Genomic DNA, 130,477 nt, shown 5'->3' with positions numbered 1-130,477 from the left:
AATGACAGCCTAGGAACAGTGGGTTAACTGCCTTGTTTAGGGGCAGAACAACAGATTTTTACATTGTCAGCTCAGGGATTCAATCTTGCAACCTTTTGGTTGCTAGTCCAATGCTTTAACCACTAGGTTACAATATGCCATCATTTTCCTTGCACAGCTTCTCCTCCTCTTCAATGACTGTTCCTGTAAGTGGCATTTGAGGGAATATAGGGAGTGATCAGATGTTGCCGTGTTTTGAAATTAATATGATCTCTACACGCTCTTTATTGTGACTGACTTATTTCCATAAATAGGGACAAAACAGTTATATCAACAAATAATGATCTAGTGGCCACCTGACCAGTTTATTTGATGATGCATCTTTCTTTCTTTTATCCCTATTATTCTTATCTTGGGAAAAGATAATGTTCATATCCTCAGAGACAAAATCAATATCTCCTTATAACTTTCAGGTCATTGATAACAGTTATTAACTTGCATAATACATTGGAATTATTCTGGTGATCACAAATGGCATCAACCATGCCAATGTAACAGTAGGTTATGTAGTTCAGGTCCTGACTAACCAAATCTGGGGCCCTAGTGTAACCGATGTGAAATGGCTAGCTAGTTAGCGGTGGTGCGCGGTAATAGTGTTTCAATCGGTGATGTCACTCACTTTGAGACCTTGAAGTAGTGGTTCCCCTTGCTCTGTTACACTAGGCAATAACATTTTAGATGGCCCACTCTTGGTGGCAGAGACACAATTTTTCACTTTTAAACCAATGTCCTGTAATTATACACATTTAGCGTTGGGGCATTGAGAAAATGTTGCAGTTTAAAGCACATTTCCTGTATTTATTTGACACATTTTGCCATAGTTTATGCCGTGTAATCCATCCCTGATGTAGTTGATGTCTGCTTTAGACCTATCTTTATACAGTTGAAGTCGGAAGTTTACATACACCTTAGCCAAATACATTTAAACTCAGTTTTTCACAATTCCTGACATTTAATCCTAGTAAAAATTCCCTGTCTTATTCCCTGTTAGGATCACCACTTTATTTTAAGAATGTGAAATGTCAGTATAATAGTAGAGGGAATGAATTATTTCAGCTTTTATTTCTTTCATCACATTCCCAGTGGGTCAGAAGTTTACATACACTCAATTAGTATTTGGTAGCATTGCCTTTAAATTGCATAATTTGGGTCAACGTTTCGGGTAGACTTCCACAAGCTTCCCACAATAAGTTGGGTGTATTTTGGTCCATTCCTACTGACAGAGCTGGTGTAACTGAGTCAGGCTTGTAGGTCTCCTTGCTTGCACACGCTTCTTCAGTTCTGCCCACACATGTTATATAGGATTGAGGTCAGGGCTTTGTGATGGCCACTTCAATACCTTGCCTTTGTTGGCCTTAAGCCATTGTGCCATAACTTTTGAAGTATGCTTGGGGTCATTGTCCATTTGGAAGACCCATTTGCAAAAAGCTCTATTTTTGGCTCATCAGACCTGTCGTGTCTTTGGCTATGCCGGATTAAGTGATATGACATGCTATTCTATAAAATCATTTCTCCGTAATTAATATTACCTGATTGAGCTAATCATGTAAATGTAAATAACTAGAGAGTCGGGCCACCACAAAATAATATTTATAGAGCTGTTATCTTCCGAATAAACTCTTAAAGACCTAGTAATATTTTACATCAATATTAATCGTCACCTTAATTCAGTCTCATCTGAAAGTTGTAAATTATTGGTTATCTTCACGAACCCTGGCTAACAAGTTGAATCAGCAATACAAAATTGGGTTTAATAATGTATTTACTAAATACCTAACTAATCACACAGAATTACACATACACATAATTAATCATAACTTGATTACAAATTACGTCATGAAGTAAAACGTCCCTAGCGGGCGGAACAGATATGACAGCTTGTTACACAAAAGAAAAGGGTCTGGGTTTGAGTGAAAGAGCGGGAAGATGGAGTAACAAAGGAAGAAGCTGTGCTATCGTAAATACAGTATCTTATGCATTCTAAATTACGGCCCATTTGGAAAAGGAAAATGCAATAAATATTTACTCTGAGCTGCGCTTCAGTAGGTTGGTGGTAGATTGACGGCCGTGTTGCCAAACCGAGTCCTTTGAAGAATGTATCTGGTGGTCAATTGGATACGTTGTAGTAACGTCGTTGTGTGATAGACGGGATACTCTGTCTGTTCCTTCCTAACCCTCATTTGCAGCTTCTGTTGCTCACTCAACGTCTAGGAGGTATCACTTCTATAGTGAATAAGAGTTCAATGTTCATACCATTCGCAACCAAAGCTCACGCTGATGTTGGCTTCGTTCTGTAGTTATTATGTGAACCATTCTGATATCGGACCGTCGTCCTCACATCCTCGGAACAGGAGGTTACATTGTCGTCAAGGCTTTATATAGGAAGGCGAGAAGGGTGTGTCTGAAAAGTTTTATAACCCATGTCTCTTCACAGGGGCGGGCCACTGATTGAGCAGAGCCCTAACCTTATGAAAACCCAATTCTCACATTTTAGAAGCTAAAATCACATTTAATTTCATCCCATCACAAATAATGTAATATTCAAACATTTAAATTGAACAACAATTCCATGTGAATCCGTTAACTCTGATGTGTAGACTTTCCACTGTAGAGTTTATGTCATCTTATCATTGATGAGAATGTCTCAGATGACAACCGAACTGACATATATACATTAAGTACCACTGCATATGTTCAATTGGTCGGATTACCAGAATATAGTTCATTTCCCCCCACCTTCTGATGTTCCCAGAATCTCTATGTTAACTAAGGGGTTTGCAAATGTAACATCAGTAGGGTAGAGAGAGGAAAAAGGGGGGAAGAGGTATTGATGACTGTCATAAACCTACCCCCAGGCCAACGTCATGACAGACAGACCACATGACCTTCTCCCATTCCTCCTCTGGATCATCCAGATGGTCATTGGCAAACTTCAGACGGGCCTGGACATGCTCTGGCTTGAGCAGGGGGACCTTGCGTGTGCTGCAGGATTTTAATCCATGACGGAGTAGTGTGTTACTAATGGTTTTCTTTGAGACTGTGGTCCCAGCTCTCTTCAGGTCATTGACCAGGTCCTGCCGTGTAGTTCTGGGCTGATCCCTCTCCTTCCTCATGATCATTGATGCCCCACAAGGTGAGATCTTGCATGGAGCCCCAGACCGAGGGTGATTGACCGTCACCTTGAACCTCTTCCATTTTCTAATAATTGCGCCAACAGTTGTTGCCTTCTCACCAAGCTGTTTGCCTATTGTCCTGTAGCCCAGCCTTGTGCAGGTCTACAATTTTATCCCTGATGTCCTTACACAGCTCTCTGGTCTTGGTCATTGTGGAGAGGTTGGAGTCTGTTTCATTGAGTGTGTGGACAGGTGTATTTTATACAGGTAACAAGTTCAAACAGGTGCAGTTAATACATGTAATGAGTGGAGAACAGGAGGTTTCTTAAGGAAAAACTAACAGTTCTGTGAGAACCGGAATTCTTACTGGTTGGTAGGTGATCAAATACTTATGTCATGCAATACAATGCTAATTAATTACTTAAAAACCATACAATGTGATTTTCTGGATTTTTGTTTTAGATTCCGTCTCTCACAGTTGAAGTGTACCTATGATAAAAATTACAGACCTCTACATGCTTTGTAAGTAGGAAAACCTGCAAAATCGGCAGTGTATCAAATACTTGTTCTCCCCACTGTATATTGAGCAGAAGTGTTTTTAATCAAGAACAACTGACCTTGCCATTGGGAGGATCCATCCAAACTCATGGTTAGTCATTCCAAGTAGCACAGAAACCTTCTGGACCAGATTCACATCTACAATGCAACCGTCTCAATGGTTGAAAACAGGCCTAACCTGACCTCTTGTGTCTGTTATTGTTATAACTTTACAGTAATATCTAAGGGAGATGTCACTGTATGGTACTTTCGTCTGAGGTCTAACAATTTCAACCATAGGAAATTAATAATTTTAACCATCATAGGAAGAAATGCACATGCAACATATCTTCCGTATGTCTCAACTGGTAATCGCTAGTTGACCTTTTTTATGGCATTCACCAAATCCTCTTCACTTCTCATAAACTTGACAAGCTACTCATTAGTAGTGCAGAAACACTGCCAGGTTAGACATCATTATCATCACCTAGACATCACCTGGCCAGTTGTTCAAACATCACATAGCATTCCAAACTTTTATATAATTGATTGATAAACCAGTTAACAGTTTGAACTGATTCAAATGTGATTTGAATTAATGTTGGATGATTTGTGAGACAGGTACAATACCTTAGCTTGGACCAGAGCCTCTTTTGTAGTGTCACGAACCAGCTCGTAGCCCGTAACAAAGGAGACAACATGGAGATAATATATTTAATATTTATTAACTAAAGTAAACTATATACAATTAACAAGAGTGTCATTAATCAGCAGTGTAAGTGAGTGGTTACATGCATACATGGTCATAATGATGGGTGTTGCAAGGTGCCAAAACAAGGTTGCAAGGTGCCTCTTTTTAACAATATGGAGGCCCTGATGCCTCCTGCAAATTCCCCTGCGATGCTGACTGACTCTGAGTCCCCACCAAAGCTCTCAATGTTCTCCTGGACCCACTTCAGAGTTGCAGTGTTCTAGGAAACCCCAGTTGCCTGGTGCATGCTCATCTCCAGTGCTTTCAACAGATATGGAAAGAAATCCATGAGATACAGTGCATTCGGAAAGTATTCAGACTGCTTCACTTTTTCCAAATTTTGTTACAGCTTATTCTAAAATTGATTTAAATGTTTTTCTTCCCCTCGTCAATGTACACACAATACCCCATAATGAAAAAGCGAAAACAAGTTTATACATTTTTGCAAATGTATAAATAATAAAAAACAGAAATATCACATTTACATAAGTATTCAGACCCTTTACTCAGTACTTTGTTGAAGCATCTTTGGCAGCGATTACAGCCTCAAGTCTTCTTGGGTATGAAGCTACAAGCTTGGCACACCTTTATTTGGGGAGTTTCTCCCATTCTTTGCAAATCCTCTCAAACTCTCAGGTTTGTTGAGGAGTGTCACTGCACAGTTATTTTCAGGTCTCTCCAGAGATGTTCGATTGGTTCAAGTCCAGGCTTTGGCTTGGCACGGGCTCGCTCAAGTGCAACTGCAGTTGAAGAAAATTTCAAAGTTCTTGACATTTTCTGCATTGACTGACCTTCATGACTTAAAGTAATGATGAAGTGTCGTTTCTCTTTGCTTATTTGAGCTGTTCATGTCATAATACCAAATAGGGCTATCTTCCATATACCACCCCTACCTTGTCACAACTCAACCAATTGGCTCAAACGCATTAAGAAGGAAAGAAATTCCACAAATTCACTTTTAACAAGGCACACCCGTTAATTCAGATGCTTTCCAGGTGACTATCCCATGAAGCTGGTTGAGAGAATGCCATGCGTGTACAAAGCTGTCATCAAGGCAAAGGGTGGCTACTTTGAAGAATCCCAAATATAAAATATATTTGCTTAACACTTTTTTGGTTACTACATGATTCCATATGTGTTCTTTCAGAATATTGATTGTTGAAAGAAATAGTTTGCAAGTTGAAATATAGGTTTGTTAATAATCAAATACATGTATACCAGTTGGCATTAACTCATGTATTTGGTTTCAACAAATGTCCTTTATTTTCTGTATTTAAAGGAGTAAAACATTGGTACAGGATGTTTAACTTTTGAAAATAAAACATGTAAGTGAAGTATGCTGCAACATATGATGTTCCTGTAGTACTTTCCCCATTATTATTGTCTAGTTAAATAAAGGTTAAATTAAATAAATAAATCATCTTGGTAGCTAAAGTAATCAAAATATGCATGTTATGTAATGTACCAGTTTTTTGTATTTTCTCTTTAGTACAAAATAAAGAAATAAGGATTTCTTACCCATTGTGCCCAGCTAAGCACCTAAAAATACTATAGTATGGTACACGCTAAGAAGTGTTGTTTACATCATGCCTGTGTCTTTGGAAAGACAGACAGACACTCAGTTTTCATTCAAGCAAATACCACTCCCTACACCAAGTACTTGCCCCTGAATGGGTACACACACACATTGATTTAACTTCTGTTTCACCAGACCCCGCCCTAACTGTCACATCCTGACCATAGAGAGCCCTTATTTTCTATGTTAGAGTAGGTCAGGGCGTGACTGGGGGGTTTTCTAGTTATTATTTTCTATGCAGGGTTCTAGTTTATTTTTTCTACGTTGGTGTTTGGTATGATTCCCAATTAGAGGCAGCTGGCTATCGTTGTCTCTAATTGGGGATCATATTTAAGTAGCATTTTTTCGACCTGTGTTTTATGGGATATTGTTTGAGTTAGTGTATGTTACACCTGTTAGTTACGGTTCGTTGTTTGTTTTGTGAGTTTCTAATAAATAATGTGTGCAAACCATATCGCGCTGCAGCTTGGTCCGATAATTATTCCAACGAACGTGCCAGAATATCCCATCAAACCAGGACCAAGCAGCGTGCCCAAAGAGGGAAGGATTTCTGGACATGGGAAGAAGTGATGGGTAGATGCGAAACCCTTCCTTGGTGACAGACGGAAGGAGATTATGGAGGGCAGCAACGATGACAGGGTTCGCGGCTACAGAAAGCCCAAGGACAACCCCAAGTTTTTTGGGGGGTACATGGAGTTGGCGGCTGAGCAGAGGGAAGAGCCAGAGACTGTCAGGGAGGTAATGGCGAAGTTGGGAGAGAGTGAGATGAGAGAGATGTTGTACAAGTGTGTTCTGCTCAACATCCAACCAGAGGATCCGGTTAGCAGTCTGGTGCAACCTGTGCCGATTTGTGCCGGTTCCACGCTTCTGGCCTCCAGTGCACCTCTCCAGTCCGGTACGTCATGTGCCTCTGCTCCTCGCTCTTGCCGTGCGAAGTGTGTTAAAGTTCCGATACAATTGATTCCGGCACAGCCCAGTACGTCTTGTGCCCGCTCCTCGCACCCTCCCTCAAGTGCGCCTTCCCAGTCAGGTACGTCCTGTGCCTGCTCCTCGCACTCTCCCTGAAGTGCGTGTCCCCAGTCAGGTAGGTCCAGTGCCTGCTCCGCGCACTCGCCCTGAAAAGCGTGTCACCAGTCTGGCACCAGCTGTGCCGGCTCAACGCACTATGCCTCCAGTGCGCCTTCCCAGTCCGGTGCGTCCTGTGCCTGCTCCTCGCACTCTCCCTGAGGTGCGTGTCACCAGTTCCGTGCCACCTGTGCCGGCCCCACGCATCAGGCCCCAGTGCGCCTCCCCAGTCCAGGGCTTCCGGCGACGGTCCCCGGTCTGGAACCTCCTGCGAGAGTCAACGGTCCGGAATCTCCAGCTCCATGGCCGGAGCCTTCCCCTGCGCCGTTGCCCAGTCTAAGCACAACGTCCAGTCCAGCTCCAAGGCCAGAGTCTTCTTCTGCGTTGGTGCCCAGTCCAGGCACAGCGTCCAGTCCCGCTCCATGGCGGGAGCCTTCCCCTGCACCGATGCCCAGTCCAGCCACCGCGTCCGGTCCAGCTCCATGGCCGGAGCCTTCTCCTGCGCCGGTGCTCAGTCCAGATACGGCGTCCAGTCCTGCTCCATGGCAGGAGCCTTCCTCTGCACTGATGTCCAGTCCAGATCTGGTGTCCAGTCCCGTTCCATGGCAGGAGCCTTCCTTGATACCAAGGTCCAGTCCAGGCACAGTGTTCAGCCTGGGTCCATGGCTGGATCCACGGGATGAGCGGGTTCTTCGGCCCGCACCAGAGCCGCCCCTGATGCTGGCGGATCCGCAGGATGAGCGGGTACTTTGCCCCGCTCCAGAGCTGACACTAGACACCCCCCTAACCCTCCCTTTTGGTTTCAGGTTTTGCGGCCGGAGTCCGCACCTTTGGGGGGGGGGGTGTACTACTGTCACATCCTGACCATAGAGAGCCCTTATTTTCTATGTTAGAGTAGGTCAGGGCGTGACCCTGGGGTTTTCTAGTTATTATTTTCTATGTGGGGTTCTAGTTTAGTTTTTCTATGTTTCTATGTTTGTGTTTGATATGATTCCCAATTGGGGATCATATTTAAGTAGCATTTTTTTGACCTGTGTTTTACGGGATATTGTTTTGAGTTAGTGTATGTTACACCTCTTAGTTACGGTTCGTTGTTTGTTTCGTTCTTTCTTTGATGTATTGTGCGTTTCTAATAAATAATATGTGGAAATCATATCGCGCTGCAGCTTGGTCCGATAATTATTTCAACGAACGTGACACTAACAGCCTACAGCCCAACTCACAAAACAATGGTCTTTGAACAACACGCTTAGTAAGGCTATTCAGGGATACCGAAGTTGTCAAGGGCTTTAAAAGGGCTTTAAAAGAAGGACGTAAAAACAAATAAGAACATATGTTTGCTGGAGTGAGCTTGGTCAGAGTTGGCAACTGTATTTCAAGGTGATAATGTCCAGTGATACATGAAGGGACAAATAAGTTACATTACAGTAGATTGTATTTAATTCTCTTTGACTCTGTTGACAATAATACACCTCTTTCCTTGGGTTTTGTCCTTTAGTGAAGCACTGACCTGTATCTCACTGCAGATTTGCAGTATAAGCCAGCTTTGTCCTTCTAACCTTATGTCAGTTTTTTGACCAGCTGGTGTTCATAGCAATGCTCAATATCCTTTGGGGTAGTGTACTAATCCTGAACGACTTTGACTGTCTTTTTCTAGTGTTCTCTGTTGGAAATGTTACGAGACCAGATAGTGCTATTTTTAGTTGTATAGTTTATTGGCACAATGATTTAAGTATAAGGCTCTTAACTATACCCAGCGCCACTTCATGCATGCTGCCGTGCCACTATATATATAACATCACACGTAATGCTGTCTGGATTAGGATTTTGTCAGAGACTGCTGCAACATACTGTTTGACCAGTATAAATCACACGTTTGAAGGGCAGGCCGTGCGTGTCTGGCTGACCAGGTCAAAGAAAGCTGTTATCCATGGAACTTCAACACTTGAATATCAGTGGAACAAGTGGTAACAGGTAAATGCATTCTGACTTATATCACTGGCTTTGTGTTCTTAAAAGTCTTCACAAGACTGTCTTACAAGTAATGTATTTATAGTGGACTTAGTGATATATTGAACATGGTCTTCTATTAATATTAATATGTTTTATATGTTGTTCAAATAAATTAAACAAAAGTAAAATAATTTAGAACCTTGACCTGTTCCTCTCTTTTAAAATCTCCCCATTACTTTCAGTAACAAAACAGAAGACAGTGGAACATGTCAATGCATGAGGTTTCTCCATCGGAGGTGTTTTGTGCTTCTCCTGGCTGTGGGGATCCTGGTGATCTTCTACGTAACCACCCTCTTCACTGTTCATATAAGCCAGACCCCACTCTGGCTGCTAGGAGGCCAGGATCTAACTCCTCTCTCTTATATCAATGGAAATGAGGGGGAGTTTTTTCCACCATACAATGTAGCATACCCACAGAAATATAAGTTTGTCCTGGATGAGCCTCATGAGTGCCAGGACCGCAGCCCCTTCCTGCTTCTGATGGTGCCAGTAGCTCCTGGTAATCTGGTAGCCCGGGAGGATATCCGGAAGACTTGGGGTAAGGAGAGCCTGGTTCTGGGACGGGCTGTGCGTCTGTTCTTCCTTTTGGGCCTGCCCAGTGGAGCGGAGGCAGAGAGGATGCAGGAGGAGGTGCTGCTTGAGAACCAGCAGTACCATGACATGCTGCAGAGTGACTTCCAGGACAGCTACTTCAACCTGACCATCAAGACCATGGTGATGCTGGAGTGGCTGGCCTCTCGCTGCCCCGGCGCCTCCTTCGCCATGAAGATCGACTCTGACATGTTCCTCAATGTGCACAACCTGGTCAACATGCTGATAGACCCAACTACACCAAAGCACAACTACATCACTGGGAAGTTCAGCCAAAACACACAAGTGGTGAGAGACCGCACCTCAAAGTGGTACATTCCCAATAAGGTTTACCCCAGTACCAAATTCCCTCCCTACCTTTTGGGAAATGGTTATGTCTTTTCCATAGATCTTCCTGAGAAGATAGTGGAAGCATCCAAACAAGTCCGTGCCATATTTTTAGAGGATGCCTACCTGGGTATGTGTCTGAGCCATTTAGGGATTGCAGCCAGTTACCCACCTAACTCTTCCCTCTTCAAGCTTTCCATGCCCTACACTCATAATCGCTGTTACTACTCTACTGTCATCACTACCGAAATGGACCATGTGAGTGACCTGCTGCGAGTCTGGGAGGACTTACAGAGACCTGGCACCCCCTGCTAAGGACAATGAATACCTCTTAAAGCTTTGAATCCTTACCCTGATAAGGACAATGAATACCTCTTAAAGCTTTGAATCCTTACCCTGCTAAGGACAATGAATACCTCTTAAAGCTTTGAATCCTAATAAGTATTAAACACACTATGTAAGCACATGCATACAAGTACAAAACAAATAGGTAGGCACACGCACACACACGCACACACACAGGCATCATGGTATCATAGTATAATTCACTCACTCTCAAACAGCTTTTTCATGTCATTCTAAATTAGTAACATGTTATTACATAGTAATTACCACATGATATGACCAGATAATGTTGTTACAATAACAGCATTACTACACAAGTAGAGCTACGTATTGTGTAGTGTTACTGCTCGGTCTTGTAAGTATAATTTCCCATGACTGTCTTAAATTCAAATGGCAACGTGGGATCTTGTGTGTATCTATGAAGTAAGTATCAAATGATGTTCTAAGATCTTCAAAGACAAGCATGATCTGTGTGTATCACATTATCCCATGTGACAGTCTCAATTTCTGTACAGTGCTGTTACACACCAGCCTTTTTCTACTGCATAAGATTTTCACTGTCACTAGATGGCAGCAGTGAATTTGACTTAAACATTTGTCTTGCCTGCTATTGTTTTGGTTGCTTGTGATTTGTACACTCAGTTGATGCCTACTTAAGATTGATATTGTTACAAATTCCTGGAATGTTTGTAAAAATGTTAAACTGAATAAAAAGGCTTAAACTATTTTTTAAGTATTGAGAATATACATTGCACACCAACAATCTATCACTTGGTTTCATTTTGGTAGTATAAATAGTGATGTGACTATTTTAAAGCCACACTCCTCAGTTTGTGCATACCCTAAAAGAGTGAGCTAACAACAAAATGTAAACAATGGAGCAAATGCATCCCATAACATTTTCCTATACAAATAGTAGGCTACTTGATATATACAGTCGGATACATATGTTCTCAATTAATGATATACCAGGATAGAGCAACATACATTATTTGAAGCTATATTTTCTCATGACAACATAAATCTAATCAAATCAAATTGTATTTGTCACATGCGCTGAATACAACAGGTGTAGTTGTAGACCTTAAAGTGAAATGCTTACTTACTTACAAGCCCTTAACCAACAATGCAGTTTTAATAAAAAGAAGTGTTAAGTAAAGAATAGATAAGTAAAAAATCAGAGAGCAGCAGTAAAATAACATTAGTGAGGCTATATACAGGGGGTACAGAGTTAATGTGTGTGGGGTACCGTTTAGTCGAGGTAATTGAGGTAATATGTACATGTAGGTAGAGTTAAAGTGACTATGCATAGATAATAAACAGAGAGTAGCAGCAGCATAAAAGAGTTGGGGGGGGGGGGTTCAATGCAAAAGTCTTGGTAGCCATTGGATTAGCTGTTCAGGAGTCTTATGGCTTGGGGGTAGAAGCTGTTAAGAAGTCTTTTGGACCTAGACTTGGCGCTCCGGTACCGCTTGCCGTGCCGTAGCAGAGAGAACAGTCTATGACTAGGGTGGCTGGAGTCTGACCATTTTTAGGGCCATCCTCTGACACCACTTGGAATAGAGGTCCTCGATGGCAGGAAGCTTGAACAATGTTCTAGGTTTTCCAGGTAAAACTTTTTATTTCCACTAAGAATTACAGGAAAACAACAGCATGCTTGGCACCCACCAGTTACCTAAGACTAATCCAATCACATTTTAATTTGTATTGAATTGCATAAAATGAAAAATGTTGCACATTACCTATGATATTGCATTTATGTGCACCAAAAATGTCCTTATGCAAGATTTCCATGTCTTCATTTTCTCATCAACTTGTCTTTCTAATTATATCATAGCTGCCTGTCATCTTTAAATGTGATGTTTTCAGGAGTCAAGTAAGTGTGGGTTAATTCCAAAAGATGAACTATCAGGCTACCTTATAGTTTGCACTTTATACAGATCTAATACAGCATACCAATACTGTATTATGCTGAATTTCGACCATTTTAGAAAAGTTTCGAGTCTAAACAAACGTTATCAATTAATACAATTAAAGTAGGTTGATTGAAGAATTTTGGGGCCTACAATTCACAGAAAAACCCCACCCATAACGGACACGTTAGCCCTACGTCAGACGCAGGGGGCGTTAGAGGGGCGTGTCGGCTCTGCATATCAGCTGTAATGTTTAATGTAACGCTCGCGCTCCATTGAAAAGTGCCCGCCAGTACTCGAGTGTTGGGCGGACTAGGGAAAAACAAAGGGAAAACGACAACATTTATAGGCTACATTGACCTCTATAGCGGCAACATTTTATAGAATACTTATAGCGATACAACTGCAGTCACTGGCATCCCGTAGGTGACAGTTAAGACCTCACAAGGAAGAGGAGGAAGGGAAAAGAGAAGACCGCACATCTGGGAAGATATTGAAAAGTAACTAAAGCGTACTTGGCCACAGGTAGCCCTCGTGCGTCAAAGAATATCAAAGTGCAGGTCATGCGGATATCTCCGGCTGGAGATCGATCAGTGTTTCAGTGCTAGTTCTTCCTAGGAAGATCACTTACCTTCAGCGGACCAAGAGCAGGAGAAAGACATGTCCCGAAGAAAGCAGAGCAAACCCCGGCAGATCAAACGTAAGGAAAATAATAAGTTCACATTGATCTTTATTAAAGGTGGTTCATTGCGAACATACTGTATATACTTTGACAGGTGGACTAGGTTTGTGACATTTAGCAGTGACCAAAATAATATTTATATAAATGACATGCCAAATTAATATAAAAATGCGATTAGGCTATGCGACTACGTTTATAATAATTTTGTGGAAATGTGCATTCTTTTTAGCCTACATTTGATGTAGGGTAGCCAACAGTTTCAATTTATAGCATACTGACTCAAATACATTAAAAATATAGGCTAGTCAACTAGCCTAATATCGAGCACATGTTATAAATGCTACTGTTTTAAATGCTACTGTTATAAATGCTTAGTAGGCCTACTAGAGCACATGTATTCAAAATAATCTATAATTTTAAATGTGATGTAAAATACATCTCAGTGTAAGCAATGTTTTCGGCGATATCCTGCTCCACTGTCCACAGTGAGTGTGCAATCAAATATTGTTTTGAAGTAACAATGTGAACATCATGTGAAAGCTATAATTGTTTTATATGTAGGTTAGGGGCAAAAATAAAAAAAATAATGGTTTATGCAGTTTGTCACAGTGGGTTTTAACATTGCGTTACTTAGTTAGGGCCATGTAGCCTAACTTGCATTCTCTACCCAACTTTATTTAGTTGCATTATAGGCCCCTAGGCTTAATAAAACGTTGAATTTGCTTGCCTTTTTAAAAACGTTTTGTCCATTGCCAACTGAACTGTAACAGTGGTTTCCTGTTTAATTATGTTGTGGAAACGTCACTGTTCTCTGAAAAAGGTGATGTGAACGCAGATAAACTGCGATCCGATCGCAACCGAGATAAAGATTAAAATTGGATCTTTTTTTATTTGTTTTCTGTCTGAAGCTGCACTGAGGCTGGCGTTGCATTTCCCCCGGCTTTTCAGTTCTCTTTCCAGAGATGGGGCGTCAGATAGCGCGCTTGCTGATCTCGCATTCTGATAGTGGGTTACAATTGGATCTTTTTTCATCTATCCTTTTAACTCTTTAATGCATAGGCGTTTATTTAAAAGGTCTCTCTCAAACACACACTCACTCCCTGGCTGCCTACTGCGTTTTGCTCTGGTGCCAGGCCCTCTTTCAGTTCTTCATGCAGAAGAGATGCCTTGGTCCGATAAGCACAGTAGCAATATCTTGGAGGTTGAGTTTGAAAGGGTTGCTAAAAAATAAAGCAGAAAGTAACTCTTAAAACGAAAGAGAAATCACATGATAAGGTTATGCATAAAGTGCCCATAAAGATGCTTCTAGTAAAAGGCACACCATTGGGCGGTCATACGATCTACCCAAATGGACTCTCCAACTTCCCAAATGGACTCTCTGCAACATGCCATCTTCAAAGCAGCCACTTGAAAAGGCTACATGAGAGATATAGGTTTTAAAAAGTATTTGACTAAGTATGGAAGCATTTTTGTAGGCTAGTGTTATTATGTTATTATTATGAAAAAGAAAAATCCTCTTCACATGTTATGTTATTAATGAAGAGGATGATTGTCCTATTGGCTAGCAGTAAATAATAATATTATAAAAAAGTTATTTCCTTTACTTAATATTTTCCCATAGTGGTCTTCCAATTGATCACCCATCAGTCTCACATGGACTGTGGATATAGTCCAGACACTGGAGAGGATAAATCTAAGCTGTAAGCATATCAGGGGTGTCATGGCCTTTGTCTTTATCAGTGCTTACACCATCATGCTTCCTGGCTTCTTGATGTGACACAGAAGTCCCATGATTCTCTTGTGCCTTGGCAGACATTTTAATGTAGGAGGGGTAGTGATAAGGACTTGGAGTTTGATTACGTCTACCATATTGTTCCATAAGCATCACAAGCTTGCTTCTCTGTACTAGCCCATATTTGAATTCATTACTGTGTTGTGGTTATAGCACACTTACTGGGCGGTGGTGGCATTTGGAATGCTGGACCAAAAACAGATGTGTCCAGCATTATGGAAGCCTCAACTCAGGGTAGATATTTGTCTAAGTCTTTTGTGCGTAATTCTCCCGATGGTGAAGATCTCTCAAACTGATTATCCATTCCTCCTCGATGGAACGATATGAATGGGGCACTGGGTCCGGATCTCAGGGCTTATATTTTGGCAGTTGAGATGGAGACAGGATAAGCAGGGCGGTGATCGCTCCCCCGATAGTGTGAGACAGATGGAGGCGATTGGGATTGAGCTTGCATTATAATTACATTTGGCTGCTGCATTCTCATCTTTGTCGTGTTTGTGTTGTTGTTTGGGACTAGCTGGGTGTATCTTTTGATAAAAAAAAATGGGAGAAGCAGATAAGGCCAGAAATAAGGATAGCAGGCCTGATAAGGCATAGTGGAAAAAATCCAGGAATACAGAAATGATAGATTGTAGGTTTGAAAGCAGACAGCTCGCCCTCTCTGAGATGTGCAGGGCTGATAAGGCTGCCTGCTGATCACTGATAGATAAGCTCAGGCAGATCCACAGATACAGCAGCATTCTCTGCAGCTCTGCCCTCATGACATCACTGATAAAGCTCAGAGGTCACCATGAATAATACATGGGCGCCTATAGAGAAACCACGAAGTCACGTCTGTAGGTTCAGACATCTCTGAATTAACATTGACCTCATCTCTTTAGACAATGGCAGTTGCTCTGAAACTGTATTTGTGCATCTAGGGGTTTTTTGAATTGAGATTTTATATAAAATTAATTAAACAGTTTGGATGTAACCCTGTTCTATTTTGAATGGAGGTCTTACATACACTTTTACCTCTATAGGTCATATTACATTTTGTTGTACTATTGAAAGATGAATCCAATCTTCCCAGGCCAGTAAAACATTATAATAATACATGGATCACACACACACAGTCTCATACACACACTCGTAAACCCATACGCCCATTTATACACACACAGCGCCTTAGTGGCTTTCTCTTGTGTGTTTTTCCTTCTTTGTTCTGCTTTTAGCTCGATGTGAACTTTTGATAAGCCCTGGGGCCCGATCTCCAGTGCAGATAGAGATTGCCAAGTGCGATTAGAGTTGTTATCAGCACAGAGCAGGCAGGCTAAGACTCCACTGCAATAACAAAGCCACACGGAGGAGCAGCAAGGCCTGGACCCTGGCAATCAGTTCCACCGTTAATGTGATTAATGTTGTATAATTAGATGATAGGTGTGAATGCATTTCTCTCCCTCTTCTTCAACCTCACCCTTTTCCCCGCCCCCTGTTTTTTTCCCTAACAAGCATTGTAGTTGATTAATTTAATTAAAACTAATACCACGTATTACTCAGTGTAGATTCCATGTAAGATATAATTGAAATGTTGTGTTCGTTGATGATTATCTTGAGTGCTTTTTTGGCAAAAAATGAAGAGCACGTCTATGCTGCTAAAAGGAAAAAAATCCAGCATCAGCATAACGCTAAAAGTTGTTGATTTTACATCGAGATATTAGATGATGACGGATTACGCCAGAATTGTGGTGCTTTTAAATAGTCTGTTCAGTTTGCGAACATTTAATGACTACATTTACCTCTATAGGCCATATGACTGTTTTTTTTGTTTTTTTTACAATTGAAAGATGAATCCAATCTTCCCAAGTCAGTAATAATAATGAAAATACATGGCTCACGCACACAGAGTCTCAGACAGACACACACTCATAAACCCATACGCCCATATATACACACACAGCGCCTTGGTGGCTTTCTCTTGTGTGTTCTTCCTTCTTTGTTCTACTTTTAGCTCGATGTGAACTTTTGTTAGGCTCTGGGGCCCAATCTCCAGAATGACATCATGGGTCCCTGATCTGTACTACACAGAGATGCATAATTATGGATATATAGCAGAGCACAGTGGAGTACTGTGCAGTACAATACAGCCCAATATTAGATCATATTTTGGGGGATTTGCTCATTTTGTTGGTGGATTCCTGTGTGTATCGGTTTCTTTTGTCGTTAGGTTATAGCCTATAGATATGATGTTGAACAGTGTTAGTGGGTGAATGTGGGGGGAAGTTGGCAGGGTTACAGAGGAAACACTGCCTGTTTGGTGTGTGGATGAGTTATTACACCTTCCTGCTATTTACTCTGGGGACTGTAGTGTGAATTATGATGCTCTGCTCCTTGGCCCCCTGGAGCAGTTGTAAATGGTTTCACCTCTGACCTCTGAAGCAAGGACCTTGTTAAAGAGGGAATACTTGCCACCTACTTACAGTAGCCTAATATTTGTCAAACTATTTACTTTTGCAGTAATTGATACTGGGCAATTCCACGGTAACATAATTATGCTTTGACTATTTTTTTTTCACTTAAAAAAATATATTCCAAACAAAAACCCTTGATTTCAAAGTTTTTCATCTGCTTATCAAGAAATCAAAGCCTTCACTTATGCCCAGTTTTTAAGATGGAAAATGGTTTCCTTCATTTCCACAAAACATAGACTCTTAGCTTTCATTTGACACCCAAATGGTTCTATGAACTTCACGTTGGTGCTCATTGGTTCTTTTACATGGAAATGCCCTGCTGTGTTTTGTCTTTGGTGTGGGGTTTGCACATACGGTCCTGTACTGTAGGTGGACTTTTACCCCAGCAATGTACAGCAAAGAGCCTTTTCCTCAAGTACATAACAGCCGTGTCCCACCTTCCATTCTAATACTGCTGGTGCTGCTTTGTGATGTAGGGACTATGTGACAATGTGCACCTACACTGTAATTACACTGTACCTGCCTATGTAGCAGCCATATACATACAGTGCCGTGTGAAAGTATTCGGCCCCCTTGAACTTTGCGACCTTTTGCCACATTTCAGGCTTCAAACATAAAGATATAAAACTGTATTTTTTTGTGAAGAATCAACAACAAGTGGGACACAATCATGAAGTGGAACGACATTTATTGGATATTTCAAACTTTTTTAACAAATCAAAAACTGAAAAATTGGGCGTGCAAAATTATTCAGCCCCCTTAAGTTAATACTTTGTAGCGCAACCTTTTGCTGCGATTACAGCTGTAAGTCGCTTGGGGTATGTCTCTATCAGTTTTGCACATCGAGAGACTGACATTTTTTCCCATTCCTCCTTGCAAAACAGCTCGAGGTTGGATGGAGAGCATTTGTGAACAGCAGTTTTCAGTTCTTTCCACAGATTCTCGATTGGATTCAGGTCTGGACTTTGACTTGGCCATTCTAACACCTGGATATGTTTATTTTTGAACCATTCCATTGTAGATTTTGCTTTATGTTTTGGATCATTGTCTTGTTGGAAGACAAATCTCCGTCCCAGTCTCAGGTCTTTTGCAGACTCCATCAGGTTCTTCCAGAATGGTCCTGTATTTGGCTCCATCCATCTTCCCATCAATTTTAACCATCTTCCCTGTCCCTGCTCAAGAAAAGCAGGCCCAAACCATGATGCTGCTACCACCATGTTTGACAGTGGGGATGGTGTGTTCAGGGTGATGAGCTGTGTTGCTTTTACGCCAAACATAACGTTTTGCATTGTTGCCAAAAAGTTCAATTTTGGTTTCATCTGACCAGAGCACCTTCTTCCACATGTTTGGTGTGTCTCCCAGGTGGCTTGTGGCAAACTTTAAATGACACTTTTTATGGATATCTTTAAGAAATGGCTTTCTTCTTGCCACTCTTCCATAAAGGCCAGATTTGTGCAATATACGACTTGATTGTTGTCCTATGGACAGAGTCTCCCACCTCAGCTGTAGATCTCTGCAGTTCATCCAGAGTGATCATGGGCCTCTTGGCTGCATCTCTGATCAGTCTTCTCCTTGTATGAGCTGAAAGTTTAGAGGGATGGCCAGGTCTTGGTAGATTTGCAGTGGTCTGATACTGCTTCCATTTCAATATTATCGCTTGCACAGTGCTCATTGGGATGTTTAAAGCTTGGGAAATCTTTTTTGTATCCAAATCCGGCTTTAAACTTCTTTACAACAGTATCTCGGACCTGCCTGGTATGTTCCTTGTTCTTCATGATGCTCTCTGCGCTTTTAACGGACCTCTGAGACTATCACAGTGCAGGTGCATTTATACGGAGACTTGATTACACACAGGTGGATTGTATTTATCATCATTAGTCATTTAGGTCAACATTGGATCATTCAGAGATCCTCACTGAACTTCTGGAGAGAGTTTGCTGCACTGAAAGTAAAGGGGCTGAATAATTTTGCACGCCCAATTTTTCAGTTTTTGATTTGTTAAAAAAGTTTGAAATATCCAATAAATGTCGTTCCACTTCATGATTGTGTCCCACTTGTTGTTGATTCTTCACAAAAAAATACAGTTTTATATCTTTATGTTTGAAGCCTGAAATGTGGCAAAAGGTCGCAAAGTTCAAGGGGGCCGAATACTTTCGCAAGGCACTGTATATAGGTATTAATAGGGACACATTGCACAATGCGACCAATGATTCTTTAGTGTCCACTGTGCAGTTGATGATGGATATTTATAGACTGTATAATTTGATTGATGGGCTGAGGTTGTGGGTGTTGTTGTAGTATGTTTACATTGGGGTATTGATGTAGAGGTTTGTATAGAGCTGGTGTATCGATGTGTGTCCTGGATAGCCATGGGCCACGTGGCAGTGGTCAGGCAGTCGGCAGCCAAGCCGCTGGCCGGAGGACAGTGTGTTATGACAAGCCCCCCCCAGCGCTGCCGATAAGAGAGGCCATTTGCTCCTACTGTGTTCAGCGCTCTGTACTGTTCCGGGGTGTAAAAATGCCTTGGTAAACAATCCAGACTGACCTGGTTTTAAAGCTGGCAGGCGGAGGGAGCGGAGCACCACGGGAATGACTCTGCCCACAACCGTTACTGTGATATTGGACATGGAAGCATGTATTCTTGACCTGTAGAATATGATATCTGTATGTCACACGTAAGTATGACTCTGCACCTCCACCTCTTATCCAGAGCGACTTACACTAGTGAGTGAATACATTTTCATACTTTTTTTCCGTACTGGTCCCCCGTGGGAACTTGGCGTTGCAAGCACCATGCTCTGTCAGCTGACATACACATACACACACACACACACACACACACACACACACACACACACACACACACACACACACACACACACACACACACACACACACACACACTGCTAGACAATGTGCTTTGTCCATAGTGCTTGATTGGGCTACATTAAGGAGCAGCATGAAATCTTTTCAGTGAGCAATGGGCAGGGTGTATGAGGAGCAAAAGTGGCGATAAGAACTACTGGGCATCAGGGACAAAAGCCCAGAAAGAGGAGATGTTAGACTGGCACCCTAACAGAGGTTGTCGAGACCAGCGGCCCCTCCACTGTCTGCTCTCATACACTACACTCTGGCCAGTTAGGATACAGTGGGGCAAAAAAAGTATTTAGTCAGCCACCAATTGTGCCAAAAAGTTCTCCCACTTAAAAAGATGAGAGAGGCCTGTAATTTTCATCATAGGTACACTTCAACTTTGACAGACAAAATGAAAAAAACAATACAGAAAATCACATTGTAGTATTTTTACTGAATTTATTTGCAAATTATGGTGGAAAATAAGTATTTGGTCACCTACAAACAAGCAAGATTTCTGGCTCTCACAGACCTGTAACTTCTTCTTTAAGAGGCTCCTCTGTCCTCCACTCGTTACCTGTATTAATGGCGTCTGTTTGAACTTGTTATCAATATAAAAGACAACTGTCCACAATCTCAAACAGTCACACTCCAAACTCCACTATGGCCAAGACCAAAGAGCTGTCAAAGGACACCAGAAACAAAATTGTAGACCTGCACCAGGCTGGGAAGACTGAATCTGCAATAGGTAAGCAGCTTGGTTTGAAGATATCAACTGTGGGAGCAATTATTAGGAAATGGAAGACATACAAGACCACTGATAATCTCCCTCGATCTGGGGCTCCACGCAAGATCTCACCCCATGGGGTCAAAATGATCACAAGAACGATGAGCAAAAATCCCAGAACCACACGGGGGGACCCAGTGAATGATCTGCAGAGAGCTGGGTCCAAAGTAACAAAGTCTACCATCAGTAACACACTACGCCGCCAGGGACTCAAATCCTGCAGTGCCAGACGTGTCCCCCTGCTTAAGCCAGTACATGTCCAGGCCGGTCTGAAGTTTGCTGGAGAGCATTTGGATGATCCAGAAGAAGATTGGGAGAATGTCATATGGTCAGATGAAACCAAAATATAACTTCTTGGTAAAAACTCAACTCGTTGTGTTTGGAGGACAAAGAATGCTGAGTTGCATCAAATCAAATCAAACCAAATTTAATTTATATAGCCCTTCGTACATCAGCTGATATCTCAAAGTGCTGTACAGAAACCCAGCCTAAAACCCCAAACAGCAAGCAATGCAGGTGTAGAAGCACGGTGGCTAGGAAAAACTCCCTAGAAAGGCCAAAACCTAGGAAGAAACCTAGAGAGGAACCAGGCTATATGGGGTGGCCAGTCCTCTTCTGGCTGTGCCGGGTGGAGATTATAACAGAACATGGCCAAGATGTTCAAATGTTCATAAATGACCAGCATGGTCAAATAATATTAAGGCAGAACAGTTGAAACTGGAGCAGCAGCATGGCCAGGTGGACTGGGGACAGCAAGGAGTCATCATGTCAGGTAATCCTGGGGCATGGTCCTAGGGCTCAGGTCCTCTGAGAGAGAGAAAGAAAGAAGGAGAGAATTAGAGAACGCACACTTAGATTCACACAGGACACCGAATAGGACAGGAGAAGTACTCCAGATATAACAAACTGACCCTAGCCCCCTGACACAAACTACTGCAGCATAAATACTGGAGGCTGAGACAGGAGGGGTCAGGAGACACTGTGGCCCCATCCGAGGACACCCCCGGACAGGGCCAAACAGGAAGGATATAACCCCACCCACTTTGCCAAAGCACAGCCCCCACACCACTAGAGGGATATATTCAACCACCAACTTACCATCCTGAGACAAGGCTGAGTATAGCCCACAAAGATCTCCGCCACGGCACAACCCAAAGGGGGTCGCCAACCCAGACAGGATGACCACAACAGTGAATCAACCCACTCAGGTGACGCACCCCCTGCAGGGACGGCATGAGAGAGCCCCAGTAAGCCAGTGACTCAGCCCCTGTAATAGGGTTAGAGGCAGAGAATCCCAGTGGAAAGAGGGGAACTGGCCAGGCAGAGACAGCAAGGGCGGTTCGTTGCTCCAGAGCCTTTCCGTTCACCTTCCCACTCCTGGGCCAGACTACACTCAATCATATGACCCACTGAAGAGATGAGTCTTCAGTAAAGACTTAAAGGTTGAGACCGAGTTTGCGTCTCTGACATGGGTAGGCAGACCGTTCCATAAAAATGGAGCTCTATAGGAGAAAGCCCTGCCTCCAGCTGTTTGCTTAGAAATTCTAGAGCATCCAAAGAACACCATACCTACTGTGAAGCATGGGGGTGGAAACATCATGTTTTTGGGCTGTTTTCTGCAAAGGGACCAGGACGACTAATCCGTGTAAAGGAAAGAATGAATGGGGCCATGTATCGAGAGATTTTGAGTGAAAACATCCTTCCATCAGCAAGGACATTTTAATTTTTTTATTTTACCAGGCAAGTCATGTTTACATTGGGTGGATGGATGCAGAGTTCAACAGAGTTCAAGTTAAGATCAAGCAAATCGTAGAGAAAGCAGACTGTATTGCAATCATCAAGGGTTGAAAAATTGGTGGCCATCCGGGCAAATTTGAGGCTTTTTGAGCCTAACAACAGGCCATCCTCAACAAGGTTGGAAAGTGACAGTGAAGATGAGGCCTCAGAGTCTGATGTTCAAGAGATTGACATTGAGGAGGTCCAGGGAGAAGACATGGAAGCCTGTGAGGAAGACAACCAAATCTTTAGTTTCTAGACTTTAGTTTCTTTCATTTTACAGATGTATGTTGAAAATGTTTTTGGGGGATACGACGGATCATTGGGGATCATTCAATATTCTCTTTCTTTCGTTGTTCAGTGAAATCATCCCATGTGAAGAGTCAACTAATTTAATTAAAGTTAAATTCGTAACTAAATAGTTTTGTTTATTTCTATTGGAAGGATTTCATAATTTGCAATTGTCTACTTATGATAAGGTAAAAAGTTTCTGTTTCTGTCTCCGTATGATATGGTAAATATGTCCAATGCAAAAAAACATCTACATTTAAATCGTATTAATATTAATTTTCATATATTTCCATTTATTCCTGTTAATTCCCATATATTCCCATTAATTCCCACGGAAGTTTGCACATATTCTCCAAAATGTGCACCCCTACTGTCCCAATAGGAGAACCCTTTTTGGTTCCAGGTAGAACCCTTTTGGGTTCCCAAAAAGGTTATGCCTGGAACCAAAAAAATGATTTCAAAGGGTTCTCTTATAGGGCCAGCTGAAGAACCCTTTAATGTTCTAGATAGCATGTTTTTTTCTTTTAATGTATGCCTGATATAGTGCACTACAAAAGTACTGCACTATGTAGGGAATGGAGTGCCATTGTGAATGATCTTTCTCTGGTTTGCATTATGCTTGTGTAAACCATGTGTGTTCTTGCCCTGTGGCTGAAAAGGGACCTGTCAGTCAAAGACAGTTGTGTAGGCAGAGGGATTTAGGTTAGAGGTCGACCGATCATGATTTTGCAACGGCGATACCGATTATTGGAGGACCAATGGTTTAAATAATGCAAAAACAAAAGTGCAATATGTGCCATGTAAGAATCGGAACGTTTCAGTTCCTTGCTCAGAACATGAGAACATATGAAAGCTGGTGGTTCCTTTTAACATGAGTTTTCAATATTCCCAGGTAAGAAGTTTTAGGTTGTATTTATTAAAGGAATTATAGGACTATTTCTCTCTTTACCATTTGTATTTCATTAACCTTTGACTATTGGATGTTCTTATAGGCACTTTAGTATTGCCAGTGTAACAGTATAGCTTCTGTCCCTCTCCTTGCTCCTACCTGGGCTCGAACCAGGAACACATCGACAACAGCCACCCTTGTTCCCCATGCAGAGCAAGGGGAACAACCACTCCCGAGTCTCAGAGCGAGTGACGTTTGAAATGCTATTAGCTAACTAGCTAGCCATTTCACATCGGTTACACCAGCCTAATCTCGGGAGTTGATAGGCTTGAAGTCATAAACAGCGCAATGCTTGAAGCACAACGAAGAGCTGCTGGCAAAATGCACGAAAGTGCTGTTTGAATGAATGCTAACAAGCCTGCTGGTGCCTACTGCCGCTCAGTCAGACTGCTCTATCAAATCATCGACTTAGTTATAACATAATAACACACAGAAATACGAGTCATTAATATGGTCGATTCCAGAAACTATCATCTCGAAAACAAGACGTTTATTCTTTCAGTGAAATACGGAACCGTTCCGGGTGGCATCCATAAGTCTAAATATTCCTGTTACATTGCACGACCTTCAATGTTATGTCATAATTACGTAAAATTCTGGCAAATTAGGCAGCCCAAACTGTTGCATATAAACTGACTCTGCGTGCAATGAACGCAAGAGAAGTGACACAATTTCACCTGGTTAATATTGCCTGCTAACCTGGATTTCTTTTAGCTAAATATGCAGGTTTAAAAATATATACTTCTGTGTCTTGATTTTAAGAAAGGCATTGATGTTTATGGTTAGGTACACATTGGAGCAACGACAGTCCTTTTTCACGAATACGCACCGCATCGATTATATGCAACGCAGGACACACTAGATAAACTAGTATTGTCGTCAACCAGGTGTAGTTAACTAGTGATTTATGATTGATTGATTGATTGATTGTTTTTTATAAGATAAGTTTCATGCTAGTTTGCAACTTACCTTGGCTTACTGCATTTGCGTAACAGGCAGGCTCCTCGTGGAGTGCAATGTAATCAGGTGGTTAGAGTGTTGGACTACTTCACAGTAAGGTTGCAAGATTGAATCCCCGAGCTGACAAGGTAAAAATCTGTCGTTCTGCCCCTGAACAAGGCAGTTAACCCACCGTTCCTAGGCCGTCATTGAAACTTAGAATGTGTTCTTAACTGACTTGCCTAGTTAACTAAAGATTAAATTAAGGTGAAAAAATCATTTAAAAAAATCGGCCAAATCAGTGTCCAGAAATACCGATTTCCGATTGTTATGAGAACTTGAAATCGGCCCTAATTAATCGGCCATTCCGATTAATCGGTCAACCTCTAATTTAGATACTTGTGGTAGGGGCCACAGATGGGACATAACACATTTTTACATATTTAGCAGACGCTCTTATCCAGAGTGACTTACAGTAGTGAATGCATACATTTTCACATTTTTTTCTACTAGTCCCCTGTGGGAATCGAACACAGTGTTGCAAGTGCCATGCTCTACCAGCTGAGCCACACAGGACTAACACATCATAGAAATGTACTTTTCAGTGTTCAGGTTTCTAATGTACAGTAAGAAATGGGAACGGTTGAGTGAGCAAAGATAAGAGAAATAAGTAAAAACTTAAAAATGAGAAATAGTGATGATGGGTTAGATGGTGTCTTTGTCCACCCCACTCATTACTAGGCTTCTTAAAGTCCAGTGTCTCATCACTTCTTGTCACCCCTTCTCATTGGGAAATCATTCTGTTGTGAGGAGAGAGATGATGTAGTCCAGACATCATGCTACACACCACTCCCTTTGTTATCTTCCAATAGGCAGACATGACACACTATCTTATATCTTCCCTCTCTTAGTATCTTATTGATACTGTACGTGCACATAATGAAATACATAATTGTGCCCAGATGAGATGAGGGAACAACATGGCAGATTGAGTCAGACAGTATGACCACAACTGAAACTCCTTTCCTTTAAATAGTGTGTAAATGAAGAACTTTCCTTCTTGACAGTTAATGAACGACAAGAGAGTACAAATGGGGAAGAGGAAAAGAGGGAAGAGCAATCGGGTGGTTTAATGACATCCGTTGGCAATCAGATGTCTAACATCATTGCCATCCTTTTAGGACATGGAATAACCTACAGTGTCTGTTCGCAGCCAGTTCAACCTCTGTAGACTATGAAGCCACCGTGCTTCCATCTTGGCACTCCCCCACCATTGTAAAAAAATATTTTAATGCTATAGAAATGCATATATTAATACATACATTTTTGCCACGTTTATTCTATTGCAGACACCTTAAAGTGGAACGGACAGCGTTTTCACTTTTCTGCAGATATGAAACAAACAGACAAATGTATAACATTCCCAGTTTATGCCACAATACCAACTATATATAAGGCTTTAAAAATAGATTATATTTGACTCAATATTCCAACACGTACACGAAGGCATCATTGGCAGAATAGATGGATGCAGTTCAATGCTTGGTAGTCCAACAAATATTGCTATCAGGTTGTAAATCATAGCTTTTGTTTGCTGCCTCCATTCGGGATTCAGTGTTTCAGTTTCAATGACTCAATATTTTGGAAGTAAATGGACAAATGCAACTAAGTCTGGGAATGTCAATACAATCAAACTAGCAAGGGCAATGACCACAAGTCAGTCATAACATGGCTAATAGGCTAGTGTATCTATCTATGTAGCAAGCTAAAAAAAACACGGAGCCTAAGTCATGTCATGCTATTGGAGGAGTGGGTGAGTGACTTACTTTTTCCTCTCATATCGTTTTTCTGTGGCTATACACAGCCATCGATAAAAGACAGTACTGTGCAGCCGTCTTCATCGACCTCGCCAAGGCTTTCGACTCTGTCAATCACCAAATTCTTATCGGCAGACTCAACAGCCTCGGTTTTTCGGATGACTGCCTTGCCTGGTTCACCAATTACTTTGCAGACAGAGTTCAGTGTGTCAAATCAGAGGGCATGCTGTCCGGTCCTCTGGCAGTCTCTATGGGGGTGCCACAGTGTTCAATTCTCGGGCCGACTCTTTTCTCTGTATATATCAATGATGTTGCTCTTGCTGCGGGCGATTCCCTGATCCACCTCTACGCAGACGACACCATTCTATATACTTTCGGCCCGTCATTGGACACTGTGCTATCAAACCTCCAAACGAGCTTCAATGCCATACAGCACTCCTTCCGTGGCCTCCAACTGCTCTTAAACGCGAGTAAAACCAAATGCATGCTTTTCAACCGATCGCTGCCTGCACCCGCATGCCCGACTAGCATCACCACCCTGGATGGTTCCAACCTTGAATATGTGGACATCTATAAGTACCTAGGTGTCTGGCTAGACTGCAAACTCTCCTTCCAGACTCACATCAAACATCTCCAATCAAAAATCAAATCCAGAGTCGACTTTCTATTCCGCAACAAAGCCTCCTTCACTCACGCTGCCAAGCTTACCCTAGTAAAACTGACTATCCTACCGATCCTCGACTTCGGCGATGTCATCTACAAAATGGCTTCCAACACTCTACTCAGCAAACTGGATGCAGTCTATCACAGTGCCATCCGTTTTGTCACTAAAGCACCTTATACCACCCACCACTGCGACTTGTATGCTCTAGTCGGCTGGCCCTCACTACATATTCGTCGCCAGACCCACTGGCTCCAGGTCATCTACAAGTCCATGCTAGGTAAAGCTCCGCCTTATATCAGTTCACTGGTCACGATGGCAACACCAATCCGTAGCACGCGCTCCAGCAGGTGTATCTCACTGATCATCCCTAAAGCCAACACCTCATTTGGCCGCCTTTCGTTCCAGTACTCTGCTGCCTGTGACTGGAACTAATTGCAAAAATCGCTGAAGTTGGAGACTTTTATCTCCCTCACCAACTTCAAACATCAGCTATCCGAGCAGCTAACCGATCGCTGCAGCTGTACATAGTCTATAGGTAAATAGCTCACCCTTTTTCACCTACCTCATTCCCATACTGTTTTTATACTGTTTTTATTTATTTACTTTTCTGCTCTTTTGCACACCAATATCTCTACCTGTACATGCCCATCTGATCATTTATCACTCCAGTGTTAATCTGCAAAATTGTATTATTCGCCTACCTCCTCATGCCTTTTGCACACATTGTATATAGACTGCCCATTTTTTTCTACTGTGTTATTGACTTGCTAATTGTTTACTCCATGTGTAACTCTGTGTTGTCTGTTCACACTGCTATGCTTTATCTTGGCCAGGTCGCAGTTGCAAATGAGAACTTGTTCTCAACTAGCCTACCTGTTTAAATAAAGGTGAAATAAAATAAAAAATAAATAAAATAGAGATGCAGGTGTCATTTGGTTAGCTAGCAAGAACGACTGTTATCCAGTTAGCCAGAGTGAATTTGCGAACTCAAGAGATATGCTATCTACTCTGATTTCAGAGCACTCTCGTCTGAGTGTGCCAGAGCGCAGGATAACAAATTAATTTACGAAAGTGCAACACCCGCTGAATATGACTAATGTCAGCAAACATAGACAAAAAAAGTAGCTAGTCAAGAACGCTCTAGATAACATGTAAACAGCCTAACCAGCTCTGCTATGGTGAGTAAAATGGTCAGAGTGAGGTGTTCTCTCATTTGTGTCTAGAAGTAGCTAGCTAGAAAGCTAGCCAACTTTAGCCAGTTAGCTTGGGTGCTTGACTAACCTGTGCCCCCACACATTTACTCTGGACCGGTACCCCCTGTATATAGCCTTGCTACTGTTATTTTATTGCTGCTCCTTAATTATGTGTTATTTTTTACTTCAGTTTATTTTAGGAAGTACTTTAACATTTGTTTGTCTTAAAACTGCATTGTTTGGGCTCGTATGTAAGCATTTCACTGTAAAGTCTACACCTGTTGTATTCGGAGCATGTGACAAATACAATTTGATTTGATTTTGCTTGGTTGGGACAACTCGATTTTCCAAGCAAAATCAAATCAAATTGTATTTGTCACATGCGCCGAATACAACAGGTGTAGACTTTACAGTGAAATGCTTACATACGAGCCCAAACAATGCAGTTTTAAAACAAAAAAATGTTGGCAGGATCGAGTTTGAGAAATCAAATCAAATCAAGCATTATTTACACAGTACATTTCAGATATGGAATGCAATGTGCTTCACAGAAAAAAAGAAGAAACAAATATTTCATTTTTATGTTGTTGCTTACAACACAACAAACATAAGAGGACAAAAAAAACAGAACAACTCAAAAGCACCTTTACATGCTGACTAGACCGCGCGCGTCCTCGTGCGCCATAGCGTGCATGTTGATCAGGACACGCAGGTTGAAATATCAAAACAAACTCTGAACCAACTATATTTGGTGACAGGTCGAAACGCATTAAACATTCATGGTAATTTAGCTAGCTAATTTGTCCTGGGATATAAACATTGGGTTGTTATTTTACCTGAAATACGCAAAGTCCTCTAATCCGACAAATAATCCACAGATAAAAGGGTCAACCTAGTTAGTTTCGTGTAATCTCTCCTCCTTCAGTATTCTTCTTCTTTGGACTTTATATGGTGGTTGGCAACCAACTTTAAGGTGCGGCCGGCGACCCACCAACTGGACTGGAGTGTGGTTCACTCAGTTCATCTTTCAATCACCTACGTGGGTATATGCTCCTAAAAACCAATGAAGAGATGGGAGAGGTGGGACTTGCAGCCGGTCACGTGTCACAAATAAACTCAGCAAAAACTAAACGTTCTCTCACTGTCAACTGTGTTTATTTTCAGTAAATTTAACATGATAATGTGTCCCTGAACAAAGGGGGGGTCAAAATCAAAAGTAACAGTCAGTATCTGGTGTGGCCACCAGCTGCATTAAGTACTACAGTGCATCTCCTTCTCATGGACTGCACCAGATTTGCCAATTCTTGTTGTGAGATGTTACCACACTCTTCCCCCAAGGCACCTGCAAGTTCCCGGACATTTTTGGGGGGAATGGCCCTTGCCCTCACCCCCCGAAGATCTGGGCTCTTCTCTGGCCATGGCAGAACACTGCCATTCCTGTCTTGCAGGAAATCACGCACAGAACGAGCAGTATTGTTGGAGGCATTGTCATGCTGGAGCGTCATGTCAGGATGAGCCTACAGGAAGGGTACCACATGAGGGAGGGGAGGATGTCTTCCCTGTAACGCACAGCGTTGAGAGTGCAACAACAAGCTCAGTCCAATGATACTGTGACACACCGCCCCAGACCATGACGGACCCTCCACCTCCAAATCGATCTCGCTCAAGAATACAAACCTCGGTGTAACGCTCATTCTTTCAACGATAAATGCAAATCCGTCCATCACCCCTGGTGAGACAAAACCGCGACTCATCAGAGAAGAGCACTTTTTGCCAGTCCTGTCTGGTCCAGCTACGGTGGGTTTGTGCCCATAGGTAACGTTGTTGCCAGTGATGTCTGGTGAGGAACTGCCTTATAACTGGCCTACAAGCCCTCAGTCCAGCCTCTCTCAGCCTATTGCGGACAGTCTGTGCACTGATGAAGGGATTATGCGTTCCTGGTGTAACTCGGGCAGTTGTTGTTGCCATCCTGTACCTGTCCCACAGGTGTGATGTTTGGATGTACCGATCCTGTGCAGGTGCTGTTACACATGGTCCGCCACTGCGAGGACAATCAGCTGTCCGTCCTGTCTACCTGTAGCGCTGTCTTAGGCGTCTCACAGTACGGACATTGCGATTTAGTGCCCTGGCCACATCTGCAGTCCTCATGCCTCCTTGCAACATGCCTAAGTCATGTTCACGCAGATGAGCAGGGACCCTGGGCATCTTTCTTTTGCTGTTTTTCAGAGTCAGTAGAAAGGCCTCTTTAGTGTCCTACGTTTTCATATCTGTGACCTTAATTGCCTACCGTCTGTAAGCTGTTATTGTCTTAACGACACATGTATTGGGGTGCACAACTGTGGGTTGATTTAAAAACCAATACAAGATTCTTAAACTGTATTCTAAAACTCACAGGCAGCCAGTGCAGATACTTTAAAACCGGTGTAATGTGTTCTCCGTCTGGTCTTGGTCAGTACCTGTGATGCAGCATTCTATATGTTTTGCAGATGACCAATGGCTTTCTTGGGTGGACCAGACAGTAAAACATTACAGTAGTCAAGCCTGCTTGTAATAAAATCATGGATGAGTCTCTCAGTATAGGCCTGAGAGAGAAACGGCCACACCGTGGCAATGTTCCTCAGGTGGTAAAAAGCTATTTTGGTCACGTTCATAATGTATGATTGAAAATTGAGTAGACCCCGCTCCACCTCTGGCTCACCCCACTTTGGTGGCGCCTCTGGTGCGGGGACCCTCTGGATAGATGCCCACCCAGACCCTCCCCTATAGGTTCAGGTTTTGCGGCCAGAGTCCGCACCTTTGGGGGGGTTCTGTTACGCCCTGACCTTAGAGAACCGTTTTAAGTCTCTATTTTGTTTGGTCAGGGTGTGATTTGGGTGGGCATTCCTATGTTCTGATTTCTATGTTTTGTGTTTCCATGTTTTGGCCGGGACTGGGGACCCTCGTTGCGTGCCCCGGACTGGGGACCCTAGTTGCGTGCCCCGGACTGGGGACCCTCGTTGCGGGCCCCGGACTGGGGACGCCCGTTGCGGGCCCCGGACTGGGGATCCTCGCTGTGGGCCCCGGACTGGGGGCCGTCGCTGGAGGCTCCGGACTGGGGACCAAAGCTGGAGGCTCCGGATTGGAGGCCGTCGCTGGAGGCTTCCTGCCATGGATCCTCACTGAAGCCTCCGGGCCCTAGATCATCACTGGAGGCTCCGTGCCATGGATCATCACTGGAGGCTCCGTGTCATGGAACATCACTGGAGGCTTCGTGCCATGGATCATCACTGGAGGCTTCGATCGATCCATGGAGCAGGCACAGGACTCACCAGGCTGGGGAGACACACCGGAGGACTGGTCCGTGGAGCAGGCACAGGACTCATCGGGCTGGAGAGACACACTTGGTGCGTGGAGCAGGCGCAGGATATACTGGGCCGTGGAGCCGCACCGGAGGTCTGGAGTGCAGAGTTGGCACAACCCGTCCTGGCTGGATGCTCACCCTAGCCCGGCACCTGCGGGGTGCTGGCACAGGATGTACTGGGCTGTGGAGACGCACCGGAGACACAGTGCGCAGAGCCGGCGCAGGATATCCCGGGCCGTAGAGACGCACTGGATGCCAGGAGTGCTGAGCCGGCACCATCCGTCCTGGCTGGATGCCCACTCTGGCCCGGCCGATGCGGGGAGCTGGGATATAGCGCACCGGGCTGTGAACGCGCACTGGAGACACCGTGCGCTCCACCGCATAACACGATGCATGACCAGTACCACGCTGCCCGCGATCCCTTCCGGCCAGGATCTCCCACGTCCAGGATCCTTTGCCATACAGGATGTCCTCCCATGTACCAGTCCTACTTACCACGCTGCTTGGTCCGTTTGTGGTTGGATGTTCTGTCACGATCGTCTGAAGAAGAAGTGGACCAAAGCGCAGGGTGGTAGGCGTACATTACTTTATTTATATCAATGACGCCAACAAAACAAGAAACAAAGAAACGACCGTGAAGTTTACAAGGGCTATAGTGCCACTAACAAAGATAACTTCCCACAATAACAAAAGGGAAAAAGGCTGCCTAAGTATGATTCCCAATCAGAGACAACGATAGACAGCTGTCCCTGATTGAGAACCATACCCGGCCAAAACATAGAAACACAAAACATTGAAATCAGAACATAGAATGCTCACCTAAATCACACCCTGACCAAACAAAATAGAGACATAAAAAGGCTCTCTAAGGTCAGGAAGTGATCAATTAGCCTATCAGAAGCTTCTAAAGCCATGACTTAATTTTTGGGAATTTTCCAAGCTGTTTAAAGGCACAGTCAACTTAGTGTACGTAAACCTCTGACCCACCGGAATTGTGATACAATTGTTGGAAAAATTACTTGTGTCATGCAGAGAGTAGATGTCCTAACCGACTTGCCAAAACTATAGTTTGTTTACAAGAAATTTGTGGAGTGGTTGAAAAGCAAGTTTTAATGACTGCAACCTAAGTGTATGTAAACTTCTTACTTCAACTGTATGTTCACCAACGGTGACAAAAAAACTATTGATCGGTTAAATAGCTCTTAAACCAATTTAGAACTGGGCCGGAAACCCTGCTATGGAGGACTTCTCCTTTTGGGGATTGCCAATATGGCCGACCGGTGGCTTCAAAGCCTTTCAATGGCCAATGCATAGCATCAGCAGTCCAGGGTTTATATACATTGGTTTTTGGTCTCTGTTTTTCAAAATGTCCCTACCCTTTATTCTCCTCATTGCTCTCTTTTCTTCTCGATCCACCAGTTGTTCTTTTTTATTCACTCTATCTTTATCCCTCATTCTCTTGCAGCAGCCCCCTTGCTATCACCCCCTTTCTCATTCTATCTCTCCCTCCTTCTCTTTCTCCCTGTCTCTGTCTCTCTCTCTGTCTCCAGTCAGACCTCTAGCCTCACTGAACCAGGTCTTGGCGGTATGATAATGTGGAAAGTTGAACTGGCCCCATTACAGCTTGGCTGATGGTAGTGTTGATAAGGCTGTTGATAATGGGTGCAGATAGCGCTGACACAGCGGTCCAATAGCCAGCCCTCTCTCCCCCATTATCATTCCTGCCCACCGATGGGCTCCCAGAGCGCTATCTGCTCTCCATTTCCACTCCTGCGACAGATAAGAATGGAAATACTGACTTCATAGCTGACTGATTAAAGTGTCTGCCTTTCTTGATAATACACAGATAAATTGTTTTTTTTTCTCCCTCTTTCTATCTCTCTCTCGCTCTCTCCCTCTCTCTTTCTCCTTCTATCTTGAAAGGGAGAAAAACCTCTCCTCTTTTAATTTCTCTTTCTATGCTTGCCTTTTTGAGAGAGAGCAGGGTAGGAAGCAGAGGAATAATAGGGAGGGATAGAGATAGGGATGGGATATAGAGAATGATGGTAGTATAATTGGGAAAGTTTGAATGTAATGTAGTGTGGAGGCCCATTATACATCTAGGTTGCATATGTACACATAATAGGGTCATGCTGTGTTAGATGTCCGAGCCCTCTATTACCAGCGAGGCCAGAGGAAGCAGTGCAGACCATGGGCAGCAGCCCTATCTACGACCCAATGAACTCCCATCAAATTTACAGGCTTTTCCAGGTTGAGTTTCTATCACTGCTCCAGTATGATAACAGGATGATCACTGATGATCACTGATGGATTGACTTCCAGCATCCAAATCCTTTAACCCCATTTGCTTTTTGTCCACATTCTCTGTCCCTCCTGATGTCTTTCTCTCTCCCCTTACTTTGTCTGTCTATCATTACTCCTGTCCTCTCTCTTCTCTCCTTCCCTCATTATTTGTGTTCCATTAGGAGTGAAATTCTCCCCATGCTTCCTCTTCCTGTATTGTAATATGATGATGTCCCTCTTCCTGTTTACAGTCGCTCTGTTGTATTTGTGTGGTAGCTTTGAGTCAGACAACCTGTTCACGTAGCCTGTAACTCACATAGACAAGAGCTGGACAAGAGTTCATAGACTGCACATGGCAACAACTCACTGGCCTATCCTTCTAGTAAAAAGTCCCACCCCTCTCTCACAGTCACAGTGGAACCTGAACCCACAAGTTTGGGCCTAGTTAGAGCCTCAGAGCAGGAAGTGAGTGGTTGTCTCCTTTAGGGGTGAAGAGAAGAGGTCTTCTCGGGTCCAAAAAGTTGAATGGAACCGAGGGCAATCTGACCTGGACGGACCTGGTCATTTAAAAAAAAGTGGGACCCAAGAACAATCACTCCCGAACCCAAATGGACCCGACAACAACCAGACCTATACCCGACCCGATTGGACCTGATAATAAATGAAAAAAATATTAATCAGGCAAGTTGCTCTTCTAGTTAACGAATAGGTCTTTTGTATGTTGGCTATAAGTCAATAAATTAACCTTATTAGTATAAAATAAATATGCTATAGGCTATGCAGAGCTGTTGTCGGGTCCATTTGGGTCCACTCGGGTCTATCAGCTGTAGTGTCGTAGAACTGAGAACCGATGACAATCAAACTGGACCCGACCCGGACCCGAGGGGGAGAAAAAGGCTCCTTCCTGACAGACAGACAGACAGACAGACAGACAGACAGACAGACAGACAGACAGACAGGCTTACCTGTAGCCATTGGGAGAACACCGGCCTGGAACAACGTGCTGTTTGTTCAAGACACAGTAACTGACCTTGATAGATTACAGAGGTTTTTTTTCTGTGTGTGTCTGAGAGAAAGAAATGATAAGTTCATGTGAAATAGTTTTTTTCCTTTTCTTTGAAACATGACTTTGGTGAGGATAGGGTGAGACTGTATCTGCTGCCAAGTGTGTACTACTCTCCCACTGGTTCAAAGGAACTGTCTTTGAATTTTTCCCACACTCCCCTGTGACCATTTCACAATAGTTCACCCTGCTGTTGAATTATTCACATTAACAGGCCTGTAAAAAAGTGTGCATAAGGTTAAGTTTATACCAAAACCTGACTTAATTTTTTAAGGGCAGTAGTCCTTTTTCAGTTAGGCCACAAAGAACGGGGAGTGGATGCGAAAAAACCAGAAACTGCGATAAAAAGCCTAGATAAGGGAATGACTTGTGTTGTGTAGGAGTTGATATCAATGTTATCTATCTCTATTTTTCACTCTCCTAGCCCTTCTGTTGTTTTTTTACCCCTTTATCTCGCTCCACCAAAATGGCAGGAACAAAAAGGAGAAATAAATAAATTACCGCACAGATTATTAATGGGGAGGGTGATAAAATGTTGATGCAAAAATTAAGAAGAATATAGGGAGCTATTGGTTTTCTTCCCCTCAGTGATTGTTTAAATGTTTTTTTTTTTTTATATATTAAAGGATTAGCATTGTGTGAGAGCTTAGTTGGTGTGGTCGTTGTTGTGTTAGGAGATTGGACCTTGTTTAACCCTTTCCCCCTCTATGTCTTTCTGCTCAGACCAAAGCCCCGCCTCCTTATGATCCACAGAGACATAGAGAGCTGCTTGGCTTAGATAAGGCTGACACTAATAGAGAGGCAGGAACACAGTGGACAGGCCTGTGTTGCCGTAGACGACAGGTTGGCGTTGCCGTAGACGACAGCAGGTCTGGTTATTGTTAGGTTTCTGCTGAGGAGCTACTCCTCCTCTCCCCTCACAACAAAGAGGGGGAGGCCATCCCCCGACACTGCTTTACACCCTAATCACTAATTGCACATTTGACATTTTAGTAATTTACCAGACACTCTTATCCAGAGCTACTTACAGGAGCAATTAGGGTTAAGTGCCTTGCTCAAGGGCACAATGGCAGATTTTTCACCTAATCAGCTCGGGGGTTCGAACCAGCATTCTTTCGGTTACTGGCCCAACGCTCTTAACAACTAGGCTACCTGCCACCCATGTTGTAATACAATAGCTCTAATTCTCAGTACTGTTTCCCTGGTTCTTATTCTCACTAGTGTTTTCCTGGTATTTAACTAGTCTTCTCTGGTTTCTCTTCCGGTCTCTAAATGGCCTCCGTGTAATCGTTCACTCTAATATGATATCAACCTGAATAACCAGGTGATGTGACATCCAGAAGAGCAAAGAAACAAATAGATGAATTTAAAATGAATTTCAACCGATAAGCAAATGGAAGAGAGCAGTCTCTGTCTTGGTTTAGCTCTGTCTTGATCTCTGTCTTGGTGTAGATTGCTAAAGTAGGTAGACAAGTCTTTGTGTGGAGTCCTTGTGTTTCACACTTGACCCTGTTTTAAACCGTAGGTCACTTGGTGCTCCATCCCCCACCCCTGTGGCAGGGTCAGGTTTCCTCTGCTCTTTGTGCTTCTGGTCTGTGTGTGTGTCTGTGCATCAGTGTGTGTGTCTTTGCAGGCAGGTGATGGTGGCCGAGTCCTGGGGCAGACAGGCTCTGTTTCAGGCCAGTTGGGGAGGCAGGAGGTGGGGTGGAGGTGTTTCTCAAATGAAATGAAATTGTATTTGTCACAAGCACAGAATACAACAGGTGTAGTAGACCTTACCATGAAATACTTACTCACGAGCCCTTAACCAACAATGCAGAGTAAAAAAAAAAAGTAAGTAAGAATAATTTGCTAAATAAACGAAAGGAAAAATAGCAACACAATAAAAATAACAATAATACAGGGGGTACCGGGTACCGGGTACCAAGTCAATGTACAGGGCTACGCGGTAGTCTAGGTTATTGAGGTAATATGTACAGTTGAAGTCGGAAATTGAGTCATTAAAACTTGTTTTTCAACCTTTCCACAAATTTCTTGTTAACAAACTATAGTTTTGGCAAGTCAGTTAGGACATCTACTTTGTGCATGACACAATACATTTGACCAACAATTGTTTACAGACAGATTATTTCACTTATAATTCACTGTATCTCAATTCCAGTGGGTCAGAAGTTTACATACACTAAGTTGACTGTGCCTTTAAACAGCTTTGAACATTCCAGAAAATTATGTCATGGCTTTAGAAGCTTCTGATAGGCTAATTGACCTCAGCAAGACCTCAGAAAACAAATTGTGGACCTCCACAAGTCTGGTTCAGCCTTGGGAGAAATTTCCAAATGCCGGAAGGGACCACGTTCATCTGTAGAAACAATAGTACGCAAGTATAAACACCATGGGACCACGCAGCCGTCATACCTCTCAGGAAGGAGACGCGTTCTGTCTCCTAGATGAACGTACTTTGGTGTGAAAAGTGCAAATCAATCCCAGAACATCAGCAAAGGACCTTGTGACGATGCTGGAGGAAACAGGTACAAACAAATCTATATCCACAGTAAAACGAGTCCTATATCGACATAACCTGAAAAGCCGCTCAGCAAGGAAGATGCCACTGCCATAAAAAGCCAGACTACGGTTTGCTACTGCACATGGGGACAAAGATCATACTTGTTGGAGAAATGTCCTCTGGTCTGATGAAACAAAAATAGAACTGTTTGGCCATAACGGCCATCGTTATGTTTGGAGGAAAAACGGGGAGGCTTGCAACCGAAGAACACCATCCCAACCATGAAGCATGGGGGTGGCAGCATCATGTTGTGGGGGTGCTTTGCTGCAAGAGGGACTGGTGTACTTCACAAAAAAGATGGCATGAGGATGGAAAATTACGTGGATATATTGAAGCAACATCTCTAGACATCAGTCAGGAAGTTAAAGCTTGGTCGCAAATGGGTCGCAAAATGGCTTTAGGACATAATAGTCAACGTATTGTAGTGACCATCACAAAGCTCTGACCTCAATCCTATAGAAAATTTGTGGGCAGAACTGACGAAGCGTGTGCGAGCAAGGAGGCTTACAAACCTGAGGCCTACACTCTCCAAGATGGCGTAGCAGTAAGACGTCTTGTCGTGTCCCTTGTATATATCGTATATATCGTTTTTTTAGTTTTTACATATTTTTCTTCGCATATCTTTTAAAACATTTTGCTAAACCTCAACTTCTAAATACTCTCCTGCAACCCGCCTCACCCAATGTAGCTATTTTTCCTAATGTATTTATATTTACTTCGGATCCGGAACCCCTCAACTGAAGCTAGCCAGCTAACTACCAGCTATCAGTCAGCAAAACATTGCTAGCGGTCTTCAGCTAACCGGTCATCAGCTAACCTTTAGCTCGGAAAGCTCTCGCCAGTTCGAACAACGCGACTCTAACCAGAGCATAACGGACCTATTTTTTATTTTTTTTATCCCCGGATTCCCACCGCAAACGGAACATTTTCAGCTGGATCTTCACAACTAGCTATCTAGCTAACCGCAACCCCGGATGATTACTCCTGGCTAGCGTTTCCACCCACTTAGCTTGAAGCTAGCCCGGCCAGAGCTCCTGTGCTACCACCGTAGCATACTCCTGGGCTACAATATCCGGACCCACGACCGGTCTATCGATGTCACCGCATGAAGAGGAATAAACAGACTCACCCCATCGCGACGTCCCCCAAGGCTAACTCTCTAGCCCTTGCTATCTCCTTGCTTGCTAATTCGGCCTGATAACTGCTAGCTTGTTTAGCCCCGGTCCGCTAACTGCTACCTTGTTTAGCCCCGGCCTACTAACTGTTAGCCTGCTAACCGTCTGAATCGCCGCGTCCCAAACACTCACTGGACCCATATTTACTTTCTATCTCTTTTCGATTTATAATTTGTTTATACCTTCCGGTAACCCGCCTCACCCAATGTGATACGGAATCGCTATTATTTTTAATTTTTAGAACACACTCAAGAATCTCCAGAAGCTAACCAGCTATTTAGTCATTGTTCGTTTTTTTAACCTGGATAACACTTGCCAGTCCAGCTTCACTGCCCCCTGGACACTGATCACTTGGCTACATAGCTGATGTTTTAAAACCTTTATTTTACTAGGCAAGTCAGTTAAGAACAAATTCTTATTTTCAATGATGGCCTAGGAACAGTGGGTTAACTGCCTGTTCAGGGGCAGAACGACAGATTTGTACCTTGTCAGCTCGGGGATTTGAACTTGTAACCTTCCGATTACTAGTCCAATGCTCTAACCACTAGGCTACCCTGCTGCCCCAATGATGCATGCTGGACTGTCCATTAATCACGGTACTCCATTCTGCTTGTTTATGTTTTATCTGTCGGCACCCGGCCGCACTCAGGCTCTGTGTGTAGTTAATCCGACCCTCCCTCTGCCTAGTCAACGCCATTTTACCTGCTGTTGTTGTGCTAGCTGATTAGCTGTTGTTGTCTCACCTACTGTTTTAGCTAGCTCTCCCAATTCAACAACTGTGATTACTGTATGTATGTGATTACTGCTGTATGTCTCTCTCAAATGTCAATATGCCTTGTATACTGTTGTTCAGGTTAGTTATCATTGTTTTAGTTTACAATGGAGCCCCTAGCTCCACTCTTCATACCCCTGATACCTCCTTTGTCCCACCCCCCACACATGCGGTGACCTCACCCATTACAACCAGCATGTCCAGAGATACAACCTCTCTCATCATCACCCAGTGCCTGGGCTTACCTCCGCTGTACCCGCACCCCACCATACCCCTGTCTGCGCATTATGCCCTGAATATATTCTACCATGCCCAGAAACCTGCTCCTCTTATTCTCTGTCCCCAACGCTCTAGGCGACCAGTTTTGATAGCCTTTAGCCGCACCCTCATACTACTCCTTCTCTGTTCCGCGGGTGATGTGGAGGTAAACCCAGGCCCTGCATGTCCCCAGGCACCCTCATTTGTTGACTTCTGTGATCGAAAAAGCCTTGGTTTCATGCATGTCAACATCAGAAGCCTCCTCCCTAAGTTTGTTTTACTCACTGCTTTAGCACACTCTGCTAACCCTGATGTCCTTGCCGTGTCTGAATCCTGGCTCAGGAAGGCCACCAAAAATTCTGAGATTTCCATACCCAACTATAACATCTTCCGTCAAGATAGAACTGCCAAAGGGGGAGGAGTTGCAGTCTACTGCAGAGATAGCCTGCAAAGTAATGTCATACTTTCCAGGTCCATACCCAAACAGTTCGAACTACTAATTTTGAAAATTACTCTCACCAGAAATAAGTCTCTCACTGTTGCCGCCTGCTACCGACCCCCCTCAGCTCCCAGCTGTGCCCTGGACACCATTTGTGAATTGATCGCCCCCCATCTAGCTTCAGAGTTTGTTCTGTTAGGTGACCTAAACTGGGACATGCTTAACACCCCGGCAGTCCTACAATCTAAGCTAGATGCCCTCAATCTCACACAAATCATCAAGGAACCCACCAGGTACAACCCTAACTCTGTAAACAAGGGCACCCTCATAGACGTCATCCTGACCAACTGGCCCTCCAAATACACCTCCGCTGTCTTCAACCAGGATCTCAGCGATCACTGCCTCATTGCCTGTATCCGCTACGGAGCCGCAGTCAAACGACCACCCCTCATCACTGTCAAACGCTCCCTAAAACACTTCTGTGAGCAGGCCTTTCTAATTGACCTGGCCCGGGTATCCCGGAAGGACATTGACCTCATCCCGTCAGTTGAGGATGCCTGGTCATTCTTTAAAAGTAACTTCCTCACCATTTTAGATAAGCATGCTCCGTTCAAAAAATGCAGAACTAAGAACAGATACAGCCCATGGTTCACTCCAGACCTGACTGCCCTCGACCAGCACAAAAACATCCTGTGGCGGACTGCAATAGCATCGAATAGTCCCCGCGATATGCAACTGTTCAGGGAAGTCAGGAACCAATACACGCAGTCAGTCAGGAAAGCTAAGGCCAGCATCTTCAGGCAGAAGTTTGCATCCTGTAGCTCCAACTCCAAAAAGTTCTGGGACACTGTGAAGTCCATGGAGAACAAGAGCAACTCCTCCCAGCTGCCCACTGCACTGAGGCTAGGTAACACGGTCACCACCGATAAATCCATGATTATCGAAAACTTCAACAAGCATTTCTCAACGGCTGGCCATGCCTTCCGCCTGGCTCCTCCAACCTCGGCCAGCAGCTCCGCCCCCTCCGCAGCTACTCGCCCAAGCCTCTCCAGGTTCTCCTTTACCCAAATCCAGATAGCAGATGTTCTGAAAGAGCGGCAAAACCTGGACCAGTACAAATCAGCTGGGCTTGACAATCTGGACCCTCTATTTCTGAAACTATCCGCCGCCATTGTCACAAACCCTATTACCAGCCTGTTCAACCTCTCTTTCATATCGTCTGAGATCCCCAAGGATTGGAAAGCTGCCGCAGTCATCCCCCTCTTCAAAGGGGGAGACACCCTGGACCCAAACTGTTACAGACCTATATCCATCCTGCCCTGCCTATCTAAGGTCTTCGAAAGCCAAGTCAACAAACAGGTCACTGACCATCTCGAATCCCACCGTACCTTCTCTGCTGTGCAATCTGCTTTCCGAGCCGGTAACGGGTGCACCTCAGCCACGCTCAAGGTACTAAACGATATCATAACCGCTTTCGATAAAAGACAGTACTGTGTAGCCGTCTTCATCGACCTTGCCAAGGCTTTCGACTCTGTCAATCACCATATTCTTATCGGCAGACTCAGTAGCCTCGGTTTTTCGGATGACTGCCTTACCTGGTTCACCAATTACTTTGCAGACAGAGTTCAGTGTGTCAAATCGGAGGGCATGCTGTCCGGTCCTCTGGCAGTCTCTATGGGGGTGCCACAGTGTTCAATTCTCGGGCCGACTCTTTTCTCTGTATATATCAATGATGTTGCTCTTGCTGCGGGTGATTCCCTGATCCACCTCTACGCAGACGACACCTTTCTATATACTTCCGGCCCGTCCTTGGACACTGTGCTATCTAACCTCCAAACGAGCTTCAATGCCATACAACACTCCTTCCGTGGCCTCCAACTGCTCTTAAACGCTAGTAAAACCAAATGCATGCTTTTCAACCGTTCGCTGCCTGCACCCGCACGCCTGACCAGCATCACCACCCTGGATGGTTCCGACCTTGAATATGTGGACATCTATAAGTACCTAGGTGTCTGGCTAGACTGTAAACTCTCCTTCCAGACTCATGTCCAACATCTCCAATCGAAAATCAAATCAAGAGTCTGCTTTCTATTCCGCAACAAAGCCTCCTTCACTCACGCCGCCAAACTTACCCTAGTAAAACTGACTATCCTACCGATCCTCGACTTCGGGGATGTCATCTACAAAATTGCTTCCAACACTCTACTCAGCAAACTGGATGCAGTTTATCACAGTGCCATCCGTTTTGTCACTAAAGCACCTTATATCACCCACCACTGCGTCTTGTATGCTCTAGTCGGCTGGCCCTCGCTACATATTCGTCACCAGACCCACTGGCTCCAGGTCATCTACAAGTCCATGCTAGGTAAAGCTCCACCTTATCTCAGTTCACTGGTCATGATGGCAACACCCATCCGTAGCACGCGCTCCAGCAGGTGTATCTCACTGATCATCCCTAAAGCCAACACCTCATTTGGCCGCCTTTCGTTCCAGTTCTCTGCTGCCTGTGACTGGAACGAATTGCAAAAATCGCTGAAGTTGGAGACATTTATCTCCCTCACCAACTTCAAACATCTGCTATCTGAGCAGCTAACCGATCGCTGCAGCTGTAAATAGTCTATTGGTAAATAGCCCACCCATTTTCACCTACCTCATCCCCATACTGTTTTTATTTATTTACTTTTCTGCTCTTTTGCACACCAATATCTCTACCTGTACATGACCATCTGATAATTTATCACTCCAGTGTTAATCTGCAAAATTGTAATTATTCGCCTACCTTCTCATGCCTTTTGCACACAATGTATATAGACTCCCCTTTTTTGCACACAATGTATATAGACTCCCCTTCAGGTCACAGTTGCAAATGAGAACTTGTTCTCAACTAGCCTACCTGGTTAAATAAAGGTGAAATAAAAAATACAAATAAAAACACCAGCTCTGTCAGGAGGAATGGGCCAAAATTCACCCAATTTATTGTTCGAAGCTTGTGGAAGGCTACCTGAAACGTTTGACCCAAGTTAAAGAATTTAAAGGCAATGCCACCAAATACTAATTGAGTGTATGTAAACGTCTGACCCACTGGGAATGTGAGGAAATAAATAAAAGCTGAAATAAATCATTCTCTCTGCTATTATTTCACAGTCTTAAAATAAAGTGGTGGTCCTAACTGACCTCAAACAGGGATTGTTTTACTAGGATTAACTGTCAGGAATTGTGGATAAACTGAGATTAAATGTATTTGGCTAAAGTGTATGTTATCTTCCGACTTCAACTGTACATGTTGGTACTGGTAAAGTGACTATGCATAGATAGTAAACAGAGAGTAGCAGCAGCGTGTGTGAAGGAATGTGAATGTGTGTGTGGCGTCAATGTGTGTGCATGTGTGTGTGTGTGTGTGTGTTTGTGTGTGTGTGTGTTTTGGAGTGTCAGTGTAGTATGTGTGGATTTGTGGTTAGAGTCCAGTGAGTGTACATCAAGCCTGTGCAAGAGAGTCAGAGCAAAAAAATCATAATAAATAATAATAAAATAAGGGAGTCAATGCAAAAAGTAGGGTATCCATTTTATTAACTATTCAGCAGTGTTATGGCTTGGGGGTAGAAGCTGTTAAGGAGCCTTTTGGTATCAGGCTTGGCGCTCAGGTACCTACAAAAGGAGGGTGGCCGGCGGGCCGCCAGTTGCCCATCCCTGTACTAGTTCATGGAATACGATATTTCTGAGTAAGATATACCTCCTTATTCTTTGCCTTTGGTTTGTTTCTCCGTCATCAATACTAAGCCCAGAGAACGTTAACCCCACACACACACGGACACACCAGTGTTTCCATTAGCCGGTAATAGCCGGCTTTCGGCCGCTAAACAAAATTGGTGCCGGTCAATTGTCCCGGAGAAGAAAAAAATCCCATTGATGAAAATACCAGTTGATACAAATACATTTGACCGGTCATTCTTATCGGTCTATGGGGTTAATTTCCATAATTTAGTGGAATTAAATTGTTTGGTGTGTATTTTTGTTAGCCATATGATTCTTATTTATCACACGCGCATAGCATACAGACTCTAGTTTATGTGGAAAATCTGTTGGAAAGTGCAAAAACTGCTGCTATAGCTCCAGTTGCTGCTGGAGTGAAATGTGCTTTTATAAACCCAATCATTGCGCAACAATTTTAAATTAAATTGCATGTTAAAAAACAGTTTTGATGGCTGCAATTAAAAAGAGCTCCTCTATTTATTTCCATGGTTGGGTAGGTTACTTTCTAAATGTAATCCATTACAGTTACTAGTTACCTGTCCAAAATTGTAATCCGTAACATACCTTCTGGATTACCCTAACTCAGTAACGTAATCTGATTACATTCAATTACTTTTAGATTACCTTCTCCTTAAGAGACATTAGAAGAAGACAAAAATGAATGTTACCAATTGAACAACATCTATTGCAGGATAATTCAGTTTTAAAGTTTACATAGCTGGCCATATATGGATGTTAAATTGTACTTTATGGGTTGGTTATATAGGCTTCTTCTAACCCATCGCTTTCTACTACATATAATAAAACTATTAAATGATATCTTTACATTAAATATCAAAGTCTGTCAGAATTCCAGTCATTCCAATAAATGTTATACCCCTTGATCTTCAAGAATAGGACTAGGAAATATGGAAGTACAGATTAGCTAAATTGTTTTACCTGAGCATGACCCCCAAAACTAAGGACCTATTAGCCAGCCTTATTCTGTTGTTTATGATTTTGTTGTCATGGAGGACTGATGGGGCTCATTGATTCGAGTTGAGAAATAAATGCTCTGCTCATGGAATGGCATGCTTTGAGCACTACTGAAAAGTGCTATTTACATGTGAAAATGAATGCCATATGCTGCATTTGCTATAGGTCTATTGTTTACCTTTTGTTGGTGACACTTTGATATCTTGATAATATGCAGCTGTTTAAAGGGCAAATCCACAGATGAAACAATAACAATAACAAAATGGTCGCCCCACCTCTCTTGGTAAAAAGCTGAGGGATGGGCCTGGAGAAATGTAACCACTCTCAGATTAATAGACAGAGCTATGGATGCAAGGACTAGCCTTCCATGATATCAACATTATTGTTTTAACCATATTATGAGTCTATACAGTGTTTGTTTACGTTTACAATGTTTACAAACGTTGGAGAAAAACAAGTATATGTTTTGGGTTCTCATGGAGTGTGACAGTTGATTAAACTAAGCTCATTTCTAAGTTATATTCTGCAAGAATCAATGGATATATATAATTTATAAATCCAAAAATACATGTAGCAACTACAGATTGCCCCTTTAAGTATATCAAAAGTGTGCGAGTTTGGGCATGTGTCCATTAGGCCTATGGATTTATGTATTTTTTTAGCATGAATAAGATTGAGCAATAAAAGCCCAACTTTTTTCTCCATCGGCTGGGATCCACTGTGCAGCTGTTGCTAGAGCACATTTTTCACTGGCTGTTCACTGGTTTCAAAAACAATTAATGATAGGCAGCTTAAACTTCTTGAATTCAACCATTATTGGGTTCAAATACACATTTAGATTTGTGAACAGCCAATCCCGTAAGGCGCAAATAGCTAACTGAGAGAGCAGCAGTGTGATTCACATCAATGCATTTGTAGATATCAATAATAAGTGATATCCGTATCGCTGTAAACTACACCACTGCTTTCATCCTTACCTCCCAGCGTTTATTCAAGTTTGATCATCTTTGGATGCCAACAGCAGTTGCACCATTGGAAGACATAGCTTGGACTGTAGCCTACAAAAGCCTATTCCTGCTCTTTTCCCACCATCCATCAAACACATTTGGTGTGTCATCATAGTTGTCTCTGACTTGTAGTCAGACTCACTCAGGTGGAACAAACTTAAATTTACGCCTTTTTTCAATGCTGAATGTCATTGAGAAAACAGAGAAGTGTCAAATGTGTTTTTTCTCGCAAACATCCTTTCTAAATTTAAAAGTAATCCATGAAGTAATCTAGTTTTTCAAAAGTGTCTGTAATCTGATTACAATATTTTTCTGGTAACGTAACGGATTTATTTTGTAATCCGTTACTCTCTAGCCTTAAATAAAGGTTAAATTAATGAATTAAACTCCCCATCCCTGTTTATTTCTGAACTGGTAATTGAAGCACGGTTCCCATTCACCATTCAAGTGCAATGGTAGGCAGGCTGAAGCACATCACACTTAACAATGTGAGATGGAAGCAGTATGCAGTTTGAAAACATATACTTAATTGTGTGAAACCTTTACTATGAAGTAAATATGAAGTAAACGTTTTACTTCATATTATGAGGCATGTCTCCAAAATTTAATTTTAATGCCACTGAAACCATTAGCCTTTCTCTCGTGTTCTATTGGTTTTAAAATCAACTTTATTTAATTGTCCACTAGTGAAAGGCACAATCCTAGTCATGTTAGCAACCCATGCTAGTTGTTGCATCTTTAGATCTCCCATCTTTTTACATTTCGAACGGATATTTTCATCTCTGTCACATGGAACTTCTAGCATGTGCAGTGCGCTTTTGACAACTGTGTTTTCTCACCAATTGCATTATTGAACAAACATTTGTGCGTAGCCTTATTGCCGTGCGAAGCCTTATTGCCGTGCGTAGCCTTATTGCCGTGCGTAGCCTTATTGCCGTGTGTAGCCTTATTGCTGTGTGTAGCCTTATTGCTGTGTGTAGCCTTATTGCTGTGTGTAGCCTTATTGCCGTGTGTAGCCTTATTGCCGTGTGTAGCCTTATTGCCGTGTGTAGCTTTATTGCTGTGTGTAGCCTTATTGCCGTGCGTAGCCTTATTGCCGTGCGTAGCCTTATTGCCGTGCGTAGCCTTATTGCCGTGCGTAGCCCTATTGCCATGCGTAGCCTTATTGCCGTGCGTAGCCTTATTGCAGTGCGTAGCCTTATTGCCGTGCGTAGCCTTATTGCCGTGTGTAGCCTTATTGCCGTGCGTAGCCTTATTGCCGTGTGTAGCCTTATTGCCGTGCGAAGCCTTATTGCCGTGCGTAGCCTTATTGCCGTGCGTAGCCTTATTGCCGTGCGTAGCCTTATTGCCGTGCGTAGGCTTATTGCCGTGCGTAGCCCTATTGCCATGCGTAGCCTTATTGCCGTGCGTAGCCTTATTGCCGTACGTAGCCTTATTGCCGTGCGTAGCCTTATTGCCGTGCGTAGCCTTATTGCAGTGCGTAGCCTTATTGCCGTGCGTAGCCTTATTGCCGTGTGTAGCCTTATTGCCGTGCGTAGCCTTATTGCCGTGTGTAGCCTTATTGCCGTGCGAAGCCTTATTGCCGTGCGTAGCCTTATTGCCGTGCGTAGCCTTATTGCCGTGCGTAGGCTTATTGCCGTGTGTAGCCTTATTGCCGTGTGCGCATTGCTGCGCTTATAATGTGAATAAATAATAGTTTATTTAAAATTTTAAGCTAAACGTCCTGATCTGTTGCATCAGCCTCATTGCTTTGGAATAGGCTATTTCTCGCACAGAACAACAAACTGACCAATAGAATAGGTCAACTTTTTTGTACTATGGGGGAGAATAGATTGATATGGGCTAGTGATTTAGCTGTTTGTTACTCGTCTTGTTGGCTGAGGAAAAGTACATGCGGAGAGTTATTCAACATCTTCAACGTCCGCATCGGAATTCGGTTAGAAGGACGCGTACTGTTGCATCCTCGTTGCATGTTCCGTTAAGATGAATTACCAAAATCTAAATTACCAAAATCTAAATTACCAAAATCTAAATGTGATTTCTGTTATTCTGAGCGCCGTGGGTGAATTCCCTAATCAGGTTACACACCCAATGCATATGGGTCTGGTAAATTTCTCAAATGTCCAGTAAATTAAAATACTGGCGGTCAAATGTCCACTTTTCGTTATGGAAATCCTGACTCGCACAAACACACACGCGCCCGCACGCACGCACGCACGCACACACACACACACACACACACACACACACACACACACACACACACACACACACACACACGCATTGGAAACATGTCTTTTGACATTCTGTGTATATAATCGTCAACAATTTTGGTACATGTATTCGTTGCATTGTGTGGTATTTTAAATGGTAAAACAAAATAAAGTCACATACACTTTCCCTTTCTCCAACTCGTTTTGTTTCTTTGCCCTTTCCTCTTTGTCCTCTTGCCCCCCCACACACACCATAGGTCCCCTCCCCAGTGAGTCTTGTCTAAGTATTAGCAGCAGCAGCAGTGTCCCCTGAAGTAAAACAATCTACTGTAATCTATCAGTGTGTTTATCAGGCCTATCTGAGAGCTGAGAAAGCCGGGGCCGGGTCCGTGGCGCCGTGCTCCCGAGCTGATAAAGTTTCAGAGTTCAGCGATGATGAATGTTAAGAAACTACACCCTAGTTAGAGAGGATGTGGACTTGGTAGAGGGAGTAAGGGACCTGGGCTGGAAAACAAAAAGCCTTGACACTAGCCATGGGTTGTGGGTCAAGCCCTTGTTTTTCCAGAAACACACTCTGTCCTGACCCTTTCCTCACTCCTGTCCTCATTTACAGTTTTTTATACACAGGGCTCACGTTCCTATCCCCCCTCTCTCTCTTTAAATCTATCCTTTTCCCTTTTGGCCTATTCCCTAGTTTTCTTATTCAGTTGCATCTGTATCAAAGTTCTCATCTCTTGTGTCTCAGACATGCTTTTGCCCTCAATCCCCTGATCCCTTTGTCCTCTCTGTCCACCTGAGCTCATCAGCAGCTTCTATCTATCACCTGAGCCATCGTGTCATGTCTCAACGTCCCCCGATTACAATGCAATTGATAAGGAGACTCAAAAGTGCACAGTACAAATTGCCGATAAAGCATGAGTTCCTTTACAGATATTAGCTTCTGGGTATTAAAATGGGTCCCATTCTTTAACTTATAATTCCTAGAGCTGTGATATTTGATAAGGATATGTGTAAAAACCAGCACAATTGGTGTCCCTTCAGTCTTCTGACATATTCAGAAAACTGTCTTCTTAACATATATTGTTCTCTGAGGGTTCGAAGCCATCTTTTTACCTTCATCTGCCTATAACAAGTGGCAAGAAATGGTTGGAGTTGTTAAGAGCATAAAAGGGGGAACCATAATGATTGTAACAAAGTTCATGAGCATTTAATAGCAGTTAATGCGATGCAAGGCGCGGGCAGCTTTGTTCGCCAAAGTGTTGAGCGTTTAATAGAATCTGATAGACACGAGTCCTCGGGCCCAGAGGACGAAGGGGGGACTATGTGCTCATCAAGGAACTCTGTGCTCATCAAGGGAGCCGGGTGCGCTCTAAAGGAATAATTTGTCAATAATTGGCCGTGTCAGTCTCGTTAGACGTTTGATAATGCGGCGGTTCTTTGGGGCCGGCCCGTGAATATCTCAAATGAAACCACCAGGCAGCATGTGGCAGCAGATCTGGGCTCTCGATAACACCATTAAGCACTTCAGAAGTATTTTAGCTGAATTTACACAAAGCAAAAATAGATAAATAATGAAAAAGAAAGTGGAACATCAACTGTCAGGGAAGTGATACAGACTTTAAGAAATAATTTGGCAGGGTGAAAGATTTTCTGTCGCCTAATTGCCTTCTCAGCCATTACTCTGGTTAATTTGCTTACTCAAGCAATCGTGTGGACATGCCCTGACTTTCTCTGTGTGTGTGTGTGTCCCACAGCCCCTTGGTCTTCTAAGTGTTACTGTAAGCGCTTATCCCAGCACTGTGTTATCCCAAAAATGGTTTCCAAAATAGTGTATGTAGACTGTTCAGTAGGTGTGTTTGTGTCTGATCCTCCCTGTGATCACGTCACTCACCACCATATGTGATCCATTATCTAGTCAACTGAAAGGCCTGGCATGTTTCTAGAGATATTGTGGAATGGTTTATCTCACAAATATCTCAGAATGATTGACGTTTATCTGATTGGCCAAATCCTTCATGATACCTAATTTCACTGACCCCCCCCTGCCCAATAGCAGCAAAATGGAGAAGGCAGTTGTAGAGATACATGGAGATCTCCCCTTAGTTTAGGGAAGGAGTCTCTCCCTGTATCAATGCAGCGATCTAACCGATAAACACTGTCAGGGCCGGGGCTTGTTTGCCCTCGTGCTGTACAAAGCCACTGTGACCTTTCAGTCAACTGGTCAGACTTTGCATGTATTCCCGCTATTTCCTTTTCATGCAAATGGGGACAGATGGGTTCCAGGGAGTGGGACTTATGCCCTCACTGGTATAAATAAAGGGAGATTTTGGGGCCCAGGTGCAGTTTATGGGGTGTTGGTCTGCTTGCCGATATTAGTGGATGGGACTGGTTGATAGTTTGAGTTGACTGTGCTGGCTAGAACGTGGATGGGCTTGGGTCATGGTTTGTACAGTAAGGTCTTGACATCTTTGGGTTACTTTTACCCCTCAGTCCCATTAGATTAAACTATTCTCTACAATATTGCACATACAGGAAGGTATAGGTTTAGGTATGTGCTGACTCTACATGTCAAAACTCTTGGGGCTGTAACTTGGTTATAGCAGTATGATAGTAGTATAAATGTATACATTTATAAGCGAGCTTCACCAGGGTAAAGTTTCATATTCTGAATTTCCCGCAGCTTCTCAGGTTAAGGTGTTTTTCCCCACTCTAAAACCACACTGTTTAAGTGAGTGTAATACTGGAATCCAGCATTTATTATTAATCAAAAGATAACACTTACACATGATGAACCTGGAGAGTGGTGAGCAATGGGCTTGGCTGGGAGAAGGAAGGGGGAGGGAACGTTAATATTCCCTTTCCTCTGAGAGCGCTTCTCAAAAAGGAGACATCTATCGCTCTCATCCCCGTGCTTTTATTTCCCGTTCAGTTCATCTTAAATTTCCATTATTCACCACAAAAAGACAAGCCAAGTCTATTCATATGACTCTGTGACACTGACAGCCCCTCCTCTACACACACACACACACACACACACACACACACACACACACACACACACACACACACACACACACACACACACACACACACACACACACACACACACACACACACACACACACACACACACACACACACACACACACACACACACACACACACAGTATTATTAATCATCCGTATCAGTTTCTCACATCTCCCATTTATTTGCTGTTTAATCACTAAAATAATATGGGGGGTTAGAGGGCCCGTTGTCATGGCGACCAAATGGAAAAGGTCAGGGTGAGTTTATCTTATCAGTGATAGAGAATGGTTACTAATTACAGATAGGTACTACCAGTATTCAGTCCACTGGGCCCTGCCTTAAAACACTATCAGCAATCCACACCGGCCTGATATTAAAATGATCTACAGTCATCCAGACAGACACACCTCGCCCTGGCACTGCACACCACGGCAGACCAGACAAGACAGAACCAGACTTTATCAGCGCTAACTAATACTCCAAACTAATGAAAAAGCCCTGTTTAATGAGCTGAGGTACTCAGCTCAGCCCGTGACTGATGAAACATGCCTTTTTCTAGGTTATGCTCTCAGCTAAGGGTGATGTCTATCCTATTAAAATGTATAAGTATATTTATGACTAATTGCAACAATAGAGGGGTCATAGTGCCCATAATTAATGATGAAACCTAGCTTTCTGAAAGGTCACCAATCATATTGCTATATTAGAGAGGAATTTATATAGCTAGAGAAAATAAAACACTCGAATAGTATTTTTGTTTCAGCTGTAAGCTAATAATAACCCGCCTTGTTATTTTTAAATGTATAGTATTTAGCTTTATTGTATATAGTACTAATAACCACATCTGTATTTAAGAAACATTTGTGTAATTAACATGAGCCTATTATACAGCTAGTTTCTACATTGAGGTTATTTAGTAAATCATATAAAATATATTCAAATGTCATGTGTTTCTGGTTGCGTGTGTGTACTCTGTATGTATGCTTGTGTTTCTCTGCACTCTTCCATTTATCATCTTTGACATTTGGCTGTACTCCCCCCTATCTTCCCATCATCTGAGAAGAACACATTTTCTCCATCAGAAATCCCGTTGTGACTTTTTGCGTTTGAGGGGTGCTGATACTTCCTTTCACAACCAGGGAAGATGCATAGATGTGAGTCCATCTTCTCTGGGCTGCATTCCCTCTCCCCCTTCCCTCTCTTAACATGGATGTTATCAGAGCAGTGAGAGCTACAGTGATGCCCTGCCTCTTGAAAAGACCCCCTTTCTTTGCTGATGCCAGCCATGCAGTGGGTTGTATTTAACAAGCTAACCCCATTCTATCTCCTCTACATCTCCTCTACATGCTCCACAGAGTTATCACACTCACACTAACCAGGATCTCAGTTGATTTTCATTTTATTTTAAGCCATGTGACTGAATTGATAGATAACATTTCAACTGCCATCTGCCCCTCTGCTCCCATTCTTTTACTCTCTCTTTCCATTTCCCCCTCTCTCTCTTACCTTCTTTTTGTTGCCCTTTCAATTTCTTTTTTGTTGATCTCTAAATCGGAAATTGTTGTTAGTCAGATATATACTGACATGGTCCTAGGATCAAGTTACAGTTGGATTTAGGGGTGTGAATACTAGTGTTACTGTATATCCTGGTTATATGCAGCACCACTATTTCCAGGGTTTTCTTCAGTTGTGTAGCTAGCAGTAGTTGCCACTGTGTCCAATGCTTTATGTCCTTTTAGGATGCACAATTAAGTCATAACAATTACAGGAGAGCCATAAATGAGTGTTGTGGATTAACACTCGGGGCTCCTAAGTGGCGCAGCGGTCTAAGGCACTGCATCTCAGTGCTAGGGGTGTCACTACAGACCCTGGTTCGATTCCAGGCTGTGATTGGGAGGGTTGGGATTTGGCCTGGGTAGGCCATCATTGTAAATGAGAAATTGTACTTAACTGACTAGCATAGTTATATAAAGGTAAAAAAAATAAAATAAAAGATATATAACAGACATCTCAGAAATACAGAGTTATGACTTCTACATATGGAGTGGGTTATAAAGTAAGGGGATTTCTCAGCAACACTATGCTGTGGTACTATGGTGGTTTTTAAGCAAGTACATTGAGTATACTACATTTAAAATGGTGTTAACTACACAAGCACTGTAGATACAAGCCCGAACCATTTGGATATCCAAGTATAGATAGATCACAGTGATCCAATGGCTTGGGTAAAGTGTTTAGTGGGTATAAGCAGCTAGGCCATGAGTCGAGGCCTCTAATCATCTCCTATCAGGGCTGTATCAGTCTAGTCTAAACCCTATCCCCCACCACGTTCACTGGGGGTCATTTTCGCTCTAGCTTCACAGCAGCCACTGCATTTTTACTTGTTTTGGTGATCCAGATCTGGGCTGTGTTGTCTGTTTTCTCTGAATCGGGGATGTGTTTAGTCTCTTGCGCTAGCAGAAACATCTGTGGAAGTGTTTGTCTATCAGAGCAGTGGCGGTGGTTGTAGGGCCCTCTGGTTGGAGAGTTAAGCCGAGGCCTCAGGGTCAACGCTCGGATAAGACGGCCCGACCGAAGGCCGCAGCACTTCAGACAAAGAGAGAGGAGGAGAGAGAGACTCAGGAGGAGGAGTAGGTGCCTGGATCTCCTGCTGGTTTCTGTCAGCGTTCTGAGAGCCTTGGTGTTGGAAGAGAAAAGGGGGGAGGGGTTGAGGCTTCTTTCCTCTCTTTTCCTCTCTGCATACCATCATAATCACTTCTCCTCCCATCTTCATTCAGGCTTAAGATCAAGGAGGAGAGCAGTGAAGGGATTGTAATCATCCTCCTTTTATCAAATCTCTCACATGCTTAGGGGATGATTCTAACTTGACTCTAGGATTGGGCCATATTTGGGGAGACTTCTTCTACGATATGCTATTCCAAATATCACAATATCCAATAGAATAATTTTGCACCATTAATGACTAAATCATTCCAGACTGTGCCATTTGTGTTTATTTAAAATATTATAGTGGCATTCTCAACCCTACTTGACTCACTCTGATGCATTTCATTGTTTGCACCTCCTAATCAAATCAAATTAAATTGTATTTGTCATATGTGCTGAATGCAACAGGTGTAGACCTTACTGTGAAATGCTTACTTAAAAGCCCTTAACCAACAATTCAGTTCAAGAAATAGAGTTAATAAAATATTTACTAAATAAACAAAAGAAGAAAAAAATATCCTAATCAGTCAAAAGTTCCATGCTTGTAGTGGTGTTGCACTGTAAGTCTCACAGAGAAAGACTGGCACCAAGCTAAAAGTTAGGATATGAACCACTCAGACCTGTGTAGATTCACTTAAGCATGTGCGTAATTGGTGTAAAAGGCCATTTTAGGATCCAAGTTAGGAATTTGGTCCTAAAATCGTACATCTCTTTGTGAATAAATTCCCTTTACAACCACTTGACACAAAATTCTATGAAAATGTGTGTGAAAATTCTCATCAGTGCTCAAGGACACTTCCTATATATCATGTGAGAGTCTGATAAAGAATATGCAACAATGTTATGATATTTATCCTTCCAGCCTAGTGTAAGATTGTTGTAATGTGGTTTCGGTTTTGGAAAATAAAAGTCAAACTTGAGATCCACTGACCTTGTGTGTGAGTGAGAGTATAGGGACCCCTATACAACCCCCAAGTTATGCCAATAATAATGCCCATTCTGATTCTAATATACACATCTCTTTGCTCTTTGCTCATAGCTCAGCAAGCTGTTATCTTGGCTTCAACATACAGACCCTCAGCTGGACGCTATAGACCCCAGAATCACTACCTACCTCACTAACAAGTTGAACCATTTTCTCAAACCTATTGTACTGTAGGTGTGTATGTTGGAAACTCACATTAGATTTATGTCCATAATGTCTATATATCCCATCACATATCTATTGGACACACCTACTCATTCAAGGGTTTTTCTTTATTTTTACTGTTTTCTACATTGTAGAATACTGAAGACGTCGAAACTATGAAATAACACATATGGAGTCATGTAGTAATTCTATATGTGTTAAACAAATCTAAATATATTTTATATTTGAGATTCTTCAGCCACCCTTTGCCTTCGCAGTTTCTCAACAAGCTTCACCTGGAATGCTTTTCCAACAGTCTTGAAGGAGTTCCCACATATGCTGAGCACTTGTTGGTTGCTTTTCCTACAGTCTGCGGTCCAACTCATCCAAAACCATCTCAATTGGGTCGAGGTCGGGTGATTGTGGAGGCCAGGACATCTGATGCAGCACATCATCACTCTCCTTCTTGGTCAAATAGCCCCTTACACAGCCTGGAGGTGTGTTGGGACATTGTCCTGTTGAAAAACAAATGATAGTCCCACGAAGCGCAAACTAGATGAGATGGTGTATCACTGCAGAATGTTGTAGTAGCCATGCTGGTTAAGTTTGCCTTGAATTCTAAACAAATCACAGACAGTGTCACCAGCAAAGCACCATCACACCTCCTCCTCCATGCTTCACTGTGGGAACCAAACATGCGGAGATCATCTGTTCACCTACTCTGCGTCTCACAAAGACACAGTGATTTTGACCAAAAATCTCAAAGGACAGATTTCCACCGGTCTAATGCACATTGCTTGTGTTTTATGGCTCAAGCAAGTCTCTTCTTATTATTGGTGTCCTTTAGTAGTGGTTTCTTTGCAGCAATTCCTGATTCACACAGTTTCGTCTGAACAGTTGATGTTGAGATGTGTCTGTTGCATTTATTTGGGCTGCAGTTTCTAAGGCTGGTAACTCTAATGAACTTATCCTCTGCATCAGAGGTAACTCTGGGTCTTCCTTTCCTGTGGCGGTCCTCATGAAAGTCAGTTTCATCACAGTGCTTGTTGGTTTTTGCGACTGCACTTGAAGAAACTTTCAAAGTTCTTGAAACGTTCTGCGTTGACTGACCTTCATTTCTTAAAGTAGTGATGGACTATCATTTCTCTTTGCTTATTTGAGCTGTTCTTTCCATAATATGGATTTATTAAATAGGGATATCTTTCGTATACCTCCCCTACCTTGTCACAACACAACTGATTGGCTCAAATGCATTAAGAAGGAAAGAAATTCCAGAAATTAATTGAAATGCATTACAGGTGACAACCTCATGAAGCTGGTTGAAGAATCTCAAATATATTTTGATTTGTTTAACACTTTTTTGGTTACTACATGATTCCATATGTAGAAAATAGTAAAAAATAAAGCAAAACCCTTGAATGAGTAGGTGTTCTAAAACTTTTGACTGGTACTGTGTATATACACTGCTCAAAAAAATAAAGGGAACACTAAAATAACACATCCTAGATCTGAATGAATTAAATAATCTTATTAAATACTTTTTCCCTTTACATTGTTGAATGTGCTGACAACAAAATCACAACAATTATCAATGGAAAGTCAAATGTATCAACCCATGGAGGTCTAGATTTGGAGTCACACTCAAAATTAAAGTGGAAAACCACACTACAGGCTGATCCAACTTTGATGTAAAGTCAAAATGAGGCTCAGTAGTGTGTGTGGCCTCCACGTGCCTGTATGACCCCCCTACAACGCCTGGGCATGCTCCTGATGAGGTGGCGGATGGTCTCCTGAGGGATCTCCTCCCAGACCTGGACTAAAGCATCCGCTAACTCCTGGACAGTCTGTGGTGCAACGTGGCGTTGGTGGATGGAGTGAGACATGATGTCCCAGATGTGCTCAATTGGATTCAGGTCTGGGGAACGGGTGGGCCAGTCCATAGCATCAATGCCTTCCTCTTGCAGGAACTGCTGATACACTCCAGCCACATGAGGTCTAGCATTGTCTTGTATTAGGAGGAACCCAGTGCCAACCGCACCAGCATATGGTCTCACAAGGGGTCTGAGGATCTCATCTTGGTACCTAATGGCAGTCAGGCTACCTCTGGCGAGCACATGGAGGGCTGTGTGGCCCCCCAAAGAAATGCCACCCCACCCCACACCATGACTGACCCACCACCAAACCGGTCATGCTGGAGGATGTTGCAGGCAGCAGAACGTTCTCCACGGCGTCTCCAGACTCTGTCACGTCTGTCACATGTGCTCAGTGTGAACCTGCTTTCATCTGTGAAGAGCACAGGGCGCCAGTGGCGAATTTGCCAATCTTGGTGTTCTCTGGCAAATGCCAAACGTCCTGCACGGTGTTGGGCTGTAAGCACAACCCCCACCTGTGGACGTCGGGTTCTCATACCACCCTCATGGAGTCTGTTTCTGACCGTTTGAGCAGACACATGCACATTTGTGGCCTGCTGGAGGTCATTTTGCAGGGCTCTGCCAGTGCTCCTCCCGCTCCTCCTTGCACAAAGGCGGAGGTAGCGGTCCTGCTGCTGGGTTGTTGCCCTCCTACGGCCTCCTCCACGTCTCCTTTTGTACTTGCCTGTCTCTTGGTAGCGCCTCCATGCTCTGGACACTCCGCTGACAGACACAGCAAACCTTCTTGCCACAGCTCGCATTGATGTGCCATCCTGGATGAGCTGCACTACCTGAGCCACTTGTGTGGGTTGTAGACTCCGTCTCATGCTACCACTAGAGTGAAAGCACCGCCAGCATTCAAAAGTGACCAAAACATCAGCCAGGAAGCATAGGAACTGAGAAGTGGTCTGTGGTCACCACCTGCAGAAACACTCCTTTATTGTTGGTGTCTTGCTAATTGCCTATAATTATAATTATAACAGCATGTGAAATGTATTGTCAATCAGTGTTGCTTCCTAAGTTGACAGTTTGATTTCACAGAAGTGTGATTGACTTGGAGTTACATTGTGTTGTTTAAGTGTTCCCTTTATTTTTTTGAGCAGTGTATATTTTTTATGTACTCTGGACTCCAACATTGCTCGTCCTAGTATTTCTGTAATTTCTATATTTCTTAATTCCATTCCTTTCCTTTTTTAGATTTGTGTGTATTGTTGTGTATTGTTAAATACCACTGCACTGTTGGAGCTAGGAACACAAGCATTTCCCTATACCCGCAATAACATCTGTTAAGCATGTGTATGCGACCAATAACATTGTATTTGATTTGATTTGCATACAGAGAATGTTATTGCATAAGGTCCCACTATCCAGTTTCTGTATACACACACTCAATTGTGAAAAATTTGAATTGGAGGGATGTGTGTGTGAGTTTGTCAGGGGGGAAGAGATGGATAGGGAGCGATGCAATATGTAGTTGATTCAACCCACCTCCCCATGGATCTTGGGACGGTTGAAAAGTTAAGATTTGTTGCTATTTTCTATCTTTTATCAGGGTGCCTATCGCCTGGCTCTTGTCTGCCTGCCTGGCTTCAATAGTCCAGGGTCTCGGCTCTAGCCGCCTGGCAACTCAACTCCCCCTGGTTCTCCCCTCATGTGCTCTGCTCCGGCTGTACTCTCCGCCCAAGAGCAAATACGACCATGAAGAGGAGATAGACTGGCACACAGTTGCAGCTGCCTTTTTTCCTCGTTAGGTGAAATTATTGTCAATGTTGTTAATGGTGGTTGTGTTTATGTCTCCGTGTGTATTGTGTTGTGTGTATGTATTATTGGGAGAGATATGTATCCAAAATAGCCCCCCCCCCAGACAAAATGACACAAAACCGTCTCTTAAAATGCAATTACATTTTAAACACAAGAAAATAGGCGCACATATTGTACATTGAGGATGTCTCCTTTTGACAACACACACATTCTGACACAATGTACATCTGATAATGAGTGAACAATAGGCTTAGACCTATAGGGTCCTGCGCATATAACCTTTATGGGATAGTATCACACACACACACACACACACACACACACACACACACACACACACACACACACACACACACACACACACACACACACACACACACACACACACACACACACACACACACACACACACACACACACACACTCTTCACATACGCTGCTGCTACTCTGTTTATTATCTATACTGATTGCCCAGTCACTTTTACCCCTACCTACATGTACATATTGCCTCAACTACCTTGTACCCCTGCACATTGACTTGGTACCGGTGTTCCTTGTACAAAGCCTCGTTATTGTTTTTTGATTGTGTTACTATTTCCTTTTTAATTGGCACATTTTTTACGACTTTTTAACTCTACATTTATTTATCCTTTATTTTACCAGGTAAGTTGACTGAGAACACGTTCTCTTTTGCAGCAACGACCTGGGGAATAGTTACAGGGGAGAGGAGGGGGATGAATGAGCCAATTGTAAACTGGGGATTATTAGGTGACCGTGATGGTTTGAGGTCCAGATTGGGAATTTAGCCAGGACACTGGGGTTAACACCCCTACTCTTACGATAAGTGCCATGGAATCTTTAATGACCTCAGAGAGTCCCAACATTGTTGGGAAAGGGCTCGTATGTAAGCATTTCACGGTGTTGTATTCGGCGCATGTGACAAATACATTTAATTTGATTTGATCATGGTCTTGATAATAATGTCCATCTTTCACCAGGAGAGTGTTTGATGAGGTGCCAAGTAGGAACCGTTGTGATGTGTGTCTAGGAAGGGAAGGGACATTATTCAACATGTCCTAGAGAGGGAGCATATGCTGCACTGGCAATATAAAAACCTCATTATGATAATACAATGTCATTTCTAATCCACATTTAAACCTGTTGAACATTACTGTTAGATGTTGCTGTTTTGATGACTGTTAATGTTTCAACAGTTATTGTTATTATAAGTAGATGAACAAGGACAGTCAAAGAAATGAAAACCCTGTATGGTTGAGATTAGAGGTCGGCCGATTATGATTTTTCAATACCGATACCGATTATTGGAGGACCATATTATTGGAGGACCATACATTTGTATTTATTTATTTGTAATAATGACAATTATAACAATACTGAATGAACACTTATTTTAACTTAATATAATACATCAATAAAATAAATTTCGCCTCAAGTAAATAATGAAACATGTTCAATTTGGTTTAAATAATGCAAAAACAAAGTGTTGGAGAAGAAAGTAAAAGTGCAATATGTTCCATGTAAAATATGTGCCATGTAAGAAAGCTAATGTTTCAGCTCCTTGCTCAGAACATGAGAACATATGAAAGCTGGTGGTTCCTTTTAACACGAGTCTTCAATATTCCCAGGTAAGACATTTTAGGTTGTAGTTATTATAGGAATTATAGGACTATTTCCCTCTATACCATTTGTATTTCATTAACCTTTGACTATTGGATGTTCTTATAGGCACTTTAGTATTGCCAGTGTAACAGTGTAGCTTCCATCCCTCTCCTCGCTCCTCCATGGGCTCGAACCAGCAACACAATGGCAATTAGCGCGTGCTAACTAGCTAGCCATTTCTCTTCGGTTACACAAGCCTCATCTCGGGAGTTGATAGGCTTGAAGTCATAAACAGCGCAATGCTTGACGCACCATGAGTGCAACGAGAGAGAGACGTCGTTATTGCGTTGGACTAGCATGATTGGGTCCCCCGAGCTGACAAGGTGAAAATCTGTCATTCTGCCCCTGAACAAGGCAGTTAACCCACCGTTCCTAGGCCGTCATTGAAAATAAGAATGTGTTCTTAACTGACGTGCCTAGTTAAATAAAGATTAAATAAAGGTGTAAAAAAAAAAAATTGGCGCCCAAAAACACAGATTTCCGATTGTTATGAAAACTTGAAATCGGCCCTAATGAATCGGCCATTCCGATTAATCGGTCGACCTCTAGTTGAGATGTCACCAGGTCATTCCTAGGTCACAAAGCTAGATGTTGCTATGTTCTTGAATATGTTACATACCAGGAACCTGTTGAATTGAAGCCGTGTGAAGTTGATTGACAAATGCAAATCCTCTGATAATGATCTGTATTCTACACCCAAACATAGGTGATCAAATCGTATGTAATTTCCTTGCCATCACAGGATATTTTGTCATTGTACCTTGGTGCACATAATGCCAGTTTGATGCCATTGATGTGGGGGAATATATCTCAAGGTATAAGGGGGTAGTTGGTATAATGAGTGTCTTAAACAACTTGCTTCCCCCCCTGCTGCCCATAAAGTGTCACACGACTCAAAGAATCTTGCTGAAAATTCTGTGTTAGTGTGTAGTGAAGCTCGATGAAAAAGTCAGAATGCCATTGTGAATGTAATGCTGTATAGTGTGTATCAGTGTCTGTGTTAAGTTCATAGACAGTTTGACTCTATCAGGGCTAAAAACACCATGTTCCAACATGGAAAACAAGAGGAAGATATATTTTTGTCCAGCAGAAATATCCTCTTGAGAGTTGGGGTTATCTGATAGATTGGTGTGAAGAGGTTTTGCTGATCTCCCCTTGCAAGGGTAGTTTTTCTCTCATGGGGCTATGAAGGATACACCTGCACTGGACCATCCATCACTATGACGATGCTGGGCAGTGGGTAACTATGGTGCTATCGCTATCTACCATCACACCTGCCCTCTCATGGCCCACAGAGCAATTTCCAGGCAGGGGGAAGCTGATCCCCCCTCTTCCATGTTATTGACTACTTCCTATTTTCCTTCCCTCTTCCCCTTCTCTTTCTGTGGGTTCATTCTTCCCATCGTGTCCCACCCTGTCATCTCCCCTGGACCATTATCAGGGAGACAGCTCCTGCTCATTAAGGAGTTAATTTTCTCTGTCCTATCTCTGATTTGTATAGTGAACCTAAAGCACTGTGAATTCTTTAAATTTCTTCTGTGTTATCAAAAGGGGAATGGGGGATATTTAATCGTTTAAGTAGTCTTCCTGGGGACTCTTTTTTTTTTGCTCTTCCCAGCAATGTAAAGAAATCTTGCTGAAGCCGCCCAGCTCAGTAATTCAGTTTTTAAAGCATGAAAAAAAAACCAGACTTGATGAAATTCCACTATCAGCTCCGAACCAATATGCAAAATATCTCGCTGGAAATCAAATAGCTATTATGTTTTCATTTCCACGTCGGCGTATTTGCTTAATGAAGAGGAGACAGATCAGACCAGCAGAGAGAGTCTGCAGGAGCCGATAACCGAGAACGGCTCCCAGCTATCCGCACAGAGTGACGCTCCCAGTCACAGCGTTTTTTTCAGAGCGAGAGGGAAGGGGGGAGAGGAAGAAAGAGGGAGAGCAAGACTATAAAAGGGAGATGGCAGGGGTGAAAAGGGGATAAATAGAGGGATGATGATTATAGGACGAAGAGAGGGATGTAGTAAAGGGAAAAGAGAGTGAGGGATAGAGAGAAAGTGGGAGAGAGATTTAGTTTAGGGAGGTGTAAAGGAAAATGGGGGAGTGTTTGTCAAAGCTTCTGTACCTCATTGCTCTGTCCGGGGATTTGACTGTTTGATGTTTGACGTCCTGCTGTCACGTCCACATTCGGGATCAGGCAGGCCCTGTTTGAAGTGCTCCAATGCCCTGTGCATATAAATATCATTACCACACATTATCATCATATTATAATCACACTCATTATCATAAATATTGTAATCGCTCATTCATATGATTTCACTGATGGTGTTGAGACGTTTTATGCAGATATATTTTTCTATTTAGTTGCAGGCTATAACGCTCATATCTGTCTGCATATATTTTACGACTGTCTGGCTGTTTTTAGTCTGGTTGTATTTAACAGTTGTGTGACAGAGTACTGCTCACAGATATGCTACTGATTTATAAAGTGAGGGAATAAAATGAGGCTCGTCACAACATCAGACCAATTCTTACATAAATATATTGTGTTGTGATATGTCTTGCCATCCAGGTCTGGTCATATTGTATATCAGTACACTTTTTATATATTTTCTATAATGGCTATGTGCCCTAATCATGGATACCAGAATATCAAGTTGTTTTGAAGTAGGTCATTTGTAATTGTATCTACGACACCACACGTCCTGCGCGTGATGGTCTTGTGGGCGGATATTCTAACAGTTTTCAATGTAATGTTATCTTACTGTTGTCTAGGTTACAACTCTGCCCGATTTGTATATTTAATCCTTGATACCTACATGTACCTCTGATGATTGAATATGCCTTAAGGTGCTTTTGTATAGCCATGTTTTGTATTGTATTCACACCCACTATGCCCACTAGCATATTGAGTGTGCGGGCCTTTCTGTTCTTTTGATATTTACTTTATTAGTCTAGCAGCTATGTCTTCTATGACATGAGATTCAGCCACTAAAATGTGGATGACTTATTTTCTGTTCCACAACCCCAACATTCTACATAAAACGTGTGTTTATGAAAGAAAGGTAGGTAGTGTACCAACCATACTTATTTCCCATTTATGCCCATGTACAAGCATTGTAGAGTGTGTGACTGCCCACTGGCCTGTGGATTCTCTCCAGCCTCTATGTGGGCCTGGGTCTTCACTGATGGCTGTTGAGGGAGCCAAGGAGTGGTATGATCATTCTGAACCCAGTTAGAGTGGTGTGCCGGCCCCTATCCATTGCTCTAACTCTCTACACCTGTCTGTCTTGAGCCAGACCACAGTGAGTCCCTGCCACTCATTAGCTGGCAGGGCAGTGAGAGTCCTCAGGCTTATCGGCTATGTCAGGGACTGTGGTGACATCAGTCACGTGGCACCTCTGGCACCCGTCACTTCACTGCACCCTGGTCTGTCATCTGTCGGTCAGTAGAGTACTTAACCATCATTGCAGGAGATTTGGAGATCTGCAGAGGGATCAATAACGTCACCAGGATTTCACAGGTGTTGAAAAATTGATATGTTTTGCTAGATTTTTGAAAATTTTCTGAGTAATCAATGAAGTCATCATTGCCTCGGATCATATACAATTTTTTGTTGTTGTTGCTAGACATCAAATTAGAGAAATCAATCTGATCACATGGACTGAATTCTTTGCACAGTATAACAAAAGCTGAATTCTGATCATTGAAATGGGCTTTGAACCCTCTAGGGGTTCAAGCTGGGAAGACATTATAGAACAGAAGTTCACATAATGTTTGGTTCGTTATTCCCTTTAATCTGATCAATAAGAGGCTCCTCTTCAGCATGTGACTCAGTCAGGTAGCCCAGTTCCCTCCTCAAGACTACATACCAAAGGGGCCTCTCTTACTCTAAATATCCTCCTTTAAGGTTTTCTTCTTTCTCACAAATCTCTGATTGTCTGATACAAGTAGCGCTTCTCTTCTAGTTTTACTGTTTTGTAAGATGGTTATTAATGTAAGAGCTGGCGAGGGGTGGCGGCTGTTTAATCAGGCTTGTTGAGCATGCAGGTTTGATGTGTTGTCTCTGTGTTTAATCACCGCTGCTGAGCACACTGGTTTGATGTGGACGGCGAGTTAATAAAGCAGTATCTCCTCTGCCTTCATCAGCTCAACACTTTGTTCTGTGCTGCCTTAGAGTGGCAGATAGAGTTAGAGGCTGCTCTGAGTTCTTTCCCCTTCTCTCTCTCTTTTTCACTCATGTCCTTAAGATTACCAACTTCTGTGTCACAGATGCATGCAGGCTAGTATTTGTGTGTGTCTCTGTGAGAAAGAACACATATGACTGGCTTGAGACTTATTTCAGAATCTGGCTTATGGCATCAGTGCAGGTCATACTACCTGTCTCTCACATGCAGGTATTCAGTGGTTCAATACTTTTTGGATTGATATTCCGGACACACTTCCGGACACTCAAATCATACTAAGCTACAACTCTGTGAACAACTCTGTGTGATACATTCCTGGGTTGTTTTTCAGTTAGGTAATGTACCTAATTAGATTGGTTAGCAAAGTAATTTATTTATCCCATTCTTTGATTTGTTCAGTCAAATTCTGATATCCATTTATTTAACGAGTTTTAAAGTTAAAGTTTTAAAGTGGTTATAACTTTAAAAAGTGCAAATAAAGTTGGATGGTACAATGCTTATCAAGTAGCCTGTACTATCCTTTCTTCCAACTATCCTGAAGAGAGAAAAATATAATATTTCTTAGTAGATAAAAGAGGCCAAAGTTAAAACTTTTTCCACACCATTTGATGTCTGAAAGCAGTGATGCGGCGATTGATTCATTAAACCAGAACAGTAATGAGGAAAGAAATCATAATTCAAACTTACATTTTAAACACGAAATATAATTGGAATTTTATACAGAGAAGTCTCTTTGTACAATTATGATTAAAGGAAAATTAATTGTATGAAAATGTTCTCACAGATACTGAAAATTATATCAACCAAAGCTCGAGCCACATAATTCAAAAAATATTGTGTTCGGGATCGATCCTTTTCCTTTCCTCTATTTTTTTTGTTAAGGTTCAAATCTAACTGTGTTAATTTTATCTGAAATTACAGTGAACCATTACAGTGAAATTAGCCTAAAGATGTTTCATTTACAAAGACAGAAACACTTTTGTCAGGCAGCAATTGTTTCCAAGCATTATCTCCGCCTCGTTTTAATTGCTTGGAAGTGAAATTAACAGAATTAGAAAAATAGCTTTTTCCTTTTTCTACAAGACTCTTTATTCACGGGTATTGTTGTGTGCTTTGTATAGATTATAGGGCTCTTTGTTCTATGAGTGTAAATATATACGCCCCCGGTCACGGCTTTAGCTTGGAACAATCCCACTTCGCTCATCACAACCTCATGGAAATTAATTTACAAACTATGGGGTAAATTTCCATTTTAATATGCAGCATTAATTTGACTAAAATGTACTTGTTTAAAATGATGCGTTGTGCCCCAATACTTAATTGTCATGCCTTGTGTATGCATTTGTTTGTTTTTTTCTCCCATGGTAATCAGTAGAATGTTAACCATTTACACTGACTTGACAGTTCCTAATCCTCTTTATGGAATAGGTCTGTGGATTCATTTCTAATCTGTCTCTCAGTGTTCTCATGGGAATAGGCTGTGAAGTTATGTCTACAGAGAGTTGTTTCATCCAATGTGATTTGAAATACTGGTGGGCTTTTTTTTATATTAGAGGGGTCTCATGGAGAACCTTTTCTGTGTGTTTCTCAAACACTAAGGATAGAGCTGCACCCATTAGAAATAACAATGAGAACGTCTTTCTATGTATTTTCCCGACCCGTACCAATAGAACGAGACAATGAAGAGCAGCAACGTGATGAAGGGGACAGGGTCTGAGGTTTTGTGTTTTCATCCTTTGTTTGATTTAGTCTGAATGACAATTAATATAATGCATATGAATTCATTTGAATTATTTTAAAACATAATATTCAAAATCTCTATTATCATGCGTTAATTTAGGCTATCCTCACCGGTCTAAAATAGCCCGGCAGTGTAATCGTGAGTAGTCAGCAGGGATTATAGAAATGCAATGTCAGGTGTGATGTGAGTTAATCCTTTTATGACAGTATTAAAACCCCTTTAATGTACCAAATATAAAATGTATTATCAGTGTTGTGTTCAGGGAATGGCAACATTTTCCCCACACATTCAATCTATTGCGCAGAATTTGATATCCTTAATTTTTCTGGGGCCACACCAATTTTACAAGGGACATGAAATATAAAATGAAATAACTTCAGAGCTTTCGGTTCAGTCATCTCTACTGGATAGTGACAGCACAATATTCTATTGTAATTTTATTCAATTCAAATTGATAAATCTATCGTCATGAATTTCAGGCTCCCGAGTGGCACAGCGGTCTAAGGCACTGCATCTCAGTGCAAGAGGCGTCACTACAGTCCCTGGTTTGAATCCAGGCTGTATCACATCCGGCCGTGATTGGGAGTCCCATAGGGCAGCGCACAATTGGCCCAGCATTGGCTGGGGTAGGCCATCATTGTAAATAAGAATTTGTTCTTAACTGACTAGCCTAGTTAAATAAATGTTAAATTAAAAATTAAAAAATGAATTAGGGTATGGATTTCCTCACCTGATGTTATTATGCTGTGGGTTAGTGGTTGATGCCTTCACATAAATGAGTAAAAATGTTCAATTTAATTAAATGCTCCCTCTTGTTTCTTCTGGAAGGTTCTACTGGGGACCTGGAAGGTGACGAGGACAACACACCTGATGACGTCAGCCTATCAGGCGATGAGGGTGGAGCCTCGGACCCAGAGGACTCAGCAGAATGTGACAGCTCCAGTCCACCACCATATACCCCCCTGTACATTGAAGGTGAGCTCTCCCACCTCTGTTCACCCCCCTGTTCAATGAAGGTGAGCTCTCCTATGTTTACCCCCCTGTACAATGAATATGCACACTCTCAGCCTGGGGTAGCACTGAGAAACATACAGTTGTTCTCTTGAAAATCTTTACTCATTTATGTGAAGGCATCAACCACTAACCCACAGCCCAATAAGATCAGGTGAAGGAATCCATACCCTAATTCATTTTAATTTTTAAAATGTATTTACCTTTATTTAACTAGGCTAGTCAGTTAAGAACACATTCTTATTTACAATGATGGCCTAACCATGCAACAGAACTCAGGGAGTGCCTGGTGTCGTCTTAGCTCATATCAGATGCTGTGAACGTCATGGCTTTGTGCCAGTGTTCCCAAACATATGCCCCTCAAATTCTAGTGCCAGTGCCAGCTCCCTGGTTCCCCTCTTAAATACCGCTTTCCATTCTCCTCCAGGGCATCAATGCTTTTTGGAAAGTGCCCTGTTTCATTCTGTGGAGCTTTCTGTGGTGAGCTCGTCATGTCAGTTGGTTAATACAACAGTTAGACTTCTGTTATGGCACCATGATCTTGGAGATTGATAGCATCGTCTCAGTCTCGTTGTCAGTCATTTTGTACTAGTAATTCATTTTATACTTGTCTTTCTTCACTACTGTAGGTAAGACTGAGGCCTAATTGTTATGTTGACTCAAGGATTATTTCATATTTGGATTGATGATTTCAATGATTCACTCTATTTAGAATTTCTTGATTAGTTGTACGTTAAAATATACATTCTGTGGTTCCTGGGTTATAAGTTATAAACTCTCTCAAATCAACTGCCAGTCCTATGTAACCACTAAACTCGTAAATTCATCATGTCTCAATATCTCACTACTTGTTCATTGTTAACGTAAACTGTACAGAATAGGTACACACCATAAATTAATGATAAAAAATATAATTTCACATGTCCATATGTCTAAAGCATCGACCAAGGTTTCCTTTTGACCAGATCTTGGCATCACTGCTTGGCCCCACATCTTTTCCTCAGATTTTCCACTTATCCTGTGATAGTGGAGTTTGGAGAAATATTATTTTGAGTTATTCAAGATTTCTGTATTTCTTATTTCAATATAAAAAAATTCCTGCTCTTGTGAAATTTGGGGCTGGAGTGATAAGCCTCTGTTCGTTGGCTTGGTTTGATAAACCCATGTACATTCTGTCAGGTGTTAATCAAGACTACATTAGAGATGACCCATTTGTGTGTGTGTGTGTGTGTGTGTGTGTGTGTGTGTGTGTGTGTGTGTGTGTGTGTGTGTGTGTGTGTGTGTGTGTGTGCGTGTGCATGTGTGTGTGTGTGTCGCCTTCAGCTTGTATACTGCAGGTGAGGATGAGATAATTAAATGTGATTGTGTGTGTGGGCTAAGAATAAAATGTTGATTACATTTCAGAGGCAAATAGTGTGTAAATTTTGTGTGTTTCTGTTTTTCTCTCGTCTTTGTCTTCTTCCTCGCAACTGAATGGAGAAAAGCGACACGTCACCTTGTTGATTTAACTCTCTCTCCCTGGGGTTCCTCAGTTGCCCAGTGCTGCCATTATCATCTCTCTGTAAATCAACCGTGTTTGACGAACCTGCTCTTTCAACCTGGGATCAATACCAGGTCTTTATCAGGTCAGCACTGGCTAATAAAGGCAAGGTCCCTTATCTACCATCTGGGAGAGAGAAACAGAGGCGATAACCGCCTGATAACTTTGAGAGAAAAACACATTCTACCAGTAACAGGACCCGTTCTGTGTTCATCTTCTAGCCAGAAAACAAATATATTAATTCACACAGTAAAATGAACACACACACACACACACACACACACACACACACACACACACACACACACACACACACACACACACACACACACCACTCATCTGCTCAATCCATCTCTCTCTGTCATGGTGTGACTTTGCTTCCTTTCAATGTTCCTTTAATCTCTGCGTCTGATGTGGTCTATGGTCTACAGGTGAATGCAGAAACTAACTGAAACAAGAACCCTTGTCTGAGACATTAGGCTTATCAAAATATGGTAGTCAAAAACTGGTGAGTGAGAGAGGCCAACACTACTGCTCCAAATATCTCTCTCTTTTCTTAGGGCCTTTGCGATCAAGTAGCATCCCTGTTTTTGTCTCTAAGGGAACTGGTGGAGTTCAGAACGGACAACAACGCAGTAGGGAGGGAGATGCAGAATGAATAAGAAGTTGGGGAGGACAAAGAGGAGTCTGTGTGTAGAAGTTCAGGTTGTTGGGTGACTTTGCCTTGCAGGTGTGACGGGAAGTTCTGCTTATCAGATTGATGGAGGCTGTCTCGGTTTGGTGGGGGTGGAGGAGAGGAGGAGGGGTGGGGGGCAGAGAATGGGTGGGGGGTAGTGGTAGAGAGTGAGGGAGAGAGGGGGCGGCAGAAAAGTCTCTGTTGACTCCTCCTCGACTCAGATGATATGGGAGATAATATTGATAATATTAAACGCAATAACTGTGGTTCCAGCTCCTCTCCCCCAGCTGAGCGCTGCAGGATAAAATCAATGTGCCATTCAATGTGATTTATAGCTGAAAATAACGGGACTGTTTAGGCAGGGTGGGAGGATTGGTAGTGTGTGTGTGTGTGTGGGGGGGGGGGTCTGATGTGCTGGGAAAGGCTGAGTGAGTGTGTGTGTGTATATGGGGTGGAATGGAGAGGTGGACGTGGTGGGTGTTGATGGTTGATTTATTTGACGATGCAGATCTAATCTCCAACTGTTACATTAATAACAGCACCTCGGCGTCACGTGGGATGACGTTTATGGCTGGTATCGATCGAGAGCTATCGCTGTTTATCTGAGCGGGAATGCAATGGTAAACATGCCCTTTGTGCACACGACTGAGGTGTTATCGGGGTGGGGTGATGGGGAGGGGGCAGGGGCGGGAGGGAGAGTCCCTCTGATTAAGCTGTTGGCTAATAATCAACCCATTTGGCCAGGTAGGAACACTCTGGATGTAAAGTGTATGATACCAAAGTCAAAGAGGAGGTTGAGTTCTCCATACAGTGATCACTTCGATCAGAGGGAGCGATTCAGTAGTCACCTTCATCAAAGAAAGACAGGGATATTGATGGCAGTGATTAGAGTGTATATTGTGTCTGTCTGTGTCTTTGTTGAAGGTGATTTGCCTTTATGAGACAGAGAGAAACAGAGAAAGAGAGGGAGAGATCACTAGACATGGTCTCTAATGAGGTTTTCTCTCTGTGGTCCATCTCCATACTGTGTTACACAGCTATGGAGGCTTTATTCTGAGGGCTTTGATCAACAGACAGGAACCACTACTGACGAGGAAAGTCTGTATGGGGTAGATGCAATGTACACACGCACACACTCACTTGTTTTGAAGTGACATTCCATACACACACACACACACACACACACACACACACACACACACACACACACACACACACACACACACACACACACACACACACGAAATAAATGAAGAGGAAGATGTATAAATACTGTAGCCTCTGGATGGGCATCTAGCCTCTTATGAATTGTCTTTATTTTTATAATGTCTCTAGTATGATATTATACACCAACCCTGTTGTTTGTGTGGATGTCTCATTATTCTAATGACCTCTTCTTTAAACAGAGCCAAGGACACATGACTGCCTTGGTGCACCTGATGATGAGGATGGGGAACAGAAAGGTCCAACTCACACGGAAGAAGAGGGGGAGGAGATGGAAGAGGAGGAAGACGGGCTACATTGGAGAGGTCCAGGTGAGTCAGTTTGTCTGTCTGTCCGACTGGTCTGAGACTGTGAATCCATGTCTAGTTTTGCTCACTATTCTGTCTTGTTTGTTGTTTAGAGCATGTGTTATGTGTTTTTGTGTCATAATATCGTCTTAACTAAGGGTTAGAGGTGTAACGGTTCACCAACCCGTGGTTCGGTACATATGGCTGTTTTGGGGTTACGGTTGGGTTGGGTTTCTATACAGCGGGAAAATGAAATGCCAGCAGTTACTGTAGTTAATTTTCATTTATAGAGAAAAATATTGGTATTCCTGATTCCATATATGATCATGAGTCATTATGCCTGATGAAATGCCTTAAATGAAAACACACGATTACTCATCAACAACAACAATAAAATAAAGTGCAATATGCGTGTGAATCAATATGTAAACATGGCTCAGACATTGTATAGGCCTATGATACGTTTTCTTACAAAGAGAAAAATATGAGCACTTGTGACTCATAAAGGGGGTGTGTCTGTAGCATGGTACTTGTCATTTCCCACTCCAGGGTAATGTGATGGGCTGTCACTGTGAAGTAGCTCTGTAGCCCTGGAGGTTCATCCATCTGTAGTAAGCACAAAACAGGGTGCTGTGTTGTGCCAATTCTTTGAAAACTTCAGCTTTGCTTATATAGAGCGGGTACTAGCTGTTTGCTGAAATGGGTGTAAGGAAGAAATGCTAAATATACAATTTGTATTTAAAATAATGCTATTGCTGTTATTGACACAGTGGCAATGGTTACAGCTGTCAGATGTTGATATCTGCCAGTATGATCTTATTATGTCTTTGTAATGTGGGTCGAGCACTTTCATGAGGTGCTGAAACTCCCTATTCTTCTCAACCACCGAGAATGGGTGCATATCCATGGCTATGAACATACCTATCGCTCTAGTCATTTCTCTGGCCCAGTCAGCTGCGAAGGGCTGCTTGAATGCAGAGGGGAGACGAAGTTGTGTTGTTTCTTTGAGTTTCTGTCTTGCTCCGCAGGTAGGAATACTGGGGTGATGTCGGCGTAATTTCATCAGCATGTTTGAGGTGTTGGCAGCTGTATAGGCTATTCTCGTTGAGCAGTGGCGGCATACTCTCTCTGTCCATCCCCTTTGTAATCTACTGGGAAGACAAAATGTTCCCAAACTGAAGATTTAAACGATGATGGAGAATCTTCCTCCAGGTTTATCGACCCCGCCACTCTCCATCGTACAGAGCTAGTTCCCGGATGCGCCTTACAAAAGGACCGTTTGAAATGCGGCAATTAAGATGAGAATTTTGATTACAGCGTGCGCATAGGCTCTAGTTGTTTTAATGGAAGAGCCTGAAAAAAATGTCTGCTCAGATTTACTCAAGAGGCATGCAACGCAGCGAAGGCATAGCCTATATGCCTAGTGCTTTTTATTTGTTTATTTTTTATGTATTCATTCGGGTTCACAGTGCAGACAAAACGCGAGGTCCCTGTACCGAACGGTTCAGTACGAATGTGTGTACCGTTACACCCCCCAACACTTTACTGTTTTGTAAAGTAAGTGTGAGTGTGTTTAAGCTGCTGTGTTATTGTGTAGATGGTGTGTTGTGTCCAGGCTGTTGTTTGGGAGAAGCAGCCATTAACGTGACAATGGGATTTTATTCAACTTGTAATAAAAACATGTCTTAGAGCACAAACATGGACCAGAGAAGATAACAAGCAATTGCCATAATTTTATTTTTTTCCTCTCTCTTATCATAGCTGTTTTGTTATTTATTTTTCTTCTCTTGTGTTGCCTACAATGGGTTCAATAATGTAAGGATCCACAGGATCTATCTTTCATATTTCTTTTCAAGCTGTGCATGTGTGCTTGTGTGTGCCCATCGGTGTGCGTGTGTCCGTGTTTTAATTCTTCTAGTTGAGGATGTTTTCATTATCGTCATGTCCCAGCCTGTCCCTTTAACAGTAATTGAAGCGATATTAATTGCTGTGTGGTTGCTGGTTGATGGCAGCACAGTGATGTTAGTGTGATAGGCTTTTTCCTCACAAACTAACTGCCGGGAGAGCGAGAGAGGGGGAGCGAGTGAGAGATAGCCCTTCTATCAGTACTGGAGCAGGCGCTGTCTTTATCAGGAGCACGATTGGCAAAAGGGAAACTTTGACCGGTCTGAATTTTTCTCTTATCGTTAAGAACCCCCCCACCCAACCTCTCTTCCATCCACCCCCACCACTGGTCTCTCCATCACCACTAACAACCCCCCCAACACAGACATGCACTCATTCCCTCTTGTTTTTTTCTCTCCCTCTCTTTTTTTCCGAATGTTAGGAGTGGAGTCATGGTGAACGTGGTCTTGTTCATACATTCGTTTAGGCTCTATCAGCTATTTCCCACAAGCCTCTGGGAGAGGAACATTTTCTTGTATGGAAAAGGCTTTTATCTCCGTCTTCTTTATGAGTCTTAGCATTCCGCTCATTCCTTACTGTCACTTAGTTTAGCCCTGTTTTTGGTTCAGACTGATATCTGTTTTTGTCCCCTGGCTGTCCATCTGTCTGTCCGTCTGTCTGTCCATCTGTCTGTCCATCTGGATATGGGGATTTCAGGTGGTTTAGACTAGAGAGCAGGGTCTGGTCAGGTCCTCACCACAGACATCCCAAGCTTCATCACACCCATCTTCCTCTCCTTCTTACTTGCTCTTTCTTCCTCCCTCTCTGCGTCTCTCTCTCTCTCTCTCTTGCTCCCCCAAGCTGTCCAACTTAACAATTTTCCTCCTCACAAATGCAGACTGTCATGCTCATGTCTGCCAGAGATTGGTGCTTGCCCTCAATTTATCTACTTTCTAGATGTTTATGTCATGGCAGCCACGCCTCATGTGGGAAATTTGATATATTCTGTCTTCAGACCCTCTCTTCTCATCTCTCTCTCTCTCTGTCATAATGAGTCAGTGATGAACACAATCATTCATATTTTTCATACATTTACAGTGTAGAAATATTTTCCATGTAATTTCCAATCCTGGCCAAAATTAGAATGTGAATTACAATTAGTGTGAATTAGAATTAGAGTGTGAATTAGAATTAGAGTGTGAATTAGAATGTATCTGTTTACACATTATTTCAGCAATTCTTTATAGAAATTGTATTTCTATTTTCTTAAACCTATTTAGCTGCTTTATATTATATTGCATTGTGTCTGTGTCATTTCTACTGCCCGGACACTACATTTCAGACTAACAGAAGAAAGATTCATTGTGTTGGCTGAAAATAAGACAGACCAGAAAAGGAAAAGATTGCAATTCTTCTCATGCCTATGTTTGTCGACCACATTCGTTTCCTGTTATTTGAAAATAGAATTAGACAATTCCCACCCGAATTCAATTCAGTATCCAACTTTTTTTCTGGAGCCAGTATATGTTTGGGGACATTGCCCTGTGTAGGGTGCCGTCTTTCGGATGGGACATTGCCCTGTGTAGGGTGCCGTCTTTCGGATGGGACATTGCCCTGTGTAGGGTGCCGTCTTTCGGATGTGACATTGCCCTGTGTAGGGTGTCGTCTTTCGGATGTGACATTGCCCTGTGTTGGGTGCCATCTTTCGGATGGGACATTGCCCTGTGTTGGGTGCCATCTTTCGGATGGGACATTGCCCTGTGTAGGGTGCCGTCTTTCGGATGTGACATTGCCCTGTGTTGGGTGCCATCTTTCGGATGGGACATTGCCCTGTGTTGGGTGCCATCTTTCGGATGGGACATTGCCCTGTGTAGGGTGCCGTCTTTCGGAAGGGACATTGCCGTGTGTAGGGTGCCGTCTTTCGGATGGGACATTGCCCTGTGTAGGGTGCCGTCTTTCGGAAGGGACATTGCCGTGTGTAGGGTGCCGTCTTTCGGAAGGGACATTGCCCTGTGTAGGGTGCCGTCTTTCGGATGGGACGTTGAACGGGTTTCCTGACCCTGTGGTCATTAAAGATCCCATGGCACTTACAGTGCCTTGCGAAAGTATTCGGCCCCCTTGAACTTTGCGACCTTTTGCCACATTTCAGGCTTCAAACATAAAGATATAAAACTGTATTTTTTTGTGAAGAATCAACAACAAGTGGGACAAAATCCAGCCCCTTTACTTTCAGTGCAGAAAACTCTCACCAGAAGTTCAGTGAGGATCTCTGAATGATCCAATGTTGACCTAAATGACTAATGATGATAAATACAATCCACCTGTGTGTAATCAAGTCTCCGTATAAATGCACCTATAAATAATAATAATATATGCCATTTAGCAGACGCTTTTATCCAAAGCGACTTACAGTCATGTGTGCATATATTCTACGTATGCACCTGCACTGTGATAGTCTCAGAGGTCCGTTAAAAGCGCAGAGAGCATCATGAAGAACAAGGAACACACCAGGCAGGTCCGAGATACTGTTGTGAAGAAGTTTAAAAGACGGATTTGGATACAAAAAGATTTCCCAAGCTTTAAACATCCCAAGGAGCACTGTGCAAGCAATAATATTGAAATGGAAGGAGTATCAGACCACTGCAAATCTACCAAGACCTGGCCGTCCCTCTAAACTTTCAGCTCATACAAGGAGAAGACTGATCAGAGATGCAGCCAAGAGGCCCATGATCACTCTGGATGAACTGCAGAGATCTACAGCTGAGGTGGGAGACTCTGTCCATAGGACAACAATCAGTCGTATATTGCACAAATCTGGCCTTTATGGAAGAGTGGCAAGAAGAAAGCCATTTCTTAAAGATATCCATAAGAAGTGTTGTTTAAAGTTTGCCACAAGCCACCTGGGAGACACACCAAACATGTGGAAAAAGGTGCTCTGGTCAGATGAAACCAAAATTGAACTTTTTGGCAACAATGCAAAATGTTATGTTTGGCGTAAAAGCAACACAGCTCATCACCCTGAACACAACATCCCCACTGTCAAACATGGTGGTGGCAGCATCATGGTTTGGGCCTGCTTTTCTTCAGCAGGGACAGGGAAGATGGTTAAAATTGACAGGGAAGATGGATGGAGCCAAATACAGGACCATTCTGGAAGAAAACCTGATGGAGTCTGCAAAAGACCTGAGACTGGGACGGAGATTTGTCTTCCAACAAGACAATGATCCAAAACATAAAGCAAAATCTACAATGGAATGGTTCAAAAATAAACATATCCAAGTGTTAGAATGGCCAAGTCAAAGTCCAGACCTGAATCCAATCGAGAATCTATGTAAAGAACTGAAAACTGCTGTTCACAAATGCTCTCCATCCAACCTCACTGAGCTCGAGCTGTTTTGCAAGGAGGAATGGGGAAAAAATTCAGTCTCTCGATGTGCAAAACTGATAGAGACATACCCCAAGCGACTTACAGCTGTAATCGCAGCAAAAGGTGGCGCTACAAAGTATTAACTTAAGGGGGCTGAATAATTTTGCACGCCCAATTTTTCAGTTTTTGATTTGTTAAAAAAGTTTGAAATATCCAATAAATGTCGTTCCACTTCATGATTGTGTCCCACTTGTTGTTGATTCTTCACAAAAAAATACAGTTTTATATCTTTATGTTTGAAGCCTGAAATGTAGCAAAAGGTCGCAAAGTTCAAGGGGGCCGAATACTTTCGCACGGCACTGTATCTTAAGAGTAGGGCTGTTAACCCCGATGTCCTGGCTAAATTCCCAGCCTGGCCCCATTCCATCATGGTCACCTAATATTCCCCAGCTTCCAATTGGCTCATTCATCCCCTCACCTCTCCCCTGTAACTATTCCCCAGGTCATTGCTGTAAATGAGAATATGTTCTCAGTCAGTTTACCTGGTAAAATATAGTGTGATTAGTGTGTTATTTATCCTGGTATGACCATACGATAAGTGGTTATCGTATGGTTGCAATCTACACTTTCACCCAACTGATTGATATGAGTATAGACAATAGTTATCAAGAAGTGTTTCGAATTTCTTATTTACGTTCACCGCCATCTATCAAAACATTGCCTTTGTGGCATTTATTTATAGTGAAAATCATGAAAATCAAAAAGATGATTTGATTATAAGCAATATTTTAAAAAAAAGGTGCTTTCTAGAACCTTGGGGTTCTTCGGCTGTCCTCATAGGAGAAACATTTGAAGAACTTGGTTGCAGTTAGTACCATTTTGGGTTCCAAGGGGTTCTACATGGAACCCAAAAGGGTTCTTTCTGGAACCAAAAAGGGTTATTCTATGAGGACAGAACCCTTTTGGAACTGAGTGTTGCTCAAATATCTCTTTAATGAATGATATTCTTGCTATATTTTGCAGACCATTGTCTTCATTCTGAAAGGAATCGTGAAGATGAGGTGTGCATGCGTGCGTGTGTGTGTGTGGGGGGGGGCATGTGTGGTGCTATTTCCGTGTAATGGAGTTGGTGTGTGCAATATAGGGAGTTTGATGAGGGTGTGGCGGTGCAGAATAAAAGACAGTGGCTGGGACCCAGTGTCAGGCAGGAATAGTGTGATACGGTAAAGCTGCCTTTTCATCTAGAATATGTCCCGCTGCATGATATGCAAAATAAATGATGAAGATAAAAAATATATATTTTCAATGACCTTGCTGGCTGGAGGGTTTGATATTTTCCTCTCTGCTTCAAATTCTTGATATGCAAATCGCCGTCACAGTAATCCCTTGTGGCTCCCGGACCATCACTCCTGTCTATCCTCTACATACAGAACAGAACAGACCGAGTGTCACTGAGCTGCAGAATCAGACCCGGAGGACCTAGCAGACTGGCAAAAGCATTCCTGCCATGCTAGCATTTTACACTATCCTTATCCTCCAGAGTTATTCAAATGACCACCAATAAAACATTATGATTATTAATAATTATCAGACAGGGTGGATTTGTTTTGGTATAATTTTTTATTATAGGGGAACATGGAGAGGCATAGAATATGCATATCATCAATGGCATAAAAATGATGATAATTTATTTGTGGGAGCAGGAGGTGGAAGTGGGGCTCTGAAAGGAAGGTGTGTATAGTAGGTTAGGTTCTCTGTCAGCAGAGGGGCTGAATCTGCATGTCCCTCTATAGGAGATCTTTGCAGAGGGAATTACATTTTATTTACATTTACATTTAAGTCATTTAGCAGACGACAGAAGAGGGATGAGGGATGAGCTGAACTGACGTGGAAAAGGCAGAGGTTGAACTCAGATGGCTCCTGAGAGGTATACCAAAACCAAAGTATTGAATATAGTTGACTCATTTTAATCGTTACTTCATAAAAAATTATGACAATTATTATTATGAAGTCTGTTTTTTAATCTAGATGTGAATATGTGAATCATAAAGCAAATTCATGTACCTAACAGGAAGGTTTGTAACATGCCTTATGTTTTGGAGGTAAGAGATTTGGAGACAATATTTTCCTGTGACGGAGAGCTTTTTCCATCACCATTCAGAAAATTAAAGTCCGTAACGTTATTTGGAAAATTTGCATTGCGTGACATTTTTTTTTCTGTGGAAAGATATTCATCAAAGTGGATCTTATTCAAATGAGTTTTGTGTAACAGGTTGCAGTAAATAACAGTTTTACTGTTGCTTGCAGAAGGCAGTGAAGGTATCAAGTGTAGTGATAAGACATTTGCATATTGTTTTTCAAAAGAATAAAACTAATAGCACTTAACCTTATGGTCTGTGTAACGGTCGTCGTATGAAGGAGAAGAGGAGGGCCAATGCGCAGCGTGGTAAGTGTCCATATTGATCATTTATTATCACGAGAACACTAAACAAAATAACAAAAGAGAATGAACGAAACAAAACAGTCCTGTCTGGTGTAGACACAAAACAGAAAACAATCACCCACTAAACACAATAGAAAACAGGTTCCCTAAATATGGTTCTCAATCAGGGACAACGATTGACAGCTGCCTCTTATTGAGAACCATACCAGGCCAAACACAGAAATAGCAAATCATAGAAAAGCTAACATAGACAACCCACCCAACTCACGCCCTGACCATACTAAAACAAAGACATAACAAAAGAACTAAGGTCAGAACATGACAGTCTGCTTCATGGACATCAACAAAAATACCAATCACAATATTGATTATTTTTTAGGACAATAATACTTTGTGTCGGCCTCCCGGGTGGCGCAGTGGTTAAGGGAGCTGTACTGCAGCGCCAGCTGTGCCATCAGAGTCCCTGGGTTCGCGCCCAGGCTCTGTCGTAACCGGCCGCGACTGGGAGGTCCGTGGGGCGACGCACAATTGGCCTAGCGTCGTCCGGGTTAGGGAGGGCTTGGTCGGTAGGGTGGTCCTTGTCTCATCGCGCACCGGCGACTCCTGTGGCGGGCCGGGCGCAGTGAGCGCTAGCCAAGGTTGCCAGGTGCACGGTGTACCCTCCGACACATTGGTGCGGCTGGCTTCCGGGTTGGATGCGCGCTGTGTTAAGAAGCAGTACGGCTGGTTGGGTTGTGTATCGGAGGACGCATGACTTTCAACCTTCGTCTCTCCCGAGCCCGTACGGGAGTTGTAGCAATGAGACAAAATAGTAGCTACTACAACAATTGGATACCATGAAATTGGGGAGAAAAAAGGGGTAAAATTCAACAAAAAAAATAATAACAAAAATAAAAAATAATACTTTGTGTCTTTGATCTAGAGGCTGATTCTCAGAACAAGAACACATGTTTGTTTCGGGACCAATCAAAGTGATTATTTCATGGAAGAAGAGTACTGATTGTGGTGCTACAGTTTGAATTTCTGCACATTTCTGCAAAGGTGTGGGTGTATATGAAGAGTTTATTTCCAAAACTGTATATTCACCAATTTTTTACATTTGTGTTTTTTCATAAGAAATGATTGTTTATGGGTACCTTCGTGTGTGTGTGAAAAATTACTGTTCTCAGATTGTTACTTCTTGTACAACGGGTGGGTCTAATCCTGGACAATTAAAACTGCATTCCAGCCGGTGTCTATTCCACAAGTTACCACCAGCAAAAGCTATGACGTTGAAATGCCTATTTACTCTGTTCCAACTCACTGCATAATCCACTGTCTCATCAGCCCAGCCAGACAATTTATAAACTAGATTTCCACTACAAAAAGCATTATCTACATTATCTACATTATCTCCCATTTCTTTTAAACTAGCAATTGTTTTTCAATAGTGGAGAATTGTATAAACCATGCGGTCTTTCGCTCTGACATTTACAACATGGTTTCAGTATTGAAATTAAATCTCCAGCTGCCTCATAATAATGAATGTGTGGGATCAGCAGTCGGGATGAGACAGACAGGCGGGCAGCTTTTTTCAGCCAGTCGAAATCATAAATCAGAATCATTTTTAAGGATATGTACAAAGAAATGTCAATAAAAAAAACAGTTAAAATTAAACAAAAGGCAGCTAGTTTGCAGTCTTTCCAGCTTCAGTTTGAAGTGATTGTGGTAGCTGTGTTGTTGGCCAGCTCCTTGGAACAACAGTGTCCTGACGAGAGAGCACATATGCCAGGCGAAAAATGGATGTATCCAAATAAATGTCACTAGAAAACCGCTTAAACAAAAGCAAAAGCAGCTACTTGCTGTTATTCTGGCTGCACTGTTTGACGTGACTGTAAGTTAGCCGTAGTTGGCTAGCTAGCAAGCAAAGGATAAGAACATTGCCAGCCAGTATTGCAATGAAATATTTAAAACGAACGAATAGATACAAAATGTTTTTTTTGTCAATCATTATTTGAATATGTTTAACCCATTGTATAAAAGTGATAATGCCCTCGAAGCCTGTGTTTGGAGGATATATTGGCACGGTTTGCTGGCCCTCGACTTCGCCTCAGGCCTATCAACACCCGTGCCAATATATCCTCCAAACACTGGCTTCTCGGGCATTCTGACTTAAATACATTTTAGATGTGTATGAAATATATATATATAAAAAATGCTAAACTTTATATATCCATTGTTTAGCTGGAATGGAATGTTCGTATCCTGTACATTTTAACTCAGTGTGTGGCTGTGATATTTACTTTTTGAAGAAAGAAAATTGGCTTTTTTATTTTCCCTCTGATCTGGTTGGCAGCGACTGTGGTTGTGTACAGACAGCCTGTTATCTGAGGGGGAGCAGAGGTGCCCAACATTAGACGGTTAACTCCCGTCTCTACTGCTTGTCTGTACTGGATCTCCAGGGGTAGGGCTTTGGACTAGGCTTGAGGGGATGGGGCGAGGGAGTGTGTTTCACCCTATGGGGTAAATTCAGGAATGTAGATATGAGGAGAATATTGATCTCTTGATATGTTCTCAAGCATCCACAGTAGAATGATGTACAGAAAGCTAATCACTCCTTGTATTTTGATTATTGTTTCTTGTAACATTTCTATTGTAGTAGATGATTTTCTCACTCATTATCACTGGCTCACATTCTCATAGGAGTCCCCTTTCTCTATGCCAATTGGACCTGTTGATGCTGTAGAAGTGTACAGTAACTGTGTTGGTTGCCTGGCCTCCTGTAGGCCTGTGTACATATTATAGAGGTTCCACACCTGCTCTGTCTCTACTGTAACCTTGGTTGGTGCGGTGGACCGTGGGACTGCTGTGGTTGAAAAGAAACTGCAACGGCAACCCAATGTGTGTCACATAAACCATTCCAGGCTGCTTGTGTTTGTGTGAGGCTGACTGTCACTCTGCCATCAAAGGCAAATGAGCTCCCTCTTTAATCTGTTCCTGTGAATAAATATGGTAGCCATTACATGTCTCACTGTGGTATAATGAGCTCACTATTTAATGATGGACCTGCTTTAGTTTATTTATCTATAATGAAGGAGCTAGCTAATCCTCAACTCCCCCCTCTATCTATGTTCCCTCTTCTCTCTCTCTCTGCCTTGTCTCTGTGTCACTCTGTTCCCCTCGTGATGATTGATAGGCGAGGGGTATAATCTAAAGGAACATTTCTCACTGCTGTCCCGGCCCTATCAGCCCAGCTGCTCCCATCGCCGATGTGTTAGCGCCTGCTGCCCGAGACAGTGCCATGGTGATTACGACCCTATCAGACGCCTGGCTTCTCTGCAGTGCTAGCCCACATCCTGTCCTTCGTACCACGCGTTTCAGTTTGTTCTTTCCCCCTCCTGTCCTCTATCTCTCCCCTGCCAGACTCACACCAGCTTCCCACTCCAGCTCACTGCTCCATTATGTAGTGTAGGTTTTTAGATCTGATGTATGTGGTGACCCTGTCACATGTACTGTGGTGAGCTTGGAGAGGGTGACTGACTGGCCATCTTGGATTATGGTGTAGCTATTTCTCATCTCAGTATGTTCTGATATGGATTGTTGGCTTGGTGTGCCCAAATGGAAGTATCTCTGGAATGACTGAATGTCCATACAGAACCTCCTCCAATGTGAGTCGATGAATGGGCATTTCTGACACTTTTTTCATGTTCTCCTCTCACAAAAGCTCAATTTCCTCACACAGTAGGTTTCTCTCACATGGCTGTTAATACTGTAGGAGAAAGTAGCCATTTTAGGAAGTGGAACAGGAGAGGACTCAATTGTCTCTCCTCCGTTACTGGTACATCCTTTTGCTTACCCATGATTACTGTATATTACTGGAAGCCACTATTATGTTTAAACATTGTTGGCTGTTTTTAGACAGACACAAACCTGCACTATCATTATATAGCACCTTAGGCCTTCTAACTTTAGCTAGTGAATCTGAACATGGCCCTGACTGTAAGCTTCATTCTCTAATATCAACGTTTCAGGTTTCTTTCCAAGTCTACATCATGACACAGCTATGATTGAAATGTCCTTCATGAAGCCAGAAGGAGTTGTTGAAGTAGAGTTAATGATTGAATTAATTATCGAAGTCACATACCGTACAATTAATTTTGTGGCTTTGCCCGAGTCTTTTTTTCCTCCATCTATGCGGAGAGAATGTCGAGAAACATTTTCTAATTAATTTATGTGTGATTATCAGGAGAGTTTCTTGAAGGTCTCCACTTTCAATTTATGAAAGGGTAGCAGTGGAGTTAGGGGAGGCTGGAAGAGATGGAGGCAAACACACTCACACTCACTCACTTGCATACACATTCTCTCTTTCTCTCTCTCTCTTTAAAGGGGAGTTTTGGTACAGCTCAGGGGTAGCAGTGGAGTCTTGATCAGATCTAACCCTTCTCCCCTGTCTGTGACCCTCCAGTCATACTGCTGCCCTCGGCCCTAACAATGTTGCTCTGTTTCACAGCTCTCTCTGTTGGTACAGTACAGCCTCCTGGAGACAGAGAGGCATGGGTACACTTAGAAATAAAGGGTTTTAAAATACTTATTTGCCTGTCCCCATAGGAGAACCCTTTTTGGTTCCAGGGGGAACCATTTTTGGTTACAGGTAGAACCCCTTTGGCTTCCAAGTAGAACCCTTTGTGGAAAGGGTTCTGCAAAGGGTTATCCTATGGGGACAGCTGAATGACCATTTGTTTGGATCTAGATAGCACCTTTTTTTCTAAGAGTAGTTAATTTAACCGAGCCACTATTTATGATAACATGGTATTCTTTACATTACCTTGGGCTCCCTGCTGGCTGTGTTTTTAGAGTGATAAAGTAGCCTATACTTAAAGCATAAGCGCTGCATAAGAGAATTCTACAGTACTAGTCGTGTATCTCTATCACAGGCTCTTATCACAAATAAACGTATTCAACCACTGGGCTGAACTCAAAATGACGTTTTGCAGGTGAATGTCAGCATTCTTCACACTTCTGTCTGTATTCTCAGGGGTACATTTTGTCAACACTGCCTTGTCAACTTTGGGCTTACACATATTTTTCCCCATTTTGTTTTAAATGACTTGATCTTATTTAACATATTTGGATTTTGCATGTTCGGCATCTGCTCTTTCCTAGTGTATGTATTTTGCAGATAAAAGTTCAGCAGTGCAGTTAAGAGAAATTAGTTGGGTAAACAGTTGTAAATGTCAATGATAAAGTTCTGTTGAAGCTCATCTGATTAGCTTGGCGTCGCAGGTGTCTTATCTTTGCTGTGCAACAGAGTGTAAAATGGAAATTATTGCGTCCAGAGCATGAGAAATTTGTATTTTTTCAACTGAACCGATGCTGGGTCCAAGGGACTGTGTTAGACCATAACGTTTCTATATCCTGACTGGAGTAGTGGGTTCGCTTTCTTTCTCTCTATCTCTCTCTCACTCTCTCACAGACACTCATATTGTGACCGTTAGCTCTGATGGTCTCTCCAAGCCTGCACCGTAGGGCTCCTGTTTACCGGTAGCGGCCCATCTCTTTTCCTCAGTTGTGAGGTGCAGAGCAGAGAGGGGGAGCCTCCATGCTGAGTGAGTAGGGGAGAAAGCTCAGGGATTTGTCATTCAGCAGAGGTTAAACCCCAGCTATTAGTGCGGGGTCGGAGTGCGGCCCTGATAAAGACTTCCTGTTGTACTGTGTCAAAAAATCAATGGCTTCGCAGCGATGTGCTAATTTGATATCAACAATAGCCTTTTAAAAAATCAATTAGCCCTGATAGAGGAGACTATGATGTTGGGGAATAGGGGAGATCCTGCTACAGAGGGTTGTGTAACTATTTTCTACGCATTGAGATCCAATCAGATGACTGAGTCCTTTTGAGCATGCTCGACTCCCATAGGATAGTGCAGATGATCATGCGTGTTGTTTTGCAAACGTGACGACCAGGACAACGCTATGTTAGGTTGGCCTGTTGTAACGTTGATGTAAGATTGGTGATGTCATTAATTGCCCAATACCTCAAAGTTCTTGTCCACCTGAACAATTTCATAGACAATGATCTATTGCACAAAGACAGGTGTGTCCAGTCGTCTCATGATATGTTGAGAATGAATAGATAAGTGTAAGCTATGTATTTGACCAGGAAGTGCTACTGTATCTCTTTCTCATAACATTGTTTGGGTTATCAAGGCTGAGCTCCAGTGCCCCTACAGGACTGTACTGTAAACTACAGTTGTAGGTCAAATCAAATCAAATCAAATCAAATTTTATTTGTCACATACACATGGTTAGCAGATGTTAAATGCGAGTGTAGCGAAATGCTTGTGCTTCTAGTTCCGACAATGCAGTGATAACCAACAAGTAATCTAACTAACAATTCCAAAACTACTGTCTTATACACAGTGTAAGGGGATAAGGAATATGTACATAAGGATATATGAATGAGTGATGGTACAGAGCAGCATACAGTAGATGGTATCGAGTACAGTATATACATATGAGATGAGTGTGTAGACAAAGTAAACAAAGTGGCATAGTTAAAGTGGCTAGTGATACATGTGTTACATAAGGATGCAGTCGATGATGTAGAGTACAGTATATACATATGCATATGAGATGAATAATGTAGGGTAAGTAACATTATATAAGGTAGCATTGTTTAAAGTGGCTAGTGATATATTTACATAATTCCCATCAATTCCCATTATTAAAATGGCTGGAGTTGGGTCAGTGTCAATGACAGTGTGTTGGCAGCAGCCACTCACTGTTAGTGGTGGCTGTTTAACAGTCTGATGGCCTTGAGATAGAAGCTGTTTTTCAGTCTCTCGGTCCCAGCTTTGATGCACCTGTACTGACCTCGCCTTCTGGATGATAGCGGGGTGAACAGGCAGTGGTTCGGGTGGTTGATGTCCTTGATGATCTTTATGGCCTTCCTGTAACAACGGGTGGTGTAGGTGTCTTGGAGGGCAGGTAGTTTGCCCCCGGTGATGCGTTGTGCAGTCCTCACTACCCTCTGGAGAGCCTTACGGTTGAGGGCGGAGCAGTTGCCGTACCAGGCGGTGATACAGCCCGCCAGGATGCTCTCGATTGTGCATCTGTAGAAGTTTGTGAGTGCTTTTGGTGACAAGCCAAATTTCTTCAGCCTCCTGAGGTTGAATAGGCGCTGCTGCGCCTTCTTCACGACGCTGTCAGTGTGAGTGGACCAATTCAGTTTGTCTGTGATGTGTATGCCGAGGAACTTAAAACTAGCTACCCTCTCCACTACTGTTCCATCGATGTGGATAGGGGGTGTTCCCTCTGCTGTTTCCTGAAGTCCACAATCATCTCCTTAGTTTTGTTGACGTTGAGTGTGAGGTTATTTTCCTGACACCACACTCCGAGGGCCCTCACCTCCTCCCTGTAGGCCGTCTCGTCGTTGTTGGTAATCAAGCCTACCACTGTTGTGTCGTCCGCAAACTTGATGATTGAGTTGGAGGCGTGCGTGGCCACGCAGTCGTGGGTGAACAGGGAGTACAGGAGAGGGCTCAGAACGCACCCTTGTGGGGCCCCCGTGTTGAGGATCAGCGGGGAGGAGATGTTGTTGCCTACCCTCACCACCTGGGGGCGGCCCGTCAGGAAGTCCAGTACCCAGTTGCACAGGGCGGGTCGAGACCCAGGGTCTCGAGCTTGATGACGAGCTTGGAGGGTACTATGGTGTTGAATGCCGAGCTGTAGTCGATGAACAGCATTCTCACATAGGTATTCCTCTTGTCCAGGTGGGTTAGGGCAGTGTGCAGTGTGGTTGAGATTGCATCGTCTGTGGACCTATTTGGGCGGTAAGCAAATTGGAGTGGGTCTAGGGTGTCAGGTAGGGTGGAGGTGATATGGTCCTTGACTAGTCTCTCAAAGCACTTCATGATGACGGAAGTGAGTGCTACGGGGCGGTAGTCGTTTAGCTCAGTTACCTTAGCTTTCTTGGGAACAGGAACAATGGTGGCCCTCTTGAAGCATGTGGGAACAGCAGACTGGTATAGGGATTGATTGAATATGTCCGTAAACACACCGGCCAGCTGGTCTGCGCATGCTCTGAGGGCGCGGCTGGGGATGCCGTCTGGGCCTGCAGCCTTGCGAGGGTTAACACGTTTAAATGTCTTACTCACCTCGGCTGCAGTGAAGGAGAGACCGCATGTTTCTGTTGCAGGCCGTGTCAGTGGCACTGTATTGTCCTCAAAGCGGGCAAAAAAGTTATTTAGTCTGCCTGGGAGCAAGACATCCTGGTCCGTGACTGGGCTGGATTTCATCTTGTAGTCCGTGATTGACTGTAGACCCTGCCACATGCCTCTTGTGTCTGAGCCGTTATGTTAACATGGTTTAATAACTAACAACCCGTTTGAATGATCCATGGTGGTGTTGGTTTACTCATAGGGACATGTAAGGGGCAGAATCCCACTGTTCACTGCCATCATGTCAATCTGACAGACTTGTAAAACTACTTTTAGGTGTCTGTTAGCACGTATGTCTTTTACACAGCTTGAATGGGATGTTTATGCTGCAAAAGTTGGAATTTACCACAAAAATCCACTTGAACGGCTCTCAAACTGGTCATTCAAGTGGGAAACTTGCTTATCATCCTGATCTCCCACTTCTCCCACATGCTGACCTCAATAACAGCATTTTCTGCAGTTAAATGCAACAACAAAACATTATTTATGAAAAAGCAATCTATTAATATGGGTTTTGAACACGATAATTTGTTTACAATCACGATAGCTGTACCTTTACTTTATGGTTTATGCAGCTTCCTGGCCATTAGCCAATTGGCATTTCTCAATGAGGTCAAAGCACGTGAATGCATACAACTTGTATTTACGACTTCACAACTTGTAAATTCCAACCCATTTCTTGGTTACGAACACAGCATTACCTGAAGGTTTCTTTGTTCCTCTTGAAGGATTCAGAGAGGAAGTGGATTTGCGTGAATCTGTTAAATTGCCCATGTGCCATGAGGTCACAATCCCTCAGGGTCTTAAAGAAAATAACACATCTAAACATGTGAAACAAATAGATTTTTTATACAATGTATGGCCTCGCTTTTGCAGTATTCTCCCTCCAGTACTCCCTCTTCCTCGTAAACTCCCTCTATCCCCCTCTGTCTACTCATCGGGTAATTGCATTAGTCATTTCATTAACGATAGGGTGATTGTTTTATTGTCTGCTGTTGTAAAACGGACAGGACGCCCCAGTGGCTGGTGAAGCAGCCATATTGATAAGGCTTTGTGTGGACACTGCCAGAGTGGAGCTCTATTGATAAGGCTGGCTGATAGGTCTGTGTGGACTGTGGTGCAGGATCCCTATTGATTAAGCCTGGTCCTGCCTGTGTTTTGTGGGCACTGTCTGTGGTCCGGGCTGTGGATATTCTTCAGGTCTGCTGTGTGGGGGCATAGAGATGGTTTAGAGGCAAGGAGAGGGGCCAGCATATCAAGCGGAGTGGCCAAGCGGCAGGGCAATGAACAGGGCTGTGGGGCTGTAGAGATGGTGTAGAGCCTCTACAGAGGGGCCAGTATCAGGCTGAGAGGCGAGCGCAGGGCATTGAGCAGTATTGATAAGAACCCCAGGTCATTATGGGGGTTTGTGGTGTGCGGTAGTGGTAATTAGCAGGGATTAGAACGGTAGGAGGTCCTGCGTAGCGTAGCACCGTGCTAACCTGTAGGGACTACCCATGTGCAGTGATTAAAATGGGCCTCATGATCACTCCTCAGTGGGAGGATGAAACTGATCTTTATTTTTAAGCCACCTGTTGGATGGTGTGCCCGCGCGGCTGACCGTGCGTCGGCAACTTAGAGCTGGGACCTCCCATCCAGGTTACCTCCCTGTGTTACAGTTGGCAGAGAGCGGGGAATGGGGCTTGGCTGATCATGGAAGGATGATGGAATATTTGTAGGTTCTAAACACCGACACTCAGTGTGGTCTCTGGATTTTTTCACAAAGGTAAAATCCCAGCAGACAATTTCACAATTAGGTTAATGGTGGTGTTCATGCTGATAAGGCATCATGTGACTGAGGCCAGCCAATATCAGGGCAGCAGACTGGACATTGATGGAGTGTTGAGATTAGTTGGTCAGAGTGTGATCTGACCAGGGGTGCTGGGAGATAGGCCTGGACACTGGACTTCAGCCTCGCTGATGTGGACAGGAGACTTACACAAACACATCAAACGTATGGGAACCACATGTTTGACTCCGTTCCATGAATTCCATTCCCCACATTACAATGAGTCCATCCTCCTATAGCTCCTTCCACCAGCCTCCACTTAGTAACACACTCATAAGCTTGATTTGTTCCAATCTCCTTCTCACTACTGCTCCTTCATTCCTTCCCCTCATTCCCGCTCCTCCACTCCTCCCTCTGTCTCTTTCTCCCCCTCTCTCTCCTCCACCCCTCCCTCTCTCCCTTCCCCCCTCTCCTTTCCTCCCCCTCTCTTTCTTCCACTGTTGGCTGTGGGAAAGCCATTTTTATCAGCATCTGTCTGTTGTTCTCTGGTGGGGATAGATACAGAGAAGATAGATGAGTGTTTTGACATAGAGAGTGTTAGACAAACACTCTTATCAGCCTGGCACTTTAGCCCGACCCCCGAAAGAGAAGCTGAACCATGGAGGAGGAGGGAGGGGGGAGACGGGGGGATGGGACACAGAGCAACAGAATCAACATGGAGGGAGAGAGAGCTGAACGTGGTGGTAAACAGCAGGTTCCAATGGTACTGCACTGTAGAGCACCATGGCTATGGGGGCTGTGTCATAGGATAGCTTACTGTAGGTACTGGACTAAGTGAATTTCAAGATTCCTTTCCTAATCATTCCTTTTTGAGAGATGTGTTTTCGTTTAAGCTTTTGAGATCCTACCTTTGTGATCCTACTTTTGAGATTCTGCTCTGTGGGATTGTAAGGGATATGAGTGTGATAGTGAAGGGCTCTCTCCTCAGTGGCCTGAGGCTCCCTCTGCCCAAGTCTCACACTAATGCCTTGACTCCCATGTCTTTTTCTCAGTTATCTCCTAAGGGGAAGTACAAAAGTTTGCTTGGTTTTGGCCAACTTCTGCTCAGTCCACTCTGTCTTCAAGGCAACACCACACCCCCCCTAGTGTTGGAATTAGAGGTCTGGCCATGACATGACATAGATTAGGGATGGGCAACTTTGATGGGACACAAAAAAATCTGTACTCATTATGGGGGGGCCGCAGTACCTCGCAGGTCTGTGAACCCACATCCATCCCCACACATGCAGCCAACTGATTTGTGCAATCAATACATTTTTTTGCAGTTAAACTACTTTACCCACTGAAAGGTTTTTCACACTCAACAGTTTCCCGTGTGTATAAAGAATGGTCCACCATCCAAAGGACATGCAGCCAACTTGACACAACTTTGGGAATTGAGGCTGTTCTGGGGGTAAAGGGGGGGGGTGAACAATCTCCTGAAAAGAACTCCTGAAATTTCAGCCTTTTTTGGTGGGATTGAGCTTAGTTAATAGACAAATAAAAAAGAGTTCCAAACCTCTCAGCCAATAACAGCTAGTTTTCAGTTTTCTCCTCCCCACTCAGACCACTCATAAACGTCTGCATTGGACCTTTAACTACAAGCATTATACCAGTAGTCAGGGCCGCCAGTAACCTTTTGGGGGCCCTAAGCGAGATTTGTTTTGGACTCCCCCCACCTTGCGGGCAAAACATTATACTGGCCCCGGTCTTGACGGCAGATATATATATTTTTAAAATGTCAACTTAATTTCCTGCAATTGTACACAATTTGCTGTAAGGCGTAGAGACATTTCCTGGGCGTTCGTAAATTCAAGAGCGTTGTCACGTTGTCCGTTCGTAAATTGAGAGCGTTTCACTCTCGGAGCGTTCAGAGCGCACACTGAACGCGCTCTGGCCGAGGAGTAGGATTGATTCGAGCGTTCTGTTCTAACAACAGCAGTCAAGCACCCAAGCTAGTTGGCTAACATTGGCTAGCTTGCTAGCTACTTCCAGACACAAATGAGAGAACAGTTAACTCTGACCATTTTACTTGCCCTAGCAGAGCTGGTTAGGCTGTTTTTATGTTATCCAAAACATTGGTGACTGCAACTGTGCTGCTGGCAACAATTTAATTGAGTTTTTGCCAACGTTTACTGACACTGGCCATATTCAATGGGTGTTGAGCGTTTGTAAATTTGTCTGCGAATTTACCTGCTACATCTATCGACAGTTGCAGTGACATCATGAACATTCTATTGAAATGGCTACTTGCATAGGGGTGTCTTTTGTTTAGACATGTAACTAGCTAGCTAAACAATGAACCTAAATCCAAACTCATAACATTACTAGCCTGCGTAAATCTGCAGGTAGCTAACCAACCAGGTTCAATGTTAGCTAGCTAACATTAGGCTATAACTAGCAATGCAAATGGCTCTGAGATATGAATAATATTACTACACAGATCATACATGTAACGTTAGCTAGCAAGCCAGCCAGCTAGCTAACAGTACACTTTAACTTGACAAAATTAGAAACTTGTAATATCTGAAAATGTAGCTAGCGAGACCTCTGTCACGGAGGCCATGATTGACCTTAGTTTGAAGATGTAATCCGGAGACAGGTGTTTTATACAACACAGCATTCTGTGTGTTCTCTTTTTGACTATATCTGCATATTTGCAATCAAATGCCAAAGTTTTCTCCATCTCCTTAGCTGTCATACTCTAATTCCACCGTGCATTCCACTGATTTCAAAACTCGGTCCCCCAGAAAGTGGAGAGTAACACTTATGCAGTTCTACTACCTGATATCTTTCAAAAAAGCCTCATTAGAAAGGGTTACCTACACATACTGACCAGCTCATATTATAGACAGATTGCACGCTACATGGCAGACCAATCCGAACTCATCTCTCGGCATGTCCAGCCCACTCATTATCTCAGCCAATCATGGCTTGTGGGAAGGTTGCTGTCTTTCACGTGGCTAAATCAACTAGGCTCATAATTTAATATTTGTATTTATATTTACAGATAACATACACGTTTGTTATTAAGGCACATGAAAGTTCACATGTTCCAGAAGGCATTTCTGCCAAAAAACGCATTTTGATAAAAAAAATAAAAGTTGACATACGCCTAGATTTCTGAAACAAGTCACAAAGGATATCTGAAAGTGACTAAGAAAATGAATGGGGGCTCCTTGGAGGTCAGGGTCTCTGGGCACTTGCCCTGCATACTTGGTCAGTATTTGGCCGTGATTACTTAAGTTTAGATAGCTAACTTACCAATAAAAAAATGGTTAGCTGCACATGGCTAATTGAACGACTGTCAGTAACTGATATAACAATAGAAAACTGCTGATGCACCTTGTCTATTTTACTATTATAACTCTCAACAGTAAATTGAGACACAACTGAGTTGGTTTTGTATGGCTTTGTATCTTGTTTGCTTGTGGGACCTGGGAGACTTAGTCGCTCTCTCTTCTCTTTCTTCTCTCATTCTCTCTGTAGATGACCTGGAGCTAAGTGACGGTACTGTTGGCCCCAAGGTTCTGGCCTGCAGAGACCTCACCACTGACACACTATGGGGACCATACACTGGGATTGTCCAATCAGAAGAGGCTGGAGATGACCAGGTGCCAGAGGTGAGGGTTCAAAGTGCATGGAGGTAGAGGTTAAAGGTCAAGGGTCGGGAAGGAGTTTGGTCAATGGATCAGTAAATTAATAAAATGCCTTATCAACCATAGATCAGTGTGTGTGTGTGTGTGTGTGTGTGCATGATTCTATTACCACATTAACAATCACTATGTAGATTTGTGTGCTTCAATGAGCAGTATTTCTGGAGTTTGACTATGGGTATGAAAAGCTAGCATAAAGTTGTTCAACAGCTGAGTCAGTCACTGAAATCATCTTTGACTGTAACAATGTTGTTAACTCACCAGCTACCTACTTAGTGCTGCACACATAATGTTTAATCTTTCAACAAAAGCTAGCAAGCTACTGTAGCTTGTAGTACTAATGCTTAACCTGTTGCGACGAGCAATCCCGTATCCGGGATCCTATTTATAGCCTCAAGCTCATTACCATAACTCAACGTTAACTATTCATGAAAATCGCAAATGAAATGAAATAAATATATTTGCTCTCAAGCTTAGCCTTTTGTTAATAACACTGTCATCTCAGATTTTCAAAATATGCTTTTGAACTATAGCTAAACAAGCATTTGTGTAAGAGTATTGATAGCCTAGCATAGCATTAAGCCTAGCATTCAGCATGCAACATTTTCACAAAAACAAGAAAAGCATTCAAATAAAATCATTTACCTTTGAAGAACTTCAGATGTTTTCAATGAGGAGACTCTCAGTTAGATAGCAAATGTTCAGTTTTTCCCAAAATATTATTTGTGCAGGACAAATCACTCCGTTTTGTTCATCACGTTTGGTTACGAAAAAAAACCTGTATCCAGGAGTGTAATTATCGCCGCAAGCTCATTAGCATAACGCAACGTTAACTATTCATGAAAATCGCAAATGAAATGAAATAAATATTAGCTCTCAAGCTTAGCCTTTTGTTAACAACACTGTCATCTCAGATTTTCAAAATATGCTTTTGAACCATAGCTAAACAAGCATTTGTGTAAGAGCATTGATAGCCTAGCATAGCATTAAGCCTAGCATTCAGCATGCAACATTTTCACAAAAACAAGAAAAGCATTCAAATAAAATAATTTTACCTTTGAAGAACTTCAGATGTTTTCAATGAGGAGACTCTCAGATAGCAAATGTTCAGTTTTTCCAAAAAGATTATTTGTGTAGGACAAATCGCTCCATTTTGTTCATCTCGTTTGGGGTAAGAAAAAACCCGAAAATTAAGTCATTACAACGCAAACTTTTTTCCAAATTAACTCCATAATATCGACAGAAACATGGCAAACGTTGTTTAGAATCAATCCTCAAGGTGTTTTTCACATATCTATCGATGATAAATCATTCGTGGCAGTTGACTTTCTCCTCTGAAGAAAATGGAAAACGCATGGAGCTGGAGATTACGCAATAATTTTGACGGTGGACACCGGGCGGACACCTGGCAAATGTAGTCTCTTATGGTCTATCTTCCAATGATATGCCTACAAATACGTCACAATGCTGCAGACACCTTGGGGAAACGACAGAAAGTGCAGGCTCATTCCTGGCGCATTCACAGCCATATAAGGAGACATTGGAACACAGGGCATTCAAAATCTGGACCATTTCCTGTATGAAATTTCATCTTGGTTTCGCCTGTAGCATTAGTTCTGGGGCACTCACAGATAATATCTTTGCAGTTTTGGAAACGTCAGAGTTTTTTCTTTCCAAAGCTGTCAATTACATGCATAGTCGAGCATCTTTTCGTGACAAAATATCTTGTTTAAAACGGGAACGTTTTTTATCCAAAAACTAAAAGAGCGCACCCTATCTCGAAGAAGTTAACTTATTATGAGTTTTCATGAAGCAGCTGCCACTTCTTCTGCCACTGTCACGATCGTTATATAAATAATCGGACCAAGGCGCAGCGTGTGTAGAGTTCCACATATTTATTACAGTGAAACTTAAAAAACAACAAAGAATTAACGAACGTCCAGTACGTAGCGCACTTAGGCACTAAACAAAACAATATCCCACCACGCAGGTGGGAAAAGGGACACACTAAGTATCATCCCCAATTAGAGGCAACGATATTCAGCTGCCTCCAATTGGGAACCATACTCACACTCCAACATAGAATTAAAATAACTTGAAAAAAAACCTAGTCACGCTCTGACCTATTTATTACACCATAGAGAACCCTGAGGGCTCTCTATGGTCAGGGCGTGACAGCCACGAGTCATTGCAGTAGCCTGAGTCAGCTGCTGTGTTCAGCTGATCCAACAATTACGATCGTGGAGAAACATGTTGATCAACGGTGTGATTTCTAAAAACAGCCAGTTGCTCTTAATTGTGGGGCTGCATGTCTACAGTTTCAGTGTAATTTAAACAGACTAAGCAAGCTTTTTACGTCAGTGAAGGAAGGGCTAGCTATAAGGGCTTTAAGCAAGACCCAGATGCAGATGGTTAGAATCGGATGAACATCTTGGCTGAAGGTACGTTAACCTCAACTTCTTGCTCTGGGAAGAGCGGGGGCTGATACCCCATGGAGTATTCAAAAGGGGATAGTCCAGTAGCCGAGCAAGGGAGAGTGTTCCTGGCATATTCCACCCAGACCAGTGGGCTGTCTCCAGGTGGTGGGGTTTCTGGCAACCAGACACTGGAGTGTCTTGATTGGCTCGCTGCGACTGGCCGTTACAGTGGGGATGAAACCCAGAGGACGGACTGGCTGATGTTTTCCACCCAATAAGAGTGCCTTCCAGAATTGGGATGAGAACCGAGGACCCCGGTCCGAGACAACGTCAACCGGGAGTCCATAGATATGGAACACATGCTGCACCATAAGCTGGGCCGTCTCCTTGGCTGAAAGTAACTTAGGAAGAGGGATGAAATGGGAGGCCTTGGACATTCTGTCCACCACCGTCAGAATGGTGGTGTTGCCGTCTGACGGAGGAAGCCCAGTGACGAATTCCAGAGGAATATGGGACCATGGGTGATGAGGGACAGGAAGTGGCTGTAGGAGGCCAGACGGAGCTTGCCACGGAGTCTTGCTTTGCGCGCATACCATGCATGCGGGGACGAAGGTCGATACTTCGGGGACCATGGTAGGCCAGCAGATAGGTTGACGGAAGAAAGCCAGGGTCCGACGAGTACCAGGATGACAGGTAGGCCTGGAGGAGTGAGCCCATTCTAGGACCTAAGACCAGACCTCATCAGGCACAAGCAGACGGTTAGCCGGGCCCCCCGCAGGGTCCGATTGGGAACGCTGAACCTTGCAGACCACAGCCTCAATTCCCCAAACAACAGAAGCCGCCAAGCAAGAGGCAGGGAGGATGGTCTCAGATTCAGAGGGAGTGGCAGTGGAACTGTATAGACGGGAGAGAGCATCCTGCTTCAGGTTTTTGGACACTGGACGGTAGGAGATGGTGAAATTGAACCTAGTAAATAACAGAGCCCACCGGGCCTGCCTGGAATTAATGCGCTTGGCTGTGCTGAATGCTGTCTTCCACTCATCTCCTTCGCGTATCCGAACCAGGTGGTAGGCATTCCAAAGATCCAGCTTGTAAAAAAATGGTGGCTTCCTGGAGAGGTTAAAAAGCCGAAGAGAGGAGTGGTAGGGAGTAACAATTCTTAATCGTAATATCATTAACACCCCGGTAGTCAATGCACGAACGCAGGGCTTGTCCTTCTCCACAAAGAAAAACCCTGCGCCGGCAGGAGAAGCTGACGGACGGACAGCCCCAGTAGCCAGAGACTCCTCTATGTACTCCTCCATGGCCTTGGTCTCCGGCCCAGGTAGAGAATATAGCCTACCCCGAGGTGGTGTGGTGCCTGGGGGGAGATCAATGGCACAATCATGAGGACGATGCGGGGGATGAGAAGTAGCCCGTGCCTTGCTGAAAACTTCCAGGAGGTTGTGGTAATCTGTGGGCCGGTAGAGAAATCAGAGTCTTGACATAAGCCCTGAGGAGGCTGTCTCGGGGAAGGCTGTGCTGCTTTGAGGCAATGGGAATGGCAAAACAGACTCCAACCCAAGATTGAACATGTGGTCCAATCAATAACGGGGTTGTGTTTCTTTAAGCCGAGAAAATCCCAAAACAACTGGAACATGGGGAGACTCAATGAGAAGCAGCTGTATAGCCTCACTGTGATTTCCTGAAACCCGAAGATTAACAGGAACAGTGCTGTGGGTAACTCTACCAATAGAGCGTCCGTCCAGTGCTCTAGCGTCCATGGAAACAGAGAGAAGTTGAGTGGGAATACCTAATTCAGAAACTAGAGTAGCATCCATAAAACTCTCATCTGCCCCAGAGTCAATGAGCACCCGTAGAGATTTAGACTGGTCTCCCCACAGCAGTATAACAAAGGAGGGAGTCCGGTTAATGGGATTAAGAAGATTCCCAGTCTGTCTCACCAGAGTACTTGTGCCTACTATGGAGATGGGTCTCTTAACCTTTCTGGCGCAGGCGTTTCGCTAGCGACCCACCTCGACAACATCCAGTGAAATTGCAGAGAGCGAAATTCAAATTACAGAAATATAAATATTTAACATTCATGAAAATACAAGTGTCATACATCAAAATAAAGCTTAACTGGGCAGGTGGCTATATAATGTCGTGCAGCCCCACAGTACAGACAACTGTTGGAACTCAGCCTATGTGAACGTTTCTTAGGTGATAATCTAGCTCTGCCCAGTTGCACAGGTTCTGGAGTATCTGACTCACCCGTCGCTGATGATTCTCGAGGGAGCTCAGGTGACTTCGGATCTTCTCTGAAAAATAGCCTTCGGGGACTTCCAGATTACTTCGAAGATGAGCGAGCCACTGCGGATGAACAAGTGTGACCCAGGTCAGACCTCCTCTCACTCCTGCGTTCCCTTAGCTGCCCATCAATTTTAATGGTGAGGGCGATGAGGGAATTGAGGTCCACCGGCAATTCCCGCGCAGCTAGCTCATCCTTTATCTCCTCAGATAGTCCATGAAGGAAGGTATCAAAAAGGGACTCCGGATTCCAGGTACTCTCGGCGGCCAGCGTGCGAAAGTCAACAGCGTAGTCTGCCACACTTTGAGAATTTTTATGTAAATCCAGCAATTTATGGGCCGCCTCGCTCCCAGATACTGGAGAATCAAAAGCCTTTCTCGCCTCTACCATAAAATCCTCCAGATGATGACAATTGACAGATTGTTGCTCCCAAACAGCCGTCGCCCAGGAGAGATCCCTTCCCGACATCAGCGTAATAATATATGCTATCTTAGATCGGTCCGAAGGTAACGAAGATGGCTGTAGCTCAAAAATAAGGGAGCATTGAGAAAGAAAACCCCAGCAGATACCAGGATCCCTAGAGTATCGCTCCGGAGGAGGTAAGCAGGGTTCTCGGGGACCTGGGGAAGGCTGTACAACCTCACCACTCACAGGGAAAACGCTTCTGAGTGGTTGGGGGTTCTCGGAGGTGGTAGGCTCCCTGATTTGCTCCATAACAGCCTTGAACCCCTGGTCGTGGCGTTCCGTCAGGGATCGAAGCCCTTCCAGAAGGTCCTGAAGTAGCTCCTCATGCCTCGGAATGGTGGCTCCCTGCAGGGAGACAGAGTGGCGGAGCTGGTCCAGATCTGCTGGGTCTGTCAAGGCCAGTTCGTACTCTAAGGCCACAAGGCGAGACCCAGATGCAGACACAGGAGACAGATGGTTAGAGTCCAAGATGTTTATTAACAATCCAAAAGGGGGAGGCAAGAGAATGGTCGTGGACAGGCAAAAGGTTAAAACCAGTTCAGAGGTACAGAATGGCAGGCAGGCTTGAGGTCAACGCAGGCAGAATGGTCAGGCAGGCAGGAATGGAGTCCAGAAAAACAGGTGGAGGTAAAAACTGGGAGGACTAGTAAACGAGAATAGAAAAGTAGAGGCACAGGAAAACCACGCGGGTTGACTTGAACATACAAGATGAACTGGCACAGAGAGACAGGAAACACAGGGATAAATACACCAGGGAAAATAAGTGACACCTGGAGGGGGTGGAGACGATCACAAGGACAGGTGAAACAGATCAGGGCATGAAACTAGCTGCCTTCAGAAAGTATTTATAACCCTTGACTTATTCCACATTTTGTTGTGTTACAGCCTGAATTCAAAATGTATTAAATATATATTTTTCTCACCCATCTACACACAATAACCCATAATGACAAAGTGAAAACATGTTTTCAGATTTTGTAGCAAATTTATTCAAAATGAAATACAGAAATATCTCAAATACATGTAAGAATCACCTTTAGCAGCGATTATAGCTGTGAGTTTTTCTGAATATTTCTTGAAGAGCTTTGCACACCTGGATTGTACAATATTTGCACATTATTCAAGTTGGTTGTTGATCATTGCTAGACAGACATTTTCAAGTCTTGACAAAGATATTCAAGTAGATTTAAGTCAAAACTAACTCGGCCACAAAGGAACATTCACTGTCTACTTGGTAAACAACTCCAGTGTAGCCTTGTGTTTTAGGTTATTGTCCTGCTGAAAGGTGAATTTATCTCCCAGTATCTGGTGGAAAGCAGACTGAACCAGGTTTTCCTCTAAGATTTTGCATGAGCTCCATTCCGTTTCTTATTTTTCCTGAAAAACTCCCCAGTCCGTAACAATTACAAGCATACCAATAACATGATGCAGCCACCACTATTCTTGAAAATGGAGAGTGGTACTCAGTAATGGCTTGTATTGGATTTGCCTCAAACAAAACACGTTGTATTCAGGACAAAATGTTAATTGCTTTGCCACATTTCTTTTGCAGTATTACTTCAGTGCCTTGTTGCAAACAGAATACATGTTTTGGAATATTTGTATTCTATACAGGCTTCCTTCTTTTCACTCTTTCAATTAGGTTAGTATTGTGGAGTAACTACAATGTTGTTGATCCATCCCCAGTTTTCACCTGCCTCTCTGCTCACTGAGTTAGGATGGACGCCTGCATCTTTGTAGTGGCGGGGTATATTGATACACCATCCAAAGTGTAATTAATAACTTCACAATCCTCAAAGGGATATTCAGTGTCTGCTTTTTTTATGTATACCAATCTACCAATGGATGCCCTTCTTTGCGAGGCATTAGAAACCCTCCCTAGTCTTTCTGGTTGATTCTGTGTTTGAAATTCACTGCGTGACTGAGTGACCTTACAGATAATTGTATGTGTGGGGTAAAGAGATGAGGTAGTCATTCAAAAATCATGTTAAACACTATTATTGTCCATGCCACTTATTATGTGACTTGTTAACCACATTTTGTTATTTAGGATTGCCATAACAAAGGGGTTGAATACTTATTGACTCAAGACATTTCAGCTTTTCATTTTGTATTAATTCCACTTTGACATTATTTGGTATTGTGTGTAGGCCATGGACAAAAAAAATCAACATTTAATCAACTTTAAATTCAGGCTGTAATACAACAAAATGTGGAAAAGCCATGGGGTGTTAATACTTAAGAGCATCGCAGAGAAGTGACGTCATCTAACGTGAGATACTGCCAATCACAGCGATTATGCAAATATTATGATTCTCACTTTTGGTCTCCACAGAACACATTAGTTGTTAAGCAACAGTTTGTTTGTCCAGATGTAACCGGTCTGTCAAAAGTTGCTAGCTCATGTCTAAATTCTGAAACTAAATACATATTGCAATTTCAACCACAAAATCTTCAATGCTGACCACACAGACCGCGTTGTGTGTGTGAGCATTGCAAAATAAATGTACACGTACAGTACCTTTGGAAAGTATTCAGATCCCTTGACTTTTTCCACATTTTGTTAGGTTACAGCCTTATTCTAAGATGAACTTTTTTAAAAAGTCCTCATTAATCTACACACAATACCCCATAATGACAAAGCAAAAACAGTTTTTTAGACATTTTTGTTAATTTATTAAAAATGAAAATGCATGGAATGCTTATGTTACTAGCTCCTAACAATGCAGTAAAATGTCGGACAAGTACACAAATGACCCCCCACCCATCCAGAAATGTCAGAATGAAAACAATTAACAACTCAAATAGCACTGTAACAGTAATCCAAATGCCATCTATACTTATATACACCGGAATAATTTAAAGTTCTCAAGATATATTAAAAATGATATGTACAGCAGTTTTATATATTTATTTAACATGTACAGTGCATTCAGAAAGTATACAGACCCCTTGACTTTTTCCAAATTTTGTTACAGCCTTATTCTAAAATGTATTCATATTTTTCTCTCATTAATCTACACACAATATCTCATAATGACAAAGCAAAAACAGGTTTTTAGACATTTTTGCTAATTTATTAAAAATGAAAAACTTAAATATTTTACACAAGTATTCAGACCCTTTACAGTACTTTGATGAAGCACCTTTGGCAGCGATTACAGCCTAGAGTCTTATTGGGTATGACGCTATGAGCTTGGCACACGTGTATTTGGGGAGTTTCTCCCATTCTTCTCTGCAGATCTTCTAAAGCTCTGTCAGGTTGGATGGGGAACGTTGCTGCAAAGCTATTTTCAGGTCTCTCCAGAAATGTTCAATCAAGTTCAAGTTTGGGATCTGGCTGGGCCACTCAAGGACATTCAGAGACAGTCTGAGGTCCTGAGTGCTCTGGAGCAGGTTTTCATTCAGGATCTCTCTGTACTTTGCACTGTTCTGATCTTTGCCTCGATCCTGCCTCGATCCTGTCTCCCAGTCCCTGCTGCTGAAAAACATCCCCACATGATGATGCTGCCACCACCATGCTTCACCGTAGGAATGGTGCCAGGTTCCCTCCAGATGTGACGCTTGGCATTCAGGCCAATATTGGTTTCATCAGACCAGAGAATCTTGTTTCTTATGGTCTGAGAGTCTTTAGGTGCCTTTTGGCAGACTCCAAACGGGCTGTCGTGCGTTTACGAAGTAGTGGCTTCCCTATGTCCACTCTACCATAAAGGCCTGAGTTGTGGAGTGCTGCAGGGATGGTTGTCCTTCTGAAATGTTCTCCCATCTCCACAGAGGAACTCTGGAGCTCTGTCAGAGTGACTATCGTATTCTTGGTCATCTCCCTGACCAAGGCCCTTCTCCCCCGATTGCTCAGTTTGGCCGGGCGACCAGCTCTATAGGAAGAGTCTTGGTGGTTCCAAACTTCTTCCATTTAAGTATGATGGAGGCGCTGTGTTCTTTGGGACCTTCAATGCTGCAGAAAATCTGGTACCTTTCTCCAGATCTGTGCCTCAACACAATGCTGTCTCGGAGCTCTACGGACAATTCCTTCGAACTCATGCCTTGGTTTTTACTCTGACATGCACTGTCAGCTGTGAGAACTTATATAGACAGGTTTGTGCCTTTCTAAATCATGTCCAATCAATTTCATTTACCACAGGTGGACTTCAATCAAGTTGTAGAAACATCTCAAGGATGATCAATAGAAACATGATGCACCTGAGATCAATTTCGAGTCACATAGTAAAGGGTCTGAATGGTATTTCTGTTTTTAAATTAGCAAAAATGTATTAAAAAAAACTTTTTGTTTTGTCGTTATGGGGTATCGTGTGTAGATTCCTGAGTATTTCTTTGTATCCATTTTAGAATAAGGCTGTAACGTAACAAAATGTGGGAAAAGTCAAGGGGTCTTTCCGAAGACACTGTACATGTTATTCAGTCATTTCATCCAAACTGCTTGCGCGCGTCAACGAGAAAATAAAACGTAGTTTCATTTTTTATGCTTGACGTGCTGCAAGTCCCGCCTCTTCCATCTCCTCATTGGTTTTTAGGAGTATATGCCCACGTGGGTGATTGAAAGATGAACTGAGATCCACATTCCAGGTCAGTTGGTGGTGGTAATGCACCTTAAAGTTGGTTGCCAACCGCCATATAAAGTCCACAGAAGAAGACAGAGAGATGTTATTTATTTTTCCTTTATTTAAGTAGGCAAGAAGGTTAAGAACAAATTATTTTCAATGACAGACTAGGAACAATGGGTTAACTGCCTTGTTCAGAGTCAGAATGACAGATTGTTACCTTGTCAGCTTGGGGATTCGATCTTGCAACTTTTCAGGTTACGCGTCCAACGCTCTAACCACTAGGCTACCTGTCGCCCCAGATTACTAGAAACTAACTAGGTTTCCTCTTTTATCTGTGGATACATTTTCGGAGTAGAGAACACACGATTTTGTGTGACTCAAAAGGGGTCAACATTTTACCAATATCCTGAAGGACCTTGTGCATTTCAGGTAAAATCACAACCCAATAATTATATCCCAGGACAAATTAGCTAGCAACAGCAGGCTAGCTAGCTAAATGTCCATGAATGTTGTCACCAAACTAATAGACTGTGGTAGAAGAATAAAATGTTTCTGAGACCAATAGTGTGTATTTTTCTGTGTTTCTGTTTTTCTTTCGTCTTTGTCTTCTTCTCCCCCAACTTATTGGAGATGATTTAACTCTCTCTCCCTGGGGTTCTTCAGTTGGCCAGTGCTGCCATTATCAGCATTTTAATTTTGATTTTATTCCTAAAAATACAACAACTTGCTTAGCAAACAGCTAAATGTTTGTTTTTTAATTTTTATGTTATTTCCAACAACCAATTAGCATCTCCGTTGTAAATCCAGCGCATATTAAATGTTGAGACTGCCGACAGGCCAGTCTCTTTGGTCGTCACTAGTTACCAAAGTGACAAAATCAGAAGGGCTGCTACACGAGCTATCAGATGAGGGAGTGTCATGACGCGTATGCCAGCTTAGAGTTCGCAGGCAACGACCAATCAGATGTGGGGGAGCGTGATGACCGGCTTGCAGGGGCAGACGAGAGACATTCATTTATTATATCTAGCCTATTGATTCATCAATAATTTGGTTAATTATTAGCTATAATAAAACCAACTGTTCTAAATGCAATGTGATAATCAGATATCTTATTCAAAGTCAGCTTTCAAGCTTTTTGATATTTGCCCTTACTCATAGTTAGGCTAGTTTGTCTTAACCCAAAATATGTTTACTTCAAAGCTGCATTGTTTTTAAAATGGCATGCAGACAAACAAATGGACACATCTAGATTTAAAACGCACAGTTTCACAGAAATGTTCACAGAAATTATTTTTCTGTGATATTATTTTTGTTATTTTTTAAATTAGCTGATTTTTGGCTGATTTTAGAAGAATACTTCTGAATACTTCTCTTCTCACTGCATGTCTCACTTCTTTATTTGGCACTTACTATAGTCATTTATTTATTTAACTTAAAATATTGAGATGAGAAAACATTTTAATTGGAATTGGGCTGCCTGAGTAAACACAGCCTTAGACTTTGACCAACAGGAGTAGGTTGATATACGTTTTCATATTTAACTTAAAATCAGGAAAGCAGATAACGTAGGTGATGTTTATTATAGCCTTGCAGTCCACCTTTTTGGTATTTTGTACCAGTTTATATATCTTTACAAAGGCATGGTTTTCAAATATGGATGATGGCAATCTTTTAAGTAATAATAATAATTGATTGGACTTATATCTCATTTTTCTAGACACTCAAGGCTCTTTACAGTATAAGAGGAAACTCACCACAATAACCCCACTTACATACTCTTACAATAAATGCCATGGGATCTTTAGTGACCACAGAGTTGGGACACCTGTTTAAAGTCACATCTTCTTAAATTTTTATTGAATAACATTCCATTGTTAGTTAGTACTTCAACATTATTAAAATTAAATTGTTGCAAAAGTGTATGGTATAAATTACAGTTATCTATCTTTGAACTTACTACCTTCTTGTTCATTTCAGCAACACATTTCTATTTGGCATTTGTTTGTCTGTCTTTCCCCTGGTGGCATTCATATGTCTTTGTGCCCACAATTTGAAAGGTTTTGAATGAAGGACTTTTGAATGAAGGACTTTTAATCTCCCAGCTGAGTTGTTTTTACTGCCTAAGGTTGTGCATCTGTTGAAGGTCAATAATATGATATATTACTATTAGGAGGAAAGGCTTGTAGGGAAACTAACAACGTTGCTCTATCAAATAGAATAACTCCTCTGTGCTTGGAATGGAATTCCTTATGCTAATTTGCTAGCTCAATTTAGATGAGAGTAGCAACAGTTAGCTACTGTACAAGTTACCTAAAAAAGAAAAGACAACTTACACTTTTGCCCAAGACTTTTGTCCTTTCTCAATGTTATGATCTTTAGTGATGTTGCCAATTCTTGTTCCCGGATGTATTTAGTTATTTTTGGTGCTTTCAAGACAACTGGGAACGCCAAAAAACTCGGAAAGTCGGAGCTCTAGAAAGATGCCAGAGTTTCCGACTTGGCATTTCGAGTTGGATGACTGTTCAAAATGATTTTTCCTCGTCGGAGCTTGGTTTTTCCCGATTTTCCAGCTGTCTTGACCGTTCGAAAGTCAGAGATTTCCGAGTTCCCAGTTGTTTTGAACGCCACGTTGGTCCTCAAACTTGAACTCAAAATATACGTTAAGACGGCATATGCGTTGACACACCCTCATCTGATTGGTCGGGTAGGCGGGCTTTCTGAGCCGGCATACGCGTCATCACACTCCCTCATCTGATTAGTCGAGTAGACGGGCCTTCTCACTTTTGTGGCTGTGGTAACTAGTGACAACCAGTCTCTCTGGCACTGACAAGGAGTGGAATGTTAGCTAAAGAGACTGGTACTGGTAAAAAAGAAACAGCCCTTTTTCATGACACCGTCTTTCAAAGATAATTCATAAAAATCCAAATAACTTCACAGATCTTAATTGTAAAGGGTTTAAACACTGTTTCTCATGCATGTTCAATGAACCATAACCTTAACCTAACCTAACCTTACCGACGGTAGGCAATTAAGGTCACAGTTATGAAAACTTAGAACACTAAAGAGGCCTTTCTACTGACTCTGAAAAACAGCAAAAAAAGATGCCCAGGGTCCCTGCTCATCTGCGTCAACGTGCCTTAGGCATGTTGCAAGGAGGCATGAGGACTGCAGATGCAATAAATTGCAATGTCTGTACTGTGAGACGCCTAAGACAGGGAGACAGGACTGACAGCTGATCGTCCTTGCCGTGGCAGAACACGTATAACAGCACCTGCACAGGTTCTGGACAGCCAAACTTCACACCTGCGGGACAGGCACAAGATGGCAACAATAACTGCCCGAGTTACATCAGGAATGCACAATCCCTCCATGAGTGCTCAGACTGTCCACAGTAGGCTAAGGGAGGCTGGACTGAGGGCTTGTAAGCCAATTGTAAGGCAGGTCCACGGGTCTTCACCAGACATCACCGGCAATAACATCGCCTATGGGCACAAACCCACTGTCGCTGGACTAGACAGAACTGGCAAAAAGTGCTCTTCACTGACCAGTTTTGGATTTGTCTCACCAGGGGTGATGGTCGGATTCGCGTTTATCGTCGAAGGAATGAGCTTTACGCCGAGGCCTGTACTCTGGAGTGGGATCGTTTTGGAGGTGGAGGGTCCATCATGGTCTAGGGCAGTGTGTCACAGCATCATTGGACTGAGCTTGTTGTCATTGGAGGCCATCTCAATGCTGTGCGTTACAGGGAAGACATCCTCCTCCCTCATGTGGTACCTTTCCTGCAGGCTCATCCTGACATGACCCTCCAGCATGACAATGCCACCAGCCATACTGCTCGTTCTGTGCGTGATTTCCTGCAAGACAGGAATGGCAGTGTTCTGCCATGGCCAGCGAAGAGCCCGGATCTAAATCCCATTGATGGCTAGGGCCATTCCCCCCAGAAATGTCAGAGTGTCCGAAATGGAGAGTGCAGTAACATCTCACAGCAAGAACTGGCAAATCTGGTGCAGTCCATGAGGAGGAGATGCACTGTAGTACTTAATGCAGCTGTTGGCCACACCAGATACTGACTGTTACTTTTGATTTTGACCCCCCCATTTGTTCAGGGACAACATTATTCCATTTCTGTTAATCACATGTCTGTGGAACTTGTTAAGTTTATGTCTTAGTTGTTGAATCTTGTTATGTTCATACAAATATTTACACATGTTATATGGCAGTCGGAAGGAAGCAAGATCAGGTGGGATCATTCTAGCCAATGAGAAGGCAGTATTGTGTGTGAACAATAGGCACAACTCCGATATAAAGTGTTTTTTTCTCAAAGTTGGCAGGATATCACGTGTCCTACATATCAGTACACTCGGAACAACCAACGCGCTATGAAAATGATAATTGATCAAATAAGCCACATGTAGCAAATAAGCCATTCAATGTTTTGTTAACCAAATTCGACACTCTCATTGACCTCCATATAAAATCTCCTCTCTTTGGTGAGGGGAAAAAACCGCCACCTGCTGTAGAAGACAGTTATCCCTCTTATTTGCCTCTTCCTCTCTGATGTGACGCACACGTTTCAGTTAATTACTATAGCTCCCACCTTGGACCAACCATTGTAATTTTGTAAATGACGGATCTCTATGGCATTCAATCATTCACTCAAGTTTCGTCAAAATCGGGCCAGTGTTGTCTGAGATATCGCTTGTGACTATCATACAAATGGACCGGCGGTTGGAGACCTATCCACAGTCCTGTATGTACTCCTCAAAGGGTTAATAAATACATGAAGACATTACGATCACTATTGCTATGTTGTTATACCTGAATTACCATTCATGATTCTCTGAGGAACTGCTCCTCTCCTGCCTTGTCTCATCCTCATGTATCCATGAGCCTGACTGACACATTGGTCCTGCAGCTTCCCCTTTCCTCTCCCAGCTGCAGCCCAGCCAGCCCGCCCCTGTCCTTTCTTCTCCCTAGACGTCCGCTTGTCTTTTATCTCTGCATGGCGCCATCCTCCTGGACAACAAACGCCAATGATTGATTTCTGGTTGATAGGCTCTCATTTCTAAGATTTAGTTTATTATCTGAATTGCTGAGTCCAAACACACCCATCACATATATCTGTCACTTCCTCCCTTGCCCTGCTCATCTCTTTCTCATTTTCTCTATTCTATTATGTTCAAGAAGACTACATCTCAATGGAGTTTTTCGATGATTCTCGGCTTTGACCATCTCTTTTGAGTTCTCACCCTCTGTCTCACCTCCCTCACCCCTGCTATCTGTGAGTTTAAGGAGTGAGGAGACAGACCCTCAGTATCAGGAGGAGATAGTGGGTTTAATCTCACATTCCTCCTGTGTCTCCCACTGTCACTTCACTCTCCTCCTCCCACAGTTCCCCGACAGGCCGCCAACTCAGGATTCAGTAGGGGTGAGGGTTACCCTCAGTACAGTAGATCCACCGCCACGCAGCCTTTCATCTCTATATCTGCTCGTCCACGATTGTTTTCTGCTGAGTTCTCTTCTCTCCCTCTATATGTGTAGTAGAGACACAATTAATCTGTCTGTGCCTGATTGTTGCCATCTACTGTGTGAAGATTCAACATTGACAACCTGAACAAAATTCAAAATACCCAATTTACACAGCTAACATTTGGTTTCCTTTGCTGTCATTGAAATAGATGTGTTACCAACCAATCTGATTGGTTAGCCATAGTATGAAACATTGTGTGTAAGGAATTAAACAAAGGTTTACCAATTTCAAAGTGCCACCTCCTCCCTGTCCCCTCCCACCTCAGACCTGTCCCAGTGGTGGTGTCATGCAGCCGGCGGCGGCCAAGCGGGTGGTGTCTCTGGAGCCCTGGGGCTCTGCCTCTCATCACATCACAGGGTGATTTGGCACCACCCGCTTGGCCTCGCCTGTCCTTGCAGGCCTTCAGATCCATGCCAAACCTCCCTGCTCTGCTCTGCCTTCTCTGAGTAAATTTGCTTCTTATTTGGTCTGGCCAGATAAGCTATCAGTTTAATACGGGGCATACCCTTTAACACATGGAGACAAGTGTTCACTTTGAACACCAACACACAAAGCAACACTAGCGCACTCTCACACAACAAACATAGATCCTAGCTAATATTAGGCCTGTTCTTTTTTGATCCGATATAGATTTCATGCTTGATGTAGTCTTTTTTTTTTCATCTCTTGAGAAAGAGGCATAAAACATGCCTGATATGGATGTTTGACTTTTGTACGGTGCATAATAATGTTTACTGACGATTTACGCCCTGTAGCCATGACATCTGTACCTGTGAAATGCTTAGAAAAAATTATTCAAAAAACAATTCTCTCTGGTCTCTCATCCCAATTAGACTCAAACCAGTTCACCTACCGTGCCTCCAGGGGTGTTGATGACGAACATTTAGAAAATAGTCTAGTGGAAATTGTATTCATTGACTTCAGTAGCGCGTTTAACACAATCCAACCCCACCTACTGTTGGATAAGCTGGTGAATTTGGCTGTCAACTCTCTACTGATCCTATTGTTGGATAAGCTGGTGAATTTGGGTGTCAACTCTCTACTGATTGTACCTTTATTTAACTAGGCAAGTCAGTTAAGAATCAGGTGAATAAATAGTTTCCTTGTGAACCGTACTCAACAAGTGAAGTTTAACTCCGCCATCTCTGCATCTAGAATGGTGAATACGGGAGCCCCTCAAGGTTGCGTACTTTCACCGATACTGTACACACTGTACACAAACGATTGTCAAGCCTCTGACTCAGCCCACAAATTCTTTAAATATGCAGATGACACCGCTGTTGTGGGTTTCCTCCACCCAGACCAAGTCTCTCTTCAAGGTTTTGACAGAGAAACTGCAGAATTTATCCAGTGGTGTGCAGATAATTTTCTTGAAATAAATGTTAAGAAAACAAAAGAGATGGAAATTGATTTCAGAAGGAACACAACTCCACTACACCCTATGAAGATCAATGGGGATTCAGTCGATAGAGTGACCACATAAAAGTACCTAGGAATCGAAATAGACAATAAACTGATATTCAATGACTGTGCCTTTGCAAAGATAAAGAAATTGCAACAGAGAATGTTTTTTTACGCATGCTGAACCATTTTAATGTTGAACGCCATATCTTACAAATGTTCTATAAATCTGTCCAGTAGAGTGTGCTGTCCATTGGAAACATGCGAGTGCAGGACCAAGTCAATCTTCTGCACTTTATCAAGACGGCGGGAAGGAAAATTGGTATAAACCAAGAATCAGCCACCAACTTGTACACAAAACTCATCCTCCTAAAACTTGAAAGCATTTTAGAGGACACTACTCACCCACTTCACTCAAAATTCAGTTACAGCAGCACCCAGACAAGGGGAAAGAGATCTCTTCAAAATAAAATTCAAACAGATTGATATGGGGACTCTTTTATTCCAACAGCCATTAGACTGTATAAAATATAGTCTGTTGATCCCACGAGAAAACAGTATATCACACTTTCACTTTAAATGTGTAGCTATAGCACTTTGAATTATTTTGTGTAGTTTCTGTGTTTTCCTTTTTTAAGCACATGACCAAATTAATTTCCCCCAAATGGGATAATAAAGTTGATCTGAATCTAATCAGGTTGCTTTAGATTCCTGGGAGTTTTTAGTTCAGTGAACATGTCCTCATCTCATGTCAACTGAGGTCAAATGTGTCACCTTCCTCCTGATTGGATCACACACAGATCTGATAATAATAAGTTTCTTATGATTGGATCACAAATAGATCAGATTAGGACGTTTTTTTATTCTGACTGAAGGCAAAAGATACATCATGAGATGCATAACAAGCCCCCTGTTATGTAGTGATGATTTGTTGGTAGCAAACAAGTTACAATAACTTCAGAATAACAATGCTTAAACAAGGGAAAGAGTTTAGTTCAACCTCAGTTTGATTGATACTCATTCAAACCAGCTACCGCAAGAGCAACTTAACTTACATATTGCTTTCGTTCCCCTCTCTTCCCCCTTCTGTCTTTCGCGGAAATGAAGCCTAGAGGCAGGATCCTAGAAGGAGTGTAGAGTTCAAAGCGTTATCACGCGTGGAACGTCTTTTCATCATGTTTTAGAAACAAGCGTTCGCACTAATCCCCCAATAATCTCTCCAGGAGAACTCCAGCGATAAGGCGCGCCACCCACGGCTTTCAAACACACTTTTGGGGAGTCTCTATCTCCCCCTCACTGCTCTGTCGTTCCATAGGAAGGACAAGTGAAGGTGACCACCCTCTCAATCTCTCTCTTTCTCTCTCTCTCTAACAGTGTTTGTTTACCTCTTGGTAAATCTCTCCAGTTGATCTGAAATGATCAACAGAGGACCATCTACAGCACCCTACTGCACTCCACCCCCTCAAATTAGATCTGAATTAAAATGATCGCTCCAGAAGACCCAAAATCTGTAATTTAGCACTTGTCGCCCTGTTGATCGCTCCTGAATGTCTCTGATAATAAAGTGCACTGAACTATCTTGATTCTTGATGGCAGACTTGTTGAGAGCATTTCCATGTTTGATTGAATTGCCAACAAGGCCCTAAGGTTGTGCTACAGGCCTGAGAGTTCACATAGAGCTCACAGGAGGACCAGGTAAACGTTATACTAAACCCATCATCAGACACTTCCTCACCAATCTAAATGTCTGTTCCTATGTCTTCCTGCCTCTGACATTATCTGAGAAGTTGTGCAATAGTGAGAAGTAGAGACCAGGTGACCAAATAAGTGGACTGAGTAGAGGCAAATGGAGAGGCAAAGGGGAGAAAGAGAAATGATAGGAATGAGCATTGGAAAAAGCCAGCAAAAGAAAGAAGGCAGTGCCAGAGTGGAAGAGAGAGGGAATGGAAAGAGGTGGGAATGGAGAGATGGAGGTGATGGGGAGGGGTGCTCATTCTCATCACTCAGTCCCTGTGACTGGGATGGTATCTGCATCTCGCTGTCATCTGCGTTGGCTTCTGCGGGGTGGAGAGTAGAGGAGAGAGGGAAAACCTTCCTCTATCTCTCAGGCTTATCTCCGGCAGTTCAGGAGCCCGCTTTCCAAGAGTGCCTCATTTTCAAATCTCTTATCTCGCCCGTTTTAAGTATCGCAAGTTTTATATTTTTACATGTCATTTGCATGCTGCTCATCAACCTTTTCTTAGAGGTGTCTGCAGATATGTGTGGCTGTGTGAGCGGTGTGTTTTTCTATGTTAGCTTGTTGTATATGATACATGTTTTTAGTACACTAAGCTCATGTATTAATACACATGTGTATTTGTGTAGAGAAATCTAGTGTGTGTGTGTGTGTGTGTGTGTGTGTGTGTGTGTGTGTGTGTGTGTGTGTGTGTGTGTGTGTGTGTGTGTGGTGCGTGTGTGTGTGTTCGTACCCGTGTGTGTGTTAATTAGTGTGCGTGTGTGTGTTGAGAGAGAGTGTGTGTGAGAGGCGGATGAGAGTAGGTTTCTGATGTTTATCTTTCTTCCTTTTCTTCTCTGTATTTTTGGAGGATTCACAGTGACCTCTTTGTTTGGGACAGTGAGTACCCCCTCCATTCCCCCCTTTTAGGAAAGAAAACATTTCCTGTAAGGGAGAGATTGACAGAGAAGGGCAGACAGAGGGGTAGGAATGAGAAAGAGAGAGGGATGAGAGAGAGCTTGATTAGCCATACAGTACTGTAGAGAGGGAAGGATGGGAAGATTAAGAGGTAAATGGGAGGAGGGGGTGAAAGAGAGCGAGAGGAAGAAAGAGTATGAATGAAGACCAAGCCAACCGCAATGGTCAAAAGGCCTATGATGGAACTCAGTGGAAGTCAATTGAACAGGCCAGGAAAGAAGAGACACTGTTCTACCTTCCTGTTCTTTTCTTCTCTGTCTGTCCAGCTGTTTCTGGTTCATACAGTACATTCAAAAACCCTTGATGACATCATTATCCAGGATGCACATATTGAAATTGAAGATTGACCAATCAATCCATTGGTTTTCTCAGTTTCTCATGGGTCCTCAGAGAACAGTATTCTAAAGTTACTTTAATCAACAGGGAATATTAATCAAATTATGGTAGAAATTATGTATGTATGTATGTATGTATGTATGTATGTATGTATGTATGTATGTATGTAAACCGTAAAAATCGACGTAGTACACACACTGTTTAATAGTGGTATGAAGGCTAAATCTACTGGAGGATGGGTAGTTATTTTATTATTTTCTCAGCTTTAATTGAACCGTATATAAAGCTGAATTGATCTGAGTCGGGGTTAGACTTGGGGTTAGTGCATGGAAAGGTTTCTCCCTTCATTTCCACCTCCAGAGGAGAGCGTTTGGGGAGAGAGAAAATTATATTTTCATTTTATACTCAGCAATGACCAGGCTACGGAATGAACGAATAGAGAAATGAAATCAGTCGAGCATCATTTGCATTCAAGTTTTATCGGCGTGAGAGGAGGGCGTTTTTGGGAGTGATAAGGAGAGGGCGTCGCAGACTGCGTTGGGGGTGGGGGGTGGGGTGCATGTGCACGTAGGCTTTGTGTGTGTATGTGTGTGTTGAAGGTGGATATGGGGAGGCTGGAGGGTGTGTGTGGGGGTGGGTTAATATCAGACCAAATAATTAGATTCGCTATCGTCTCGGCGGCAGCAGTGCGGGGATCAGGCAGATTAAAGCCCGGCTGGGCTGATTAATATTCATGAGGGACGAGGGTCCGGACGAGGGGGCTTAGACTGCGCCTCAAAGACTCCCTCACTGAGGGGCTTAAAGCGCTCTCAAAGTGCCTGGGTCCTAGGGAGACCGCCAGGGTGAACACAGGCAGTGCTGAGCAACATTAACTTCTCCTCTTAGTCTTTTAGTTCTCCTCCTAAAACCCCTCCCTCGCTCTCTCCCTGCTCCTTGGGAAATGTGTTTCAATCAGTGGGTCTGGCCACTATGAATTGTGGGATAGTTTACGGCAGTAGTGGTGGAGTGGGCTGCCTAGTAGGTGGATGTGTTGTGTTCAGAGGTAAGAACTTGCCATTTGATGATGTTTAATTTGATACTGTGCTTGTTGAAAATGTCCTCCAGGCCAGAGAAATGTGATACTAGAGGCTTCTCTGCTCCTCTTAACTCAACCATCTTTAGCGGCCATGGCCTCTGTTGGCTTTGTTAATTACACATCCTAATCAAACTGTAATCTTGCCGCATGCCTTTTAGTTTTCATTATCTGTGTTGGTTCCAGACAGCATTTAAAGTCCCAGTGCAGCCAGGGCCCAAAGCCTGATCAGAGTCAGCTAAATCATCATCTCCACCTCATCTTCGCTCTGGTCGTCTCTGAGAATATCTCAGAGAGAGATAGAGGTAGATAAAGATGCCTGGATAGAAATTATTATTATTATTTTTGTGCATTTGTTCATACTGTCCAAAGACCCTCTTCAATCTGTTGTATAGCTCTATTTTTCTGTCTCATACACTTTCCTTCAAAGTCGGACCACACTGGCCTTTTCTTCAGTGAATACCAAAGCATCATGATAGATAGATTTGTGATAAATTAGTCTGAAACAAATTAGCAGCACTTATAGCTCAGACGGCTCCAGCATTGGGTTCCAAATTAAAACAAAAGAAGCCGTATCTCTACATCAGCGCAAGTTCCCCATGAAATACAATACGCAGCGTCTTTAGGCTAGAACAGACTGATTCAGAAATAAACTACACTTTCCTCCCTCGCCTCCCAACTTGCCCCATACAGTATACACTCCTTTACACAAAAACGTTCCACTCATATTCTCTCTAAATGTTCCAGTCAATGTGGTACCATGTTGGAATATGTGTACCCCTGTAGCAAGCAGATTGACTGACTGACTAACTGGCCGTAGTTCTCCTGAAGCAGTCTGTCAGGGCTGCTGCTGATGCATGACTGCTTCCACCTAGTGGAGCCAGAGTGTTCTGTATGTCCTCAGGCCTCCATGCAGTGGTAGCACCTATAGTCCTTGTGCATCTATACTGAACTTGTGAAGCTCAACCTAATGCTACTGTGTTTTATTCCATACTCTCATAAATGTATTATTGAACCTCACAAAGACTACATTTTACTGGGACTGCTGTAAGTTATTTGGTTATGAATGCACAATGCTTATCTGTGCCATAACACACAGAAGTACGTAGATGCGTGTGGGTAAGTGTCTCATGTAGACACACGATGTCTGTGGGAGTGATTGTCAGGTGGAATGCTCTGTGAACTTCAGCTGAACAAAGACAAGATTGTGCAGAGGATGGCACAGGTGTGTGTTTCTCTCTGGTGTGCCCTACTCTGGCTACAGCCTCACTTACACATGTGCCACCACTGACACACATTCTTCAGCACTCACACTCATACACACACACACCGCGATATTATGACCTCCCTCTATTCACAATCCTTTTGTCCCATCATGTATTGAGAGAAGTTCCTGAGAGGGCGTCTGGGTGAATAGGAGCACTACGACCTCATCGGATCTCCTTCCTTACCTTTTCTTCTCCTTTCTCCTGGGGTCTCTCTGTTCCTTCCCTCTTTCTCACTGCTGCTATTTATAGCTCTTTTCTGTGAGTCTTTGTTCAGCCCGTGCCCCTTCCTGTCCCTCTATGCTTTTGATTGCCCATGTTAAGGGGCTTCCCCTTCCCACTGAAAAAGATGAGTCCTTTTATTGCACGCTATGGTCAATGTGCTTTAATACAGTAAATTCAGAGGACGTTGTCAGGATTAATTCATTGTTAAACCTCACTGTTCAGTACAGTAGGTCTTTGTCATCAAATGTAAAGAGGAGTATATTTCTATATATAAAATGTTTGTCTGAATAGACTTGGCAATTTATGTGAGAATCAGAAGATATGTGATGTTAGATGATAATTGTCATTTGACCCTGTGTTTCCAGAACAAATCTGACAGCCTCTGTATGTTTATTTGTATGTCAGCAGATCTCCAGGCTGACGCTGGTGTGTGAAGACGATAACGGCTGGCTCAGTAGAGTCCCACTAACATCCGATGCCACAGCTGCCAACTGTACCATCTACAGTCAAGGTAGTTAACCAACAGACCTGATCCCAGAAATGCCAAACCATCAAGACAGCCCACATACATATAACGCACCATTTACACTGTTACATTCTAGTCATTTAGCAGACACTCTTAAACGAAGCAACTTACAATCAGAGATCTCTTATCAGAGTGACCCCATAAAGACACCATACAGAGATCTTTTTCACCTACTATAGATTAGTATACATTCCATAGATATCATACTGTACGATACCATGTATGTAGTTCTAGTACAGGCCCCAGGTGTGATGTGTGTAGTTCTTGTACAGGCCCCAGGTGTGATGTGTGTAGTTCTTGTACAGGCCCCAGGTTTAATTTGTGTTGTGCGGCCCACTCGCTCTCTCTTTTCTCCAGGTGAGGAGCTGTATTGTAAGGTGACCCAGGACATCTCCACAGGTGACAGTCTGTTGGCCACACTGTCTCTCTCCTCCGTGAAGCAGCTGTCCTCGTCTCAGACCCAGGATATGGTGGTGAAGGAGGAGCCTACAGGTGTCTACCCAGCTTCTCTCCACTCTGAGATACAGCTCCTCCCCCAGCAGGCTGGGATGGCAGCCATCTTGGCCACGGCAGTTGTCAACAGTGAGTGTCAGCTTGCCAAGAATAATGTGGGTGTGTATGTGTGTGCGCACTGCATGCGAATGTGCATGCATGTATTTGTGTTCTTCGTGCCGTTAAGTCATTAGATGCGTAGAAAAACCCTACACGTGTACAGTTATACACTTTCCATGTAAACAACAGACACTGAGGGACTCAATGAAGACCAACAGTTCACCATGCCACATTTCCTCATTCACCCAGTACACCAGAAGGTGGCAGTGTAACTCCTCTGCACTGCCTTGTCTCAGAGATAGACTACATGGTAATTACGTTCACGCTCCTTCATTAAGTCCCTTATTGGCAGTGTAGTGTTGTCGGCAGCAGGAGCAGGCATGGACATTCTGTGATGAGTGCATGATTAATCACCATATCAAGCTAAAGGGTAAAACATGATCATCCGTATCCCCGCTTCCTGCTGTAGGAGCACTCTCCTGAGGACTGTTGGTAATTATGGATGTTATCAAAAATAGCCTGTAACACCAGCCCTGACACCAGATCAGTATGATTACCCCGCACGGGTGGGCGCTCGCTCCCACAACCTCTGTGCTCTCGTTGCCTTGGAGACCCCGGAGCAATATCGAGTGCTTGCTCGTTCCGCCACTGAATCGATCATGTGACTGGTGTGAAACAGGTGTGTGTGGTGATGTGTGTATACACATGGATGAACATCATGTGTACATTAAAGTGTATGTACTGAATGTAACATTTTAACTCTTAGCAGTGAAACGTTAAACATGCCATTTTTACAAAGAATGAACATACGCTGCTCTCTTTCTTGCATTGTTTTTAATTATGTATGACAGATTTGATAAATGATTGGTTGTTGTAGGGATAGAGTTTACAGTTGTGTTTGTGTTTGATTGGTCCAGAGGACATCTTCCCGTGTAAGGACTGTGGGATCTGGTACCGCAGTGAGAGGAACCTCCAGGCCCACCTCATGTACTACTGTGCCAGCCGGCAGAAGCAGCAGGCCTCCTCCTCCCCCCCACTGGACAAAGCCAAGGAGTCCTACCCCAACGAACGTGTCTGTCCCTTCCCACAATGCAACAAGAGCTGCCCGAGCGCCAGCTCCCTGGAGATCCACATGCGGACACACAGTGGTGAGACCTGTCACAATACATTCCTTTAGCTCTTTCTCATAGCAGACCAAGGATCGAGTGAGAATATGCGTGAATATTCCTCTTTTAATAATAGCTTGTAACAGACCTCTTTCTTCAGCTGTTATTAGGGGAGGACAGTCAATTTAGTTAAAATATTAAAGATATACATGTCCTGTGCCTGTAGGTGAGCGTCCTTTCGTGTGTCTGATCTGCCTGTCAGCCTTCACCACTAAAGCCAACTGTGAGCGTCACCTGAAGGTACACACGGACACGCAGAACGGAGTCTGTCACGGCTGTGGCTTCGTCTCCACCACGAGGGACATTCTCTACAGCCACCTGGTCACAAGTCACATGGTGTGTCAGCCCGGCTCATGCAGTGAAGTGTACTCCCCCGGCCCCGGCCTGCCCAAACTGCCTCTGTCCACAGGTAAACACACAGACAGACTGGATCATGTTGTTTACTATCCCAGTGAGAGGATAATAGCCCTGCCTTCACTTCAGAACAGCAACTACATAGAGGACTATATCAAGCTTGTGACTCTACAAGCTTGTTGGATGCGTTTGCAGGTTGTTTTGGTTGTGTTTCAGATTATTTTGTGCCCAATAGAAATTAATGGTAAATCATGTATTGTGCCAGTTTGGAGTCACTTTTATTGTAAATAAAAATAGAATAAGTTTCTGAAGATCTGGGTGCCCACTTTGATTGCAGATAATCAAAAATTAATTGTGAATAATCATGATTGAGAAAGTTACAGATGCACAAAGCTCATACCCCCCCAAAAATGCTAACCACCCCTGTTATTGGTAACGGTGGGATGTTAGCATGTTTTGGGGTTATGATATTTGTGTATCTGTAAATTTCTCATTCATGATTTTCTGTCCTCATGGTAGGATCCACATGAATGTATTCATATATATATATATATATATATATATATATATATATATACAGCTGTATTCTTATTATTGTGGTCCTGTATGGCTCATTTGGTAGAGCATGGTGATTACACCCCCAGGGTTGTGGGTTTGATTCCCGAGGGCACCCATTTGTAAAATGTATGCACACATTACTAAGTCGTTTTGGATAAAAGCGGATGTTAAATGGCATATATCATTATTATTCTATTACATCCAACACATTCGTAGACTCACACGCTAGATGTTGTCATTGAGTGCTACGAATATGGGACCAAATACTACACTTTTAACCAAATGTAATACGCTATAAGTGAATTTGTCCAAATAGTTCAGATGGGGGGACTAGATACATATAGTGCATTCATTTCTAAAAGTAAAACACATATGAAAATACCCTCAAATAAAAGGTGACTTTGTGTACAGTCACCTTATAAAAGATTTGATCTCAAATTCAAAATGCTGGAGTATAGAGCCAAATTAAAAGTTGTAGCTTCACTGTCCAAATAAATACATTTGGGAGTGTATGTATATGAAGATTTGGTCCTATAGGCTATAGTGCATAACCACCAGTGATTTCATGTCATGTTTAATAGTAGAAAACACATTTCTAATAATATGTCTCTGTCACTCTCTGTGGCAGGTCTAAGTCCTGGAGACTCCGGTGTTGTGTTGAAATGTCAGGTATGTGGCCACATCACAGACTCGCCTGCTCAGCTCCAGCAGCACGTTCGCACACACCTGGAGGTGAGGGTCCCGGCCGAGAGGAGCCCCACACCCCGCCAGACCACCCCCTCCTCAGCCGACCACCCTGAGCACCTTGACAGGGAGCCCCCCGCCTGCGTTCCCCACCCTGACTCCTCCAGCCCTGGGGCCAATGGGAGCTCAGCCACCCCCCGAGGCTGCAGCCCACCTGACCAGCTCCCCACAGACATCAGGATTAAAGAGGAGCCGCATTCGGACTCTGAGAATGAGGGGCAGGAGGAGGAGATGGAGGGGGAGCGGGTGGAGAAGAGCCGTGGACACAGAGGTACAGGCTCCTCTCAGACATCCACCTCCCCTAGGAGTCCCTCTGCTGTGGCTGTGAAGGCAGAGCCAACCAGCCCCACCCCTGGCTCCAGCCCTGCCCACCTGGGAGGAGCTGGCTCAGTGCTCCCTGGAGAAGATGTGTTCCTACCCCAGTACATGTTCAGCCAGGAACCAGCCATCCTACCCCAGGCCTCAGAGATACTGGCTAAGATGTCTGAGATGGTCCACAGCCGGCTGAAGCAGGGCCAGGTCCCCCCTGGGGCAGCGCCAGCCTTCTACCCCGCTGGCACGACAACCACTGTCCAGAAGGGGGCCACCTGCTTTGAATGTGACATCAACTTCAACAACATCAACAACTTCTATGTTCACAAGAGGCTGTACTGCTCCAGCAGGCACCAGCAGGGAGACATGGCTGGCCCAGTGACGGAGGGGGCGTTGGGGGCCACAGTCCCATCAGTTGGACACGGTTCATCCCCTCAGGCTGGATCAGGTAGTCGGGCAGCCTCAGCCTCCCCCAGTGACTCAGACCCTGTTCCAGGCAGCACCGCCACACAGGGCAAGCTTGTGGAGGTGAAGAGTGAGAACCCTGGGGTGAAGGAGGCTGTGTCCTCTTCTTCCTCTGAGGGGGAGGGTGGAGGAGGAGGAGGCCGGGCCAGCGAGTGCAGCCAGAGTCCCAGCGGCTCAGCAGAGGACCAGGAGGACGACCCCACCAGAACCTTCTGTCAGGCCTGCAACATCCACTTTAGCCGCCATGAGAACTACACAGTCCACAAACGCTTCTACTGCGCATCGCGCCACGATCCGTCCAACCAGCGGTCAACCGCCGGCAAAGCTACCTTCCTGCCTCAGCCCATCCGAACACGCAAGAGGAAGAAGATGTATGAGATCCACATGGCTCGGACTGAGGCCCTGGCCAACGCTGCTGCTGCCTCTCTCTCTGCCCCTGGCCTGAGCCTGGCTGTGAAGCAGGAGGCTGCTGCCTCAGTGGAGAGGGTCCTGGAGTCCCCAGTCCCAGCCCTAGCTCTGGGCCTGCGTCCAGCCACCTCCCGTAGTACCAGCCCTGACAGAGACGGCCCCATTGACCTGAGCAAGAGGCCCCGTCTAAGGGAGGCCCCGCGGGGCAGCAGCATCCCTTCTCTGCCCCTCACTGACTACCACAAGTGTACCGCCTGCAGCATTAGCTTCAACAGCATTGAGAACTACCTGGCCCACAAGGCCTACTACTGCCCAGCCACCACCCTGCAGCCCCACACTCTGGAGACGCTCCACAGGCTGAAGAGACCAGCATCCATCTCCCCCAAGAGCAGGGCCCTGGAGCGATCAGACGTCCACTCTGAGGCCAAAGGGCTGCTCACAGAGAAGGCTCCTCGGGGGGCCTCGCTCAGCCCTCACCTCTCTGCCTTACCTGGCTCTGGCTCTGAGGCTACGTCACCTTACAGTGTCCCTGCAGCCAAAGGCCCAGGCTCTCCCTCTGTGGTCTGCCCCTACTGCCCTCCCAATAGGGCAGTGACCTGTGACCTGGTGGAGCACTTCAGATCCATGCATGGCCTGGTCCTGAGCCTGGAGGGCCAGCCAGCCGTCATCAGCCCCAGCCTGAGCCCTAGGGATGGGACCCCTGCCACCCCGCCCAAGCTGGTCCTCCGAGCCTGCAGGGACAGCATCAATGGCCGGATCAGAAGGGACACTGTCTCCCCATCCTCTCCCCTGGTGAACGGTAGCCCCCTGGGACACCATGCCGGGGGTGGCGGCTCCCCCAAGGCAGCCCCTCCAGCTGTGTCTCCCACCAGGTCCCTCCCCCTGACTGTGTCCCCTGTGCCTGAGGTGCTGAGAGAGGTGGGGGTTCTGAATCACCAGGTTGCTGTCACCCTGCTCCCAGACAAGGCGTCCCTCACATTGGGTCTCCCACTCCCTGTTCCGGCCCCTCCCACACCCAAGACCCTCCTGATCCCCCCTGTGCAGAACGGTAACACCCGCTTCTGCCGGCTGTGCAATATCAAGTTCAGCAGCCTGTCCACGTTCATAGCCCACAAAAAGTACTACTGTTCCTCCCACAGCGCTGAGCACGTCAAGTGAATGGAGCCCCAGTCTGTGTCCCCTCCAAAGCCCAAACCCAGCTATCCATTCTTGTCAGTGCCACCAAGGCATGGCACCATCTCTGGACTGTATGTGTTTGAAAGTGTGACTGTTACTCGCCAGGCACTGGGTCGCTTCTCGCTCCCGGTATTGTTACTATGTTAACATATTTCTCCTTATGGGTCAAAGTTTCTATTACACTAAGAGCTGAGATGCGCTACCTGCACACACAGTTGTACCCACGTATCCCTTCCCACCCACCTCAATAACTGAAACCCAGCCCTCTTTCTCACCTCCAGGGTCCACAGAATGTTGAAAATGTGACTTTAGAGTCAACATTTAGTCTCCTGAGCAAGTTTAATTGAATTGTTTGTATTACAGTCATCTTTATTTGATTATGATTGTTTGGAGCATTTCTTGCTGATGATGAAACTCGCTTTTCCTGAGCTATTGATGCTCTAGATCAGTCAGTGAGTGGGGACAACTATTGTCCCCCAGGGCCCTCTAGTGGAGCTGACTATCTCCACTCTTTTATTTCTACTTACCTGTGCATAGTGTATGATGTTTTAAAATAATTCTTTATGCTTTTGTTTGAACACTGGCTGTTTTGCTAACTAGAAAGCTAAAGCATTTTAGCTGAATTACAGAAATGAGTATCACATGGTTAGCCTACCAATTACAGAGGAAATATTTGCAAATGGATAGATTTGGTTTTCCTAAACCACAATTACATTATCTTAATGGAAGGAAAACATGTGAACTATTTATCTTTGAGTCCTCACTGATTTAATGTCAACAGAAATCTACCTAGCGTCTGAAAATATTTGTATTTTTTATTTGTATATTTTTCATACTGTTCAAAGGAACTGTTTCAATCTCGGCGTGTAAAGGTGTTTTTGTAAGTGTAGATATGTAATATCTTTCACAGTAATCACTGGGATGACACTGAATCTTATTTTCCTTATTGTCAGAATTTCTTTCTTCTGCTCTTTATTCATGGGGAAAGGTTAAAACTTTTCTGTTTTCCTCCAGTATTTGGTCATTAGGTATAGCCTATTTTGCCAGATAAACTATGTGATGTAAGTTCTAAACTGGTATTATTATTGGGTAGAAGGAAGGTGATTGGACCTGAGTACCAGGATGAAGACACAGCACTTCCTCTTCCTCTATGCCCCCCCGCCTCCCCCATCAGACCTGACCCTTAACCCACCAACCCCCTACTGTATCATTCATTATCTGTCGTTCTGCCCCTGAACAGGCAGTTAGCCCACTGTTCCCAGGCCGTCATTGAAAATAAGAATATGTTCTTAACTGACTTGCCTGGTTAAATAAAGGTTTAAAAAAAAGAAAATATCCCTACTCTGCAGCTGCTGCTTTAACACCATCTGACTTATGTAATGCTTGAATTAGACATGGGATCAGTTTAAATCAATGTGGATTTATTGACACCTCTTAGAGCAGTGGTATTCAAAGTTGGGGGAATTGGCATTTTGGGGGGGCAAAAAATTAAGAGTATTGTATGGGACAATATACAAATATGTTTGAGAACGACAATTAGAAAAATAAAACTGTTGATTAAAAGTATTTTATTGGTTTCTTTTCATTTTTATAAGAGATGAAAATGCAATGAAAAAATGCAATTGTTGTTTGTTGATGTAAAGATATAATTTTCCAGATTTTAAGGCTGTGTCATTAGATTTGGGGTGGGGTCGCAAGAATTCTGGCAGAAAGATTTGGGACCTTGTTGAAAAAGTCTGAATACCACTGTCTTGGAGTGTGTGCTCATTCTGTTTTGTTTTTCCAGTAATGAAGTTTTTTTAAAAGTTAAAAACGGGAGGTGTAAGAGAGAGATAGACAGGGACAGCAGATGTATTTCACAGATTGTTGAGAGACGTACACAGTAGATGGCTCCAAAAACTGTCATGTGTAAAACACAAACACACATGCATCCTTGGTTTACAAAGTGGTGTTGAATAGACCTGCGAAATGCAATCTTTCCTCTGTCAGAACTTGCTATACTGGCACAGCCTTACCGTAGGACTGAGTTAGTTTGTTCTGTGCTCCACTATCCTCACCTCTAATGATGATTTGAATGGATCTGTATGTTACTTGTGATGTCCCCTTTCCTTCCCTGTGTTACACAGGCAGATGTTTCTCTGCTCTAAAAACTGGAAAACAAAATGGTGGTGAAATTGAAAGTTGAGTATTTTTGCTCTGTTGTGGTTTTGAACAGTGCTGTATCAGTCATATCTTACCCAAGAGTGTTTACAATTGCATTGCTTCCTCTTTTCTCAAAAAGATTAGCATTTTCAACAAGTCACAAATTGAGGAAATCAGTGCTGAAAACCATTTTGAATCCCATTTATATTGCACTGTGTTGTTCAAATGTGCTGAATGTTTTCGTTTTAGAGGCTTTTTTGTAAGGTATTTATGTTTTTACAGCACTTTTCCTCTTCTAAACTAATCCCTTGAAGGACTTGCTGATCAATTTCAACCTTCTCACGTGAACTAAAATTTATTAAAACATTTTGTGAATGATTACAAATGTCAATAATGGAAAGTATTAATGAATGTCGGACTTTTCTTCTTTCTTTTGTCAGTTCCACTACACACTTGTCCAAACTATGCATGGGAAATAAACGTCCTGAGAGACATTAAACAGTTTCAAACTTCTATCTTCATTCACATTGACCTGGTCCACCCACAATTTACCTCTTCTCCTTTTATCTCTCTTGGCTTTTATAATGCTTTCCACAATAGATTTCAGGTCACAAAAATCATTTATCTTTTTATATAAATTCTTGTGTGCATTTCTGTGAATATGTGAGCCTCAGGACTCGATGAATCATCTCCACAGTGCCGACATGCTTTTTCTCACGGAATGATTTAATTATATTTCCTGTTGAAGAAATGTATTATCCCCAAAGTCTCAAGGCTATGCCTATTTAGTACTAAAGATGCATTCAGGCTCTACTATTCTTCTTTTATAACTAACAGAACGTAGGTTGTGGACATACTGAAATCTTTCATTTGAATTTGTCTCTCTACTTATCCATTTCCCACAGTGAGTTTGAAATGTGTTGAAATTGAACATTTTCACCACGACAAATGTTTACTCTAAATTATGGAAAAAGAACATTAACATCCAGAGCAGCATCCATATCATTTTTCAGAAAGCTTGTCGATTCCTGAGGTCAGTATCGACTACAGTCAGTATTGATGGCCAATCAGCAAAAAGCTCCTATAAGCAACAAGATGGGCTATTTGCTAAACATTGTCACATCAGATGGATAGATTGTGCAAGTCAATTGTTAGCAGCATGACTCACCAGTGTTATTAGGTGAGCGGCACTCTTGTGTGAATCTAATTCTGTCTTATTGACCTTTTAAAGCCAAATGCCACACTCAGAGCCTGTATTATTATGTTATTTTTTTCTGGGTAAAAACTCTTGTTTGACAGTTCCCAATACCATGGAGTGGAGCAATGACCACTTATCACAGTAGACACACTCTTTAGAGTGATTACTTCATATTGTTGACTGATTCTAAGCAATCAGACCAAGTCGTTCTGTATCTCTGAATTGGTCTATAATCAAGCTCTTAGACTGAATGTTTACACCTGTGCTCACTGCTTTGAAAGTTCTTAACACACTGTCATGACTATTCAACCTGGTCTCAGAGCATTAAGTATTATTCTGTACGTAAATCCGAGAAACTCAATTTAGTATGATATGCCACATTTAATTTGGTACGTATTAATTTGTGGATGTCGATCACCCTTTTCTTATTATATGTTACGAATTACAATTAGTTTGATATGTAACCGAAAGGTTGCAAGATCGAATCCCTGAGCTGACATGGTAAAAATCTGTCGTTCTGCCCCTGTTCCTAGGCCGTCATTGAAAATAAGAATTTGTTCTTAACGGACTTGGCTAGTTAAATAAAGATAATACAATATATATATATATATATATATATATATATATATATATATGAATTTTCAAAACGTACAATATATTACGAATTTGCAAAAATGTACAATATATTACGAATTTGATATGTTACAAATTATAGCTATGTGGTTAACATTAGCACGGCTACGGGTAAGGGTTAAGATTAGGGTTAAGTTTAGGAGTTAGGTTAAAGAAACATTTCTCAAACTCTCCTCAGGAGCCCAAGTGCTGCATGTTTTGGTTTTTGCCCTAACACTACACAGCTGATTCAAATTTTCAAAGTTTGATGATTAGTTGACTATTTGAATAAGTTTTGTAGTGCTTGGGCAAAAACCAAAACGCCCACCCTGACCAACCACTCTACTTTTGTTCTGTCTTCTGTAACCATACCATATCATCATATCAGTAACATATCATACTAATTTGAGCATCCTAGATTTACATTGACTATGTTACGTCTAGTCTATGAGACCAGGTTGGACTATTGCCATGGTAATTTCTGTATTTGGACTTCTTGTTCTATTTTTGTTTGCATGGTTATGATATAAATGACAGTATTCATTATGAAGCACATTCTTTTGTGCGTGCATGCACACGTGTTTCTGTGGACACCGGTCTATGACTCTGTGGGTGCATGTTAGTGTGTTTGTGGAACGTGATTTTGTGTGTGTGTGTGTCAGTGGCGGTCGGTGCCATTTAAGATTAGGGAGGATGTTCTTTTTTTATGTGCAAGACCTTATTTCTATTACAGCATATTGGATTGCTTTTATTCATATTCCAGTCAGCCAGCTCAATGTAACACCAAGAGGTTTAGTCTACTATATGATACTCAAATTTTCCCTATACCCATCATGAGGTTTCTACAACCTAGCCTACAAATTAACGTTTATAACATAGGTGCACAGGTCGAGAGACGAATTGGAGTAATCAAGGTGACAGACAGTGATACATTTAATACTGCCTTGCACACTCTTGCCTGCATCTACAGTAGCTGATCTGGGGCACAATCATTAGTCCCAAGTCCCAACTGGTGCAAAATATTCCGTTTTGCAACTAAAACAAATGCAGGTAGGTCCATTCCCATTTAGTTCTGATTGCTTCTGTTGAAGAAACGTTTTGCAACAATTGGCGGAATGAAACTCCCTTATTACCTGCACACAGAGTTTACTTTCATAGCAACCGCATACAGCATTGTCACTTTGCTCGTTGTATAATTCCTTCTTGCATCTATGTTCTCTCCTCCTCTCACCTCATAACACAACAGCTGTCTGTGACCAGGCGGAAAATAAATCTCCAAGCCAAACCTTCATACCATAACCGCTAACCACTACATCGTTCGTCGTCACCATATTAGCTAACATCATAGCTAGTCAACATAGCTAACTTCTAGAATTATCGTGTTAGTAAACCCACAATTCAATCCATGTGTACAATCACACAGTAGAGTGCACAGCAAACAGTTTAGCAGTTACACCAGCGGGCCCTGGTGGTAATACATTTATAAAACCGAACCTTCCCAATTGCTGTGTTGGATAGCCTTAGCCAGCTAGATAACATAAATCTAATTCCTCTCTGTTTGAGTCAGGTTGTTGAGTAGGCTAAATTAGCTAGCTAGCTAAAGTAAGTGAAAGGTAAACTAAGAAGAATAAAAAAATATATAGCTGGTTCTATCTCGCTCTCTGCTACTTCTCCTTAATTTCTGAAAAAATGAATATGTTAAACGGTTCAACTATTGTCTTTCCTCTCTTTGAGTCAACTACTCACCACACTTTATGCACTGCAGTGTTAGTTAGCTGTAGCTTATGCTTTCAATACAAGTATCACGTTTTAGGGAAGACCCAGATGCAGACGGTGTCAAAGTAACAAATGTTTATTACTAGAATAGGGGGCAGGCAAAATGACAGGTCAAGGGCAGGCAGAGGTCAGTAAATCCAGATCAAAGTCCAATAGGTACAGAACGGCAGGTTGGCTCAGGGCAGGCAGCATGGTCAAAACTGGGAAACCAGGAACTAGAAACCAACAGGAGCATGGGGAAAATTGCTGGTTCTGTAGGCTTGACAAACAAAACGAACTGGCAACAGACAAACCGAGAGCACAGGTATAAATATACTGGGGAAGATGGGTGACACCTGGAGGGGGGTGGAGACAAGCACAAAGACAGGTGAAACAGATCAGGGTGTGACAACTAGATTAATTGTCTGATCCTTTAATTGGATGGACTACATGTCAATTCATGCTGCAAGTGCTCTGATAGGTTGGAGGAAGTCCTCCGGAAGTCATTATAATTACTGTTTAAGTCTATAGAAGGGGGTGAGAACCATGAATGAGCCTCCTAGATTTTGAAATTGAAGTCTGACTTGGGACCAAAGCCAGCCCACGAGGCACACCGGTTGAATCAATGTTGTTTCCAAATAAGTTGAACCTATGTGGAATAGGCATTGAATTGACATCTGGGAGGCCACTGGTATTTTTCAACATAACAAATTGATAACTATGAACTTTAAAATCTTCTCAAGAAGCAGCACTCTTGATGATGGAGGGGTTGTGGATTCTGCTCGCTCCAAGTCTTTAGTTTCACACTCCTGATGGAAACACAATTACACTCGAGCTAACATTAACATAAAACACTGGTGACCCACTGGTGTCCTTAGTCGAAATGCAGCATCAGTGGAGGAAAGTGACCCACTACTCCTCCCCCTTGGCTTGTCTCATCCTGAGTGAGTGGTTTGGTGGTCGGGTTACTGACCTTTATTTCACAAAGTCCTTTTAACACCCCACAGTCCACAACTCAGTGCCCCTCAGCCGGTGTTTCAGCCTTTTGCTTACAGGTCGCCTCCCCTCCAGCCCTGGCCCACATCCTCACCTCACTTCGCTGTCTGACTAGCTCCACATCAAGACAGGCAGGATAAAAATAAAACTGTTTTTTTTCCACAAAACATTGAAAAGAAAGGGTATGTGACTCAAATTCTATACTGCCCCCTTCTGGGCACTTGTGATAGAGGACAGATATTAGACAGACCCATTGTGGATTTTTCTGTGGATGTAAAGTGACAGAGGCGTTAATCTTGTCCCCTCTGTCAAACCTCTCTCTCTCTGTCTATAAGAGGTAGCCTTGGGACAAAGTTATGTAGACATCGAAGTGGAATCCAGGGGAAATGATTTAGTCAATATCTGCTTTTGCGTGTTTGATAGTTGATTGGTTGTGTACACAGTTTAGTAGGTGTTATAGCGGATGCAGCGAATGCTTATGTTACTAGCTCTTAACAATGCAGTAAAATGTCAAGCAAGTACACAAATTACTCCCCCAAAAAACAGAAACGTCAGAATGCAAACAATTAACAACCCAAATAGCACTGTAACAGTAATCCAAATGCCATCTATACTTATACCAACTGGATTAATTTACAGTTCACAAGATATATTAAAAATGATATGTACAGCAGTATATGTTTTATTTATTTATTTAACATGTACAGTGCATTCAGAAAGTATACAGACCCCTTGACTTTTTCCAAATTTTGTTACGGCCTTATTCTAAAATGTATTCATATTTTTTTCTCATCAACCTACACACAATACCCCATAATGATAAAACAAAACAGGTTTTTAGAAATGTTTTGCAAATGTATTAAAAAATGAAAAACTAAAATATCACATTTACATAAGTATTCAGACCATTTACTCAGTACTTTGTTGAAGCACCTTTGGCAGCGATTACAGCCTTGAGTCTTCTTAGGTATGATGCTACAAGCTTGGCACGTCTGCATTTGGGGAGTTTCTCCCATTCTTCTCTGCAGATCTTCTCAAGCTCCGTCAGGTCTCATGGGGAGTGTTGCTGCACAGCTATTTTCAGGTCTCTCCAGAGATGTTTGATCGGATTTAAGTCCGCGCTCTGGCTGCGCCACTCAAGGACATTCAGAGACTTGTTCCGAAGCCACTCCTGTGTTGTCTTGGCTGTGTGCTTAGAGTCGTCCTGTTGGAATGTGAATCTTCGCCCCAGTCTGAGGTCCTGAGCTCTCTGGAGCAGGTTTTCATCAAGGATCTCTCTGCGCTTTGCTTAGTTCGTCTTTCCCTCGATCCTGACTCGTCTCCCAGTCCCTGCCGCTGAAAAACATCCCCACATCATGATGCTGCCATCACCACCATGTTTCACAGTAGGGAAGGTGCCTGGTTTCCTCCAGACATGACGCTTGGCATTCAGGCCAAAGAGTTAAATCTTGGTTTCATCAGACCAGAGAATCGTGTTTCTCATGATCAGGGTCCTTTGATGACTTTTGGCAAACTCCAAGTGGGCTGTCATGTGCCTTTTTATTGAGGAGAGGCTTCCATCTGGCCACTCTACCCTAAAGGCCTGATATGTCTGATTGGTGGAGTGCTGCAGAGATAGTTGTCCTTCTGGAAGGTTCTCCCTTCTCCACAGAGGAACTCTGGAGCTCTGTCAGAATGACCATTGGGTTCTTGGTTACCTCCCTGACCAAGGCCCTTCTCCATCGATGGCTCAGTTTGGCTGGGCGGCCAGCTCTAACAAGAGTATTGGTGGTTCCAAACTTATTCCATTTAAGAATGATGGAGGCGCTGTGTTCTTGGGGACCTTCAATGCTGCAGAAATGTTTTGGTACCCCAGATCTGTGCCTCGACACAATCCTGTCTCTGAGCTCTACGGACAGTTCCTTCATCTTCATGGCTTGATTTTAGCTCTGACATGCACTGCCAGCTGTGGGACCTTATATAGACAGGTGTGTGCCTTTCCAAGTCATGTCCAATCAATTGGGTTTTACCACAGCTGGACTACAATCAAGTTGTAGAATAATCTCAAGGATGATCAATGGAAACAGGATGCACCTGAGCTCAATTTCGAGTCTCATAGCAAAAGGTTTGAATAGTTATGTAAAGGTCTTTCTGTTTATGTTTAATACATTTGCAAACATTTTTTAAAAACTGTCATTAGGGGGTATTGTGTGTAGATTGATGAGAAAATAAATGATTGAATCCATTTTAGAATAAGGCCGTAACGTATCAAAATGTGGAGAAAGGGAAGGGGTCTGAATACTTACCAAACTATGTCAAGAATCCAGAAAATAAATAACATTTTTAAAAAATGTAATTTTTTGTAGAATAACTATTAGAATTAGCTATGTCAAGAATAGAGTGGTGGGTATTATCTGGGGCTTTGGTGACAAAATGGATGGCACTGTGATAGACTACATCCAGTTTGCTGTGTAGAGTGTTGGGGGCTAATTTGTAAATGACATCGCCAATGTCAAGGATCGGTACGATAGTCAGTTTTATGAGGGTATTTTTGGCAGCATGAGTGAAGGAGGCTTTGTTTGCGAAATAGGAAGCCAATACTAGATTTCATTTTGGATTGGATATGCTTAATGTGAGTCTGGAAGGAGAGTTTACAGTCTAACCAGACACCTAGGTATATGAAGTTGTCCACATATTCTAAGTCAGAACTGTCCAGAGTAGTGATGCTAGTCGGGCAGGAGGGTGC

The 130,477-nt window shown here is 43.1% G+C and overlaps 2 protein-coding genes across 5 annotated transcripts; both read left to right on the top strand.

The window, feature by feature from the left end:
• Window positions 1–8,954: 8,954 nt before the first annotated feature.
• Window positions 8,955–11,026, top strand: LOC118400768 (beta-1,3-galactosyltransferase 2-like). Its single transcript, XM_035797774.1, has 2 exons — window positions 8,955–9,055; window positions 9,277–11,026. Exons 1-2 carry the CDS (start codon window positions 9,012–9,014, stop codon window positions 10,325–10,327), a joined length of 1,095 nt encoding a protein of 364 aa, XP_035653667.1. The 5' UTR covers window positions 8,955–9,011; the 3' UTR covers window positions 10,328–11,026.
• Window positions 11,027–12,520: 1,494 nt separating this feature from the next.
• Window positions 12,521–123,694, top strand: zfpm1 (zinc finger protein, FOG family member 1). Of its 4 annotated transcripts, none has more exons than XM_035798704.2 (9): window positions 12,521–12,970; window positions 67,272–67,418; window positions 71,077–71,205; window positions 92,367–92,500; window positions 115,194–115,299; window positions 115,672–115,896; window positions 116,784–117,014; window positions 117,199–117,441; window positions 118,573–123,694. In XM_035798704.2, exons 1-9 carry the CDS (start codon window positions 12,931–12,933, stop codon window positions 121,029–121,031), a joined length of 3,714 nt encoding a protein of 1,237 aa, XP_035654597.1. In that variant the 5' UTR covers window positions 12,521–12,930; the 3' UTR covers window positions 121,032–123,694. The 4 variants fall into 4 exon arrangements, with proteins under 4 accessions (XP_035654597.1, XP_035654598.1, XP_035654595.1 ...); XM_035798705.2 differs by lacking the exon at window positions 12,521–12,970 and adding an exon at window positions 17,906–19,869; XM_035798702.2 differs by lacking the exon at window positions 12,521–12,970 and adding an exon at window positions 28,925–32,374.
• The last annotated feature ends 6,783 nt before the right edge of the window (window positions 123,695–130,477 follow it).

This window comes from Oncorhynchus keta, chromosome 22 (genome assembly GCF_023373465.1).
Source record: "Oncorhynchus keta strain PuntledgeMale-10-30-2019 chromosome 22, Oket_V2, whole genome shotgun sequence".
In the NCBI taxonomy this organism is placed as follows: Eukaryota; Metazoa; Chordata; class Actinopteri; order Salmoniformes; family Salmonidae; genus Oncorhynchus; species Oncorhynchus keta.
The sequence above is the reverse complement of the archived record's forward strand: the minus strand, read 5'-3'. Positions and strand labels throughout refer to the sequence as shown.

Bases quoted from the DNA above. Each gene is read 5' to 3' on its own strand.
- LOC118400768 (XM_035797774.1), top strand. From the start codon at position 9,012: ATGGAACTTCAACACTTGAATATCAGTGGAACAAGTGGTAACAG. The intron at 9,056-9,276 runs GTAAATGCATTC...CATTACTTTCAG, and splicing joins AGTGGAACAAGTGGTAACAG to TAACAAAACAGAAGACAGTG.
- zfpm1 (XM_035798702.2), top strand. From the start codon at position 31,750: ATGGAGCAGGCACAGGACTCACCAGGCTGGGGAGACACACCGGAGGAC. The intron at 32,375-67,271 runs GTAGGCGTACAT...TTCTTCTGGAAG, and splicing joins GTGGACCAAAGCGCAGGGTG to GTTCTACTGGGGACCTGGAA. The intron at 115,897-116,783 runs GTGAGTGTCAGC...TGATTGGTCCAG, and splicing joins GGCCACGGCAGTTGTCAACA to AGGACATCTTCCCGTGTAAG.